This window comes from Musca vetustissima, unplaced genomic scaffold (genome assembly GCF_032173495.1).
Source record: "Musca vetustissima isolate MV318-11 ecotype Yass unplaced genomic scaffold, APGP_CSIRO_Mvet_v1 utg17160, whole genome shotgun sequence".
In the NCBI taxonomy this organism is placed as follows: domain Eukaryota; kingdom Metazoa; phylum Arthropoda; class Insecta; order Diptera; family Muscidae; genus Musca; species Musca vetustissima.
In genome coordinates this window covers 84848-196650 of record NW_026878655.1, presented here as the reverse complement: position 1 = coordinate 196650, position 111803 = coordinate 84848, and the positions used below count along the sequence as shown (strand labels likewise).

Here is a 111803-nt window from a genome sequence, read left to right as displayed (position 1 = left end):
CATTAGAATGTTAAAAAGTCATTAAAGTCCAAGGGACGTAAGAAGCTTTCTAGGAACCACAGGATGTTACCGTCGATTCATTAAGAATTTTTCGATTATTTCAGATCCTCTAACAGACACGTTAAATAAGGTCAAAAGTTTACCATAAATCAAAAAGGTTTGAAAGGCTTAAAAATGCGTTGACCACAGCACCTATCCTAAACCATACCGACTATATTCAGTGCGATGCATCGGAGTATGGGATAGGGACAGTCTTATTTCAGAAGGGAGACCAAGGCGAAGAATATCCTATTGCTTTCTAATTTGAAAAGTTAAATGATTGCGGCGGTTATGGATATAAAGAGATTCCTACTCTTCGTGGATACGATGATGAAATTTACAGTCATGAAGGTGAAGGATTTAGCGGTAGATTGGCGTGATGATTTTTTCAGTTGCAAGGATGAGACTTCGACATAGAACTTAAGAAAGGAAATTGTAGTGGGAGACATGTTATACCGACTTAAATTTGTGGAAGAAGTCGATGTAGTCGAAGATTTCAATAAATTTTGATTTTTTATCTTGATATTTTCGGAAACTATTCGAGGTCATAAGGGGGAAACAGCTGTATATTCATCGTGGTGGACCATTCTTCAAAACGCGCATTTTTAAAAGCCATGCGAGAAGCCACAACGTCAAACGTTGTCTAATTTCTAACACAAGAAATATTCTGTAAATTTGATATCCGGGAGATAATACACACCAATAGTGGGGCACAATGCACAGCCAAAAGTTTCATTGAAATTAATCATATAAAAACTGCACTCTATTCGCCGTGTTATAATCAAATGTTATCGATAAACTACCTGACTAATAATACATATTGAAGTTAATAAATGTCAGTTCTAGTTTCAACTATCATAAGAACCACACGTTTTCATGACAATTCTGGCGACGAGGCTGATTTTGGAAACTGTTACTGAGTTATATAAGTGATGTTGGATGATGTTTCCGACAATTCCGTAAAAATGGCAACAATTACATTTCACATGGACCCATTCGACGAGAAAAATATGAAATGGAGTCGGTGGGTAAAAATATTTGAGACAGCTTTGGATATTTTTGGCGTGGATGTGGCGAAAAAGACACAATAACTTTTGCATTATATGGGCACTGTAGTCAATTGTGACACAACAAGCAACCGGTGAAAAAATTTAGATATTTACGTTTTGGCAGCACTGATCATATCGCGAATAGATGTAAACACATTGATGCGGTCCTCAATTATTGCAAGAGTAAGGGACATCTGTGTAGAGTTTGTTTTAGAGCAAAGAAAATGCTGGGCAGATTGCAGAAAATGGGAGTGACATAAATACCGATGAAAGCGGCGATGATATGAATGCGGTAATGAAAATCGAAAGACAGCAAAAGCATGTTGGACTACGTGATAAAATTTGAGCAGATAAAGTTTGAAATTGATACAGGAGCACTAGTAACTATAATGAGTGTGGCAAATGATAAACTGTATTTCGGGAAGTGGAGAAACCTGACCTAGAATAATACAGCTACTGTAAGACTCCTATCGACTGTATTGGTTACGTGTGGGTTGTGGTGGATACCACAAAGAGGATTTATGTGAAAATGTATTTGGTCAATTCCGGCAGGAAGCCACTGCCGTGTAGAGAGTGGCTGCGCTCAGTACAACTTAATTGGCAATCAATCCTTGGGAAAAAGTTGAGATCATCGGCGGCAGTGAATCAAATTCAAGAAGTGGTGGAGCAGGAAGGCCAATTAAGACGTGTTTTGGAAAAGCATCCTGAAATATTTTCGAATACACCTGGTAAGATTACCACGAACAAAGCAAGGCTAGACGCGTCTTATTTCCATTATTACACGCTATGGAAGAGGAGTTGAAGAAACAAGTGAGATGGTTTTTTGGTAAAGGTGGATGCCTGTGAATGGGCCACAACTGTTGTTGTTGTAAGAAAGAAAAATAATGCTGTGCGTATTTGTGGAGACTACAAAGTGACATTAAATCCAGAGTTACTCGTTGACGAACATCCCCTTCCAACGATTGATGAATTGTTTAGTTGGATGGCGAGGGGAAACAAATTTTCAAAAATTGATCTGGCTAAGGCGTATTTACAGTTGGAGGTGCACCCCGAAGACCAACACCTACTCACATTGAACACCCATAGAGGGTTATATAGGCCTACAAGTTTGATGTACGGGGTGGCGTGTGCTCCGTCAATTTGGCAACGATTCATGGAACAATATATACCGGCGTAAAAGTTTTTCTAGATGACATTAAAATCACAGCTGTTGACGATAAAATCCATCTGGAAAGTTCTATGACGTTTGAAGGTACACAATATGCGTGATAATCTGGACAAATCCAAATTCCTACAGGATAAAATCGAATATTGTGGGTACATTATTAATAACAATGGAATACGTTAGATGCCCTGCAAAGTGGACGCAATACGAAGGATGAAGCAGCCCTCCAATAAAGAGGAAATACGATTGTTTCTAGGGCTCGTCAATTACTACGGACGATTTATAAAAAATCTGAGTTCAATTGTATAGCCGCTAAATAGGCTATTACACAACAATGTACAGTTTAAATTCGATGCAAAGTTCGAAGCAGTGTTTAAGGAAGTGAAACGGCAAATTCAATCAGATGTCATATTGGCTCATTATGACCCGAACACCCCAATTACAATGGCGTTAGATGCAAGCCCAACGGGCGTTGGCGCAGTTTTAAGTCACGAATACGGAAAGGGAGTGGAGAAGCCAATTCAGCCTCACAAACACTAACTAAAACTCAACAACGTTACAGTCAGGTAGATAGGGAGGCCTGAAATACAACACCGGAGTTCGAAGGAAAATGGCAACGGGGATGCACTCTCCCGACTGCTTGTACCGGACATACACGAAATTGATCAGATTAAAACATATGCTATTGAAAATTTACCAGTAACGGTAATTCGGTAATACCAGTAACGGTAAACGAGCATTCGAACAACGTAGTTCGCTTTCAGAATTACCTACATGAATTAACCCATTCATACAACACTTCTTAATTCATGTCATCAGAATTATCTTTTTCAAATTTGTTGTTTATGCTTTTACACCGAAATCTCAACTTATTTGTGTGTATAACCTATGAATTTAAATAGAAAAAAATATTCTCTTTCTCCTGAATATAGTAAGAACCCATAGCTATTTACTTTTCATTAATGTTTTTAATTTTTCCAGAAAATTTTGTTGTGTTTAATACATTTTTATATTTTCTCAATTCACATGTCACATATACAGCCTTATTATGGATATTTGCTAGGGAGATATCTCGCATGTAAAAAATTTTCGCTTTCACATTCTCGCCTTATTCTGAATGAATAGGGAGATGCAAAAAATGCGAGATGCGGATTCGAGTTTTCGAAAATGGTGGTTGAAAAAAAGATTCGTGTTGCCACATTGCGATTTAAGTTGTAATGTGTGTTGCCATATTGTAATTTAAGTTGCAATGTGTGTTGCCCCATTGTAATCTAATTGTGTAATATTTTTCAATATTTTATTTATTGATTTTATGATTAAAAATTGTTATGTAATCTTTATAGCAATACAAATGTGAAATATCAAGAATCCGCTGTATAAATGCTTTGTAATTAAAAGAAAATAAATTGAAGTTTGAAAATATGGAACCTACAATATGGCAAGTGAAACAGCTGTTCATTGTTTTGATGCAATTTGGTGCAACAACTACAATAGATTACAATTAAAAGAACATTTTATATTTTTTAATTAATTCACAGTTTATTATTTCACACATGTTATTATCAGGCACACAATTATGTGTGCCTTTTTATTTAATTTCGATATTTATCTCCCCAAATTCTTATTTCTTCCTTCAAATCATGTACACATTAATTTTGAAAAAAACAAATATATATATATATATATTTTTTTTTTTTTTGTAGCTTTATTTTTGTTCTTTCATAATTTTTATTTAAGTTTTTCACTGTTAAGCGGCTCATCAGGCAAATTTAGTTTTTTTCATAATTTTATAATTTTTTTTTCTTGAGAGACAATTCCCCAACCAAAATGTCTGTATTTCGCCTCCAAAATGCATCAAACTCGACTTAAATATTCCTTATTACCTTTATACATTCCTTGGCAATATTTGGTTCAGCATGCATAGGATTTCCAATGTCATTTGTCATAGGATTTCCATGTTGTTTTCCAGTTAAAAATTTGCTTAATATCATTTATAATATTCTAAATCGTCATAGAATAAGTATTGTGTAAATATTTTTCATAAAAATATTTATTACTTAAGTTTTTGAAGTCAGCTCCCTTTGAATTTATTAGCGAAAAATTTCGCTGAAAATTTCATCTCATTCTCCTACTCCCTGTAATCCAGAATACCTAATTTTTCCCCAAAGCGGATTTTTTCGCTTTCGAACTTCATTCATAATAAGGCGAAAGCGAGAATGCGAAAAAATTCACAGGAAAATGTTGTTCAGAATAAGTCGAAGGGGAAGAGCGAGTAAATTCACGTGGAATTGACATCCAGAATAAGGCTGATAAAAATTTGGAAATTTCTTTGTTTGAGTTTCCGCACATTTGTTTCTTGTTTTGTACGCTAATTAGAACCAAGGGAAAAGAAATGCATATTGCATTATTTAGAAAACAAAATTTACTTCCTGCTGCATATATAAAAACTATACAATTTTGTACTTTTCATTAATCATTTTCAATTTTACTGAAAAAGATTAAATATTTTATAAATATTTTCATGCTGTCAAAATTAATTTATTTTCGATAAATACTCTCAGTTGTTAGGGATGGGACAAATTTCTTGGTTATTCAGAAAGTGATTCCAATTGAACAACGAACAAAAGTCGGTGTTCGCTCAGACAATTTTGTATGGGGAACTAAGTAATTGCTTCATAATTAAGGGTCGAACAACGAATAAGAGAGCGAAGAACGCTCGTCTGCACATGGCATAACCATAAAATATGCATATCCACTACAAAATATTGATGGAATACTTAGATAAACTTTTATAGTCTAGACAGACGACACCCTTAATTTGCATTAACAGCCTTAATTCAAATTAACTTGTACATTATCCTCATTTATTATGTGTTTTAATCCACAAAATCAAACTGAATATATACTGAATTAAGCAATTTCAATATGGCAATACTGTAGAAAATAAATTAATTGTTGTAAAATTTCTTTACGTTTATGAATATAAAAATTAGAAATAAAGGCAAAATTCAACATTTGTTCAAATTGGGAGATGTTTTACTATTGTTATAGGTGATTCTGCCATGCATCAATTTCATAAAGATGTAATCCCAAAAATATTGGAAACAAATGCCAATATCTTCTTCCTACACACAGACAAACAATAGTTTTGAAACAAAAATTGTTTCATAAATGCAGAAACTCTCGTCTGTAAGGAGTGAATATTACTTCAAATTAAGAACTTGTTAATGCAAATTAAGGCTGTCGTCTGTCTAGGGTATTAGTGATTTCAGAAGATTTTGATACCCATATACAAATTGTAGAGCTATTTGTGGAAGGCTTAAGAATTCCAAACCTGACGATAGGTCCAAAGAACATCATGTTCTGTTTTAAAGAGTTAAGGTGTTTAGGTTTTATAATAGGTGGAGGAGTCTTCAAAACCGATCCTGAAAAGGTTCAGGCCATTAGAATTTTAAAAAGTCCTTAAAGTCCAAGGGACGTAAGAAGCTTTCTAGGAACCACAGGATGGTACCGTCGATTCATTAAGAACTTTTCGATTATTTCAGATCATCTAACAGACACGTTAAATAAGGTCAAAAGTTTACCATAAATCAAAAAGGTTTGAATACCTTTTGCATTATATGGACACTGTAGTCAATTGTGACACAACAAGCAACCGGTGAGAAATCATCCCCTTCCCATCCCCTTCCAACGATTGATGAATTGTTTAGTTGGATGGTGAGGGGAAACAAGTTTTCAAAAATTGATCTGGCTAAGGCGTATTTACAGTTGGAGGTGCACCCCGAAGACCAACACCTACTCACATTGAACACCCATAGAGGGTTATATAGGCCTACAAGTTTGATGTACGGGGTGGCGTGTGCTCCGTCAATTTGGCAACGATTCATGGTTTGACGATAAAATCCACCTGGAAGGGCTGGATGAAGTTCTATGACGTTTGAAGGTACACAATATGCGTGTTAATCTGGACAAATCCAAATTCCTACAGGATAAAATCGAATATTGTGAGTACATTATTAATAACAATGGAATACGTAAGATGCCCTGCAAAGTGGACGCAATACGAAGGATGAAGCAGCCCTCCAATAAAGAGGAAATACGATTGTTTCTAGGGCTCGTCAATTACTACGGACGATTTATAAAAATTCTGAGGTCAATTGTATAGCCGCTTAATAGGCTATTAAACAACAATGTACAGTTTAAATTCGATGCGAAGTGCGAAGCAGTATTTAAGGAAGTGAAACGGCAAATTCAATCAGATGTCATATTGCCTCATTATGACCCGAACACCCCAATTACACTGGCGTTAGATGCAAGCCCAACGGGCGTTGGCGCAGTTTTAAGTCACGAATACGGAAAGGGAGTGGAGAAGCCAATTCAGCCTCACAAACAGTAACTAAAACTCAACAACGTTACAGTCAGGTAGATAGGGAGGCCTGAAATACGACACCGGAGTTCGAAGGAAAATGGCAACACGGATGCACTCTCCCGACTGCTTGTACCGGACATACACGAAGCCGATGGCGAAATCGATCAGATTGAAACATATGCTATTGAAAATTTACCAGTAGCGGTGGATGAATAAAAACGCGCAACGAAACAAGACAAAGAAGTAAAAGCAACTTGCCGACGAAAGAGTTTAAAAATGGGGATACCGTGTTTGTCAGAGAGTATGTGGGCGCGAATAAGTGGAAATTTGGAACCGAACAGGAGAAGAGTGGAGACCTACATTGCATGGTAAGGTTAGAAGATGGCAGAATTTGCATATAGATCAGATGCGCAGAGTAGGCCAAACCGTAGTTAATGAAAACATACAAGAGTATGTACCATCGGGTATACTAGAAGGAACACCGCCCATTAACACGAGTCAACGTACAACAGAAGTGAGAAGCAAGCCTCCTGGAATGAAATATCAAAGAGGGGAAAGATGTTATAATCGAATCTGAACTAATAATACATATTGAAGTTAATAAATGTCAGTTCTAGTTTCAACTATCATAAGAACCACAATCCAACGCGTCGGATAGCGCGAACCAATTTGTCCACAGGGAATGGGTTGCGTACCTAAGTCACGAACGTCAGTGACTATAAATTATTCAGAAAACTGGTAACAACATGTACGAAATTGAAGATCTGCAAGGAATGCCTTTAGGAAACTGTCATGCAAAAGATTTTAAAAGATAAATCTTCTACTTGTATGATCTTATTAGGACAAAGTCTAAACATTTATGGGGATACGAAAATCCAACAAAGCTACGTCCAAAGACCGTTTTGCTGATATCCCCTCACATATGGTTGCAGGTCGGAAATATGCCATCGCGAGCCAATAAAACTACATGTCTCGTCCCCCAAATGTCATATCACCATCTCGATGCCATCCATCTACCGCTTGTTCTACAAAGCCCAATCTCTATTCCAGGATGTCAACATAGTCACAGTCAGCAATAAACATGAGACCCACGAATATCCAGTTTACTTATTGCATATTTGCTTATTTTTCGGATAAAAAAAATCCACAAATACTCACCTGAGACTATGATAATCCCCTTAAGAATTATGCCTATCGCCAAATAGCATTTAAAATATGAATGAAAATTCCAACTTTATTTTGGGTATGTCTTATCAAGCTTATTTGTTACGCATTACAAATACATTGTCCTTCTTTTTCTTTTGCACAAAACAAGGTGTACGTTTGGTAACAACCGATGCGAAATTCAGGAATGTCGTAATGCTACTGATGTGAGAAACGCAGCGTATAGGGCAACCCTGCAGACAGTAGCAACACGTAATGTGATGGAGAATTATCGGGAGAAAAGCAGAGAAGAGAACAGGAGCATGTACCAGCTGATTAGTACAATTTGGCTAGAGGAATGCATGCCCAATGATTGGAACCTCAGCATCCTGTGTCCCGTGCACAAAAAAGGAGACATGACGATATGTGCCAACTATAGAGGAGTTAGCCTTCTTCCCATCGCATATAAAGTGCTATCCAGTGTGCTGTGTAAACGATTGAAGCCAATGGTCAATGACATTATTGGACCATACCAATACGGCTTCAGACCTGGCAAATCCACCATTGACCAGATTTTCACTCCTGGAAAAGACCCACGAAAAGCACATCGACACATACCACCTATTCGTCGACTATAAAGCCGCATTCGACAGCCCTATCCGTTCAGAGGTGTTTAAAAACATGTCTACGTTCGGCATTCCTGCAAAATTGATACGGCTATGCAGGATAACTTTAAGCAGTTAAAGTTGGAAAAGACCTATCGGAGCCCTTCAATACCGAACGAGGATTCAGATAAGGTGACAGTTTGTCGTGTGATCTTTTTGAAATATTTTAAGGAAAATTTTGACAGATAATTATTGCATCATGAGCCAATCTTAGGTCCATATCAACATTGTTTTCGTAGTGGCTTCTCAACCATTACCAATCTTACACAAGTTTCCTCAGCCGTCATAAAAGGTTTTATTCAGCGTAATCAAATCGATGAAATTTACACTGACTACAGTAAAGCTTTTGACAGGGTTAACCATACACTTTTAATATATAAATTAAATCAAATTGGTTTCAGTATAAATTTTGTTAAATGGATATCATCCTAATTGCGAAATAGATCACAGGTAATTTTGATCATCAAACAAAATCCATTGATGTTCCTTCCGGTGTTCCCCAAGGAAGGCCCACTCCTCTTTCTTCTATTTATAAATGATTTGCCAAATGCAATAATCCATTCCAAGTTGCTAATGTATGCAGACGATGTTAAGTTGTATATCACCCATAATTCTATGAAGGAAGCTGATTTACTTAAAAATGAATTAAATAGCTTTTTTCAATGGTGTAAATTAAACTGTATGGATTTAAACATAAACAAATGTAAGCATATGTGTTTTCCAGATTTTCTACTTTAACAAGGCAATACAATATTAGCTGTGTTCCCAAACCTGCAATATAGTACTATATTGTACTAGTTTTGCAATTTTTGCTAGAAAAGCGTTCCCTTACGCCGAAAAGTAGGACAATTTAAAGAGTTAAAACCAAAATGGCGTTCTCTTCTCCTATTTTCTGCAAGACCAATTTGGCCTGGAGAGTATGTTGTTTTAATCAGCCGTTTGACTATTTCCAGCAAGGTAATATGAGTATCATTTTAATGGTTATGGTTTGTGCTTTAAAACTAGATGAAGAATATATCATCATTATGTATATACAATTTAAAAAAAAAGAATTTGGATTGCGTAGCCATGTATGCGCTTGTCCATATGTGAAAAGGTTGTTTTAAACAAAATATGCTCCGAAATTTCAAGGCCAATGTCTCGGGAAGCATGTATTTCCCCACATGAAATGTATATCACTGTAAGGCCAAGTAAGGCTTTCCGGACTTGGAGTCGTCGGAAACTCCACTTCCAAATATTCGGTAATGTTTTCATCTAAATTATACAAATACAAAATAAACAATAAATATTAATATTATCAAAATCACATAATGGACGCCGTTTAACTTTTTGTTTCTTTGTGTGCATTAGGTTTCTGTAGTTTTTTGTCCTTAATAGATGACATTTTTGATTTTGACGTTTCTTTATGTTTTAACTATTTTTCGTTCCTTTACTTTTTGCGCAATTCTTGTATGTGAGAGTAATTTTTGATAGTTCGCTCTTTTACTAGCTTTACTATCAAAAAGTACGGGAACGAACCTATTAATGGTACTGTTTTATCAACTGTAGCATGGTAAAGTAATAGAAGGTAACAGCAAATGTTGTTGTACTAAAAACGATACAACAACCACATGTAAATTTGTTGTTGTAAGTTCTATTAGTGTCAACTCATTTGACAGAAAAATGTAAACAAACAAATAAATTATCATCAAATTATTTTTATTTTGAAAATGAAATATTTTCGAATCCTCAAAATAAAAATTGAAAAACATGAATGAAAATCTATCAAATTTATATTTCTATCGCTTCCACATCTTTCCTATAATTGAGCCATTGCCATATATATGTGTAACACATATGAAAATGCTGGGAATAGCGAGTTATTCCTTCATGAAAGATTTGCTTCCTCAAACTTTCCCAGCAGGCAGATTGAGTAAATAGAATACGTGAGCACATTTAATAATGAACAATTTCAAATTGTATCCGTTCCCAATTTTCCTGTTGGGTGATTTTTAAAAACATAATTTGTCAAATTCATATTGACACTAGCATTACGTTGGAATCAAATCAGCTGGGATTTGCTGTTACCTTTTATAATTGTACCATGCAACTGTAGATTCATTTGTTGACAGCTGATTAGTACAATTTGGCTAGAGGAATGCATGCCCAATGATTGGAACCTCAGTATCCTGTGTCCCGTGCACAAAAAAGGAGACAAGACGATATTTGCCAACTATAGAAGAATTAGCCTTCTTCCCATCGCATATAAAGTACTATCCAGTGTGCTGTGTAAACGATTGAAGCCAATGCTCAATGACATTATTGGACCATACCAATGCGGCAAATACACCATTGACCAGATTTTCACTCTGCGCCAAATCCTGGAAAAGACCCACGAAAAACACATCGACACATACCACCTATTCGTCGACTATAAAACCGCATTCGACAGCCCTATCCGTTCAAAGGTGGTTCTGAGGAATCCGATGGCGATCTTTGACATTCACCAGGCCCGTGAACTTTATCACACTTCATGCAATCATATTTCGCATTACATTTGCTTGCGATATGGGTGGGGCCATATCTGACATCTATGACATGGAATGTCGCCGGCTTCATTCTTTGGCTTTCTTGTAGAAATAGCGATTGTACATGGGAGATCGCCGATATTTTTGCAGGCAGTAATGACACTAAAAATAAACCTGTGGCAGCAAAATAAAAATAAACCTATATGGTTTGGCGTTGAAAATTTTGTTACCGAAGCCACAGTATTCCGGACCCCAATGTCTAATTCGGCCTTGACCCCAACGGGATCATTATGTAATAGTTCTCTTAGGACCAAACCAACTTGCTTCATTTCCTTTGGAGTGTACGAGTATGAGTGGATCTCCTTAGCTCTCAAGATAGTGAACTTCTGTGTCAGCAAAATAAAGTTTGCTTTTATTTTTTTGATTTTAAATTCAGAATTCTTAATAGTGGTTCTCAACGATTCAATAAGGGATTTGATGTTTAGATTAAAATCAAAAATAGGTGGACACCATTTTGTTTTATTGATCGATGTGTTTTTCTTAATCTTGTTAGTAGTACGTTGAGTTTTCGCTACCACTGGAGGACTTTGAATATCAACTTCTCGAAGAAAAAAAAAACTTATCTGGTCTTTTATTTTATTTTTCCAAATTAAATTGTTTTTAAAATAAAAATTCGAGTAATGTGGACCGCTTTAAAAAGGGACCTTTTTTTGAGGACTATGCCGAAACATGGGCCCATTCTTCGAGAACGTATTCGGCCCATTAAAAACATGGTATGCCACATTCCACCAACTTCGGTTAAATAATGAAACAGGTCATTCAAACTACCACAAATTTCAGAATGCTTTGAAAAATTTTTCGCTACAACATATTCATATTCACCCTGTCTTAATGAAGACACATATAGTTGTAAATTATCGTAGATAGATCAAATATCTATGCCTTTTTACAAAGCCAATATGTTTCCAAAAATCTACGTAATTTAAGATCAATTAAAAGTCCAGGGGGGTTACTCTGTATTGCGTTGCGAAAGCAAGTGCGATGCGAAAGCTAAATGCGTTAAGAGTACAATTTGGTACTCTGTAACGCTCACGCAAACGAATTCGCAAACTAAATCAACAATAGGGCAACACTGTCGCCACAAAGTAAACAGTAACGAAGAATGACAAAAGGAAACGTCAACAAATTTTAAATGAAAACATTTTTTTGTGTGGTACGAGTGTTTTTTTAAACAAAAATGATGAACGAATTAAAAACAAAAACAGAAATTTATGAGATCGATCAAATATACTCTCCCTAAGTGACCACGGGTATTAAAATAGAAGTACGAATTATGTGACAAACATTTTTAAATATTTAATTTTTATAGATTTATACAAAATGTTCGTCTCAATAAAGATTCGTTTATGTATTTATTAAACGCTCGTCTTTCCAAATAGATCCACAACAATTCCAATCCCAATAAAAGAGGCCGCTGCTTTGAAATTGCTTGGACAAGGTGGTTATCAACACCAACCTGTAAATATGCACACATAGTTTCACATTTATATATAAAAAATATAATACATTACTTTTTCCAACCACCGACATCTTTTACAGGAGGTCAATTTGAATTGAGGTCATCAGACAGTTTTGTCCACAAATTGTTGGCGCGTTGTTTCGCATTTGAACTCTGCAACTGTCCCTTTGCCAAATCACTGTGTTGCCCCATAAAATCTACTTAAGTTAGGAACTGACGTTGCTGAGTCTGCAACTGTGACTTTTTTGCCTTTTACTTAAAATAATTTACAATTTATATAAAAATAAAAAAATTAATTGAGCTTACTTATATGTTTCGCTTCCTTTGCGTTTGCTATTTTGTTAACGCAAGATATTTGCGCTTAACGAACGAGTTTGACATGCGTTTTCGTATTATAGAGTGCGGTGATGCCACATTTGCGTAAACTAGATGCGAAAGGAGATACGAAAACGAATTAGAGAGTACCAATTTCGCGATGCGTTAATATTTTTCTCACGCATCGCAATACAGAGTAACCCCCCAGGTCCGGATGGCGTTCCGAGCATAATTCTAAAGTACTGTTCAGATACATTGGCTATCGCTTTAACGCTGTTGTTTAATTATTCCCTGAAACATAGTCATTTTCCTACCTTCTGGAAGAAATTCTATATAGTTCCATTACACAAATCTATACAGTTCCATTACACAAATCGAATTTTAGAGGAATTGCTAAATTAAGTGCAATTCCAAATTATTCGATAAATTGATTACTGATGAAATTTCTCCACTTCATCTATCCATCAAGTGGAGGACAACATTGCCGAATATAATTTTTAAAACTGAAAAAAAACTGCACAAAAGACCGACGCGCTTGGAAATCTTTTTTAAGCTCGGCTTATGGAAGTTCTGTCAAAAGCCTGCTAAGTAAGTAAGATGTAATTTCTCATAAAGTTCAGCCAATCCATGGCACAATGAATAGGTAGTCCTTTTAGAACAGCTGATGTCTTGATTAACTGTCAAAGTGGTCAATTTTACTTGAATTCGATGTGCAATGATGCCACTTTTTTGAAATATTATAAGGAAAAATTTGACAGATAATCGAGACAAAAAAATGTTTTTGTTTTGATACATCACTTATTGCATCATGAGCCAATCTTAGGTCCATATCAACATTGTTTTCGTAGTGGCTTCTCAACCATTACCAATCTTACACAAGTTTCCTCAGCCGTCATAAAAGGTTTAATTCAGCGTAATCAAACCGATAAAATTTACACTGACTCCAGTAAAGCTTTTGGCAGGGTTAACCATGCACTTTTAATATATAAATTAAATCAAATTGGTTTCAATATAAATTTAGTTAAATGGATATCATCCTAATTGCGAAATAGATCACAGGTAATTTTGATCATCAAACAAAATCCATTGATGTTCCTCCCGGTGTTCCCCAAGGAAGGCCCACTCCTCTTTCTTCTATTTATAAATGATTTGCCAAATGCAATAATCCATTCCAAGTTGCTAATGTATGCAGACGATGTTAAGTTGTATATCACCCATAATTCTATAAAGGTAGCTGATTTACTTAAAAATTAATTAAATAGCTTTTTTTTTAAACAAATGTAAGCATATGTGTTTTCCAGATTTTCTACTTTAACAAGGCAATACAATATTAATGGTACTGTTTTATCAACTGTAGATTCACTTGTTGACAGGAGCATGTACCAGCTGATTAGTACAATTTGGCTAGAGGAATGCATGCCCAATGATTGGAACCTCAGCATCCTGTGTCCCGTGCACAAAAAAGAGATAAGACGATATTTGCCAACTATAGAGGAATTAGCCTTCTTCCCATCGCATATAAAGTGCTATCCAGTGTGCTGTGTAAACGATTGAAGCCAATGGTCAATGACATTATTGGACCATACCAATGCGGCTTCAGACCTGGCAAATCCACCATTGACCAGATTTTCACTCTGCGAAAATCCTGGAAAAGACCCAGGAAAAACACATCGACACATACCACCTATTCGTCGACTATAAAGCCGCATTCGACCGCCCTATCCGTTCAGAGGTGTTTAAAACCATGTCTACGTTCGGCATTCCTGCAAAATTAATACGGCTATGCAGGATAACTTTAAGTAGTTAAAGTCGGAAAGGACCTATCGGAGCCCTTCAATACCGAACGAGGATTCAGACAAGGTGACAGTTTGTCGTGTGATCTTTTAACTTCCTGCTGGAAAAAGTCATACGAGACACAAAGGTAAACAGAAATGACACTCTGTACACCAAACAACACATGTTACTCGCATACGCCGGTGACAACGATATAATGGGTCGAACATTGCGAACGGTAAATGCCACCTTTGAACAAATTGGGAAGGAGTCTGCCAAAGTTGGTGTGGCAGTAAACGGCGAGAATACCAAGCTGATGGTATCAACGCGCAAGACGTCCAGTAGACTCGGACCAACTGTGTAACTTGAGAACTACAGCTTCGAGGTAGTTAAATATTTTATATACCTTGGTACCACCATAAATAAAAACGAATGGCATCAGTTTTGAAATTCGGAGAAGGGTTGTAATGGCCAACAGATGCTACTAGGGTCTAAGTAAGCAATTTAGAAACAAGGCCACCTCCCGCCAGACCAAACTCACTCTTCACAATACGCTGATACTACCCGTGCTATTATATGGATCTGAAGCATGGGTACTTGCGCAAGCAGATGAGGCAGCTCTTAGTGTTTGAAAGAAAAATTCTCCGAAATATCTACGGGCCGATCTGCGTCGAATGAATCACGCGCGCTACAGTTTCTACACGGACATACGGTGGCTAGGCCATGTTGTGCGAATGAATGAGGAGATGCACACAAGACCGACGCGATTGGAAATCTTTTTTAAACTCGGCTTATGGAACAACCGTTCTGTAACAAGCCAGCTAAGTATTTCGGACGAATTAGTGACTCTTTTATTATCAACGACAATATGTTGGCAAAATGGTAATTTTTGTTGCCACTGAAACGATAAATTTCCTTAAAAGCGGATGGACTAGGTTTAATGTTTTGCAGGCGAGAATTAAAAAAAAAATTTTCTTGTTCGAGTTATATAGACTATTTTATAATAATCTTTAAAATACTTACTTGTTTAGAAAGGATTTTAAACTCTCGATTTCCAGTTCAATGAAATATTTTTGTTTTGCCATTGATATTTAATCTTATATAATCATTTTGATCCTTCAGAAAGAGGAAACTTTACATTGCTAACCGTTATTTTCTGATAGTGTGCATAATGGGCCGTATTGTAACATCTGTTAAAATCATCAATTTCCTGATTTGCCAGATATTTATCTGAAGGTGGCATGAAATCCAATAATGCAAATTCAAAATCCGCCCGAAAGTTTTCCCAGTTTGTATTTTTATATAAAATGAAGGTTTTTGGTGTATTTAATACAATTTCTGAACATTTCAGTTTCAGGTTTAACTATAATGGAGAATGGTCCGATTGTTGGCAATGAAGAAATGCTGAAGTTTGTCGAGTTACTTTCAACTAAACTTTTACTTGTTAGGAAGTGATCTAAATATAATGGACCATTTGAGTAAGATGGATATGCATCAAAGATGTTTTTAACGTCCAGAATATTTGTTTGCAACCATCAATTTAAAGCTTTTCCATTTGTGACACCTCGAGTTTAACATCGAAGTTACAGCATAGTTGCAGAATTGTTCCCAAATCGGGCTCCAAATGAAATTTTCATGGGGTATACAGTACCCAGTACATAATTATTTTGTATTCCATTATGTATTGTGTCCAGTCTTATGCCATGTATTAATACCAACGTCATTTAAAAGAGTTTTTGTATACTGAATGAACTTTTTTACAAAAATAATCAACAATGAATGGTTACTGTTATGTGTTTTGCCTAAAAAAGCTGGAAAATGATTTGTGTTGAGTTACGATGGTTCTGAGGAATCCGATGGCGATCTTTTGCTTGCGATATGGTTGGGGCCATATCTGACATCTATGACATGGAATGTCGCCGGCTTCATTCTTTGGCTTTCTTGTAGAAATAGCGATTGTACATGGGAGATCGCCGATATTTCTGCAAGCAGTAATGACACTAAAAATAAACCTGTGGCAGCAAAATAAAAATAAACCTATATGGTTTGCCGTTGAAAATTTTGTTACCGAAGCCACAGTATTCCGGACCCCAATGTCTAATTCGGCCTTTACCTCAACGGGATCATTATGTAATAGCTCTCTTAGGACCAAACCAACTTGCTTCATTTCCTTTGGAGTGAACGAGTATGAGTGGATCTCCTTAGCTCTCAAGATAGTCATCATCGAAGTGTGAACTTCTGGGTCAGCAAAATAAAGTTTGCTTTTATTTTTTTGATTTTAAATTCAGAATCCTAAATAGTGGTTCTCAACGATTCAATAAGGGATTTGATGTTTAGATTAAAATCAAAAATAGGTGGACGCCATTTTGTTTTATTGATCGATGTGTTTTTCTTAATCTTGTTAGTAGTACGTTGAGTTTTCGTTACCACTGGAGGACATTGAATATCAACTTCTCGAAGAAAAAAACCTTATCTGGTCTTTTATTTTTCCAAATTAAATTGTTTTTAAAATAAAAATTCGAGTAATGTGGACCCCTTTAAAAAGGGACCTTTTCTTGAGGACTATGCCGAAACATGGGCCCATTCTTCGAGGACGTATTCTGTCCATTTAAAATTTGGTATGCAACATTACACCAACTTCGGTTAAATATTGAAACAGGTCCTTCAAAATACCACAAATGGAGCGGTATCCTTAAATGGGGGCAATTCCAAGACATTATTTCTGCGTTCATTGTTACCCAAGGTTGAACTGTTTTTTTACTTACTTTTTCACATTGGTCGCCAAATTTTTTATTGAAATTCAATAATCAGATATTTGAGAAAAACTCTGAAATTTCAGAATGCTTTGAAATTTTTTTCGCTACAACATATTCATATTCACAAATTTACTAGAAGCCATATTTATGTTGGGACAAAACTGGATTTAAAACATGCAGGAAACTCTTCACCAATATATTTGAAATATCTTACATATTTCCAATTAAGCACCATTGGGATTGGAAAATCACTTGAAAATTTCTTTTTAGAAGCACCGATGATACGAACGCAAAGTAGGTCCAATAAACTGTCATTATTGGGCAAATTTATTGTTACGGAATTAAATCCTTGTTTAATATGTCTCGACCTTTACGATAAAATTTGTACAGCTTGGTATTAAAAGAATTCACCATCATAAAAATCTGGATTAAGCCACGTTTCCACAAAAATATCAGAAGATTTAATTCGTAAACCATACATATTTTGGTAATATATTTTAGTAGAGGCAAGGCTATGGTTGATTAAACTGGAGGTTGCTCCTGTTGGACCCTGGGAAAATTATGAAATGGCCGCACTCTCTCATTCGATGGCCAGACTTAAAGATCTCATTATATTAATCAGTTGTAACGCCCAATTTGAAATGAACACTTCTCAGTTCATCCATGTTTGTATCGCTTAAACAAGCTCATAGCACTCTAAGTGATTTCTAGATATACTAGAGTGCTTTTCAGCGTATGAAATTATATATTCAGCAACAACAGTAGGTTTAAACGATGATAAATGAATCCATTTTTTATGTACTACCTCGTCCAACTCGTTACTCGAACTTTGACCAAAACCCGCTCTTTTATGTTTAACATTATTTTAGTTCCAACCCGTTCAATATTGTCCGATGGGTTATGATTTATGGATGAGAGACCATGCAAAGATACATCAGCAGTATCAGCAATACATCACACATGCCTTTATATTTAGATAATTGAGAGGCTTCTCCGTTGGGATTATCCGTGGGAACGATCAAAAAATAAAATAATAAAATGTGTCATTCAATTTTAAATAATTTATATTTTTATTAAAAAGAAATGTGAAAGAGCTAAAGTATTACAAATGCAAATGGTTATTTACACAAAATCGAAGTTTGTGTACGGCATATCTTACAGTGGATTAGATTGACTGATACAGTAGCTCGTTCATATAAATTATTAAATTCTGCATATAATATTGGATTGGACAATTAAAATTTAGTCATATTTTTTCATTAAAGTTTCTGCATTAAAATAAATTATATATTGTCTATATAGCGGTGCTCAGCGTAGTAGGTTTCGAATTTCATCCTTTTCTGCAGCTTCTACATAACTTTTTCCATCAGGAGTTTTTCCATTTTTGTCTGCACCCTAAAATGAAATGGTATGTTTTTACATTCAACATATATAAAACATTTTGTGAAAATAGTCAAAACTCAATAAATTTTAATTTAAATAAAATATGAGAACATCTTTTACTGTTAGATTGGATTTCATTTTCACATATCGCTAGCGTAACTTGTTAAGGCAGCAAGTCCACATTTCACAATTTTTCAGGAGAGACAAAAACAATCAAACTTTGTTTTGAATAAAGATTTTTTAAATCTGTAAATGCAATTTGTTTTTGCATTGTATGTGTAATTTAATTTCGTAAAGGAAAAATGAAAAAATAAGTATTTGCGGAGATACACGCCTATTTTGGGACTTAGAGCTTTTTCTGTCGCTAAGTTTGCATGTTTTAATGGACTTAGGTCTTTTTCTTACAACTTGTCTATCATCATATTTTCTAATTACTGCTATAATTTTGATTTTTTACATGTTAATATTATCTAAAAGAGTAAAGATTGTTTTGGAATAATAATTCAAAAATATAAAAAAAACAGGTAAAAACGTCGCTATTTAGGCAGGTCGAATATTGCGGATAACGGTATATGGGCGGTACCCTAAAAAGTGGACCAATATTGATAAGTTTTTGTTGGAAGGTGAGCTACCCCATAAGTACCTAAATTACCAATTTACAGTCAATTCGGCTGAAAATCATGTCCAAAATCGTCAAAATAAAAAGTGGACTTATAGCCTTTACATGATGTTAAGCCAGCGACAACAATAACAAATGAGATAACTCTCTTCTTATTTTTTACATCGGTGTATTTTGCCTCTTTATACATAACTTTATCAAAATCACAATTTTTCGAAAATTGGACTTGTTGCCTTTACAAGTTAAGCCAGCGATATGTATACTTACTCGTGTATGCCGCTAACTGAATAACAACATTAAGCGGTTTTCACAAAGCCAGCAGATACCACTGCTGATAATTGTTTTTTCCAAGATTTGAAATATATTTTTCATATTTTAACAAACTCATTTTTGAATAGAAAATCCGTTTCGAAATTTTTGTGTATGTATACTATGCCTTTTTATTGAAATTCAAATTAAAACAACATAGTTTGATATCAGCTGTCCTTACTGGATGACCTTGGTGTGGTTTGTTTTCATTTCCCATTTGACTCTCATTTATTGAACATTGTTGTAAAACTTTACATTTAATTTAGTTGTTTTTCGCTTGGTATACGTAACGATAAACGAACGATAGCTTTCGAAATACACGAACGCTTTTTTAAACGAAAGAGAGTGATCCCCTTTCGGGGCAATCTTTGTTAATCGTTGTTCTTTTTTGAAAGCTCTAAAATATGTTTAAAAAAATAAAACTATCCCACAATGTACCAAAATTTTCAACTGTTTTCACAAGTTGCTTGTTTTTATATTTTGTTTTAACAAAAATTATTTATAGAAGTTTTGTGTTTTTAGGTGATTTTTTTATTTTCCAAGCGATTACAGCATTGCAAAAAAAATCCATTGCTGCAATATTTCTTTTCATTTTCAAAATGCAAACAAATATTTTTGGCGAAAATTAATAATTTTGTATGTATACTAACAAACCTCAGCAGATTGACATTTAGATCATGATTAAAGGTATGTGTAAACAATGAGGGTGTATTTCTGGATTTCGTTAATCGAGTTGATTTAAAATCGTATATGTAAATATACTTTAAAGCAATAATGAGCGTTTGTTTGTTGAAGTGCTAGTCAGTGATCGTAAAATTTTTGTAGGCGTGGTTTTCTCCCTCATGGTTATTTTTTGAGTTTGAGAATATTTCGATTTCAACAAAAATATTTTTGCTCTTGATACGTCCTTGATTTGTTCATTTTGATTTCGCTAAAAGACGAGTATGGTTATAGCGAACTAGTAGGGACCAAGCAAATTAGTTCGTTATATCCAAGGTAAGGCAATGGGCTTAACACAAAGAAAAATATATTCAGTTAGAAACTGATAGATTTTGTGTCCTTTTTGTCTCAAAACATTGGGACCAGGAAAGGTGTTTGCAATAAAGTTCGTTATAACCGGTGTTTGTTATAAGCATTCTCGACTGTATAATGCTGTTTCTGAAAGCTGTGAAGAAGGCAGTAATGAGTACTTGTTTGTTGAAATGCCAGACAGTGGTCGAAAAGTTTTAGTAAGAATGGTTTATTCATGGTGTATCGGACCATTGTTTTATTTGTTGCCTGTCAATTTATCAATTTCTTCTAAAACATATACTGTTTACGGAGCAATTATTATTATTGAACCTATTTGGAGTAGTTTTTAATCTTGTCACTCGAATCAGATTTGGTAATACCGTAGACAGACAACTGCCTTAATTTGCATAAAAAAAATAAATTTGAATTAATATTTACTCCTGACAAACGAGAGTTTCTGTATTTTTAAAAAAGTTTTTTGTTTCGGTGTGTAGGAAGAACGTATTGACATTTGTTTTCAATGCTTTTGGGGATAACATCTTTATGAAATAGATACAAGCAAAAAAGGAAGTATAACAGTTATGATGAAAGAATGAATTTTGCCTTTAATTCTCATTTTTATATTCATAAACATAAACAAAGTTGACAAAAATCAATTGATTTTCAATAGCATTGTCATATTGAAATTGCTAAATTCAGTATAAATTCAATTTGATTTTGTGCATTAAAAATTAGGATAATGTAGAAGTTAATTTGAATTAAGGCTGTTAATGCAAATTAAGGCTTTCGTCTGTCTAGGCTATAACAAATAACTTATCGTTCGATACAAAATGTAGACGTACATTTGAAAAAGTACCAAATTGAATGTATATTTTTAAAACAGTGTTCTATAAATGTGAATTGAAAGAGAGATAAAAACAAAATACCCAAATACAATCAAATATTTGAGTATTCAAAATTGTCAGGCTCGTACCTAAATTCAGTGCGTTGCGTACTTTCTAGGGTTTATTGAACATCTCTATTACCCAAATACGCAAGGACCTTATTTACTTGTGTGTCAATTGAAAACGGCTAAAATTGATGAAAACAATTTCTTAATTAACCGAAAAATGTTTACATTTATAGAAAAATAACATTTTTAATGACTGGAATTCTGGAAATTTTCAAAAATCCAAAATAATGTTGAAAATTTGCAAACTTTATATTTTTATGCGCAATGCGTATTTGGGTAACATTCATTGAAATACATGTATTTAACTTTTGGGGTGAATAAAATTGTACGCATACGCATGAATTTAGGTACGAACCTCAAATAAAAATGTAACAGTATATCGTCATCATAAATGAAAACGTACGTAACTACACTTCTACCAATTTTACAGGAGAAGTAAAAAACGTAATAAAATCTATAAAAATGGAGCATGGCTGGAAATTTTTTCAAAATTTAACCGCACTATAGGGCCGTATTTATTTTTTGAAAAAAAAAATATATATTTTTTTTAATAAAAGGTCCGGAGTGACGTTTGTTAAGTTTTGTTGAAATCGGTTCAGATTTAGCATAGCTCACATATTTTTGTCCGATTTTGTGTAGATGGTGCATTAAAGTCCCTAATTTCTTTCGAAATTACTGTACTGTATTCATTCTAGAGTGAAGTGTGTAAAGTTTCGTGAAAATAGGTTCAGATTTCGATATAGCTCCCATATACAGTTTCCACCGATTTTATGTAAATGTTGCACTAAAGACATTAAATATTTCTCCGATAGCGATAGAACTTTGCACAGCGTACTTTTCCACCCAGTGGGAAACAAAAAAAAACCTAATTATAGCTGATTAGTTAAAAAATGAAGGCCTTAAAATACCGAATTTTGGGGTACCGCTATATGGAGGCTACCGTAGAAAATTGGCTGATATATCTCATTTTCAAAATCAAACATCCCAGAAGTAACATTAATATAAGTTCAGAATTTCTATCTTCAACATTGCGAGCTTTAGTTTATTACAGGAGTGTAGTTACGTTCGTATGAATTTCTTTAATTATATCGCTGTTTTTGACGTTAGATGTCTAAATTTTTGTGTGAACATGTAGTTTGATTAGACGAACAATAATCAAACAAAAAGTCAATTTTTCTGCAGTTACGTCCTTTTGCATGTCATAATAAATGCAAACGAACGTTACTACATATGTAAGTTATTTGTTCAATTTTATTTTGTAAAATCATGAATGAAAAACATAAAATATATTACCCTATAATGTATAATAAAAACATAAAAGATATAGGGATTTTCGCATTTCAAACGTTTCACCCAAATGCATTTTTTCCACTATATTGTATTTAGGCTCATCTGTTTCGAAATTTTGTTTACTCCCCGATGCACTAAAAAATTGTTGAATTAATTTGCATTAAAGTTGTGTAAATTGGCAATTAGGTAAAATTATGTTTTTTTTTGCCAACAGTCGGCACTTTTTTCGAATTATCGGCATCTCATGTTACCAAAGTCTGCATATCGCATTTTAGATAAACAAAAATTGTATATTTAATCATTTTTCTGTTATTTCCATTAATAAATTATTATCGGACGATCCATCAGTGTTGTATTGAAAAATTTATATAAAATAATTTTATTTATTAAAATATTACAATTATAAAACATGGTGCCGACTTTGGGAACCTGTTATCCAATTCTCTGTATGGCTAAATTGGGAATTTCAGAGGTTAAAAGAATTTAAGATTAAAACCATGTCTTCTATTATGTAAAAGCACTCAAAACTGATTTTTTTATAAACTAATCGGTATTTGAGCACTTATGTAACATTCTTTTTCAATTTTGAGCTAAAATTATCGAAATGGTGGTTATTATCAGAGATGGCCTGTCAGAAACAGTGACGTAAATGACATACATTTCCGACGTGTAATACATACGCCAGAAACGTCGGAAACCTACCCAAATCAATTAGGTTTTTGACAAAATAGCTATTTCCATTAATCAATTTGGAAATTACGCATTGTTTTCTCAACTCCATATAAAATTTCAATATTTTCTTCTCAAAAAAATTTAGAAATTTGTATCAGTTCTAGTAAGAAATAGTCAGATATATGTAAAAACAATATATATTCTTGAAAGTAACTGTATATGGTAACAATATGATGTTTACTACATTTATTACATTTTATACAGGTATATAACGTTTTCGATGTTTACACCTTTTTGACAGTCGAAAACCTAAAAATTCGTCACACGGACCATCCCTGGTTATTATTCACCCATATGCCAATTATAGGAAAACCTTAAAAATTGTTATTCCTATGCCATGTTCTGACGGGCATTCGAACAACGTTGTTCGCTCTCAGAATTATGTACATGAATTAACCCGTTCATACAACACTATTCTTAATTCATGTGATCAGAGTTTTTTATTTCAAACTTTTTGTTTCTTGTTTTACATCAAAATTCTAACATATTTGCATGAATCACATATGGATATAAATAGAAAAATTAATTCTCTTTCTCCTGACTATAGTATGAACCCATATCTATTTACTTTTAATTTATGTTTTCCATTTTTTCTGAAAATATTGTTGTTTTCATAAATGTTTATATTTTCTCAATTCAAATGTCACATATAAAAATTTGGAGAATTTTTTGTTTGAGTTTCCCCAAATTTGTTTCTTGTTCTGTACGCTAATTAGAACCAAGGGGAAAGAAATTCATATTGCATTATGTAGATAACAAAATTTACATCCTGCTGCATATATAATAACTAGACAATTTTTTTACTTTTCATTCATCAATTTTCCAAAAAATGTTTGAAAATTGAATAAACCTGAATAATAAAACGAAATATATATATATATATATATATAATTTACATACATACCTTTTCTAGAAGTAATTTTACACATTTTGTATGTCCTTCCCAAATTGCAGCTAAAAGCGGCGTAATGCCGTGTTTATCTTTTACCTGAAGTAGTATTAAGATAAATATTAAGGGTTTTATCTAAATTGTCCATACTTACATCTAAATGAGCACCCATTGCAATAAGATATTCTAGTACTTCATGCTGACCATAGTCTGCAGCATAATGCATTGGATATCTTCCATTGTATTCCGCATTCACAATAGAACTCTGTAATTATTGAGAAAAGTATGTGAATGCAATTATAATGTAATCTCTATAGATTAATGTTATTTCTATACGATTTACGTTTATTTTTAATAAGAAATAAAACAAATATTTCGACAAAAATTACTCAACAGTAACTTTATACAATTTTTATCTCCACGATGGGTCCCAAATTTTGTTTAAGGGAACCCCCCCATTCTCGATTTTAATTTTTCAAGATTTTCAATGGGCTTGGAAATGAATACAAATGCTTGTTAAGGTTTGTAACTTTGCACATATATAATTGAAGATTTAAAAGAGAAGAAAAATAATTTACAAAAAATTTTTGTTATTGTTTTGTTGTTGTTTTTTGTAAATAAAGAAAAGTCCTTATTTTTGATGGCGGGCATGATAACTCCTCACTGGAACATCGGAATCCGAAAATTCCAACGGTGTTAGAAAGAGTACATGTCTGGCTCTCGTATGAACTAGGATTATTGACTTCGCTTTAAAATTAACAAAATGGTGGACCTTTGAAAAAATATTTTTAGAAAATCGCCGATTTTTTACCAAAAACCAAGTTAAAAAATAAGGAAGATCTTCACCGATTGGTTTTATCCTAGTTCATACGAGAGCTATACACTCCCAGAGAAACGTTGTAAAATTTGGAACCGATTGGATTATTAATTTTTAGTTATCGTGCCCGCCATTCGCAAAAAAATGTTTAGAGAAAAACGCGTTTAAAGTTTGAGAAGCCCTTCAGCCGTCACTTGATGCTGACATAATAAATCGGCTATATCTTCAAGAGTTCTTGAGATTTTCACTTGAAATTTTGTAGAGACATTCTTTAATTAGTATAGATTCGAATTATATCAACAAAAATTTTGACCCCGAGAATGGGGGGTCCCTTAAGTTAGTTTAGTTTTGCAAAAAAAAATTGTTTAATTCCATTAGAATTCGCATAAGTTGCCTAACATATATTGAACAAATTTACATGTATGTGTTTGTAAACATATTTGTAGTTTTTAAAATATTGTGATTGTGTTGGCATCTCTGACCATTATAGTGAAAGCTTGAATATAAATATAAATCCGTTCAAATATTATTGCTCATTTGCTTTCAGAAATATCCCAAAAGGTCTGATACTTCATGCAGAAGATCTAACCATTTTTATTACATACAGCTGTAGTATTATATTCGTATCTCGACACTTTCAAAATTAATATTAACATACGACTGCCGTTTAATTGAATAAGCCCTACAATTGTCTCTGTATCTTCAGACTATTAACTGGATATTGTCGAAACACATTATTAAGTAGTTTATAAGTTAAATTTTATACAAGGAAACAAACATTATTTCCGACATAATTGGGGTAGAATTTTCAGTGCCAAATTTTGGAAATTGTAAGCAGAAGTATAAACTAAAGTGGATCTGTGGAACACTATGTGGAAAGCAAAAGTACCCCGACCTAATCTAATCCACTTGATGCGATTGCAGTCAAATAATAATATATTGTTACAAATCTTAATAACGATACCGGTAACCACGACAGAGGGTTCTACCATCTAAAACGACCCGAGTCTTTCTCGGCCAACGTCTATCACCTCAGCCCATTGTGTAAAAGCAATAGGGCTGCAGCAACAACCACAGCATGAGCTACGTCGAGTAAAAACGTATCTGAGAAATCAAATGCAGTGTCCACGCTGTTCTTCAATACCTCTTATGTCTATGCATAAATCTGGAGTAATTAATATATATATATATATAGGGAGTGAAGGCTTTGAGTTAAATAAAATTGAATTGAAATAAATTGAACGCATCAACACTTTTAAACTATTTTTTTCTAAATAGCCGGCCTTCGGCCGGGGATTTAAGACTTTTTCCTATGGACAGGTGAAAATTTGGTTACGCGATAAAAATTTCCTTTATATCAACATTTTTCATATAAAGCCGGCCTTCGGCCGGGGATTTAAAACTATCTCCTATGGACAGATGGAAAATTCGGCTATTCGATCGACATTTTCTTTTAAATAAACATGTTTCTCTGAAAATCCGCCAATATTACCGGTCCATAAATGACGAAGATATGAGATAAATAATTCGGGAACTTCAGAGGCCCACATCTCGGGAAATATGGATTTCCCCATGAATGTCATATATTTTCGTGATAAGGGAGACGAGGAAAAATTTCGGAGATGAGCCCCTAAACTCAACTTAAGCCCCGTAACCTAATGTATATGATCAGGGAACTGACGCAGTTTGTCGTAAATTTCATCAAAACCCATGATAAGCATTAGTCAGCTGAATAATATACTCAGTTTTCTTAGAGAAAATTAGTTATTTGAAAAGGGAACATTTATTTTGTTTCATAATTACCTTTTCAGCTACGCATGACTGGACTTGATCCAGATCTCCATTCTTTATACTCCAAATTATGTCGGACATTTAGGCACAATAAAATTCCTGTATCTCCTAACAATTGTATCCAACTCATAGTTTCCTGTTTAATTATCACCGCCGACAAAATGGTTTACTACGGCATTGACAAACTGCCTTGCCAGTGTTGCGCATTTTTCCCAAAACTGGGGATAATTTTTCAGAAGTGGAGACAAACATTTACGATTGGTGGCAATCAACCTTCTATATGAAAAACTTATTGTCAGCAGATTTAACAAAAGTTGATTTATATTGAAATGTCTGAAATAGCTAATTTAAAAAATAGAAGAAATAGAAAAAATAGTCATATGAGGACTTATGATTCCATTTTTTTCATTATTTTAGATCTGTACCATGGCACAATAAATAGGAAAAATTAGACAGAAGGTCGAGACAAAAACAAATGTTTTGACACATCACCATATTATTGCATCATTGTCCGTACCATGACACAATTATACAAGGTAGTCGAACGCAGTCATATGTTTCCAATTTTTTCATAAATTTGCCTTCGACAGCATTCAGATTTCAAAATTTAAATGAAAAATATCTTTCTTTGAAATGTACGTATATCATGTCCCTGCCTTTAAAAATTAAAAAAAAAAGTTTTATCAACCTAGGTTTAATATTGACAGCAATGTTCAGTTTTAGAAAATATATTTTGTTTAATTTATTGAAAATATGCCATGACATAATTATTGAAGGTAGTCTCATTTGCTAAATCGATGATGGCAACCCCAACAACCCTATACATACTTGATTTTGTCATATTCAAATAAAATTTGTATTTAAAATCATGGTATAATTATTACAAGGTAGGGCACAGCCAGAGATGAGCCGTCACAAACAGTGACGTAAATTACATACATTTTCGACGTATAATACAAAATATCAATTTCCATTAATCAATTTGGAAATTACGTACTCATATCCATGGCATAACTATACAAGGTAGTCTCTTTGAGAAATTGATAAAGGCAACCCTTCTTAATGTCGAATTCAGATATCAACTTCAAATAAAATGGAAAATAAATTCCATAACATATTACGCACATTGCCCCACATTGTTCTCAAGATTTAATAAGGAATTTTATAGGTTTTATAAGCAGGGAACTTAAAAATATTAATAAATATAAATATTTCAAAAATATTTGCCTCTGAACACAAGAATAACACCAATTTTTTTCCTGATGACATTAGCTGTGTCTGTTTACTTGATATTTGGTTGTTGTTGTAGCAGCTAGTACTGCTGTGTAGTTTCAATTTTCTTCAATCTGGTTCTGCCTCCAACTCCAAATTCAGAAAGGCTGCGACCTGTACAGGTTGAGTTCAGAGACGTGATGGTCAGTCAGAAAAAGTGACGTAAATGACATACATTTCCGACGTATAATACATACGCCTGAAACGTCGGAAACCCATGAAAACCCATTAGGTTTTTGACAAAAGAGTTTTTCCATTAGTCAATATGGAAACTACACATGCTTTAATTAAACGCATATCAAAATTCAAAAAAAAAAAAATAACTCAAATAAGCTTAGAATTTTTTGTCAGGACTATGAAGGAATAATCAGATATACGCAAAAATATATATTCATGAAAATAACTGTATCTGGCGAAAAAATTGAAATGAATGGCGTTTACTACATTTATTACATTTTATACAGGTATATGACTTTTTGACAGTCGAAAACTTAAAAATTCGTTACACGGACCATCCCTGGTTCAGAGAGAAGATGGGGTTAGGTGAGTGGGCTTGGCTGGGCAGTTGAACAGATGTTGCATGTCATGTGGTCCGTTACCACATGCCGGGCAGACATTGTCGACCTCTCCATCAATTCGTGCCCAATACGAATTGAGGCGGCTACACCATTCAGATCTCAGTTGTGCCAAGACCACTCTAGTTTGTCGAGGTCGCTGCTGCTCTTCTGCGGCTATCAAAGGCGGATGGTCCCCGAGGATGGAATTCACGCGATATTCTTGAACTGCTTCCTCAACTGCGTCCGTGTGAATACTGTTCAATCCTGCTTGATAGGCCTGTTGATCTAGAGGCTCCCTCTTGTACCTCTGGACCTCTCTCCAGATCATGGAGATCCTTCCTGACATGCCTGGGTGGTGGGTGTCTATCCATTAGGTAGCGGTTCGGATGGCTGCTCCTATAACACCCAAGCAAGTATTGCATCGACAAAATCTTGTTGTGTTGACGCACAGGAAGAATCTTCGTCTCCTCATGCAAGTGGTCTATTGGAGTCATGAGGAGACACCCTGTTTCAGACCTCAGGGCAGCATTCTGGCAGTATTGAAGATTTTTCCACTGCGTTGCACTGACGTTAGCGGACCACACTGGCGCCGCATAGTTTACCACAGACCGGCCTATTGCTTTATAAGTCGTTAACAAGGTTTCCTTGTCAGCTCCCCAAGTGCTGCCGGCTAGCGACTTGAGAACCTTGTTTCTGCTCCTGACTTTATCGCAAATAGATGTGGCATGCGCGGACGACATGTATAGGCTATCGAATGTGACCCCTAGAACCTTGGGGTAATTAGTGGTCGGAATTGTGGACCCTTCGTGGTAAACAGTGTGGCCGTTGACTTAGTGGCGGATATTTTCATATTCCTCGACCGGAAAAAAATCAGCGATATCCACGAGATAGTGGTTCAGCCTCTCGCAAATGTCATCAATTTTAGGTCCTGACGCCATAATCGTGCAATCATCCGCATAAGTCACGATATTTATGCCGTCCGGTGGGCGTGGAATTCCAGAGAGGTAGAGGTTAAACAGTTCCGGAGATATCACCCCTCCTTGGGGAACTCCCTGTTTAACTCTACGGGCCTTGAGAGAGCAAGTTTGACATTCAACAACAATAAACTTACTGGAGTTTCATGGTACAATTATAAAAGGTAACAGCAAATCCCAGCTGATTTGATTCCAACGTAATACTAGTGTCAATATGAATTTGACAAATTATGTTTTTAAAAATCACCCAACAGGAACGCATACAATTTGAAATTGTTCTTTATTAATGTGCTCCCGGATTCAATTTACTCAATCTGCCTGCTGGGAAAGTTTGAGGAAGCAAATCTTTCTTGAAGGAATAACTCGCTATTCCCAGCATTGTCATATGTGTTACCCATATATATGGCAATGGCTCAATTAAAGAAAAGATGTGAAAGCGATAGAAATATAAATTTGATAGATTTTCATTCATGTTTTTCAATTTTTATTTTGAGGATTCGAAAATATTTCATTTTCAAAATAAAAATAATTTGATGATAATTTGTTTGTTTGTTTACATTTTTCTGTCAAATGAGTTGACACTAGTAGAACTTACAACAACAAATTTCCATGTGGTTGTTGTATCGTTTTTTGTACAACAACACTTGCTGTTACCTTTTATTATTATAACATGCTGGAGTTTATGAAAGAATTTTATACAGTAAGATTTTGCAAACTCAGCCAATATTGGATTTGCTGTTTTCTGAACAACCACAAACATTTTTCAAAAGTTTTTTTTTAATTTGCAAAGTTCAAATTGATGCAATACAAATAATTGTGTTCGTCCTTTGTTTGTTTATTTTGGCGCAAACAAAATGTTTTCTTGAATCAGCTGTTTATTTGCTGAATCTTGCTAAATGTTGACTGTTTACTTTTCTGAGTATTATCGCAAAAGTAAGTAAATACTGCTTTCTCTATAAACTAGAACTTACCATGGTATAATTATTACAAGGTGGGGCACAGCTACCAACTGATTACAATTTTTTCTCAAGGTGGCTTGTTCCATCAAATCAAAATACATATTTTGTGTATGTGTGTGTATTGTTTTGAATACTATGTCAAATAAATTCAAAATAAATTGAAATATATTCAAATTTAATTGAAATGAAAATTATGTTTTAACACGTTCGTCTTTAAGTAATTACTTTGTTATGGATGAAACAAACATTTGATGGTATTTCCTATTGGATTTTTATTTTTGGCAGAAGAAGCCACACGTGCATAGTTGATTTTTTTTTTATTATTCACCTCAAGCTGCGCTACCTTGTATTATTGCACCATGGAACTTACTAATTAAATCTTTTATGTCCAATATATGGAATATTGTCCAATATATGGAATATTGTCCAATATATGGAATATTGGTAAACAAGAACAAACTTAACACTCGCAAAGCGATACTTTGAATCCACAATAAATGTAGATTTTAAATTATATCATTAATGTTCTGACGGGCATTCGCATAACGTAGTTCGCTCTCAGAATTACGTACATGAATTAACTCGTTCATACAACACTATTCTTAATTCATGTCATCAGAGTTTTTTTTTTTTTATTTCAAACTGTTTGTTTCTTGTTTCACACCAAAATTATAACATATTGAATCCCATATAGATCTAAATAGAAAAAACAATTCTCGTTTTCCTGACTATAGTGTGAACCCATATCTACTTACTTTTAATTCATGTTTTCCATTTTTTCTGAAGATATTTGGTCTGTTCCCGTATTGCAAGAATCTACGAGTTTTTACTATTTTTTCCGATATCATAAAGGAAAAAAGTGTTATGGTAGTAAAAAATAGTAGATTCTTGCAGTATTTGTCTGTTCCAGTACTTTTTTAACAGTAAATTTAGTAAAACATTTCAAAATTGCACTCAGAGTACAAAATAATTTGAAAAGATCGGGAACGCAAATCTAAATATGCCAAAATTATATGGTAACACTTCAAAATCAACATAACAGCCAATCAGAAGTAGGTATTCCTGTTTACCATTTTTACTCGGCCAAATTTCTTGAGTAAAAAGTTTACAAAGAGAACGCCATTTTGTTTTGTGCTCTCTTTTAAATTTGATTCAATGTTTTACCAGTTTTGTGGGTTGAGGTACGGTTTTCGAGTAAAAAGTTGCAAAACAAATATAATGAGTAATTCTTTTAGGTTCTGGAACGGAACTTATCTCAATTCAAATGTCACATATAGAAAATTGAAGAATTTTTGTTTGGGTTTCCCCAAATTTTATAGCGTTTGGAATTTTTATAAAAAATGTTACGCAAAACTCCGCAAATTGCCAATCCAACCGACGTCCAAAAAACGAAGCGGAAATGTTCTACCCCAGAGTTATTTAGAATTGCCGCCACTGTCAGGGTTGTATTGAAGTCGATTAGCAAAGAAATGAGCTAATCGAAAATACAACCCTGCGATATGTTTAAGGACTGGATAGAAAAGAAAATTGGTAAATGTAAGGGAAATTAGGAAAAACCTGGTAAAGAGGGAAAATTTGGCGTCCTTGCAGGCAGTATAAAAGGCCCAAAAAAGAAAAAAAATGCTCCTTCATTTCCCCAGTGGTGCACTCAAAAAACAGTCAACAGTTTTCTTAAACTCTTTTCAACAATTAAAACAAACGTTTTTTTTAATAAACGGAATTTATTAAAGGCTTAAATTCACATATATATATATATATATATATATGTCGTGGGCGTTAAAAATGTGAAGTCTTTGTGTGGTGTGTAATTCTGTAGAATTATGAGTGGTTTGTGCTTTGTTTTCTATTTTTGTAGATATCGCCCCACAGCCAATTTAGGCCAGGAAAACAGCCAGCATAAAAACGCCAACTACCACCGCCAAGAAAGTCTCGGATTCTGCGTTCCCCCGATGGAAATGTGCTGAAGGCTCCTGAAAGAGGTTAAACAAATGTTGTAATATATTGGTTAATAGTACGTTTACATTGTACAGGGATTTAGCTAACCCAGTGGGTTTCAATTACCAATTCCATTGTCTATCTGTCAAATAAATCCTCATAAAGTAGGTTAACCCTGCCAAAAATTCTAATGAATAATGTTAATACTTACTATTGCCTGAAGAAAACACCAATGCGCCACTCAATGAAAACTAAAAAAGAACAAAATTGAGTTAATTAAAATATAAATTAAAAAGGCACACAAATAATATATATATCAAAAACAAACAAAAAAAAAACAAGTCCATTTAAAAATAAAAAAATAAATTAAATAGTAGTTTAATAGTATATATATTATAACATAGTTTAAGTTGTATTGTCTAAATGTTTTAAATAATTTTGTAAGGAACATTAATTACTTTTCTTTCATATATATTTGAGTGTAGGGTTCTCCCAAATTACGTTGAAACTATTTATTGTTTGTGGACGGATAATAATGTCCCAAACCACCAAAAAGAGCTCATTTAGGCAGGTATTAATTATGTTTCTTAAAATGGCCTAAATTGGCATTAATTTTGAGGCAACAAAAGGGTAAGCCAAGTAAATTACTCGCGAATTTAAGAAAATTTATAGTTAATGTTTAAAGTTTTTTAGTAGAATATGGATGTAGGGTTTAAAATACAAAGGATTAGCCAAAAGTCATTAAAATGGTCAAAAACTCATTAAAGTATCAAATTACAGTAAACAAATCGTCCGTCCGTCAGTGTTGTGTGAACACGTGCGATTTTGTTTACAAATAGTGTGTGTGTGTGATCCTCCGTTCTGAGTATGGTAAAGTATATGTGTGTGTCTCCGTTCGCAAACTGTGTTGATCGACGTGTGTGGGCGCGCTCTTGACCTTGAGTATGGCAATGTGTGTGCGTGTGTGTGTCCGTTCGGTTTAAGAATATTAGGTATGGCAAACTATGTGGGCATGCGCGGAGCTTACCGAAATGTTTACAAGGGAAGGGGGAACAGATATGTGGAACAAACTATAGGGAATAACAACAACAACATGGTCAGCGATAGAAATGGTCAGAGGCATGAAGAGACAGACGCAGTTATGTTTATTTCTGATCATATCAATACCAATGTGTTTATGTAAAATCGAGCATTGTTGAGTGTTAGGCATGCGTGGAAAGGGTGGCAAATATGTGGCAAGGGGAGAGGGGGGACAAATATGGAAACAAACTATAAACAGCATAATGAATTTCGCAATGTTATGCAACTATGATTAGGAGTGAAAAGGCAGGAAAAAATATGTTTTTACGAAATGTTTGGATCCAAGAGGAAACTGGGGGAGAAGGAATATGTACGCCCTAGCTTTGAGTTTGATGTTTATTTCTGATTATATTAATACCAATGTGTTTATGTTAAATCGAGCATTGTTGAGTGTTGGGCATGCGCGGAGCTTACCGAAATGTTTACAAGGGGAAGGGGGACAAATATGGGAAACAAACTATAGGGACTATTGAGAATATCAACAAACATTGGACAGAAATATGATAAACAGCATAATGAATTTCGCAATCTTATGCAACTATGATTAGGAGTAAAAAGGGGAAAGACAGGAACAAATATGTGTTTACGAAATGTTTGGCTACAAGAGGAAAAGGCGGAGGGGGGATATCTTCTTGCATTCTGGGATACTTTTAATAAACGAACGTAATAATACATGATATTGTCAATACGAGGTATAATTATAATATAAAAGGAATCTATATTCCACTTTCAGTTGAGAGTTCATATCGTAAACTATTCATATCACAACCAGTTGAGTAAAAAGTGATTTTTTACAGTGTAGAAGTGATTTTCAATACTTTCTGCCATGGTATAATAATAAAAGGTAACAGCAAGTGTTGTTGTACAAAAAACGATACAACAACCACATGGAAATTTGTTGTTGTAAGTTCTACTAGTGTCAACTCATTTGACAGAAAAATGTAAACAAACAAACAAATTATCATCAAATAATTTTTATTTTTAAATGGAATATTTTCGAATCCTCAAAATAAAAATTGAAAAACATGAATGAAAATCTATCAAACTTATATTTCTATCGCTTCCACATCTTTCCTTTAATTGAGCCATTGCCATATATATGTGTAACACATATGACAATGCTGGGAATAGCGAGTTATTCCTTCAAGAAAGATTTGCTTCCTCAAACTTTCCCAGCAGGCAGATTGAGTAAATTGAATCCGGGAGCACATTAATAAAGAACAATTTCAAATTGTATGCGTTCCCAATTTTCCTGTTGGGTGATTTTTAAAAACATAATTTGCCAAATTCATATTGACACTAGTATTACGTTGGAATCAAATCAGCTGGGATTTGCTGTTACCTTTTATAATTGTACCATGACTTTCTGCAAAACCAAAAAGAGACTCAGAGTGAATTAGATGGAAAGACCAAGTAGAAAACAACATCTTGGAACGTGGTCTTCCAAATTGGTGGGCTTGCGCACAAGACCGAAGCGCTTGGAAATCTTTTTTTAAGCTCGGCTTATGGAACAACCGTTCTGTAACAAGCCAGCTAAAGGCAAGGCAAAATGAAACTGTGAATCAACAACCTTCAGGAACATGGCAGAGACACAAACAGATACAACAATCAAACCAACAACAAAATAAAATTGAAGGCATGAAACAAGGAACGACTTCTGGTGTAAATAGCGATATGATGCTAGTAAGGAGTGGATTCAATAATAGAATCCAAACCTTTCAATATAAAATAACAGAAGATACAATAGAAGTTGATTTAATATTTCAGGGGGCAAAAGCATCCCTTATTAATCAACTTCAAGAAGCACTAAATCGTCATTACAGAATCAAATTTAATTTAGAGTTGGGTGGAGAATATGTTAAACCTTGTAACGAGAACATAATAATTAAAAAAAATATACCACAACTCAAAAATGATGGAACTTGAAAGAGCTGATAACATTGACAATATATTAAATGATCATTTTGATTACATAAAAACGAAGATGTCCGAGTTCCAAGAACGGGATTCCGGTTAGGCTCTGTTAAAGGTTTTCAGTTTGAAAATCAACATTAACAAGCATTCACCCATAAGAGGTTCCCAATATATACCCACACCTAAAGAACTAAAAAATAAAAGAGCCTGTATCAATATTTATAATGGAGACATTTACTGTTTCAAATATTGTTTGATAGCGGCATTGGAAACTTCACAACCATTAAATCCGTCAAATGTTCTTACGTTGCAAAATGGTTTAACACTAAACTTTGAAGGAATAGAATTTCCGAAGGAACTAAAGTATATAAAATTGTTTGAAGAAAAAAATCCTAACATTAGTGTAAACGTTTTTGGTTATGAGTATTCTTCAAAATCAGTCGTTGGACCTTATTGTATTACGAAACAAGAAAAGGACATACATGTTAACTTGCTGCTATTAGAAAACGATGGAAAATCTCACTACATTCTAATCAAATCTTTATCTAGGTGAGTTTTACATTTAAATAAAAAAAATTTAAATATACTAATTACTTTTTTTATTTTAGGTTGGTAAATAATCAGTTAACGAATTGCAGAAGGCGTTTACACATTTACAATCAGTGTTTATATTACACCAGCAAATATGATTTTATGGAGCGGCATCGGGATTTGTGTAGTAAAGTTATTGCAAAAATGCCCGAAGAAGGTAAATCAACGTTGTCATTCATGGTACAATTATAAAAGGTAACAGCAAATCCCAGCTGATTTGATTCCAACGTAATACTAGTGTCAATATGAATTTGACAAATTATGTTTTTAAAAATCACCCAACAGGAAAATTGGGAACGCATACAATTTGAAATTGTTCTTTATTAAATGTGCTCCCGTATTCAATTTACTCAATCTGCCTGCTGGGAAAGTTTTAGGAAGCAAATCGTTCTTCAAGGAATAACTCGCTATTCCCAGCATTTTCATATGTGTTATACATATATGTGGCAATGGCACAATTAAAGGAAAGATGTGGACGCGATAGAAATATAAATTTGGAAGATTTTCATTCATGTTTTTCAATTTTTATTTTGAGGATTCGAAAATATTTCATTTTCAAAATAAAAATAATTTGATGATAATTTGTTTGTTTACATTTTTCTGTCAAATGAGTTGACACTAGTAGAACTTACAACAACAAATTTCCATGTGGTTGTTGTATCGTTTTTTGTACAACAACACTTGCTGTTACCTACTATTATTATACCATGGTTGTGATTTAAGAACTTTCATAAACAAATGAATGTTCCATTTGTTATATATGCTGATATTGAGTGTGTTTTAATAAAGAAAGATAATTTAGATATGGTAATGAATAAGCATTTATCTTGTGCCTTTAGTTTTAATGTAAAATTTAATTTTGATAGTAACTTAGATGAATTATTTATATATACAGGTAGGGATGCAGCAGAAAAATTTGTTGAAATGTTAAATTCTAAGTGTAGGGAAATTTTTAATACGTATTTGAGTGTTAAAAAACCAATGACGCTATTAACGCCATCTCAAATTTTTGAATTTGAAAATGCAAAAATTTGTCATTTTTGCGACAAAGAATTGGGTAGTGATAAGGTTTATGATCATTGTCATATAACAGGTCGGTATAGGGGAGCTGCACACAAAGAGTGCAATATAAATTATACAGTTCCAACATTCATTCCAATTTTATTCCACAATTTTTCTGGATACGATTGCCATCTTTTTATAAAAGAAATAATTAAATAAATCCCTAGTAAGAAAATTAACATAATTCCACAAAATAAAGAATTATATATTTCAGTATCACATGTTGTTGATATGGGTAATGGTATGGAACTTGAATACAGGTTTTTAGATCCTTTCAGATTCATGGCGGCAAGTTTAGAAACCTTAGCCAACAATTTGGAAGATGCGGATTTGAAATCAGTTAGAGCACATTTCCCCATTGATAATCAATTCAATTAATGAGGCGGAAAGGAATATTTTGCTATGAATATTTAGACAGTTTTGATAAACTAAATGATACAATTCTTCCACCCATTGAAAAATTTTATAGTAATTTATATAATACCAGTTGTAGTATAGATGATTATGAGCATGCAAAACGTGTGTGGGAGACATTTAATTGTCAGTCATTAAAAGACTATATAAAGCTATATTTGAAGACAGATGTGCTCCTATTAACAGATGTATTTGAAATTTTTAGAAAATCTTGTATAAGGGTTCATAAACTTGATCCATGTTAGTACTATACTGCACCAGGATTGTCTTTTGATGCGATGCTGCGTTTTACAAAAATAACACTTGATCTTCTAAGGATTTGAATATGTTCAATGTTATTAAAATAGGTATCAGGGGAGGATTAGTTCAATGTATCAAAAGATTAGCTAAAGCAAATAACAAGTATATGAAGGACTATGATAAAAATTCACCATCACACTATTTATTATATTTAGATGCCAATAATTTGTATGGTTGGGCAATGAAACAGTATCTTCCAGAAGGAGATTTTAAATGGTTGCAACCTGAAGAGGCAATAACAGATGTTGAAGAAATTTTTAAATTCATGCATAATTCTACCATTAGATACATATACGTAGTAGACCTTGAGTATCCGGAAGAATTGCATGATCTACACAATTATTTACCCTTTTGTGCAGAAAATAAAAAGGTTGGGGATTCAAAATATGAGAAGCTTATTGCTGATTTTAGCCCAAAGAAAAACTATGCAATACATTACATGGTTTTAAAACAGTGTTTGGAAAATGGGCTAAAATTGGCAAAAGTTCATTTTGTTTCATTTATTTTAGATATAGAAACGGACGATGTGTACGAAGATATAAAATCTGATATTGATTTACAATTTGATACGTCCGATTATCCAGAAGACAACATATATAAAATTCCGAGAAAAAATAAGAAAATAATTGGAATGATGAAGGATGAGAACTGTGTGAAAATTATGACAATGTTTATTGGATTAGGACCAAAAATGCATTCCTTCCAGGTTGAAGATGGTGAAGAAGTGAATAAAGCAAAGGGCGTTAAAGTGTGTTATTTCAAAATACTCTATAAATGACTATAAAGAATTCTTACTAAATGAAAAAATAAGTAGGAATGTTATGATTAATTTTAGATCTAAGATGCATCAATTATATACAAATAAAATGTTTAAGATAGTTTTAAGTTGTAAAGACACTAAAAGAAAAATCAAAGCTGATAAAATAAATACTTATGCGTGGGGGCATAAGAATATTGAAAATGAATATTTGAATAGTATAAACTTTGATTTTTCTATACCATTGGATATGGAATTAGATTTATCTAGTAGTAGTATTAATGATGATGAGCTAGATAGGTATTTAAATATTGATGAAGACTATTTGAATAATATAAACTTTATTTTTTCATTCCAATGGATGTACATTTACCATCTATAGACAATGATGAATTGAATGTTTATTTGAATTAAGTTTCCATTGTAAATAAACAAAATATAATGTAAATAAAAATAAACCAATGTAAATTATTTTATTGTAAAAAAATGTGTTTTATTTCATTTAAATAAATTCAAAAATCAAAAATAAACCAATGTAAATTATTTTATTGTAAAAAATGTGTTTTATTTCATTTAAATAAATTCAAAAATCTGATATTGATTTACAATTTGATATGTCCGATTATCCAGAAGACAACATATATAAAATTCCGAGAAAAAATAAGAAAATAATTGGAATGATGAAGGATGAGAACTGTGGGAAAATTATGACTATGTTTATTGGATTAGGACCCAAAATGCATTCCTTCCAGGTTGAAGATGGCGAAGAAGTGAAGAAAGCAAAGGGCGTTAAAAAGTGTGTTATTTCAAAATACTCTATAAATGACTATAAAGAATGCTTACTAAATGAAAAAATAAGTAGGGATGTTATGATTAATTTTAGATCTAAGGTGCATCAAGTATATACAAATAAAATGTTTAAGATAGTTTTAAGTTGTTAAGACACTAAAAGAAAAATCAAAGCTGATAAAATAAATACTTATGCGTGGGGGCATAAGAATATTGAAAATGAATATTTGAATAGTATAAACTTTGATTTTTCTATACCATTGGATATGGAATTAGATTTATCTAGTAGTATTAATGATGATGAGCTAGATAGGTATTTAAATATTGATGAAGACTATTTGAATAATATAAACTTTATCTTTTTCATTCCAATGGATGTACATTTACCATCTATAGACAATGATGAATTGAATGTTTATTTGAATTAAGTTTCCATTGTAAATAAACAATATATAATGTAAATAAAAAATAAACCAATGTAAATTATTTTATTGTAAAAAAATGTGTTTTATTTCATTTAAATAAATTCAAAAATCTGATATTGATTTACAATTTGATACGTCCGATTATTCCGAGAAAAAATAAGAAAATAATTGGAATGATGAAGGATGAGAACTGTGGGAAAATTATGACAATGTTTATTGGATTAGGACCCAAAATGCATTCCTTCCAGGTTAAAGATGGCGAAGAAGTGAAGAAAGCTAAGGGCGTTAAAAAGTGTGTTATTTCAAAATACTCTATAGATGACTATAAAGAATGCTTACTAAATGAAAAAATAAGTAGGGATGTTATGATTAATTTTAGATCTAAGGTGCATCAAGTATATACAAATAAAATGTTTAAGATAGTTTTAAGTTGTAAAGACACTAAAAGAAAAATCAAAGCTGATAAAATAAATACTTATGCGTGGGGGCATAAGAATATTGAAAATGAATATTTGAATAGTATAAACTTTGATTTTTTTATACCATGGGATATGGAATTAGATTTATCTAGTAGTATTAATGATGATGAGCTAGATAGGTATTTAAATATTGATGAAGACTATTTGAATAATATAAACTTTAACTTTTTCATTCCAATGGATGTACATTTACCATCTATAGACAATGATGAATTGAATGTTTATTTGAATTAAGTTTCCATTGTAAATAAACAATATATAATGTAAATAAAAAATAAACCAATGTAAATTATTTCATTGTAAAAAAATGTGTTTTATTTCATTTAAATAAATTCAATGTTTAATATAATGTGTAAGTATAAATATCTTATACTACTTTTCTAACAATTCCAGTCAAAGGTATGTATTCCACCAGGCGATCGTGGATTATTAGACAATATGCTGAAGTGTTTTGAGGTATTGGTGTGTTGGTTTCAAATTGTATTTTCAAATCAATCGGTCCATTCTTCACGGCTTCATTTTGATTGCTTATATCAATGACGGCGATTGGATTACCCTTAAAACTTATGTAGGAAAGAAGTGGTTGTGGTTCTCTCATATAATATGTTTCTTGAAACTTGGCATACATATCGTAGAGTACCGCATAACGATTTTCTCCAAACTTAAGGTTTAGATCATCGTAGGGATACGTTTCAGAATTCAAATGTACTTTAATGTTTTGAGGATCACAATGCAACCATTTGTTATATTTTTCAAATACAAAAGCTACATATCGTGTCCTTTCATGATTTGCAGACAATTTGACATTCCAGCTATGTTGTCTTCCGCGAACAAATGTGGGGTTAAAATAGCAATCCCAACTACGAAATGTTATTGGCAATGTCCTTCCATCCTTTATCATTATTTTTAAATGATTGAATATAGGGCACATAGCTATGATAGTCTCTCTTTACAATATTCTCATCTGAGAATGGACGTTCATTAATATTTAGAATTTCCGACATTTGGCTTTACCTTTAATTTGAGTAGTTTTAAAAATTCTTTACTTTTTTTAGTTAGTTGAGGTCCTGTCGGTCTAACAAACTGTTGTGAAAATTTTTTTGGAATTTGTTTATATTTGTATTTATTATAAATAAGCATTATTTCCTTGATTTAATATGAATTCGAAGTGTGATTTCCTCTCCTCGAAAATTTATTAGGCGACCTTCTTGATTTAATATCTGTACTTCAATACAACTTATTTCTTTGACGTTTACAGGCAAATAAATGAGATTCAACATGTAATTGTCACCTTTCATATTTCTTTCACCTTTGCTATCATTGACCATATCTTCGTCATTGATAATAATGTGGCGGATACCATCCTTTAAATATTTCTTTTCTGATATCTTTGTTACTCTCACTAAAAATATATCTGCGGCTGCATCTTCCTCCAGCATACGATATGCTTTCTTTGTTGTTGATTCCATTTTATTCCAAGTCAGGTTTAGTTAAAACTGAATAACTTCTTCAAGTCTAACTCCGCTTTTAAACATTTCAGAACAATTTACATTGACAGTGGATTATATCTCAAATCTTCTTGTAATAATTGAAATTGAAGAAAGAAAAATAATATTTTCATGTAGTTGTGGAACACTGTTCGCACTCAATCAATATATTCGTTGCATACAAATCATTGAAACTGTCCTCTATATTCCTCTCCCCCTTTTCCTCTTGTAGCCAAACATTTCGTAAACACATATTTGTTCCTGTCTTTCCCCTTTTTACCCCTAATCATAGTTGCATAAGATTGCGAAATTCATTATGCGGTTTATCATATTTCTGTCCAATGGTTCTTATCAACAAGTGTTCGCCTCTTAATTTTTGGCGCCCATCAGTCTTTAAAATCATACAAAACCATGCGCCTGTCTCCTAATACCTCTGACCATTTGTACCGATACAATTGATGCATGTATGTTGTTGTTGTTTGTTGATATTCTCAATAGTCCCTATAGTTTGTTTCCCATATTTGTCCCCCATTCCCCTTGCCACATATTTACCACCCTTTCCACGCATGCCCAACACTCAACAATGCTCGATTTAACATAAACACACTGGTATTAATATAATCAGAAATAAACATCAAACTCAAAGCTAGGGCGTACATATTCCTTCTCCCCCAGTTTCCTCTTGGATCCAAACATTTCGTAAAAACATATTTTTTCCTGCCTTTTCACTCCTAATCATAGTTGCATAACATTGCGAAATTCATTATGCTGTTTATAGTTTGTTTCCATATTTGTCCCCCCTCTCCCCTTGCCACATATTTGCCACCCTTTCCACGCATGCCTAACACTCAACAATGCTCGATTTTACATAAACACATTGGTATTGATATGATCAGAAATAAACATAACTGCGTCTGTCTCTTCATGCCTCTGACCATTTCTATCGCTGACCATGTTGTTGTTGTTATTCCCTATAGTTTGTTCCACATATCTGTTCCCCCTTCCCTTGTAAACATTTCGGTAAGCTCCGCGCATGCCCACATAGTTTGCCATACCTAATATTCTTAAACCGAACGGACACACACACACGCACTCAAATTGCCATACTCAAGATCAAGAGCGCGCCCACACACGTCGATCAACACAGTTTGCGAACGGAGACACACACATACTTTACCATACTCAGAACGGAGGATCACACACACATACATAAATTGCCATACTCAGAACGGAGGATCACAAACACACACACTATTTGTAAACACGTGTTCACACATTCACGGACGGACAGACGATTTGTTTACTGTAATTTAGTACTTTAATGAGTTTTTGACCATTTTAATGACTTTTGGCTAATCCTTTGTATTTTAAACCCTACATCCATATTCTACTTTTTTTTCTATTATTAAGGAAAATGACATGTTCAATAAATTGTTTTTATGTTAGAGTGTAAATTTTAAAAATGTTGTGTTAATTTCTTTTGTCTTGTGTTGATCCAAATTTCCTTTTGTGTGTTCATTCCCTAGGGTTCATGGCGGCAGGGTTAAAAATCGCCCCTGAATAAAAAACGCTCCCTCCTGAGCTAGTGTGGGAAGCCACCATAACACCGCATTAGGCCGAATGTTTCTCGTTTTGTACTTTAATTAGACCCAAAGGAAATTAAATGCATACTGCATTATGTAGATTACAAAATTTACATCCTTCTGCTTATATAAAAACTAAAAAATTTTTCACTTTTTATTCATCATTTTCAATTTTACTGAAAAAGTTTGAAAATTTTATAAATATTTTCATGATGTCAAAATAAATTTATTTTCGATAAATTCTCTCAATTTTTTAGGGATGGGACAAAATTATTAGTAATTCAGAAAGTGATTTGAATTGAACAATGTACAAAAGTCGGTGTTCGCTCAGAATTTTTGTATGGGGAACTAATAGTGTTTTTACACTATTAGAAACTAAATTATCGTGCCGCAGGGTTTATTTTAAATCATGATCGAAATCATGATAATACTGAGATGCAACTCTCTCATAATGTACCAAAATTTGCAACTGTTTTTCATGCCGTTTATTTTTAAATTTAACGGTTGACAAATACCGAAATGAAAGATCAACGGAAAATAAAAACTATTTATAGAATTTTTGTGTTTTTTTACTTTCCAAACAATCACAATTATTGTAAAAACATTTCCATTTCGTTAATCGAGTCGATTTAAAATCGTATATGTAAATGTACTTTAAGCTGGTATTTGTTTACATATAAGCAAACATATATACTCAAACACTCAAACTTCTTTACAAAAAGAAAAACATTTTACTACGAATTTTATAATAAAAAATAAGATTTTAACTAAAATTTTCATTGAAATTTGATATTTTATTTTGATTTCCCCAAATACGTATTTTCGAGTTTCTTTTGAATGGAAATCATCCGAAAGAAACAAAATCATTTCAGACCTTCAGGTTCTCATATCGGTTAACTCCATAAAACGAAAAGTTGAGAAATACGAAGATGTATGTTGTTTTTAAAATGCCTTTAATAAAATGAATTCAACAATATAATGTAGAATGCATAATGGTGACAATTTATATTAGTCAGAAAAGTTATTTTAAGTATAAAAAGTTGTGACTATACCAAGAACTTTGATACTTAAATTTTATGTTTTTCAAGAAGTGAGTTAATTTACATAAGTGCACCGAGCGACTCATTTAATGCCCGCCCAACCTTGACCCTTTGATCCTCATTATTCGTCTCTCTCTTAAGAGAACCCCCCATTCTCGATTTTAATTTTTCGAGATTTTCAATGGGCTGGTAGATCAAAACCAATGCTTGTTTTTAGGTTTGTAACTTTGCACATATATAATTGAAGATTTAAAATAGAAGAAAAATAATTTACAAAAATTTTTTGTTATTGTTTTGTTGTTGTTTTTTGTAATTAAAGAAAAGTCCTTATTTTTGATGGCGGGCATGATAACTCCTCACTGGAACATCGGAATCCGAAAATTCCAACGGTGTTAGAAAGAGTACATGTCTGGCAAAATGGTGGACCTTTGAAAAAATATTTTTGGAAAATCGCCGATTTTTTACCAAAACCCAAGTTAAAAAATAAGGAAGATCTTCACCGTTTGGCTTTATCCTAGTTCATACGATAACTATACACTCACAGAGAAACGTGTAAAAATTTGAAAGTGATTGGGTTATTAGTTTTTGAGTTATCGTGCCCGCCATTCCCAAAAAATGTTTAGAGAAAAACGCGTTTAAAGTTTGAGAAGCCCTTCAGCCGTCACTTGATGCTAACACAATAAATCGGCTATATCTTCAAGAGTTCTTGAGATTTTCATTTGAAATTTTGTAGGGACATTCTTTAATTAGTGTAGATTTGAATTATATCAACAAAATTTTTGACCCCGAGAATGGGGGGGGTCCCCTTAAAAGGGGCCCTATTTCCACATACACTTACCATCATCCTATTCTCCTCCCTTACAAAGAACATTTAGCAATTCATATTATTTTATAAAACGTACACATTAAAACAGTTAATTGTATTAATTGTTGGTTAACTTAAACCTAACACAAAATAATCTAGTCAGAATTATAAATCTTTAACTACCGGACGATAACTAAAATCGTTACTTTATACCTCACCTAAAAAAACTTTCTTAGCAGGTTTTCGGGGACATTACATTCGTATTGGAAATTTAGGGTAACCCCATACTCTTCGTACATTTCCTGCCGTTAAAAATCTTCTCATTTATATTCTTAAATACTACCTAATAACTAAATTATTATTACACTACTAATTAAATATAATTAAAATTGTTGTTTTTTGTTTTGTTCGGGCATTGGCGAGGAAAAGTCAACGATTGTTTTTTTTTTTTTGTTGCTTGCTGATTTTTCGCTCATCAGAAATTATAATTTAAAAGTTGAATTTGTATATGCGAATCATTATTTTCTTAATATCTAGGTAATAAATCTACTAATCTACGGATTAAAATTGATACAAATAATACAGTAAATTAGTTTCACAACACAAATTACACATACGGGAGGCAATAAGATGTATTTTCAGTCGTATGTGGATTAATTCAAACATTTTCATAGGTGTCCTAGTGGGTTGTTATGACGTATGTACTGACTAGACTTACATTACATTTACATTTTATTAAAAAGGTAACACCACGGCATTTTTTTCAATAAAGACGAAAAAAGATCTCTTGTTCAGAAAATAGTACAATCCATATGACTACGATCACAGCAGATATTGCACTTTTCCCCTATGCCATCCTTTAGTCTATTTCAACTACTTTGTTAAAAAAACACAAACAGAAAACATAAAACACAGGTCATTAACACATTGCATTCATTGTTACAACTAACGAACAAGAGCTATGGCACTAGACCCTAACTTATGTAACATAATATCCTAATTTTATAAATCCTTAATCTAAATATTGCACAATTATCACAGATTTTATTATTTTAAATATGTGGATGCAATATCCGTTAGCACTTAGACAATCCTATATTATGTTTTTATCTATTTCATTATCTATTTCACCCTATTATTCGGTGCGTAGGTGTTATTGCACAACGTATTTTAAATAAAGCACTTACAAATTTTAGACGATAGGACAATGTTTTTAGATTGGGCGCCATACTCTTGCGTATCGCCTACTGCGGCGCTATGGTGAGGTTCCAACTAGCTCGTCGGGGCACCGCTTAAGGGGTGAATTCTTAACCATGCCTCGATCAGCCCTAGGGGACGAACAATCGAGGAATGGTACTAAAAGACAAACGCAAATAAAAATAAAACGACACACACATACAACCATAGCAAGGGAACTTGGCGATTTTGTTCCCACACTCTGCCCGCCCAACCTTGACCCATTGATCCTCATCGTTCATCATTCTTAAAAGGACCCCTATTTCCACACACACACTTACCACATCATCCTATTCTTCTCCCTCATAAATAACATTCAACAACTCATATTATTGGTCTTTTCCCGTACTGCAAGAATCTACTACTTTTTACTACGATAACGTAGGGGATGATAGATACCAAGCAACGGCTTGATTGGCTTTAACATGGCGAAGTCCAGGCTTATCTTGGTCCCTCTTTCATCTCAATTGTGGACACTGACCTCCCCGCGGTGCCACCTGGGGAGCTATTCTCATCACGCGATGAAATAGTGAGCTAATATGTGCCGCGAGTTCACCCATAAGAACTATAAAAAATGGGTTGAGGCGTCGGGATAGTTGCCCACTCTCGGAAAACCCAACCTACTATGAAATAGCGGCAGCAAAAAACATGGTAGTTAGCAGCACCAGATTCAAGCATCTCGATATACACAAGGCCATCTGGATCTCTCCTGATCAAGCAACGAGAAATCAAATTGATCATGTTGTGATAGACGGAAGGCATTCATCCAGTGTTTTAGACGTCCGATCTATCCGAGGAGCGAATATCGAGTCGGACGATTACCTTGTGGCCGCCAAGGTACGCACCCGTCTTAATGTAGCAGCAAAGGTGCGATCTAACACAACACGGAAACTCAACGTCGAAAACCTGCAAACACAACAGGTGGCCGAGGCCTACTCCGCTCAACTTACCCATCTGCTTGAAGAAAGCACTTCTTGTCCTGATAACAGTATAGAAGCACAATGGCAAGGAAATGCCCACTCCCTACAAACTGCAGCAAAAGCAACACTTGGGTACCTAAAACCACCACCAAGAAACCCATGGTACGATCAGGAGTGTCGTAATGCTACTGATGTGAAAAACGCAGCGTATAGGGCAACCCTCCAGACAGTAGCAACACGTAACGGGGTGGAGAATTATCGGGAGAAAAGGAGAGAGGAAAAACGTGTTTTCAGAACGACTGAAGCCAATGGTCAATGACATCATTGGACCATACTAATGCGGCTCCAGACCTGGCAAGTCTACCATTGACCAGATTTTAACTCTGCTCCAAATCCTGGAAAAGACCCACGAGAAACACATCGACACATACCACCTATTTGTCGACTATAAAGCCGCATTTGACAGCCCTATCCGTTCAGAGATGTTTAAAGTCATGTCTACGTTCGGCATTCCTGCAAAATTAATACAGCTATGCAGGATAACTTTAAATGGCACAAGGTCAGCAGTTAAAGTCGGAAAGTACCCATCGGAGCCCTTCAATGCCGAACGAGGATTCAGACAAAGTGACAGTTTGTCGTGTGATCTTTTTAACATCCTGCTGGAAAAGGTCATACGAGACTCAAAGGTGAACAGAAATGGCCAATCTGTACACCAAACAACACATGTTGCTCGCCTACGCCGATGACAACGATATAATGGGTCGAACATTGCGAGCGGTAACAGCCACCTTTGAACAAATTGAAAAGGAGTCTTCCAAAGTGGGTCTGGCAGTAAATGGCGAGAAGACCAAGCTGATGGTATCAACGCGCAAGACGTCCACTAGACTCGGACCAACTGTGGAACTTGAGAACTACAGCTTCGAGGTAGTTAAAGACTTTATATACCTTGGTACCGCCATAAATAAAACGAATGACATCAGTTTTAAAATTCGGACAAGGATTGTGATGGCCAACAGATGCTACTATGGTCTAAGTAAGCAGTTTAGAAACAAGGCCACCTCCCGCCAGACCAAACTCAAACTTTACAAGACGCTGATGCTATTTTGCTATTGTATGGATCAGAAGCTTGGGTACTTGCGCAAGCAGATGAGGCAGCTCTCATCTGCTTGCAGATCTTTCTCCGAAAGATCTGCGGGTCGTTCTGCGTCGACGGTGAATATCGGCGTCGAATGAACCACGAGCTCTACAATTTATACGCGGACATCGACATAGTCAGTCGTATTGAGCTGCAGCGATTACGGTGGCTAAGCCATGTTGTGCGGATGAATGAGAATGCCCCAGCTCAAAAGGCAATTAAAAATGAATGAAAATGAAATTAATGGTTGATGCTGTGGATATTGGCGACGTCTTAAATAGAAACCAAAAAGACACAAAACATTCAACCACATAAAAACACACTAACAATTCGCATTACTCACATTATTTTATTCGCACAAATGCTTAAGCAACACACACAATAAAAACAAAATTGTTTATTAAAAAAACGCAAATGTTGTTTTTGTTAATTATTTTTAATTTAAAAAATATGGATTTCTTTAGCAAAAAAAATATACTAATTAATATGGCTCCTGCCAAAACACCAAAAAACGTATGCCTCATTTTTCCCCCATTATCCCTTTTATATGCCCGCCGCCATAGTAAATTTCCCCACATTCCAAACATTTTCCCGCATTTTCTGACATTAATTGTTTTTCGCTTTGTTGCCTTATTACGCTCACTAACTAACACACTTGACTTACACATTTTTGCAACTCCGTTTACTAGCAACTTAGCTCACAGCCAAGTATAGCCGGTTCATTTTTTAATTGCCGGCAGCCACGATCAACACGTCGCACAGTGGGTTTAAGTAGCATGTTTTCTTGGATCAAATCAGGGAAGCTATGTTAGGATAATTTTTCAGTTAATACCATTAAAATAAGTTAAAAAATGTTTTGTAAGTATATTTGAGTATAATTCTATTAAAAAATGCCAAATATCAGTGTAGGTATATAGTGCATGGAGTACAATATGAGAACTTAAACATTGAATTTTATACATCTTAAAGTTTATCGTTATCATCATCATCCACAGCATCAGCAACTTCTGTTAACTGTCCAATAGGTAAAAGGGCATTTGACACAATTTCGGGTCCGTAAATAAAAAACTCGTGCAAATAAGGTCACCAAGGGAGACCAGCTGATTATCGATACCTCTCAAGTTTGCTGTCAAAATGCATTATTGTGAATTGACTTCCATTATGAAAACGTAAACAAAGTCGAAATTTTTGACATTAGACTTGAGAAAAAACAGCTGTTTTCCGATTTCGATTGCTATCTTGGTGACCTTATTTATAGGCCATGGTAGGCATATTATACAAAGGATACGTTTCAACAAAAAGTCGTCCTGTATTGTGTGCATATATTTGAAATTTTTCATTATTAATTTCATGGCCACTGGATACAGCAATAACCAACAAATTAACAACTATTTTTGTTATTTCGGTATATTTTTTAGCGTTTTGGTGCGTTTTTTGATATAATAAATAAACCCTTTCAAACATCCCTTTTACCCGATTACTTGAAACTGCACAACACAATCACTATTTGTCAAAACAAAGATTATTATTAAAATAAACAAAAACAAAATATTATTGTAACAAAGAATATCATTAAAAGAAACATAAATAACAACAATAATATACGGAAAAGAAGATCACAAATAATTAGAAAAAAGTAACATGAAAAACAACAAAACACAACAACAGCACCAGTCGCGAGATCAATGTGACTTTTAGCTAATTTGAATGCTGCAACATTTGTATTAAACAATGTATGGCTTCTAAAAGGAACAAAAAGGCAGCGTAAAATTTTGCAACACGGATTTAATATAAACTAAAAATTATGACACGAATGTGGACGAATAATAACTATTTATCCATTTAAAATATAAAAATATTATTTTGGCATTTCAATATAAATAACTACATCTAAATCACTTCCACACACAATTTGATACTCAAATGTTAACGACGTATTTGCAAAATAACCTGAACTTGATGGTTCCATTAAGAAATGTTTAACTTTAACAATACTTTTTAAAATAAATAAAATGTTCAACGTGAACGTTTCCACGTTTTTCAGCTTTTATTTTTTGTACAAAAATGTGTATGAAGTTTGACTTTGAAGTTTCACTACAAAAATAGCAGACCACTTTTGACATTTATTTTAACGATAAGTGATGTAGAATTTCATATACTGTAACTTTGTTCAAAAAATGTTAACGATACTTAAATTTAGTTTATTTAATTAATCCAAGAAAACAGGATATTCCAACCCTCTGTGCGTCGCGAATCTGCTGTCTGCAATTTTATTTTATTTCTATAATTTATTATTGAACCATGAGGCCTAGTACGCAACAGGATGAAAAAACTGGAAATACATATGTAAAGTTCATATCGTGTAAAAGCACCATAAGTAATTAATTCATATTTAATGGTCGAACTAGGGATAAGTAAATCGACTTTCGACTAATCGATTAATCGACTTTTTGTATTGAAAAGACTAAAAGTCGAAGTCGACTTTTGATCCATGGCCTATAAATAAGGTCACCAAGGGAGACCAGCTGATTATCGATACCTCTCAAGGTTGCTGTCAAAATGCATTATTGTGAATTGACTTACATTATGAAAACGTAAACAAAGTCGAAATTTTTGACATTAGACTTGAGAAAAAACAGCTGTTTTCCGATTTCGATTGCTATCTTGGTGACCTTATTAATAGATCTTGTTTTGATCTATGAGAAAATCGTAAAATCGACTTTTCAAGATCTAATTTCGATTTTCTCCATAAATACTTGTTTTTTTATCACAAAGCTCAAATTGCCCAAAAATTGCACTTTCCGGAACATTACTTTATCTGTTCACAACAATTCATATAAAAAATCAAACTTTTAATCGCTTTTGCAGAAGTCAGTAAAAGTCGAAAATCGATTTTGAGCAGTTTTGACAAAATCGAAAGATCGAAAAGTCGACTTTTTAGTCAAAGGCGAAAATCGAAAAGTCTAAAAATCGACTTTTTGGTCGGAGGCAAAAATCGAAAAGTCTAAAAGTCGACTTTTGCGTTCGACTACGTATTCCCAGGTAGAACAACGAATGAGAGAGTGAACTACGATCGTCTGTACATTACATTACATTAGAAAAAAGAACCAACAGTAAAATTTGGTACTAGGGATAAGCAAGTGGGGTTTTACACTGTTGGTGATTGGGATTGGTGTTGAGAGTTATTCTCTCTCATTGGTAAATTGAGAGTAATTTGAGTTGCGCTATTTTAAATTTTGTAACAATTATGTAACAAACTTTTTGTTCACAAAAGGTACGAATTTACATAAACGTACCAAAACAAAAAGTAGATTTTTTTATTATTCGTGAATACATTTACGCTTAAATTATAACATATATTATTTATGCAAATAACTGGTATAAATATTGACCAATATTTCTCGACAATTATGATTTATTATCATTTGATGTAAAATTTTGATTTATTATCACAAACACAAATTTCCTAAAAATTACTCATTCCAGAATGTTCTTTCTTTTTGTTGAAAACAATTCATATAACAAATAAAATTTTTAGTCAATTTTACATTTGTTGGTAAAAGTCGAAAATCGATTTTGAACAGGTTTTGACAAGATCGAATAGTCGAATTTTTAGTCAAAGCCATGACCTATAAATAAGGTCACCCAGGGAGACCAGCTGATAATCGATACCTCTCAAGTTTGCTGTCAAAATGCATTATTGTGAATTGACTTCCATTATGAGAACGTAAACAAAGTCAAGTTTGCTATCAAAATAAATTATTGTGAATTGACTTCCATTATGAGAACGTAAACGAAGTCGAAATTTTGGACATTAGACTTGTCCAATATTTATACCAGTTATTTGAATAAATAATATATGTTATAATTTAAGCGTAAATGTTTTCACGAATAATAAAAAATCTAATTTATTGGTACGTTTATGTCAATTCGTACCTTTTGTGAACAAAAAGGACGCTTGTTACAAAATTAAAAATAGCGCAACTCTAATTACTCTCTCAAGAGAGAGAAACTCTCAACACCGATCCCGATAAATATAAAACCACGCTAACCAGAATTTTCGCGTTGAGTGTTTTTTTGTTATCGCGTTAACGTACTCAAAATGTTGAAATATATGATCTGTTCCAGTACTTTTTTAATAGTAAAGCAAGTAAAAAGGAAACATTTCAAATTGCTCTCAGAGTACAAAATAATTTGAAAAGTTCGGGAACGCAAATCTGGAAAATATGCCAAAATTAGATGGCAATACTTCAAAATTAACATAACAGCCAATCAGAAGTAGGCATTCCTGTTTACCATTTTTACTCGGCCAAATTTCTCGAGTAAAAAGTTTAAAAAGAAAACGGCATTTTGTTTTGTGTTCTCTTAAATTTGATTCAATGTTTTGCCAGTTTTGTAGGTTCAGGAACGGTTTTCGAGTAAAAAGTTGCAAAACTTGTAAAATTAGTACATTTTTTTAGGTTCTGGAACGGAACTATATTTAACTCCGAAGTGCAGCGCACATCAACATCCATGGTATAACATGGTATAATAATAGAAGGTAACAGCAAGTGTTGTTGTACAAAAAACGGTACAACAACCACATGGAAATTTGTTGTTGTAAGTTCTACTAGTGTCATCTCATTTGACAGAAAAATGTAAACAAACAAACAAATTTTCATCAAATTATTTTTATTTTGAAAATGAAATATTTTTGAATCCTCAAAATAAAAATTGAAAAACATGAATGAAAATCTATAAAATGTATATTTCTATCGCTTCTACATCTTTCCTATAATAGAGCCATTGCCATATATATGTGTAACACATATGAAAATGCTGGGAATAGCGAGTTGTTCCTTGAAGAAAGATTTGCTTCCTCAAACTTTCCCAGCAGGCAGATTGAGTAAATTGAATACTCAATAGGGAAAACATTTAATAAAGAACCAATTCGAATTGAATGCGTTCCCAGTTTTCCTGTTGGGTGATTTTTAAAACCATAATTTGTCAAATTCATATTGACACTAGTATAACGTTGGAATCAAATCAGCTGGGATTTGTTGTTACCTTTTATAATTGTACCATGATGGTATAATAATAAAAGGTAAACGCAAGTGTTGTTATACAACAAACGATACAACAACCACATGAACGTTTCCACGACAGAGGGGTCTACGATCCGAAACGACCCGAGTCTTACTCGGCCAACGTCTGTCACCTCAGTCCGTTGTGTAAAAGCAATAGGGCTGCTACAACAACAACAACAACCACATGAAAATTTGTTTTTGTAAGTTATACTAGTGTCAACGTCGTTTGACAGAAAAATGTAAACAAACAAATAAATTATATTTATTTTGAAAATGAATTCGAATCCTCCACATAAAATTGAAAAAAATGAATGAAAATCTATCAAATTTATATTTCTATCGCTTCCACATCTTTCCTATAATTGAGATATTGCCACTTATATGTGCAACACATATCACAATGCAGGGAATTGCGAGTTATTCAATGAAAAAAGATTTGCTTCCTTAAACTTTCCCAGCAGGCAGATTGAGTAAATTGAATACGGGAGCATATTTAATAAAGAACAATTTCAAATTGTATGCGTTCCCAATTTTCCTCTTGGGTGATTTTTAAAAACATAATTTGTCAAATTCATATTGACACTAGTATTACGTTGGAATCAAATCAGCTGGGATTTGCTGTTACCTTTTATAATTGTACCATAATCAACTTCAAGTGTAAGTGTTAAAGTATATTTACATATACGATTTTAAATAGACTCTATTAACCAAATCCAGAAATCATGATCTTAATGCCGATCATCTGATGTATACATACAAAATTATTAATTTGAAAAGAAGAATTACAACAACGGGAATGTTTTCGCAAAGACCTTAGAAGTCGACTTTTGCGCTTGACTGCCTATCTCTAGTGTGGAAAATAATTTTGTACATAATTATTAGCTCAAAATTGTAAAGAATCTTAAGTAAGCACTTTATAGTATGATTTGTATATAAAAATGAATGTGGATAGGTATGCTTTAACCCTAATATTGGTCAATAGTTTCCAAAAGTTGCGGCATGTTTAAAAATATTAATATTTTAATAAATAATATAAATGTACTTAACTTTTTTGGCAAAATAGATTTGCACGTCACAATTAACAAAGTTTTTATAATCATATATATGTATATACATATATATATATATGTATATGCCGCCCATTCTAAACAAAGCAGAGCTCCGAAATGCTCGCTCGAATTCGAGTAAAGAGTGAAAATCGCTCGAATTCGAGCGGGAGTACTCCTGCGAGTAGAAAAAGTAAATAGAGTATACTCTATTTTTCTCTGACACTCAAATAAGAGCACAAGTGCTTCGCTCGTTTTCGAGTGGGAGTGAAATACGCTCGGAATCGAACAGATTACGCTCATGCCGAGTACTCTTTTATTTTTATTTATTTTTTTGTTTTGTTTGTGATACCGTTGTTTTACTTGATGTTGTTTGTGTGCATTGTTTGTTTGTGTTGTGATGTTTGGTTTGCAGTACTGCTGGGAAAGCATGCATCAATAAGCTCGTTCTCTGCGTTCTCTTTATGTAAGTCATTTCATATAAGATTTTTATTTGTACCTCACATGTGTAACCATTTTCAATAAACAAAATAATCAATGCCCTATTATGTTTTTTGAACATGATCTATCTCCCCACAGCACACAAAATATCAACATCAAAAAAAATTTGCTACTACACACAAATAACCAAACAACCAAATTTATTTATCCACTCGATTTTACTCTTAGAGTGAACTCTTACTCTATTTCGAACATTTTGACTCACACTCTTTTTCTTCAACAAGGAGTACTCGCGAGCACTCCCAAACAAAATAAAAGAGTGGAGAGTATACTCTCTAAAAACTCGTACTCTTTACTTACTTCCACTCGGGAGTATTTTTCACTCGCGAGTAAAATCGAGCAAATCGGAGCTCTGAAACAAAGACAATATCAAATTTAAAAAAAGCTTTAACAAAATACGTCAGGTATTTAATAATATATGGGCGAAATAGTTAGTATTCCCTTATCCAAATCCAATATTTAAAAAAAGTTGTACGAAAAATAAAAAAATCATGGTATAATTATTACAAGGTAGGGCACAGCTACAAACTGATTACAATTTTTTCTCAAGGTGGCTTGTTCAATCAAATCAAAATACATATTTCGTGTATGTGCGTGTATTGTTTTGAATGCTATGTCCAAAAAATCAAAATAAATTGAAATATATTAAAATTTAATTGAAAAAAATTATGTTTTTAACATGTTCGTCTGAAAGTAATTACTTTGTGATGGATGAAACAAATATTTTATGGTATTCCCTACTGGATTTGGGAAGAAAGCATAACCTTACATTCATTTTTCGCGTTTTTAGTTTTTTGTTTAAAAAATGTCAAATAAACACAAACGCTTGTTGCGTATATTTATTTTATTTTTGGCAGAAGAGGCCACAGCTGCCCTACCTTGTATTATTGTACAATGAAAAAAATTAAGTTATCCTTAGGTACCATTTATAACTTACCAGCACAATAGATTTTTGTTAATAATTATTTTTTTGCGACTCCTTGGACACCTTGACAATGTCCGCTAATGGTTTTTAAAAAGTTTCTTTAATTTTTTTTTAATCTTTAGATTGCCGAAGGCAGTCATTTTGACCGTTTTTCAACTTCAAGTACAAAAACAATTGTGTATATTATGATTTTTTTGTCACACAGTCACCCAGATTTTTAAAATTTGGTGACTTTTTGTACCACATAGAACTACGTTTATTAATCATAGTAGCTGCTTCCTCTCCTCTTTCATTCCCGGTATTCACATGTGCTATACCTATATAGCCTAAAATCGGTAATTTTGACCTCTTGTGAAATATTAAATAATCAAACTACTTTTATTATTGTATAAAGTAAATTTCTTATATGACCAGATCAATACAACAACATCGAAAACCGTTTGCTACTCTAGAAACACAAACGAACACACAAATCGGGAAAAATAAATTTTATATTTCCAGTCGATTTCACTCTTAGAGTAAAACACTTTCACTTTTTGGAACATTTTGTCCGCGCTCTTATTTTTCAAAAGGGGAAACTCAAGAGCACTACCACCGAAAACAAATAATAACAACGTTTTGTATGATTGTAAATGATGTAAAAATATTAAAAAATAAAAATAAAAATTCTTTCAGAATGAAGTCATTTTGACCGATTTTAGGCAATATAGGTATATACAAAATTCCCGTCTTTCTAGTGTTAAACTTACTACTTACCAGCAATGGTTCTTATTCGCGATGCACTTTTAAATGCACTTCAAAGAAGAAAAGAAACTAACGGCATTTTTTGGCCATTATATCGAGCCACATTCGCCAAGAAAACGTAACCCTTAAATTTGAAATTTCACAGGAAAACGGTTTTTTTAATAATTTCAGATTTAATAAAGCTATTATTTTGAAATTTAGAACTATAGTGTAAAACAAAATTAGTTGTATTTTGATATGTCAAAAATATTTTGCCAAAACAAACAGATTGACAAGATTTTTTTACACAAATTCTTGTAGAAAATGTTAATAAAAGTATTGCCAAAAAAAGCTATTAGAAATTCGGAGATTTTCATTTATAATTTTGTTTTTTAATTTTTTGGTTCAACATTACAACAACATTTTTGACATTTATTTGTCCAACAGCTGGCCCGATGCGGCTACCTTATTAAATATACCTTGCTACCTTGTATATCTACCTTGGTGCGAGCCGAAAAAATCGGCGGCGGCGTGCCGCCGATTCACAGTCGGCTCGCTTCCACATCTGGTCGGGCTCCGTCAGAGTCTAAACGCAACCATAGAGTCTAGAGTCAGCGACAGTCGTTTACCGTGTGTTTCTTATAGGCAACGGGAAATCGCGACGGCTGACGTTCGCGTCTAGCGGCATGACGCTAGAATAGATTTTATTCATTTTTGCTCAGCTTCATACTCAAAATTTCTCTCTTGCTCTCAATTGAGTTGCCATATTTTAGGTAAAAATCAACAGTGCTACCAAATTTCAATGAGAATTTATATCAAAACATATGGCAGTGCTGTTGAAAAAACAAATATTTTCAATGATTGTGGATGTTTTTTAACGAATTAATAATAAAATGGAAGAAAAATATTTTTTTTCGAAAATTTTATCCAAGTTCCTTGACATTATTGTTTATTAAATAATAAATTGATTTTGGTTTGCACAACGTAAAATTTTCTGTCAGAAAATGAAAACAAATAATTGACATTTTGTGCCGCTAACGCTAACTCTTTCGTTTGGTTTTCACGCCGGCGAAAAAGTATGACGCTGACTCGTGACTCTCTGGTTGCGTTTAGACTCTCATGTTGAACTGGCAACACTGTTTATGATTATAAAGTGTTAAAATTAGATGTTTGACGATGATTACGAAAATATATAAAAATTTATTGGTAAGCATTATTTTATTATTGAATTTGTTTATTTTTATTAAGTATATGGTATTTTTAGAAGAGCACTGGATTCCAGTTATATCGTGGTTTACATTTGGTACCAATTGTTGTTGAGCAGACCGGCCGCGGCGAAAGAGCTTATGACATATTTTCAAGATTGCTTAAAGAACGCATAATATGTTTGATGGGACCAATACACGATGATTTAAGTTCATTAGTGGTAGCTCAGTTATTATTTCTTCAAGCAGAAAATTCAAATAAACCTATTCACATGTATATAAATTCTCCCGGTGGCGTTGTCACTGCCGGTTTGGCTATATACGATACGATGCAATATGTGAAACCGCCAATCGCAACTTGGTGCGTAGGACAGGCATCATCAATGGGTTCGTTGCTTCTCGCAGCTGGTGCTCCCGGCATGCGACATTCGCTACCAAATTCCCGAATAATGATACACCAACCATCTGGAGGCGTGCAGGTAATATTGGACTTTCTAAATGAAAATATTAATATGAATTATCAATACTAAAATTATTAAATATGGGTCATCTCTTATCGGAACACTCATACGGCCTTGTTTAATGTCGGCTTTTAGATCGTTAGCATAAGCAGTTTAAGGGCCCTGATTAAAACAATATCTGTATAGCTTGCGAAAATGTATATTCCAATGTTCCACTGGGACAATTGTATTTTCTCATGCATTTTAAAGATCCCTTAGAAAATATTTATCTGAATTGAAGAGGTTTGTTGCAATATGTCATTATTTGATAGAAATCCATACCATACATTCATAGCAGAAAGTCTTAAGTCCCGGTCCGAATTCCGGCCAACAACATGGCATCTATTCATAGGAGAAGGGAATTTTTAGAAGAATTATTAAATATTACCAATACCTGTGAAAAAAAATCCACATCGATCCCAGTCGATTTCCTATATGGGTACTTCCGCAGTCACACGACTTTCAGAGGCAAAATAAAATTTAAAATCTTAAATAAATCGAAAACAATTACATACATTTTTTACAATTCTCCCTTAATACTTTTTTGTAGAACTTTACGAGAACTATCAGAGGGAAAAAAATTGAGGGCCTCTAGTTTTTAACTTTTTAGATAAAAGCCACAAAAGAGCGGTCACTCACGCGACCTCAAATATACATGACGTTAGACATCACTGCTAATAATGGGAAAACTCTACGAATTGTGTGTATATTTTAAACTTTTCATATTATTTACATGAACAAGAGATACCAAGCATTATTATTGCACATTCAAAATTTCACAATATGAAATATCATTTATTTGCGAAGGATTTTTTTGTTCTCTCACACGACGTAACTCACGCGACATTGTTGATTTTGCAGTTTTTATTTCTGCAGTGTCTGAATTTTTAGTCATTAAATTAGTATTTATGCTAAGAACAAGAAGAAAAAATGACAAATGTGGGGTTTCTTTTTATTTTGTGCATTTACTTTACGTATTTAAGCACAATTAAAGAAACAAATTCTTCAACTTTGGTTTACCTTTTTGCGGAAGTGCCCATATTCATCTTGTAGGATCTTGTATCATTGGATGACGTTGGATGATGGGGAAAGTCTATTTATAAGGCTATACCAGACCTGCTCCTGGTAATAACAGTCACTATGTACTGCATTAACAAACTTGTACTGTGTTGATGGACGAACGTGATCTTCGCGTCCTGATGGAGTTATACTGCCGACAGAAAATTATATCAGATTGTACGATTTACCAATTCTGACTTCTTTACTAGAGGTTAAATTATGAGTTTCGATATCGAGTTCATACTATCGAGATCATCATACTTGGCATCCGATATCGAATGTTTGCATATTTGGCACATAGACGAGTCGTACTAATATTGGTCAAAATCGGTTCAGATTAATATATACATCCCAAACATTTTTATACCCTTTACCACACTGTGGTACAGGGTATTATGTCTTTGTGCATATGTTTGTAACAGGCAAATATGCATAGAATCACATTCTGAGTCGATTTATGAATGTCCGTCTGTCTGTCCATTTAAAAAAAAATAAAATTTACAATAAAAGAAAAATTGATTTGGTATGTTCCCCGGGAACATTTAAGCTTCTGGCATTAGAGTTTGGAGTCTTGTCTTAATTTGCTTCATTCCATGTTTCCTGTTAAAAAAGGAAGGTTGTTTATGGAAGCGAATAATGGTTGGTACATGTCTCCGGAAATTTCTTATTATAATTCATTAAGAGATTTGGCGTTCAAACAATATCTCCGGACAAGAAATAGTTTCTTCTGTAAAGCCAGAAATAAAGCAAAGTCTGTTGTTCGGAAAGCTAAAATATGTGCCCATACTTCATTGTTTGAAGGTCAGCAATAAAGATTTGTGGAGATTGCATAAATCTAATGGTTTTTCTAGTGACAAATCATACACATATAGCGAGAGTGTAGATGAATTGGATGAGAAATTTGCTAGTTATCAAATAGATTCTTCTTCTTTCGGTGATCTTCGTGGGTCTGGCTTTACTGATGGTGGATTCTCTTTTAGATGTGTTGATGGCATTTTACTCTGTAAAGTCGAATGCAGCTGGGTTCGAGGGATATACCCTTAAGTTTTTAAAAAATTTTTTCCCCTTAGTTTTTCTCCATTTTCTTAACTTGGTTAATACTATTTTAACCACTTCAATATTTCCTGCTGCCTGGAAACTGGCAAAAATTGTCCCAGTTAAAAAGAAAAACATTGCTGGTGCTATTCAAGAGTTTCGTCCGATTTCTATTTTACCCATCTGCTCAAAAATAGTTGAATACATTTTAAAATTTCAAGTTACATCACACTTGGAGAGAAATAACATGCTCGACGATGCCCAGTGTGGATTCAGAAAAAATAGGAGTACTTCGTCTCTTTTGTTAGGCATGACAGGGGGGTTACTCTGTATTGCGATGCGTGAGAAAAATTGTAACGCATCGCGTAATTGGTACTCTCTAATTCGTTTTCGTATCTCCTTTCGCATCTAGTTTACGCAAATGTGGCATCACCGCACTCTGTAATACAAAAACGCATGTCAAACTCGTTCGTTAAGCGCAAATATCTTGCGTTAACAAAATAGCAAACGCAAAAGAAGCGAAGCATATATGTAAGCTCAATTAAATTTTTTATTTATATATAAATTGTAAATTATTTTAAGTAAAAGGCAAAAAAGTCACAGTTGCAGACTCAGCAACGTCAGATCCAAACTTAAGTAGATTTTATGGGGCAACACAGTGATTTGGCAAAGGGACAGTTGCAGAGTTCAATTGCGAAACAACGCGCCAACAATTTGTGGACAAAACTGTCTGATGACCTCAATTCAAATTGACCTCCTGTAAAAGATGTCGGTGGTTGGAAAAAGTAATGTATTAAATTTTTTTTATATAAAATGTGAAACTGTTGTTGGTGTTGATAACCACCTTGTCCAAGCAATTTCAAAGCAGCGGCCTCTTTTATTGGAGTTGGAATTGTTGTGGTCTATTTGGAAAGACGAGCGTTTAATAAATACATAAACGAATCTTTATTGAGACGAACATTTTGTATAAATCTATAAAAAATAAATATTTGAAAACGTTTGTCACATAATTCGTACTTCTATTTTAATACCCGTGGTCACTTAGGGAGAATATATTTGATCGATCTCATAAAATTATTTTTTTGTTTTTAATTCGTTCATCATTTTTGTTTAAAAAACACTCGTACCACACAAAAATATGTTTTCACTTAAAATTTTTTGACGTTTCCTTTTGTCATTCTTCGTTATTGTTTACGTTGGGGCGACAGTGTTGCCCTATTTTCGATTTAGTTTATGAATGCATTTGCAAGAGCGTTACAGAGTACCAAATTGTACTCTTAACGCATTTAGCTTTCGCATCGCACTTGCTTTCGCAACGCAATACAGAGTAGCCCCCCAGATGTGATCCGGAATAATTATGGATATACTAAATTCTGTGTGCTCTTGTCGCTAGACTTAGAAAAGGCTTTTGACAGAGTGGATCACGGTAAACTAGTTATTAAACTTGCTAGATTGTATGGGTTTTCTGCTAATGCTTGTTCTCTTATTACATCCTATCTTTTTGATAGAAAGCAGCTTGTGTGTGTTGGTAGTACAAAGAGTTCTATTTTGACAGGCAAAAGTGGTGTGCCTCAAGGCTCGATTTTGGGACCAATTCTGTTTGTTGTTTTTATTAATGATCTGTTTCTAGATCTAGGTTTTTGGTGCCGGCCTTTTGCATTTGCAGACGACGTCCAATTGCTCTTCACAGGTGACAGTAGATTTCTTTCCATTTTTCAATCGAAGATTGATAATGCAATGGTTGCATTGAACAATTGGATGATGAATAATACTCTAAGTATTAACCCGTCGAAGACAAAAGCTTTTTTTTTCGCATCATTCAATAATAACTGCGTGTCTATTTCGTACAATAATTCATATATTGCTTTTGTTTCTGAGTTGTTGTGCTTGGGAGTTTTACTTGATGACAAACTTAATTTCTGCCACCATATAAATATGGTGGTATTTCAGCTAAACTCATCTCTTCGTGGCCTTTATGTAACGGATATGGCTTTGCCACTTCATGTTAGAAAACGTTTGGCTTATGCTTTGGTGTTACCTAAGTTCCTATACTGCTTAGAAGTTTATTCCGGGACTACTTCCAACAATCTTCATTTGATACATTTAGCAGTCAACAGGATAATTCGATATGTATACAAATTAAATCGATTTGCTCATATCACTCCGTATGTGATAGACTTTTTTGGCTGTTCATTTGATTAATTTGTTGAAACTCGCCTGCTACTTAGTTTTTTTAAAACTATTCAGAATCAGTGTCCTCTTTTTTGGTGAAGGATTTTGTTTTCTGTTCTTCAACTCGGCGACAACAACTTCAAATTCCTATTATTCACCATTTCATGAATAATTCATTTCCAGTTCGCATAGCACGCTTATTCAATTCTTTGCCTAATGAGTTGAAAGATTTTAGCATTACCCCGGCTACATACTCCAAACGTCTTCTTAGACATTTCGATTAGTTTCTTTTTAGAGTTTAAATAAAGAGTTTAAATAAATTAAATTAAATACATTGCCCTCTTTCTGGAACTTGCCTAAAAATATAAAGAATTAGTTCCTAATTCAATGAAACTTTGCATTACTTACGAATTTCCATTCCATTTTCTGTAATATTTATACACATTAAATTCAAATTGAACTTTGCAAATTAAAAAAAATGTTTTGAATAATTTTTGAGTTCGGTCATAAAACAGCTGATCCAAATCATGTGAATCATTAGTGAAAATCGGTGCACATGCTGAATGAAAGGCTGACATCCAAAAAGTTAATTGCTTTGCATTCGAACCAAGATATATTTAATAAGGTAGCCGCATCGGCCCAGCTGTTGGTGCAAATAAATGTCAAAAATGTTGTTGTAATGTTGAACCAAACAATGAAATTTTCGAATTTCGAAGATTATTTTTTCCAATACTTTTATTAACATTTTCTACAAGAATTTGTGTAAAAAAATCTTGTCAATCTGTTTGTTTTGGCAAAATATTTTTGACATATCAAAATACAACAACCGATGTTTGTTGTATATCTACCTTGATTCGAACAATGCATCCTGTTTCTTAATGCAACAGTACATACTATTTCAAAATGTCGCTACCACGCATTTGCAACGCAGTTAAAAAGCAATCAGGCATCGGTTTTATTGTTGATGCATTGTGTTGCCCGTCAAATGAGCCGGCGTGAAAATAAAACACAAAATTTCTAAGAGCACTCCTTGTGCGTAAATATTTTAATTTAGAGTCTAAACGCAACCAGAGAGTCACGAGTCAGCGTCATACTTTTTCGCCGGCGTGAAAACCAAACGAAAGAGTTAGCGTTAGCGGTACAAAATGTCAATTATTTGTTTTCATTTTCTGACAGAAAATTTTACGTTGTGCAAACCAAAATCAACTTATTATTTAATAAACAATAATGTCAAGGAACTTGGATACAATTATTGAAAAAAAATTATGTTTCTTCCATTTTATTATTAATTCGTTAAAAAAGTCCTCAATCCTTGAAAATAATTGTTTTTTTAACAGCACTACCATATGTTTTGATATAAATTCTCATTGAAATTTGGTAGCACTGTTGATTTTTACCTAAAATATGGCAACTCAATTGAGAGCAAGAGAGAAATTTTGAGTATGACGCTGAGCAAAAATGAATAAAATCTATTCTAGAGTCATGCCGCTAGACGCGAACGACAGCCGTCGCGATTTCCCGTTGCCAATAAGAAACACACGGCAAACGTCTGTCGCCGACTTTAGACTCTATGGTTGCGTTTAGACTCTGACGCTAGAATAGATTTTATTCATTTCGTGACTCTCTGGTTGCGTTTAGACTCTCATGCCGCTAGACGCGAACGTCAGAGTCTAAACGCAACCAGAGAGTCACGAGTCAGCGTCATACTTTTTCGCCGGCGTGAAAACCAAACGAAAGAGTTGGCGCTAGCGGCACAAAATGTCAATTATTTGTTTTCATTTTCTGACAGAAAATTTTACGTTGTGCAAACCAAAATCAATTTATTATTTAATAAACAATAATGTCAAGGAACTTGGATAGAATTATTGAAAAATTATTTTTCTTCCATTTTATTATTAATTCGTTAAAAAAACGTCCACAACCCTTGAAAATATTTGTTTTTTTAACGGCACTGCCATATGTTTTGATATAAATTCTCATTGAAATTTGGTAGCACTGTTGATTTTTACCTAACATATGGCAACTCAATTGAGAGCAAGAGAGAAATTTTGAGTATGACGCTGAGCAAAAATGAATAAAATTTATTCTAGCGTCATGCCGCTAGACGCGAACGTCAGCCTTCGCGATTTCCCGTTGCCAATAAGAAACACACGGCAAACGACTGTCTCTGACTCTAGACTCTATGATTGCGTTTAGACTCTCAGCCGTCGCGATTTCCCGTTACCAATAAGAAACACACGGCAAAAGGCTGTCGCTGACTCTAGACTCTATGGTTGCGTTTAGACTCTTATTTCTCTACGAAAGAGCAAGCGAGGGAGCGAGCGAGCGCTTTAAAATAATTTTGTTTGACACCGGCCTTTTACTGACTGACCTGATGTTTTACAATTATTTTCTAATGACCGCAGATGCCTACGTGATACATAAACGTAGTCCGTTATAATTTATAACAACTTGTTAAGTACTTATTTCGTATGTACATATGCACGTGTGTGCATACGAATATGTGTAAAGCAAAAATAATCTATTTACAAATATATGTAAATCAGTATGTGACAATTGGTAAATTTAAGAATTTAGTGGGAAGTATACCCATATTATAAATTTAAACAAAATCTAAGTGATTACTAAATATCATGAATATATCGGCGACAACAATCTCCCCCTCGTAAAGGAGCCAACGGGACGAGTTTGCCGCTTATTTTGTCGACGTCTAGTTTAGCTATCTTTGCTGTTGGTCTTTGGAAAATACCGCTTTGCGTTTGAACTGTAACCTGTCGCACTTGACCGTCCTTCTCCATGAGGGTGTCGATTATTCTGCCTTTTGGTCAGCAGTGTCGTGGTAGATTCTCATCAATTATAATTACGATGTCCCCTACTTCTAGTGGAGTTGCTTTTTCATACCATTTTCCTCGTCTGGTGATCGTTGGTGTATATTCTTTGAACCAGCGATGCCAAAATTTATCCGCAAACTGTATGGTACAGTTCCATCGCTGTCGTAAGTCAATTTCTTTGTAGTTGACGGGCTTGAGGCCAGTCGATGATCCTAGTAGTAGGTAATTTGGTGTGAGAGCCTCATCATCGCATGATTCGAGTGATACGAAAGTTAGTGGCCTGGAGTTTAACATGAACTCGACTTCAGCTAAGGCGCCTCTTAAGGTCTCGTCATTGAAGTTCATGTGAGGACAAATGTTGTATAGAGCGGTTTTGACCGAACGTACGAGTCTCTCCCAGGCTCCACCCATGTGGGGCGCTGCTGGTGGGTTAAATTTCCACTTGATGCCATCAAATGCTTTCTTCCTTCTACCAACGTTGACGTAAAGTAGTCAATACCAGTGAACGTAAATGGCTTTTCATAACATGCTAGTCTAGCAGGTGGCAGCGAAGTCATTTGTGGCATTATTGGTGATGCTGTGGAATTTTTGCATCTTTGACACGATTTTCTAACGAACTTGTAGAGTATTCTTAGCTTGGGTATGAAATATCTTCTTTTAATATTGTTGATGACGATTTCATGTGACATATGGTGATATGTTTCATGTGCAAAGCGAACCAGTAGAAATGTCACATGGTGTTTGGTAGGCAGAATTATTACATCTTCGTGATTTAGGAATGATGCACGGCCTTTGGCCCTTAATACGCCCTCGTCATCTAGAAAGATATTCAAAGATATTAATTTGCTGTCTTTTTCAATATTCTTTAAATGATGTATTTCATCATAAAACGAGCTCTGCTGTGCGTTTTTGAACAATATGGTTTTTGCCTGATGTAGTATTTCGAACGAGATACCTTCGGGGGTTTGCGTCCTTCACATCGCGCTTTAAGTTTTCTCATGTAGAGAATAAATGTTGACAGTGCTTTATAAAGCCTTCTCCAGTTGGAGAAATATTCAACGTTCAATTTGGCGTTACTTTCAGCTTTGTTGATAAGCAATAAATGGTGTCTTATCTCTTCTTTACTGCATTCACCTAAATTATTGCAAGTTGGCCATGTAGATACCTCTTCTTGTAGAAATTTAGGACCACCGAACCATAATGACATCTCCCAATGTGTCTGTACCTTTGTTGCTAGATCAGCCGGATTCATTTTAGAGGGCACCCATCGCCATTGAGTTACATCCGTAGTTTCTAGTATTTCACTAACACGATGCATAACAAATGGTTGAAACCTTTTTGGATCCATTCGTAGCCACTGCAGAACTGTCTTCGAGTCAGACCAGAAGTACTTTCCGGTGAAATTTATGCGTTGAATATTTCCGACCTTGTTTGCTATCCTAACGCCAACAACGGCAGCTTGTAGCTCCAGTCTTGGTATTGACATCGGCTTTAATGGAGCCACTTTTGACTTGGCAGCGGTGATAGCAACGTCATAATTCCTTTGATTTGCAATTCGAATGTAGCAGACTGCGGCATAAGCATCTTCACTAGCATCGACGAAAGTATGAAGCTCCACCTGAGTCGCCTCATTCAGGTGTTGCGAATAACAGCGAGGTATTTCCACAGAAGCTATGTGAGCAATAACTGTCTTCCATCTGTGCCACTTTGGTAATAATGTATCGAATAGTTCCGCATCCCAATCGATGCCAGATCGCCAGACTTCTTGTAGAAGAATTTTCAAAGTTGTTGTGTAGCATGATATTAATCCCAGTGGGTCGAAAATTGACATTAGCGCCTGAAGCAGCTCTCTTTTTGTGGGAACTACATCACCAACAAATACATCACGACGAAGCCTGGCAAATCTGTATCTGTAAATAAAGTCAAAGGAGTCTTTATTTGGATCCAAATACATACCCAGAACCTTTTCTGTTTCTGCTAGATCTTTTGGGGATTGCTTTTGACCAAGTCCTTCCTTCAGATGGGTGATGACTTCACTGCTATTTGATGACCATTTTCTGATGTGTAAGCCTGCCGCTGCGTGAATGAGTTTTACATGCGTCGCCAGCTCGATAGCTTGTTGATTGCTGTCCACACTATCGATGAAATCGTCTACGTAGTGATTATTCTGAATAGCCTCTACTGCTCTTGGATATCTTTCATTAAATTGTTCAGCGTTAAAATTACGCACGTAATGAGCGATGCATGGAGCACATGAAATGCCAAACGTTAAAGCTTTCATGACGTAAACACTTGGCTTAGAAATTGCATCGTTCTTGTCTCACCATAAAAATCTTTGCGCGTGCACATCCCGGTCTATTACATTTATCTGGTGGAACATTTCCGCTGTATCACCGCAAACTGCAACTTTACCCACACGGAAATTCAGCAACACGTCGAATAAAGATTTTAGTAGGTCTGGTCCACTGTTTATAAAATCGTTGAGGCATACTCCATTTGACTTGGCGCCAGCGTCCCAAACCATTCTTATTTTGTTGGGTTTATTAGGATTTTTAATAATGAATATTGGTAGATACCAAACACGATCTAATGATGAATTCATTTCATTTTTATTTAACTTTTTGGCGTATCCTTTGGATAACAAATTATCTATTTGACCTTGTAACAAGATTTTTAAATTTGGATCTTTTATAAACATTCGATTCAAACACATGAGACGTTTATAGGCAGTATTATAACTTTCAGGTAATTTACTCGCATCGTTGTTTCACAACAATCCAGCTTCGTAGCGTGTGCCTACCTTTTGACACGTAGTCTTCAAGGTTTGAATAGCCTTAGCATCCTTCGGAGAGAGCATAGATTTTTTGTTTGGCTCTTCTAGATTGAATTTGTTCTTTATCATTTGATGTAATTTGTTGTATTGTTTTTCACATTCACAATGATGAATATTGAGCCATTCACTTTGGTAAGCGCTTCCACTATTGCCTTGAATTGTCCAACCTAGTCTTGTTTTTGTGGCAATCGGTTGATTCCACTGCCCTTCACGGATCTTTAGTGGTATTGCAACACTCCAATTGTTTAACCCAATCAAAATACTCGGTCTTACATTTTTATAAGACTGTATGGGAAGTCCTTCCAAGTAGGGGTATCTTTCCACAATCTCCTTCATATTTAAAGTTTGTTGAGGTAGATCGAAATTTTGCACTGTATGCACAGAATTTAATTTAAATTTATTACCATTTGTAATATTCGAGATGTCAATCGATGTTCTTAGAGATGATTTTTCTTGACGAGTGGTATTGCCAGTCCATTTGAGGCACAATGATTGCCGGGCCCCCCGGTCCGCCCCCCCTGCGTACGTCCTTGCCGAAACCAAATTCCAGTTACCTGTTTGGTTTACATTTGTTTTTTGAAGCAGTTCACATCCATTTATTTGAGACAAAATTTGATATTTCTTTTCCAGAAATTCCTGTTGTAAACGTTGCTGTTCTTCCACCAATTTCAGCTGTAAATCTACTTGCGCTGTCAGAGTAACGTTCTGTTGAGAAGAATTAGTTTTTTGTTGAACTTTGCTAAATTGAAATAGCGAGCTTGGGGCTGCAGTAGATGTCGAAGGATTTGTTTTTAATGGACCTCGTGTAGAGTAGATCAGCTGTGTGTTGCCTCTGCTGTTCTGTGTGTTAGATAAGGTACTGATTCCGTTGCTCCCCTTTACCGATGAAGTTGAAACTACATTTATCGGCGGTAAAATCCCATAACCAATTTCATCTGTGATCGTACTTGCCAATTGCTGCGTCTCTCCTGTCGTTGTCGGTGACGACGTTGATTGCGGCTGTTTAAGCAGATCCATAGAATTAGGTATAGCTGGATTACCTACTGTATGAGCTGTGGCATTAGTCCCTGCTGCATCACTGTTGCAATTGCAGCCTTCACAATTCCAACTTATATTGGCAACTCCACTATTCACTGCAACACAATCGTAGTGATACCACTGATCACATTTGTCGCATTGTACCATGCGGTCATTGTCGACTGCATTGCATTTTTTGCAATTAAACTCAACTTCGTTTTCAGCCATTTATTTTTCACTTTACTTAAACTTGTGGTCTTCTTGACTCTTTTTCCTTTTGATTCACAAAAATATTTTATTTTTTGTAATGAGTTACAAAATTATTTTAAAGAATGTTGCCCGTCAAATGAGCCGGCGTTAAAATAAAACACAAAATTTGTAAGAGCACTCCTTGTGCGTAAATATTTTAATTTATTTCTCTACGAAAGAGCAAGCGAGGGAGCGAGCGAGCGCTTTAAAATAATTTTGTTTGACATCGGCCTTTTACTGACTGACGTGATGTTTTACAATTATTTTCTAATGACCGCAGATGCCTACGTGATACATAAACGTAGTCCGTTATAATTTATAACAACTTGTTTAGTACTTATTTCGTATGTACATATGCACGTGTGTGCATACGAATATGTGTAAAGCAAGAATAATCTATTTACAAATGTATGTAAATCAGTATGTGACAATTGGTAAATTTATGAATTTAGTGGGAAGTATACCCATATTATAAATTTAAACAAAATCTAAGTGATTATTAAATATCATGAAGATATCGGCGACAACACATTGTTTGTTTACGAGCACAAAATGAAATATCTAAATAAAAAAGTTAATGACAGATTCACAAAAGTAATTTTGTAATTTTAGTCATAATATTAATATATTGTAAACGTTGTAAATTGAAAAGATCTTTCCCTTTTTTTTTTTTTTTTGTAATTATTTGGGCAGTATTAAAACACATTTTTCTTATATTTAACTTTTGTAAACACATCGAAGTTTGCCAGGATTTTTTTGACAATCTGATAAAATACAAAAATATTGCCAAATATTTTTTTAATGTCGTTCAGCTGTTTTATGAAATTTTTTTATTTCATAAAACAGCTGATTTGTTAGTGATACATTGCATCACATTCATTTTATATTGTACATGCTTGCAAAGTTTCTAGTTGCGATGTTTAGTTACTTTGCATGTGTACGAAGTTTAAATACCGTAGGGTTATTGTATACAACATTGTGAAAACATTGCATTGATACATTTTGGAAGTCAGCCAAACACTAACATATAAACCAAATGTTCCATGGTACAATTATAAAAGGTAACAGCAAATTCCAGCTGATTTGATTCCAACGTTATAATAGTGTCAATATGAATTTGACAAATTATGTTTTTAAAAATCACCCAACAGGAAAATTGGGAACGCATACCATTTGTAATTGTTCTTTATTAAATGTGGTCCCGTATTCAATTTACTCAGTCTGCCTGCTGGGAAAGTTTGGGGAAGCAAATCTTTCTTCATGGAATAACTCGCAATTCCCTGCATTTTTATATGTGTTACACATATAAGTGGCAATGGATCAATTATAGGAAAGATGTGGAAGCGATAGAAATATAAATGTGATAGATTTTCATTCATGTTTTTCAATTTTTATTTTGAGGATTCGAAAATATTTCATTTTCAAAATAAAAATAATTTGTTTGTTTGTTTACATTTTTCTGTCAAATGTGTTGACACTAGTAGAACTTACAACAACAAATTTCCATGTGGTTGTTGTATCGTTTTTTGTACAACAACACTTGCTGTTACCTTCTTTTATACCATGCAAATGTTCTTTAGATGGGTTGACACGGCTGATAATGCTTCATATCTCTTAATATGATTTAGTTATTATGATGCCCATAAGCGTGGTTAATTTTTCTGAATTTTCACATAAGCATGGTATATTTTTAATGTAGTACTTCTTTTAATAAATATCACTTTAGCCCATAGGGCTTAAAAACATTTTTTCTCATTTGTAATATAGGTACGTAGTAAGTAGTAGTCATATATATTTATAAAATATATTTTATTAAAATTGCCAATAATTTAATGTACTGTACTGTAGTATAAAAATTTGAAAAATTTAGTAGTATCACCCATATTTTAATAATATTTTTACACACACACCCACACCTACACTACAAAACACACAGAAACTCTGTCGATATTTTTTTAGGCGTTTCTCATTTCATGTCATAAATAAAATAATTCAATAATACATACCACTTAAACATTATAGGGATTCCTCCGATTATTTTGCAAATTATAACCCTTTTGGGGTCTACCACCATGTGAACTGTGGTAGCTACCGAATTGCTACCCCCAAAGAATTGATTTCTTTACAAAAATATATTTAAACTTCGCCTACAAAGCTATTCCCAAATACATTTCTGAAGGGTCTTTCCATTTCGGAGAGGCGTAGCCCGACATCTTAATAAAATTTCTCGAATTTTTCGTCGACATTGTCGCGTGGTCTTTCGACATCGATGTTTTTGTAAAATTCCGCGATGTTTACAAAATATTGTGAATTCTTCACTTTTGAAAATTGTAGCGTTGTCAGAATCGACTACGTCTGGAAATCCATTCCTTGAAAACATATTTCCATTCGATTTTTTTTTAACTTGTAAGACAAGGCCTATATTAGGTGGTAAAGTAAGCACAGGTAAGTACAAGTTTATTCATAAGGTTAATAGGCAGGCAAATTCATGCCTTAGTATACTCTTGCTGTCAACATTTTAATCGCGAAATACCAACCAGAACAGGATAAAAACGCATAATATAATTCAAGAAAACGTAATGATAGTAATGTGCACATATATTTTGGTTCGAATAAAAATATTTTTTGTTTATTTTTTAAATAAAATAAACCTTGGGTGAGTATAAAGTTTGCTGTCAAATCATATTTTGAAACCTATACATTAAGGCGTATTTAATAAGGTGTAGGTGACAATCATATGGTTTTAAACTTTTTTCTTTATTGTTTGTGAAATAAATTGTCAAAACAAATTTGTTCGACGTTTCATTTCCTTCAAATTTAAATTATGGTCAACAACAAAAAATACATTTATAGGAACAGAAAATGTTATAAGCCTCAAATGACAAAAACATATATTTTACATTGGGTTCCTGATTATAGGCCGCTGAAATATGCACTTTTAAAATTTGCAAGGAGCCTGCATTGGTATCTGTCCATTGGTGTTTGCCACTGTTGAACAAATTACTACTACTTACTACTACTACTTTGTTTAGAAATATTAAAAATAACAATATATGCTTTGTAATTTACATGTTTCACATTTGTAAAAATAATTTTTTATTACAATAAAAATTCTCAAACGATAAACATATTACAATACAAGGATAAAAAAAGGATTACAATGGGCGACAATAATAAGTTTTTTGGAATCGAAAAGCTTAACCAAGACCATTATTATAATTGGAACTTTAAACTTAAAATGTATTTAATAAAGGAGGATCTGTTGTCTGTCGTAGATTCTACCACGCCAGAAGAATCAGAGGCTTGGAAAAAAACGTGATAAAGAATCATTTGCTATTATAAGTTTATGTGTAGAAGATAATCAGTTGATACACATACGAAAAGAAAAAAGCTCAAGCGGCGCATGGAATAGTTTGAAGGCTCAGCATGAACGGGTAACATTAAGTTCGAAGGTTACCCTAATGAGAAAGATATGTAATATGCATTTGAGCGAAGGGGAAAATATGCAATCACACATAAATGTCATGATGGAGTTATTCGATAAATTGCAAGCTATTGGATCTCAAAGTATAACTGAAGACTGGAAAGTATCAATGCTACTGAGCAGCCTGCCATCCAGCTACGATGGCTTAATTACAGCTCTAGAGGTAAGACCTGACAAAGATCTTTCAATGGACATGGTGAAAAGCAAATTGATGGAAGAATACCACAAAAGGTGTGAACGCGATGTTCCACATGACATGTCAGTTCTAAAAAGCTTCAAACATCCGAAGAAATTTGATTTAAAATCATGTTATTTTTGCAAGAAACCTGGCCTGAATCTGAATGTGCTAAATATCAAGACTGGTGCAAGAATAACAGAAAATTTGCCAATATAAGTGAATGTATCCAAGAGAATCGACAAACCGAATTTGTTTTGATGACAGCAGGAGAAGGAGATGATGATAGATTCTGGAGCAAGCTGTCACATATCAATAAACCAAAGATTATTCAGTGAACTGGATTTCAACGACCAATCTCAGACAATAAGTGTAGCAAATGGAAGCCGTTCTCAAACAAAAGGAAAAGGTATATGCAAAATAAGAACGAATTCAGCTATTCTAAGTATTACTGACGTTTATTTTGTTCCTGACTTTAATTCCAACCTGCTATCAGTTAAAAAGATTACTGAGAAAGGGTACAAAGTCAGTTTTTCTAAAAAAGAATGTGTAATAGAGAAAGATTCTAAATTAATTTGTCAAGCAGTCCTTAAGAATGGTTTATACGTTCTAAATTCTAATTCTGAAAAAGCTCTTTCCGTCGATAATTGTAATAAAGGTTGTATACACTATTGGCATCGTGTCCTTGGTCATCATAATGAAGCGGATCTTAGACAATTAAAGAGAGAAGATTTAGCAGAAGAAATGCGAATTGATGTTTGCAGTAAACATGCTGAAACTTGCGAGGTGTGTTTGCAAGGCAAACTGGTCAGAACTGCATTTCCGAAGGAAAGATTAGTCGATCGAAAAGCTGTTTTGATTTAATTCATTCTGATGTTTGTGGCTCAATATCTCCTGCGACGTATAGTTGCTATAAGTATTTCATAACTCTTATAGATGACTATAGTAGATATTGCACTGTATTCCTCCTAAGGAAAAAGGTGAAGTCTATTACAAAATAACCGAGTTTTGGAATACAGTACGGAATCAGACAGGTCGTTTTCCAAAGGCAATTAGATCAGATAGAGGAGGGGAGTATATAAACCAAAAACTCAAGATGTTCTTGAGCACTTGTGGAACAGAAATTCAATATACAGTTCCATATAGCCCCCAACAAAATGGGGTTGCAGAACGAAAGAATCGCACATTAATGCAGATGGTAAAATGTATGTTGGTTGATTCAAAACTCTGTAAAGCTATTTGGGGAGAAGCACTAATGACGGCAAATTATATTCAGAATCGATTGCCTTCACGAAGTGTTACATCAACACCATATGAATTGAGATTCAAAATGAAACCAAATTTGAACAATTTGCATGTATCCGGTTGCTATTGTTATGTGCACGTACCAAAAGAAAAAAGGAAAAAACTTGATGTTAATTCAAACCGAAAGATGTTTGTCGGATATGACTCCAACTCTAAAGGTTTCAGGATTCTTAATCCAAGTAGTAACAAAATTGAAATTTCACGGGATGTTATGTTTTTAGATGGGGAAGAGGTCAGTGATGACGTATCTCACAATTAATCTAATAGTTTAGTACATCTGCCATATTATATCAAAGAGGAAAGTAAGAAAGAAGGAACAAATACTGTTGCCAACAACTTAGAAAATGTGGATGTTCAAGAGGTGGAAGATAATGATGTTGGAGATACAATTGGAAATGATAACATAAGTCTTGAAGAACAGAGTCAAGAAATCGAGGTTATATCAGATTCCAATGAATATTTTGAAGACAAAGTCCAATTCCTGCAAGAAGAATATCTACTCGCATTAATAAGGGAGTCTTACCTCAAAGATATAACGTAAATTCTGCCATTATTACGAAAGAGCCAAGTAATTTCAATGATGCCATTTCAATTAAGGAGGAGAAGACTCAATGGATATCAGCCATGAGAGAAGAACTGGCATCAATATATGAAAATGGTACATGGATTCTCGTCGATCTTCCTCCAGGTAGAAAACCTATCGGATGTAAATGGGTCTTCAAGAAAAAGACAAATGAAAAAGGTGAAGTTGAACGTTTTAAGGCTCGTTTAGTAGCACAAGGGTTCAATCAAAAATTTGGAATAGACTATGATGAAGTGTTTGCGCCAGTTGTTAGAAATACAACATCAAGAATTTTATTTTCAATAACAGGAAAGAATGGTATGCATTTATATCACTTTGATGTGAAGACTGCTTTTTTTGAATGGTGATTTACGTGAAAAGATTTATATGAAACAACCACCTGGATTCCAATCAAGAGATAAACCTAATAAAGTTTGCTTACTAAAGAAAAGTTTGTATGGTTTAAAACAAGCGACTCCGTTCTTGGAACCAATGCTTTCATACAGCATTAATAAAATTCGGCTTTCAACAAAGCGCTATTGATCCATGTTTATACACTAATATTTGCGGAGAAAATATTCACTACCTTTTAGTTTATGTCGATGACATCATAGTAGCAAGTAAAAGTACTGAATTTATCAATGAAATATTCAAGAAGCTAAGTAATAAATTTCTTATAACAAATTTGGGGCCAATCAAACATTATCTAGGAATGCAGGTAGTTCGTAACAAAGACGGGAGTTACATGCTAAATCAAGAAAGCTACATACTAAAGATAGTCAATAATTTCGGACTTCAAGATACAAAGTATTCAGATATTCCTCTAAATCCAGCTTACAACAGAACATCAGAGTCCGAAAAACTACTGGATAATAAAATGTATCAACGAGCAATTAGATGCCTCCTATATATAGCAACAAATACAAGACCTGACATTGCTGCAAGTGTTGCAATTCTTTCTCAAAAGGTGGAAGGACCAACAACCGAAGATTGGAATGAAGTTAAACGTATTATGAAGTATTTGAAGGGACAGCAACATTATTTTTAAAGCTTGGCAGTGTTGTGACAAATAATAATTTACACGGACATGTCGATGCTGATTGGGCAGAGAATAAGATTGATCGAAAATCACATAGCGGTTATGTTTTTTTATCTAAATGGAGGAATAATTAGTTGGTCTTGTCGAAAACAATCCAGTGTGTCTTTATCGACTGCAGAGGCGGAATATATAGCTTTGGTTGAAGGATGTAAAGAAGCGAAGTGGATTCATGGGCTTTTAACGGGAATGTGTTTTAGTGTCCTTACTCCTATTACAATTTACGAAGACAATCAAAGTTGTATCAAAATGGTTTTCAATGAGAAATTCAATGCAAGATCGAAACGTATAGATATTAAATATAATTTCGTGAAAGTTTATTGTAATCAAAATTTTGTACATCTCCGATATTGCCCGACTGAAGAAATGGTAGCAGATTTGTTAACCAAACCCTTACCAAGAAATCGACTGCAATATTTGAGATCTTTAATTGGACTTCTAAACAAAGAGGAGGAGTGTTGAACAAATTACTACTACTTTGTTTAGAAATATTAAAAATAACAATATATGCTTTGTAATTTACATGTTTCACATTTGTAAAAATAATTTTTTATTCCAATAAAAATTCTCAAACGATAAACATATTACAATAGCCACACATTCTGAAGTATGGGCCCCTATACTGTCTCTAGTGCTTTCTCACTAAAATATCATAATTTGCAAGAAGATTATGTAGGGTATAAATCCTCAACCACCCTCAGAACCAATGAAATTGAATATTGGAATCTGTCCATTGGTATTTGCAAAATCTTCGACGGATATCCAGCCTAACTCATAGTTAGGCACCAAATCTTTGAAATTAAGAATAGATTCCGTAGTGGATCTTTATATGTTATTTTATATTGAAAAGCATTTGTGGATAGATACGCTTATGACAATATTGGTATACTGGTTACGTAACACAATCTTCATTATTTTGTGGTCTTTGAGGTGAAGTTGAACGTTTTAAGGCTCGTTTAGTAGCACAAGGGTTCAATCAAAAATTTGGAATAGACTATGATGAAGTGTTTGCGCCAGTTGTTAGAAATACAACATCAAGAATTTTATTTTCAATAACAGGAAAGAATGGTATGCATTTATATCACTTTGATGTGAAGACTGCTTTTTTTGAATGGTGATTTACGTGAAAAGATTTATATGAAACAACCACCTGGATTCCAATCAAGAGATAAACCTAATAAAGTTTGCTTACTAAAGAAAAGTTTGTATGGTTTAAAACAAGCGACTCCGTTCTTGGAACCAATGCTTTCATACAGCATTAATAAAATTCGGCTTTCAACAAAGCGCTATTGATCCATGTTTATACACTAATATTTGCGGAGAAAATATTCACTACCTTTTAGTTTATGTCGATGACATCATAGTAGCACGTAAAAGTACTGAATTTATCAATGAAATATAGATATTAAATATAATTTCGTGAAAGTTTATTGTAATCAAAATTTTGTACATCTCCGATATTGCCCGACTGAAGAAATGGTAGCAGATTTGTTAACCAAACCCTTACCAAGAAATCGACTGCAATATTTGAGATCTTTAATTGGACTTCTAAACAAAGAGGAGGAGTGTTGAACAAATTACTACTACTTACTACTACTACTTTGTTTAGAAATATTAAAAATAACAATATATGCTTTGTAATTTACATGTTTCACATTTGTAAAAATAATTTTTTATTCCAATAAAAATTCTCAAACGATAAACATATTACAATAGCCACACATTCTGAAGTATGGGCCCCTATACTGTCTCTAGTGCTTTCTCACTAAAATATCATAATTTGCAAGAAGATTATGTAGGGTATAAATCCTCAACCACCCTCAGAACCAATGAAATTGAATATTGGAATCTGTCCATTGGTATTTGCAAAATCTTCGACGGATATCCAGCCTAACTCATAGTTAGGCACCAAATCTTTGAAATTAAGAATAGATTCCGTAGTGGATCTTTATATGTTATTTTATATTGAAAAGCATTTGTGGATAGATACGCTTATGACAATATTGGTATACTGGTTACGTAACACAATCTTCATTATTTTGTGGTTTTTGAGCGGCGATTTATGGCACACAACTTTTCCACTGAGAAGGGCTGATTTGGAAGCCATTTTTCTTAAGAAGCGGTTGGCTTATGCATTGGTTTTGCCCGCTTTTCTTTACTGTTAGGAAGTTTACTCCGGTTCTAGTTCCTTTAATTTGCGTCTCATTCAGTTGGCTGTTAACAGAGTTATCCGGCATGTGTATAGATTGAATACCCGTACCCATGTCACGCCATATGTAATTGACTTCTTTGGTTGTTCTTTTCATTCTTATATTGATTCACGTTTGCTGCTTAGTTTTTTTTAAATGGTTAAGAATCAGTGTACCCAATTTTTGGTAAGAACTTTGTTTTTTCCTCGTCTACTAGGCGCAATCAGCTACAGATTCCCGTTGTACACCATCGCATGAATGATTCGTTTTTAGTTCGTGTAGCGCGGCTGTACAACGCTTTACCCATTGAATTAAAAATTTTCAGTATTACCCCGATCACGTTTTATAAAAGGCTTGTTCGTCATCTTGGAAAAGGGAAACATTTCAAAATTGCTCTCAAAGTACACAATAATTTGAAAAGTTCAGGAATGATAATCTAGTAAACATACCAAAGTTAGATGACAATACTTCAAAATCAACATAATAGCCAATCAGAATTAGGCATTCCTGTTTACCATTTTTAGTCGGCCAAATTTCTCGAGTAAAAAGTTTACAAAGAGAACGCAATTTTGTTTTGTGCTCTCTTAAATTTGATTCAATGTTTTACCAGTTTTGTGGGTTGAGGAACGGGTTTCGAGTAAAAAGTTGCAAAACATGTAAAATGAGTAGATTCTTTTAGGTTCTGGAACGGAACTATTGTTAATCATAATGTATCATCTTATTAGGCCTGAAGGCTTTGTATACATGTTATTGTTGAATAAATATTAAATTAAATATATATACAATTGCTCTTTGTGGGTTGAGGAATGGTTTTCGAGTAAAGAGTTGCAAAAGATGTAAAATGAGTAGATTCTTTTAGGTTCTGGAACGGAACTATTGTCTTTGTGTAGCACATTTGGACTATTTCAAGTGTTTAAAGAAGATTTCAAGTAAATTATCCTAAAAATTATAAATTGTATTGTGTTTTGGCTGTGTTTTTTATTTAAAGGAGAAACAATTATTTTTCGCCCGGCAAAAAATTCGTTTACTGGCGGGCCTTATATAGGTCTTGTTGTAATTCAAAGGTCCATTAAAGATAAATTACAAAATGCATATGTAGTGATTAATAAACTACCCAAAAATAATAATAAACATAATTTGAATTGTTGATGATCATGTTGGTGCAGAAGAAGATACTCCGATACGCCCATTTTGATTTGACATTTACTACTACCAAAAGAAATACCCTTGATACGGTCCCAATTGTTTTAATGTGGATACGCTGCCAAATGTTTTAAGGTTCTTCCAAGGGGTGTAGAATCACTTTTGGCTCTTCTTCACTTCTGCATACGCAGAACATTTTCGTACGAATTGTTCGATATCTCTTTGATTGATATCCAATACACACATCGTCTTGCCACTTGTTTCATCTTTGTGATGCCAATATATGTGTAATGGAGTTCTTCCACAACTACCCTCGGCTGGAACTACCCTCGCTCATCTAAATAACAATATCCAATTTTTGCAATGTGTTGATAATTATCGAAAGTTTTTCATCGCTTTTTGTTGGTTCACAAAGAGCGTTCATTTTTCTTGATAATGAATGCACTTCATTATCAAGAAAATTTAAAGTTTGAGTTCCATTTTCCAAAGGTGCCCTAGATAGGCAATCCGCATTCGTATTTTCCTCGCTGCTTTGCGTACCGCTGCAGTCGCGAAGATGTCGGCGAACGCCTTCTACGCACTCAGGATTAGGCATTTCCAAAATAGCCTATACTTTCGATAAGGAATCTTGCACCTTATTGTGGGACACACTCGATTTGTTCTTCGAATAATTTACATTTGGCCATATTTACATTTTACCATATCGTACTTACTCAATTGTGTCAAGGATGCTCTAAAATTGGACTCGCACTCTTCCAATGTAGCACCATGAACAACGATATCGTCAAAATACGATTCTGTTTTAGGTATTTCCCTTAATAATTCATCTATTATTCTATTGAACTCCGCGTGTGCTGTTTTAATCCCGAAGGAAAGGCGACTCATTTTATCGATGATCGACTTTAAGAATTGGATAATGTGCATTTACAAAGCGTTGATTCATGTACACTTTGTAGTGACGCATAAACGTGCCCCACCATCCGCCTTAGGAACTACGACTAATGGCAATCCCCAATCGCTGTTTGTAATTTTGGTAATTATAGAAGCTTTCTCCAGTTCGTCAAGCTCTTTAATGCACCTTCTGTCAATGCATATGAAATTTGACGCTCATTAGTTTACACTGGAGTAGCATTTTTCCGCAAGTTTAGCGTTACCTTTTAATTGGAAATGCACCCAATATTTTGTTAAAAAAATATTCAACTTCCCCACTATGTTGAAATGTTTTGTACGGCCGTATTACCCAAATACGTCGAGTCCATTTCTCTGAGCGAACTAAACAAAATCGCGAAATAAAATTAAGAAATTATATTTCTTTATGTTTTGTTTCTTTTTTCAACAAAAGAAAAAAAAAAAACAAAACTACATTCTGTCATAGTTGAATTTTTTAAACTTTGAAAATTCGTACGTCGACGTATTTCGGTAACATTCATATAAATACATGTGTTCTACTTTTGTGGTGAAAAACGTCGAACGAGCTTGTTGAATTTTAGGTAAGGCTGTTATGCAGATGACATGAAAAGAATAATAACAACGACATCCAAGGTATATTTAATAAGGTAGCCGCATCGGCCCAGCTGTTGGTGCAAATAAATGTCAAAAAAGTTGAACCAAAAAATAAATTTATAAATGAAAATCTCCGAATTTCGAAGAGATTGTTTGGCAATACTTTTATTAACATTTTCTACAAGAATTTGTGTAAAAAATCTTGTCAATCTGTTTGTTTTGACAAAATATTTTTGACATATCAAAATACAACAACCTATGTTTGTTGTAGAAATTCGCCGATGCGGCTACCTTGTATATGACATCTGTAAGTGTCATAATGATATGATTGCCATCTCTATATAAATAGTTACAATAGTAAGTGACTTCGTCTTTATTAAATTTCAGGTTTATATACATATGGATGTGTAAGGTATATTAATAAGGTAACCGCAACAATGCAGCTAATGGTAATATATGTCAAATATAATTTTGGATTCGCCGTAGGAAAATGCAAATTTCAAACAAAAAGTTAATAAAATTGTTATGAAATTAATTTTGAGATATATTTAACAACTTGTAGCAATGCGGTATATTCGGACGGTCCACTGGTCTTAAATTTTCTATGGAGCTTAACCCTGATTGTGCAAAAATCCCGCGACAATAACTGAAATTTGATTTCGGGTCATAATTATGTTTGCCGTTTTGACATATCATATTGCCAATTCGCCGATGCGCTACCTTGACACGAGTATTACGATACAATCAAATCAACTAAGTATTGCAGTTACCTTGTATAATTGTACCATGCCTTGGTATATATGTGCATGTGTGAGTACATGGTGTTACAAATAATCTTAATTAGTAATCTTAAACTTATATCATGTTTACACTACATCTTATAGAATATTTTTTAAAAATACAAAATAATATTATTTTATTTTTAAAGATTTATGGGTCGATTACGGATGGTAACCATGGTTTAGTGGCGTTGCCAGTTGCCAAATTTGAATTATGGACGGCAACTATTGTCAACTTCAGTTGCTTCAAATAGAATTTTTCGGCAACCATTTATTTCTGGTTGCTGTTTAGTCATGTTTAGCAATAAGAACTGAAATTTTGTTGGAATAATGCTTAAAATTACTACAAAATGGCGAACATCTTCATTTGGTACCATGATATGTACGTGTATTCCATCAACTAAGTACACAACGGCATCTTTTGGTAGCCGAAAATACTCCTTACCCTGTCGTGAATGTTCACTAATTTTGTGGTGCTCTGTGCTCGCTTAAAAAATATTTAATTTCTAACAATATAATTTGTGTTTTTGTGGTAACAGCGTTTAAAAGTGTTGTGAAATAATTTTTGTGCATTTTGATCTAATTGGAATTGTGAGATTTAACATATTTTTGCTAATATTAATTAATCTTTTTAATTCTAATTGCATTTTGTTTCCATTCCCAATTTGTTCCTTTGTTACATTAGCTTATATTGTTGTTGTAACATTTCTTTTATTTTTATTTTGTTTTGTTATGTTGACATCTCAAAACAGAGTAGCCAAATTTTGTGTTTCATAAGAAATTCAAGGGATTGAAATTCCAGAAAATTCATAAATTATATTAAAAAAATAAATAAATAATAATAATTTTTAAAAATGGTTTGTCCTTATGAATTATGCAATATTTCTGTAGATGATGAGTTGTGTGTCACTTGCTGGTTTTGCCTTAATCAATGGCACGTTAAATGTGCTCGAATTAATGCAAAAGTAGTGGACACAATTAGGGATAATATTGGTGTCCGTTGGTGCTGTGTTCATTGTCGAAAACTCTCAGCCGACTTTTATAACTTTGTAAAAGACTTGCAGTCGGAGCTTGGTTTGATGAAAAAGGAATTTACATCGTTATCAAAGCGTTTTGAGAATTTTCCCAATTTGTTCGAAAATTACCAAGAACTTGATGAATTTGTATCATCACCGTCTGTGTCTGTGCAGAAACGTAAAAGGTCTGCGAAAAAGGCCAATAAAGTCGTGCCTAGTCGCAAACCCCCAGTTTCTGTTGGGAATACAGTGCCACAATCACAGTCAATATCACAGATACAACGGAAACTGTGTCCAGACATATGCTAGTGTTGCGTCACATTCGGCCTCGGAAATCGTTAAGGATGTAAATGAAGTGATTAATCCAAAATCTGTGAGTATAAGTAGTGCAAGTCTGGAAAAGATTTCAAAATCTACTCACGGAAATAGGGAATCATCAGTTCACAGAATTTTGGCCTGCTAATGCATTTGTAAAGGAATTTCTGGAAATATCTGAAAATATAGCTCCGTATTAAATAGTGAAATTTTTTGTTCTAGATATAAAATATTTAGAAAAGATAGAGTTGTTAAAAAAGGTGGTGGCGTCCTTATTGCAGTTGATGCCAAATATTCCACTAATTTAATTGAATTAAACTGTTTTGATATCGAATTTATTTGCATATCCATTGAATTAGAAAATTTTAAATTATAAATGATTTTTATTTGTAAATTATTATGCTCATATATTCCTCCCTCATCGCAATTTGATATTTATTATCAGCATCTGTTCGCAGTAAATTCAATCACTAACAAAATGAATAACTCTGATAAAATATTAGTTCTCGGCCGTCCGTAAAGTGGCTTTCATTGCCGGATTCTGAGGCTCTAACACCCTTGACATCTGATGCAAATGTAAACCTATATACCTTTGAAATTGTAAATAGATTTAGCGACATAAATCTTTATCAAATAAATAGCGTATCAAATTGTTATGATCGAATTCAAGATCTAGCATTTGTGAATTATACACAATATTTTGAAATAATTAGAATACCTCCAGTATGTACTCTCGAAGATAACTACCATCGTACATTATGCATATCCATGATGCATAATAATTTAGCTACCAGAATTTCTTCAATGTTATTTAAATCTGTTCCTAATTAAAATAAAACTGACTTCCGAAAGCTAAACGCACTTATCTCAAATTGGAGCTCATTATTTATTTGTAAGAGTCATAGTGATCTAGAATTATCAGTATATAAATTTTATGATATCCTAAATAAATTTATTCTAGAATGTGTTCCCATTGTTAGAGTTAGAAACTTGGAACGATATCCATGGGTCACATCTGGGCTTTCAAGTATTAAAAATTATAAAAATAAACTTTTTAAAAAATATAAAAAATCAGGCTCCTCTATAGATTATGCTAAATATGCTTTCGCAAGGTCTAAATATACGACAGAGTCCGAAAACTTTACAATCTTTACTTAAACTAGATTAAACATAATTTAAAATCCAATCCTAAATATTTGTATGACTTTGTTAATATAAAAAGAAAAGCTACGTCAAAGCCCACCATTTTGAAATTCAATAATCAGACATTTGAGAAAAACTCTGAAATTTCATAGTGCTTTGCCAATTTTTTCGCTACACCCTGTCCAAATAAAGACACATATAGTTATAAATTTTCGACGATAGATCAAATATCTATGCCTTTTTTAAAAGTCAATCTGTTTCTAAAAATCTACGTAATTTAAGATCAATTAAAAGTCCAGGTCCGAATGGTATTCCTAGCATAATTCTAAAGTACTGTTCAGATACATTAGCTATCCTTTAACGCTGTTGTTTAATTATTCCCTGAAATATAGTCATTTTCCTACCTTCTGGATGAAATCCTATATAGTTCCTTTACACAAATCTGGTAGATTAACTAATGTCTCGAATTATAGAGGAATTGCTAAATTAAGTGCAATTCCAAAATTATTCGAAAAACTGATTACTGATGTAATTTCTCATAAAGTTCAGCCAATCTTAAGCCCATATCAACATGGTTATCGTAGTGGCCTAATGTATGCTGACGATGTCAAGTTGTTTATCACTACTTTAACAAGGCAATACAATATTAATGGTACTGTTTTATCAACTGTAGATTCATTTGTTGATCTTGGCATTTTAATGGATCCAAAATTAGGATTTATAAAACGATGGGCTAAAGAATTCTCTGATCCCTACATTACAAAACAACTTTTTACATCTCTTGTGCGACCCATATTAGAATATGGCTCTGTTGTATGGGATCCCCAATATACAATATATTCCGATAAAATTTAATCAGTGCAGAAACAATTTCTAATTTTTGCAGTGATAGGTTTACATTGGAATAGTAACATTGTGTTGCCTTCTTTCACTAGCAGGTTAAAATTAGATTGCCTACATTAAAAAGTAGACGTATTATGTTGAAGACTATGGTGGTAATTAAAATACTAAACGGTAATATACCCTCAGACTTCCTAATTTCATCCATTAGAATAAATGTTCCTTTTCGTTTAAGTAAATATTATCAACCGTTATACGTAGATTTTCATCGCACAAATTATTCTATGGGAGAATGTGTTTTGATTTCAACTCTGTGTATTCTAACGTAGACTTTTGCATGAATATAGAACTAATAAACCCTAATATAATTATATTTTTAAATGAATAATACAACTTAATAACAAACTGGCTCTTGAAGTAGTTTTCTGTAGCTGGGTTTCTATCCCTTCTCATATTCCATCATAATGCGGATTATGGTGTGTACGCGATCCCTATGAAAGGGGAGGTCGCCACCTCGGTCGGCAGGGGTGGGAAAGTGAGGCGTGGGAACGTACGATAAAAAAAGCTAAAATGAGCAGTTGATTGAACATTTCTCTAAACAAAAACATATACTCACAGTACGGTTGGTAGTTCTAATGGATTGGATTTATCTCTAAAATGCCTTCTAATATATGATACGCCTTGCACATCATTTTCATCAACAAAAAATAGTTTCAATGAGCTTTATCATCACTTTAAATTAGTTTTTCTGAAATATTCTATTCAATTTTTTGTTTGTTAACAATATTTCTAGTTGCAGAAGTGTCAAAACAGTATCATCGACAGCAACTGAGAAAAGTTGATATTCATAATGTTAAGTTTTATTTCAGTAGCGTTGCCAGTTGAAATCGCAACTGGAGTTTGGTTGCTATCCATAATCGACCCATTAGTCTTGAAGGCGATTTTATATTTCTCCCAGTTCGGGTAGTATAAACATTGTTTTGTAAATTGGAATTTATTTTTTTTAATATTTGGTATCCAAATTTCGTATATATTGACGTTTATTTATAAGTACTGGCTCTAATTTAGATACAAGTATAGGAATATTTGTGCGAAATTTTCTGAACATAAGAATTTCTGCCGGACTTTATTTTGATTCTCCTTTATATTGATTCATATTCCAATGCCACTATACATCTTTCTTCAAAAGTTCCTTTAAATATTTGTTTTTCTCTGATAAATTTGGAATGTATGCACTAAAATAATTAATCAGGCCTACATATCTTTGCAATTCAGTTTTGAGTTTGGGATTTGACATATTGACAATTGCATTTTTTCATAATTCGCCTTAATACCATTTCTATTAAACATGATTATACATCTAAAACATTAAAATTTAGACTTCTTGGGTCTAAAAAAACTTAATTTTCCATTCGACTTTCTCACAAGAACAAAGCAATATACAGTATTTTTCGGTTAATTGACCCTACGGTTAATTGGTTCCCCGCATAATTGAACCACATGATGGGCCAAAAAAACATTGCATACGAAAACACATGTAAATTTCCTCGGATAATTAAACCCTATTGATTTTCCCGTTTAATAGGTTCAAAATTTATGTCATCAAAAATAAATTTCCTCTTATTTTTTACCGGTGAATTGCATTATTATTGAAAAATAATCTGCAATTTTTATAGACCCATGGTTCCATATTAGAATATGCATAGAATCACTTTCTAAGTCGATTTATGTATGCCCGTCCATTTAAAATCCGATTTAGATGAAATTTATTTGGCCCAAGGACGAACCCTATTGAAATTGAGAAAAATCGGTTCAAATCTAGATATTGTGAACTAAATTTCGTGAAAATCGGTTCAGAACTAGATATAGCTCTATATTTTCTTCCGTTTTTATGTAAGTTGTGTGTGAAAGACCCAAAGTTTGTCTAATTGGCACACAATTTTGTACCATGTACTGAAGTTAATATAAATTAATCTCTGGCAAGTTTCGTTGAAATCGGTTCATATTTAGATATAATTCCCATATATATTATAGTCCGACTTTAGGTAAATTTTACTACTTTCCTTACTGGTTTTACTTACATACTTGACATCATTTATGAAAAACACTATGGTACATCTCTACTAATCGAAAACATATGTTTATTGCTAAGGAAAAGCCTGAGAAATCGTACATGTTAAAATTGTATTTGACAATAACATTAGATATTAATTTCGCCGAATTTTGTGTGATTTCTGTTATTGAACAAACAGTTCAATTAAGCGGGTATCGGATAATTTGTTCCTCGGCTAATTGAACAAAAAATTGTCGATTGGTTGTATTATTGATGTGACTGCTCTTGTTGCACCCGTTAAAGAGTGTTCTGGAGCAATTTCACAAATTTTATACAGACTTTCAAATTGTCATAAATTTTATAGTAGGCTTTGGTTTAGACTTTTTAAATTTGTGCTGCGACACTTTGCTCTTTGCATTTTAATTTGGCACTTTACTTGCATTTTGACATGACTTTCGAATTTGAACACCTGACATCATTTTGTGTGCGTAGGAAAATAAAATTCATGTTTATATACATTTGGAAGTGTAAGGTATATATGTACATATGTTACAGGGTGTTACAAATAATCTTAATTAGTAATCAGAAACATATGTCATGTTTACACTAGAGCCCACAGTTGCAAGAGGAACATATGCTTTTCGCAAATTGAAACTGCACGGCATGGCTGGGACCTCTTCTATCCCCCAGAAACGGGTCAGTTGTTTGTCGATAGACACTTTTGTACAATGCTATGCTCTAATCGTTCGTCTAGCTTATGAATTGTTTATTGGGCCGGTCACGATCCATTCGAAGACCGTTTCCTAGGCTACCAGTATACCTTGTTTCACTTCATCGAGTACGATAAATGGGTATACCTTTCCCCCTATGAGGATATCAATTGGGGCACTTCTGAAAATTCCGGTTCAGCAAATTTCAAATTTGGCAATTCTTTTCTGTTTATGTAGTTAAACGAATGAGTGGCGAGATATCCTCCGACGCACAGTGTCACGACCGCGTCCAAAAATGGTCAAAACCAAGTACCTCTGAGGGCAAATTTTTTGATGAGGTATGATAGAAAACACTCCAATTAGAATAAATATGAAATTTTATATTGATATGTCGAGTAGTTTTGTAGTTTAAAAAAAGTTAGCTCCAATTTTTTTTATTTGAGTGGTGAAAAGTGTGTCATTTAAGGAATAACAAAAATTAGCTGCGGAGACCTGCGGTCCTAAGAGTTATTTAACTTTTTGGGGGACCACCTTATAAAAAATATGGCATATTCATGAAATGGTTAGAAGCGAATGGTCCAATATGTTATGTATACAATTAAATAAGTCATTGAGGACCAAATAGGAAGCACACGATGGATTCAGAACATAGTAATCATACAATATTTTGCATACAATTTTCGATTACGTGGTAAAAACGTTATTCGATGCGGAGATATGGGAGAATTGGTTTTAAAATATGGCTTTTAAATAAATTTTCAGTCAATTTGAAGATTAATCTTATTTATCAGATTATTTGAGACATAATCTTATATGTAATCTAAATTTAGAGGTCGCACATGAATTACCTTTGTGGAAAGTTCATACAGAAAAATATTATTTCTTGGCATGGGATATGCAAAGTGCAGTACAATACCTTTTGAGCGACTTCCACAAGATGCAAACGAGTCATGCCACAAAATAATTAGTAGCAGCCCGAACTTTTGTTAAAGCAGAGTCAAGGATTTTATTTAGTATTTTATATTACAATTCGACCTTGTAATATCCTCAAACAGACATAAAGTTAAGGTCCGAAATTATAACATGGATGATACTAAATCGTACATTTGGGAAGAATATATATATACATATATATTGTGTGTTTTGAATATTATTTAGATATAATTCCCATATATATTATAGTCCGACTTTAGGTAAATTTTACTACTTTCCTTACTGGTTTTACTTACATACTTGACATCATTTATGAAAAACACTATGGTACATCTCTACTAATTGAAAACATATGTTTATTGCTAAGGAAAAGCCGCGAGAAATCGTACATGTTAAAGTTGTATTTGACAATAACATTAGATATTAATTTCGCCGAATTTTGTGTGATTTCTGTTATTGAACAAACAGTTCAATTCAGCGGGTATCGGATAATTGGTTCCTCGGCTAATTGAACAAAAAATTGTGCAAATTTTTATGTGCAATTAACAGAAAAATACTGTACTCTTTTTCATTACATGTAATTTAGAAATTGTCGGCATTTCTTCTGCATCGAAAGCTACAATGTGCGCTCCATTCGAAGACCGTTTCCATTCGAAGACCGTTTCCTAGGCTACCAGTATACCATGTTTCACTTCGAGTACGATAAATGGGTATACCTTTCCCCCCTATGAGGATATCAATTGGGGCACTTCTGAAAATTCCGGTTCAGCAAATTTCAAATTTGGCAATTCTTTTCTGTTTATGTAGTTAAACGAATGAGTGGCGTGATATCCTCCGACGCACAGTGTCACGACCGCGTCCAAAAATGGTCAAAACCAAGTACCTCTGAGGGCAAATTTTTTGATGAGGTATGATAGAAAACACTCCAATTAGAATAAATATGACATTTTATATCGATATGTCGAGTAGTTTTGTCTCTACAAAGGTTCAAATCTGATAATTATTTTTAAACTGATTTTTTACCATATTTTCGAAAAATGGGTGTGTTTTTCTGATGCTCAAATATTTGAATATCCAAATTAACGGTTATTATAAAAGTGTTTATTTTGGTTGCTGTGGATGTTAAAAACTAGGATTCGCTGTAGTTTGTATGTATACAGATATCATATGGTGTATACAGTGTCCACACTTGTAGTACATAGTTCATCAAATTTGTAAAGCATATTTTGAAATTAGTGGAGCAGAAAAAAAAGTTTAAAAAAAGTTAGCTCCAATTTTTTTTATTTGAGTGGTGAAAAGTGTGTCATTTAAGGAATAACAAAAATTAGCTGCGGAGACCTGCGGTCCTAAGAGTTATTTAACTTTTTGGGGGACCACCTTATAAAAAATATGGCATATTCATGAAATGGTTAGAAGCGAATGGTCCAATATGTTATGTATACAATTAAATAAGTCATTGAGGACCAAATAGGAAGCACACGATGGATTCAGAACATAGTAATCATACAATATTTTGCATACAATTTTCGATTACGTGGTAAAAACGTTATTCGATGCGGAGATATGGGAGAATTGGTTTTAAAATATGGCTTTTAAATAAATTTTCAGTCAATTTGAAGATTAATCTTATTTATCAGATTATTTGAGACATAATCTTATATGTAATCTAAATTTAGAGGTCGCACATGAATTACCTTTGTGGAAAGTTCATACAGAAAAATATTATTTCTTGGCATGGGATAGGCAAAGTGCAGTACAATACCTTTTGAGCGACTTCCACAAGATGCAAACGAGTCATGCCACATAATAATTAGTACCAGCCCGAACTTTTGTTAGAGCAGAGTCAAGGATTTTATTTAGTATTTTATATTACAATTCGACCTTGTAATATCCTCAAACAGACATAAAGTTAAGGTCCGAAATTATAACATGGATGATACTAAATCGTACATTTGGGAAGAATGTATATATATATATATATATATGTGTTTTGAATATTTTGTGAATGTTACAGGAACATTTTCATGGAATTTGTATTAATAAAACCAATTTTATAGGTCAAAAAATCTGATTATTCAAGACCCTTTGTATGGGAGGTATATCAAATCTTGGTCCGATCTACCCAGTTTTTGGTTCGTTGCTTTATAGGCATAAGTAAATATAAATTGCCAATTTTCATTGAATTTGGTTGAATATTAAAGATTATATAGCCCAAAATAGTAAAATTTTCAAGACCCTTTGTATTGGTCCAATTTTTCCAGTTTTTGGTCAGTTGCTTTATAGGCCTAAGTAAATTTCAAATTTTCATTGAATTTGGTTGAATATTAAAGATTTTATAGGCCAAAAAGGGTGACATTCTTAAGACCCATTGTATGGGAGGTATACCAAATCTTGGTCCTATCTATCCAATTTTTTGTATTGCCAATAATAAGCACATGTACCAAATTTCATTAACATACGATAACTCCTTCTATTTTTGGCCGCTGTTTATATGAACTCGCGACATAGTGCGACGTCAGGATCCACTAAAGCATCGATATCTAAAGAAAAGTTCGTCCTCTGATGGACGACAATAATCCTCTCCGCTGGAGTCCCATTTCGAAGTGAGAGATCTAATTCTGCAGTCGACATATATAGTCACCGGTCCCGTATTATCGGCAGTAAGTGTTTTTACTATCTCGGTCTAGTGGTTGGAGATTCAAGATCGCATTCAAGGCTGCCTGTGGTGTACTTCTTGGCGCTCCGGTCATTCAGGCTCGAAGCCAATCGCTGTACTGAATTTAATTTTGTCAGCAGTATCTTTTTGTTGACAAGGCAACCATATGTAAGAATGGGGAGAACGACCGTCACATGCAGCCAGTGTCTCTGGTCTTAATCCCCAGCTCTTTCCTATGGAGTTCTTGAGTAGAGTGCTAACAGTCCTTTATTAGAGCGTTCCTCAATTTGCGGTCAAGGATTGTACCAAGGTATTTTGTTTCTTCGGAAAGGGATAGGGTCACTCCTCCAAAGATAATAAACGGAAACTAGGAGTCTTACGTTTCCTAGTGAATACCACCAATTCTGTCTTAGTGGGTGGGGTTCACACCAAGACCCTTGGCGTGTGCCCATTTAGACAGAGTTGAAAAGGCGCCCTTCATAATATCTGAAATTGTCATTAGAAATTTCCCACCAACCAGCAAGACTACATCATCGGCATAGGCTACAACCTTTATTTTAAGATGATCGAATTTCAGCAGTATCTCATTTATCACCAGAAGCCATAGAAGGAGAGATAGTACTCCCCCTGTGGAGTGCCTCTGTTGACAGATTTCCTCACGGAACTCTCTCCTAAGGATGAGCTGATAATTCTACTTTCCAGCATTCTATCAATCCAACCACCTCGTGTAAGGCCGTATCCACTGATTTGCCTTTGATGTGTGCATTCCTGGGAGTTGCTAATTTTGCTTTGATCAATAGTATTTCTAATTTCTGAGTCTAGTAACCTTTCTAGAGTCTTGAGTAGAAAGGAAGAGAGGCTAATCACTCTATAGTCCTTTGGTAGTGTATGACTCGGCTTCCATAGACTAGGGGTATGTACGATAAAAGCAGACAAGCCCTAAAAATGTCTTGCAGAGAGGCGAATCCTCGTTCATCTGCGTGCTGCAGCATGGCCGGTTATACCATACGGACCTGGAGATTTATAGGGTTGGAAACTATTTATCGCCCATACCAGTTTTGGGTAGCTTATAGTGTTTTCTATCAGCTTCTCCTTCTCCCTCGTTCGAACCATATGCTGATGCGCACACTGCACACCCTGATTATGGTTCTTACAACCAGGGAAGTGTTCTTTATAAACGTCCCAATCTGTACTGAGTTTTATCTTACTAGCTCTATTGTATGCTTTCCTTGCAGCTCTAGGATGCAAGGTTTTGTGACCACCATACTGGCTGCGATTTTTTCCCATGGTATGTTAAAGGACATGAAGCCTTATAGCTCTTCAGAAGAGTGACCGTGACATTGTTCACAGCTTCCTCAACATCCTCAACCGTTATGAGATCTTTATGACCCAGGATTGAGGCTGCTGTTTTTGCTTTGGTGTATTGCCCTATTACATATTCTAAGATTATAAATAAGTATAAAATCAAAAATGGACCCACATCTCGTATTGGGTTGCTGCTTTCCCAGTGGAAGTGATGTGCATTGGCATCACAACCGATGATAAGATCACCAGTGCTACTCATCTCCTCCATTAAGGGGCGTACATCAATACCGGGCGGGTCAGGAACCTCATAGGGGCTACCCCTATCCAGCCTGACTGTGGTCATATCACCATTGTTGAAATTAGAGAGAATCATTAAATAAAGTTCTTTTATTAGCTATACATGCCTATAAGTACATTTATAATGTTTTGAAGTACTCAGAGTTAGATTTAAAACTTTTTGTAAAAATATGACTCATAATTAATGAGAGAATTTTTTGTTAACTTCATAATCTACATAGCGCTCGAATATATATTATACAGTAACACCTGCAGTGTCGTAATGGTACTCCAGTTACATCAATCAATTCACAAAGGGGAAGTCAAGCATGACACAATATGAAACGTGTAAATAATTAAAATAATTTTTGAACAACTTTTTGGATTTGACATTAGCGCATTATTAAATAATTCTTTTTTATAATGGATTATTATTTTAATTAAAGTTTAAATGAAATTATAATCCACTTTAAATTTATTTGATTTTAAAAAGTTCATTCCAATTACAAATAGTTTAGATTCATTTTTAAGATGTTCGATCTAATTTCTAAAAGGTTTCAATTAATTTCTAAAACTTTTCATTTAAATCTAAAATGTTTCATTTAATCTTCAAATGGTGTATACTTATATATTTATATATTGTTTATTTTGTTTTTTTAGGGCCAAGCCACAGACATTCAAATACAGGCGGAGGAAATATTAAAGTTAAAGAAGCAATTAACAAAAATTTATGTAAAACACACTCGGCAACCTTATGACGTTTTGTATCAACGAATGGAAAGAGACAATTTTATGTCTCCAGAAGAAGCAAAAGAACTTGGACTTATCGATCAAATATTAGAGCACCCACCTGAAATGTCTCTAGGTGATGAAGAAAAATAATAAAAAAATTAAATATATTTTCTTTGTGTATACTTGAAGTATTTTATTATATTGTTTGTGTGTCACAGAAGTCTTAAATAAATATATATAGGGTAAAGGAGCATCTTTGAATAAGTTGCACATAAGAACAACGCTGATAAAATTGTTTTGTTTTTTCTTCGATCGTTCCCACGCCTCTCTTACCCGCCCCTGCCGACCGAGGGGGCCACCTCCTCTTGACGTAAGGAGGACTATGGAGGGTTGTAAGGGTAGGGAATTACAGCCTACAATAAATTCAGCCGGTAATACTAAAATATACTTTATAAAGACAAACAACAGTTATAAAGAAGCATTTTGTACAAAAAAGAAAAATACACAAATAGTATCAAACTACATATGTAAAATAGATTTTTTTATTATTTCTATAGTTTCATCGAAAGGAATATGATTATACAGTTTATTATAGACATCACAAATCGAACGAAATGGATTGCTTAATTCATAATTAGATTTTGCTAACGTAAGTTTAAGTGGAATATAGTTCCGCGTATTACGTGATGGTAAATTTATTTTTATTTCACCAACCAAATAACTTGAATCTATTTGGCCCCTTAACAGCTTTGTAATGAATATAGCTCTTAATGCTTAGAGTGTTGGAAGATCTATGAGTTTTAATCTATTTTCATAGGGGGAGTGCTAAGTTAACATTCCATGGTAAACGCCTAAGAGCAAATAGGAGAAATTGTACTTGTACAGATTCTATTTTATCGGAATAACATTTATAGAACGGGCTCCAAAGTACACAACCATATTCCAAAGTAGGTCTAACTAGAGTGACAAAGAGCCGTTTGGTCACGTAAGGATCATCAAATTCTTTTGACCACCGTTTTATAAAGCCCATCAATGATTTAGCCTTATTAACACAGGAATCAATATGTAAATGAAAACGTAGTCGATTATCTAGGATAACACCCAAATCGACAAACGAGTCAACATTTTCAAATTTATAAGTTCCTATAGAATAATCACAAGGAATATGTTTGGTTCTGAAAAATGATAATTTTTTGCATTTCTTAAGATTTAGCGTCATACCATTAATGCTACACCAATTTGCAAGGGAGTACAGATCGTTTTTCAAATATATATACACCTAATTCTGTTTTTACACGAATTTGAAATAACACGAGTAAATACGAAAAAATATTTATATTTTTACACGACATAATTTGAAATAACACGAATACAAAAAAAAAAAAAAAACAAAATTACTTTTTTTACATGAACTATTTATTTATTGAAGAAAATTCTGGAATGCTTTTGCTCAAACATCCCTGCCTTAATTAGAGTAACAACCCTGCATGGCATGAATTTCTGATATGGCAACATTTTATATAATTCTGGTGTGTGTTCTGAGTTATGTCTATGTATGCGTAATTTCTGTTTTACGGGAAATAATGGGTTAACGCGAAATAAAACTCAATGTAAGATAACTGATTTCGTTCAAAAATCTACTGATGTCCCAACACAGTCGGTTAGAAATGATAATGATCAACAAAATCATTCCAGTGATGGCAGTGATATTGTAGTCTTTCGCAAACGTTTACGTTTATTATCAGACAGTGACAATAAATAAAATTGTTTAATGTTTAAATTTTTCTTATGGTTGTACTTTATGCTATTTAAGTTTTTTGGCAATGAATTTCTGGTATTATTTTTTTTTATGAAATCTAAATTTTAATTTATTTTATTATAATTTAGTTTATTTAATAAATTAAAACGAAAATAAATTCTTTAAATAACTACAACAATAATTTTTTATATTATTTAGTCTAATTTTAACTTATTTTTTGAGGTCTAGAAACAATCTATTATTTTTGTAGTTGGCCAGTATCTATTTTTACACGAATTTCTCGCGAACCATTCTATCGTGTAAAAACAGAATTAGGTGTACATTGATAATAAGGATGGGAAGCCTATAATATCGAGTTTGTGCAGTAATAGTTTGTGTACGACAGTGTCAAAGGCTTTACTAAAATCTGTATAGATTACATCAGTTTGAAGTTTATTTGCATAGCCGTTATGAATGTAATTTGTCAGCTCTATAAGATTTGTTAATGTTGATCTACCAGTTGTAAAGCCAGTTGATAAGGAGATACTATAGAGGCAACTATATGGGATAATCTACGTGTAACTAGTAATTCAAAAAGCTTTGGTATATCACTTAATTTCGCAATCCCTCTGTAGTTTTCAATGTTACATCTACTACCAGATTTATGATGGGGAATTATAAAACTAGATCTCCAAAATTGAGGAAAATATCCTAAAGATAAAGAAGCATTGAAAATATGAGTAAGAGGGAAATATAATTCATATGCACATGACTTAAGAATACATGCTGGAACCCCGTCGGGACCTGGAGTTTTTGAGTTTTTAAAGACCTTAGTCCATGAAAAACGTCTTGCTCCTTGAGAACAAAATGCTGAAAGTGGTTTATTTTTTCGATAACATAATTGTAGGGAGAGTTGTGTGAAAATTTAGAATAAGTGCTTTCAAAAAAATCGGCAAACATATTTGAAATTTCTGAACCATCCGAGGATTCTCTGCAGCCAAATTTCATATAGCTTGGAAACTCACGAACCTTACGTTTAGAGTTTACAAAATTATAAAAGTTTTTAGGATTATTTTTAAGACTAGTTTTCATTATATTTAAATAGATTGAATAACTCCTGGAGTTTTCAAGATTATAGATATTCCTTGCCCTTAAGTAGTTAGCATAATTCAACGAGGAGTTAAATTTTTTATACTTTTTATACAGCCTACTTTTAGAATTTCGCAGTCGTTTCAGGTATTGAGTAGACCATGCAGGTTCTCTATCAGAATTGTTACTTGATAAGGGGACAGATATTGAAAGCGCATCATGTAGAAGTTTATAAAAAAAATTTGCACTCCAATCAGTATTAGACAAAGTTTCTTGAAGCAATGTTATGTTTGTTTTAGTAAAGTTCAATTTATTTTTTTATTTGTTAAAGTGACATTTGGCTGTGGATTATGTTCTAATTCAATGCTTAATGTATTTATCTTCCGCCTCTTCAAAAGTCAAACATCTAGCTAATGAAATATTTGTAGTTGTAGTAAAAACTAAATCTACAATTTTATTTTTACAATTTCGGATATTATTTATTTGAACTAAACATAAATCATAAATACATTCCTAAAACAAATCCATGCAGCTAGATGCTATTGGCACATAGTCAATAGCATTTTCTCCACGGATCCAAGAAATGTTGGGTAGATTAAAGTCTCCAAGACAAATCAATTCAAAGTTTGTTAAATATGAAGACGAAATATCTTAAATTAGTTAAATATGTTTTAGATAAATATCTAAATCAGAATTTGGAGCAATATAGGAGCACGTTAAAATTAATGAAATATTTGATAATTTTATTTTAATGCAAACTAGCTCAATGTTAGGATGATCAGGTAATTGAAGGCGTTCAGAAGCTATGGAATTATGGACCGCTATTAGCACTCCACCACCTATTTTATTAATTCGATCATTGCGATATACTTGATATTGAACAGAAAAAATTCACTGTCGCGGATATCTGGTTTAAGCCATTTTTCTGTTAAAGCAAGAATTTTATATTCATAGTCAAAATACTTTTGTTAATGACCTATTTTTTCTTCATGACGCTCTTCAGCGTCATGAAGAAAAATCCAAAAACGTAGGGCTTTTGGAGAGGAATGCTTGTTCAAGTTTTTTATACCTATATAACAGTAGAGGAATTCAAATGGTTACAAAGAAAGCCCAAGCTTCCAACACGAACTAGACAACCTGGAACGTCAAGGACGGCTGCTTTGACGAATTTCTACTACGATTTCGACACACTTACAAGAAAGTGTGAGAAGGTAAGTATAAAATTATATCGTTGGCCATAGAGATCAAATAGAAGATATATTACGTGTCAAGGTTGCACTTTCCCAACCACTTTAGGTTTCTAACTATGCTGTAGATTAGAGTAGGTTCAGTTGTTGAGAAGAAACCAATGGGTCGATTATGGAAAGCAACCTAACTCCAGTTGCGAGTTCAACTGGCAATGCAATTGAAATAAAACTTAACATTATGAATATCAACTTTTCTCAGTTGCTGTCGATAATACTGTTTTGACATTTCTACAACTAGAAATACTGTAAACAAACAAAAAACGAATAAAATATTTCAGAAAAACTAATTATATGTGATGATAAGCTCAGTGGAACTATTTTTTGATGATGAAAATTATGCTCAAGGTGTGTCATTTATTAGAAGGCATTTAAGAGATATATCTATTAGAACTTTGAGTAGATGCTGACGTTTAGAGAAATGTTCAATCAATCCGGCTTATAGAGGAAAAACTGTGTAAAATTTTGATAGTATCCAAATTAACGGAGGAGGAAAAAGGGAAGAATAAATTTTTTTATTCGAAAACTAAGTTCCAGGGTGTGGTCGGATGCATTGATGATACACACGTACATATCATGGACCCAAAAGAAGATGTTCGCCACTTTCTGCCATTCATTTGGAATGCGTGTTGGTGGGCCATAGCATATACGGTCTTCTGAAATGTCCTTCCACACATCATCGATAGTGGCTTTGGTTTGACCAAAAGTCCGCACGCCGCGTGCTACATTTGGGTGAGCTTCCACCCGGGCAATAAGGACCTCAAATTGTTCTTTTGTAGTAATATTAACCATTATGGGAAGCCTACAAAGTTCAGTTATTATAAACAGCCACCAGAAATAAATGGTTGCCGAAAAATTCTATTTGAAGCAACTGAAGTTGACAACAGTTGCCACCCATAATGCAAATTTGGCAACGCAACTAAACTATGGTTGCCATCCGTAATCGACCCACAAGACTCGGTGGAAGCCAGGACTGGACAGTAACACATGAGATGCTCAATTGTATCCGTCTCCTCCTCGTCAACAGTAATCATTTGCATCGTGGTTCCATTTACTTGTAAAGGCCCTGATATTGCAACGCCTCTAAGTTCCGATAAAGATGACATATGGGTGGTTTGATTGAGTAATTAATTGCTAGATCTGTGGATTGAGATCCTCGTCAAGCTAATTTGTCTGCTCTTTCATTACCCATGATGTCACGGTGTCCTGGCACCCAACACAGCCGATAGCTGTATGTAAGTTCTTCAAAAGCTGTTCTACACTTGAGGAAGGCCTCAGATTTGATGTAACCGGATTTGATGGCTTTAAGAGCAGATTGACTATCCACGAAGATCGTTACCGGTTCAACGACCTCTGCATCCAGACTCTTTTATCAATTCCGCTGCCTTCCAAATCGCAAAGATTTCATCTTGGAAAACACTACAGTTGCAATCCAGCTTGTATGTTAACTCAAGGCCTAGCCTTTCACAGTAGACGCCAACCCCTGTACCTCCTTCCATTTTGGATCCGTCTGTATAGAAAGCCCGACCGTCCTGAGGAGGGTTATTCCGGTTCCAGTCGTCTCTACTAGGAATAACGACATCTACATCGTCAAATCTCAGGACTGGTGATATATAGTCGCTTAGTTTTACACGTTGGTCCAATGCCATACCTGGTTCGTTCAAGATACAACCATGCCCAAAGGTACAACTTCGCCAAAGATTTTGTTCATGCAGCCTTATGGCACTACGTACGGCCTGACACTTAATGCTGAGGCCCAGAGGCTTTAAGTTCAGGATTGCATTCAGAGCTGCTTGTGACGTGCTCCTCATGGCTCCTGTAATTAAAATCCAGGCGGCTCTTTGTACCTTATCTAATTTGTTAGATGTCGACTTGTGGCGCAGGCAGTTCCACGAAACAAGAGAACCACAGGAATTGATGGACCTAACCACACATCGTTCCTATTCCATCGTAATGGACAGTCCAGGATTGTGCCAAGGTACTTTACTTCGGGTGATAGATAAAGTTGCACTCCATCCAGTATTGGTAGAGCAAAAACGCCGAGCTTACGCTTCCTAGTGAACATTACCAGTTCCGTACGCCTTGGCCCAGCGTCAGTGTCAGTAAGGCTCTTTGCATAAGCTCCGAGATTGTTGACGGACATTTTCCGAAAATCAATATCACCACGTCGTCCGCATAAGCGCCTAAACTTTGATACCTTTCCCGTCCAATTCGATCAGTATGTTATTAATTACTAATAGCCATAGTAACGGTGACAGCACCCCTTCTTGAAGGGTGCCTCTAGTTACTGTTATCCTGATTTTTGTATCCCCCACACTTGAATTTATAATTCAGCTGTTTAGCATTTTATCTATCCAACACGTAAGGGTTTCAGGAACCCTTTTATCTATCCAACACGTAAGGGTTTCAGGAATCCTTTTATTTATCCAACACGTAAGGGTTTCAGAAACCCACTTATGAAAGTGAGTGGTTTACGGACTCAAGTTTAACGTTTTTGAAGGTTCTTCCTATATCTAGGAAGACGGCCAGCGTAAAGTTTGAATTTTTCATATTCCTTTCAATGTAACTTACAACGTCGTGCAGTGCAGATTCTACAGACTTGCCCTTTATGTATGCATGCTATGAGTTGCTAAGAGAGGTGTCTATACCACTCATAATCTCCAGGTCGATCACTCTTTCGAGAGTATTGAGGAGAAAGGAGATAGGCTAATGGGTCTATAGTCCTTTGGTGCAGAGTGGCTTGGTTTCCCCGCTTTGGGAAGTGGGAATTTACCTCGTTCCATAGATCCGGAACACACGAGAAAGTCAAACACGGCGAGGCAAATTGAAACATCGCCGGTGTGATTTCATCTGGTCCTGACTATTTGGATTAAGAGTCTCAGAACCAGAATTCGTCCACGCTCCACCTGTTTCTTGATAGTCCCGATGGATTTCGGATCCTTGGATAGTAATCTTCAGCGTCGTTGACTCTTTCTATCGACTCACAGAAATGTATCCAAGACTTTTTCCTTCCACGCTTGATCTCACTCTTGTATTTGTTGAAACTAGTTCTATAGGAGATCTAGTCAAAATCGAGTTTTGATTTATGCGCCCTGTTGTACAGCCGTTTGGTCGCTTTCCTGAGCTCACAAGTTCTCTGTTTCACCACAATGGCTGAGATTTTTACCAGGGTATATAAGCGGACAGGATTCCTTATGGCATCTGAGAAGGACGTCCGTTAGATTGTTCATGGCCCCATTGAGTTCCACAGCTGTTCCTAAGATTGTATTAAGAGTCAGCTGGGAGTTCGTCAGATCCGTGAATTTCTCCTAGTTTGTTCTCCTCGGATTTCTATAAGGATTTTGTTTACCTCCGTCAAAAGAGACCTCGAAGAAAATCTATCACATATACGTAAATTATAGGATAGAATAAAATCGAAAATAGACTTACCTGCTTGCCACCCCATTGGAAATGGTGAGCGTTTGCGTCGCATCCCAGGATGACATTGCAGGTGCTCATTAAGCATCTTTCGGACACTAGGGTTTGGTGGATCCAGTTCCTCAAATGGCATGTAGACTGAGGAGAGCAGAGTGGCCATTCCCGTCGACTTTACTGTCAGCCGAAGGTGTAAAATTGATCCACCTAACTCTATCAAGAACAGAGTAGTTTGACTGGAATATTTTCCATTCGGACAATGTGAAGGTATTTATAACATCATTCCAATCAGTACCATAGGACCATATCTTCTGCATGATAGTGTTCGCCACAGATTTGAGCTCGACTTTGGATTTAATGGTGGTCAAAACGGAATGGGCTCCGAATATTCTCGCTTGCAATCCGATATAAATCTCGATCATCTTGACCAATTGACACCGAAAGTGACAGTTTGTAACTCGAAATCATGAATGTTTTTCACCTGGGTGTTGCGGAATATAATGCATTGGAATGGAGTATGATCTGGATGAAAGAGAATCTGGCAGTACATTTTCTTGATGTCCACATTGAATACATTTCGGAAGAAACACCATTTGAGAAGTAAAGTTGTCAAGTCAGATTGCCACACCGGACCAGCGTGCAATACATCGTTCAGGCTGTGACCAGTGGACGTATCAGAAGATACATTAATGACCACCCGAACCTTGGTGGTCCAGCTCTCCGTCTTAATAAGCACGCGGTGTCGTAAATAATAAAATCATGAATCCTTATTTAAACATGGAGCAGGAACTGGAACCATGTGTTTCAAATGATCGTACTCCGTGAGTACCTGATCATACTTCTTTTTAAAGTCTGAATTTAGTAGAAGTTGGCTCTCAATTCGAAGGAATTGTGTTACAGATTGACCAAGACCCTTGAAGACGCACATGATACTGACCGTATTTATTCCTTTTTTGTGTGAAACATAGAGCTCCTCACAAAAAATTATCGGAGTCAGAAAGATTCTCCACTTTCCAAAAACGACAAATCTCTCTGGAAATTAAAGTGGCTGATGAAGAAGAAAACGGAACGGGCCAGTTAAAATCCATCCAAAGATGATTTCTTGTCCCATTAAGGAGTCGCAAATATCTCGCATGACCCCAGCACGCATGATGTATGGAAGAAAGTCACCGGCTGACAGGGGCCTTGTTTATTGATCTCAGTCACTCGCTGTTTTACATCCACGGCAATGGATCGAGGACATATTAAAATAATTGTGCACAAAAGACAATTTGGAGCCGTAACATTGGTCTGGAATGAACTGAACTTCGAGTTTTTTGATTATACATTGTTTTATGATTATCATACTTTAGCTTTATGATTATCATACTTCGGATAATTGCGCATCTCGGAGTCGGATTCAAGCGTACGATATCGATTCGTAAGGAAAGAATTAAGGTCGTCCCACTTTGGAATGGCAGTCTTGTCAGCCAAACCTTGTTCCCAAATCGTCAGAGTTGAGTCAAGAAGACCATTCGAGCAAAGAAAAACAAATATTGGATTCCAACATCTAACGCCGATATCGTACAGAGATAACGCAGCAATATAAACATTTATGTCGCGTTGCACTCGCCGACTCGGACTTAATAACAGGAAGATTGAATACAACTTTTAACTGGCCATTAACAAGAATTCTCTTATTTTTGAAACGATCGCACAAACCTTTCCAAGCAAGTTGAAAACATTGATTTGTCAGAGGTAAACGTTTAATAATATCGCCTTTAGTCTTCTGGGTCAAATAAACAATCGCTCGACTGGACTGAGCCTAGAATTTTTTTTTTTTTGGCGGTCAACAGCAATTCCTCCTCTCTTAAAAATGTGTGCAGCTCTGATGTTTTTTGTGGAGGGAAGTTTTCAAAAGTCCCATAGCAATGACTTCAACCTTGGCATGGCTCAACCGAAAATGTCGGTGGTTTTCGCCGAAGTTATCTGGCTAATAGAGGAAAAACTGTGTAAAATTTTGATTGTATCCAAATTAACGGAGGAGGAAAAAGGGAAGAATAAAATTTGTTATTCGAAAACTAAGTTCCAGGGTGTGGTCGGATGTATTGATGATACACACGTACATATCATGGACCCAAAAGAAGATGTTCGCCACTTTCTGCCATTCATTTGGAATGCGTGTTGGTGGGCCATAGCATATACGGTCTTCTGAAATGTCCTTCCACACATCATCGATAGTGGCTTTGGTTTGACCAAAAGTCCGCACGCCGCGTGCTACATTTGGGTGAGCTTCCACCCGGGCAATAAGGACCTCAAATTGTTCTTTTGTAGTAATATTAACCATTATGGGAAGCCTACAAAGTTCAGTTATTATAAATAGCAACCAGAAATAAATGGTTGCCGAAAAATTCTATTTGAAGCAACTGAAGTTGACAACAGTTGCCACCCATAATGCAAATTTGGCAACGCAACTAAACTATGGTTGCCATCCGTAATCGACCCACAAGACTCGGTGGAAGCCAGGACTGGACAGTAACACATGAGATGCTCAATTGTATCCGTCTCCTCCTCGTCAACAGTAATCATTTGCATCGTGGTTCCATTTACTTGTAAAGGCCCTGATATTGCAACGCCTCTAAGTTCCGATAAAGATGACATATGGGTGGTTTGATTGAGTAATTAATTGCTAGATCTGTGGATTGAGATCCTCGTCAAGCTAATTTGTCTGCTCTTTCATTACCCATGATGTCACGGTGTCCTGGCACCCAACACAGCCGATAGCTGTATGTAAGTTCTTCAAAAGCTGTTCTACACTTGAGGAAGGCCTCAGATTTGATGTAACCGGATTTGATGGCTTTAAGAGCAGATTGACTATCCACGAAGATCGTTACCGGTTCAACGACCTCTGCATCCAGACTATTTTATCAATTCCGCTGCCTTCCAAATCGCAAAGATTTCATCTTGGAAAACACTACAGTTGCAATCCAGCTTGTATGTTAACTCAAGGCCTAGCATTTCACAGTAGACGCCAACCCCTGTACCTCCTTCCATTTTGGATCCGTCTGTATAGAAAGCCCGACCGTCCAGAGGAGGGCTATTCCGGTTCCAGTCGTCTCTACTAGGAATAACGACATCTACATCGTCAAATCTCAGGACTGGTGATATATAGTCGCTTAGTTTTACACGTTGGTCCAATGCCATACCTGGTTCGTTCAAGATACAACCATGCCCAAAGGTACAACTTCGCCAAAGATTTTGTTCATGCAGCCTTATGGCACTACGTACGGCCTGACACTTAATGCTGAGGCCCAGAGGCTTTAAGTTCAGGATTGCATTCAGAGCTGCTTGTGACGTGCTCCTCATGGCTCCTGTAATTAAAATCCAGGCGGCTCTTTGTACCTTATCTAATTTGTTAGATGTCGACTTGTGGCGCAGGCAGTTCCACGAAACAAGAGAACCATAGGAATTGATGGACCTAACCACACATCGTTCCTATTCCATCGTAATGGACAGTCCAGGATTGTGCCAAGGTACTTTACTTCGGGTGATAGATAAAGTTGCACTCCATCCAGTGTTGGTAGAGCAAAAACGCCGAGCTTACGCTTCCTAGTGAACATTACCAGTTCCGTACGCCTTGGCCCAGCGTCAGTGTCAGTAAGGCCCTTTGCATAAGCTCCGAGATTGTTGACGGACATTTTCCGAAAATCAATATCACCACGTCGTCCGCATAAGCGCCTAAACTTTGATACCTTTCCCGTCCAGTTCGATCAGTATGTTATTAATTACTAATAGCCATAGTAACGGTGACAGCACCCCTTCTTGAAGGGTGCCTCTAGTTACTGTTATCCTGATTTTTGTATCCCCCACACTTGAATTTATAATTCTGCTGTTTAGCATTTTATCTATCCAACACGTAAGCGTTTCAGGAACCCTTTTATCTATCCAACACGTAAGGGTTTCAGGAATCCTTTTATTTATCCAACACGTAAGGGTTTCAGAAACCCACTCATGAAAGTGAGTGGTTTACGGACTCAAGTTTAACGTTTTTGAAGGTTCTTCCTATATCTAGGAAGACGGCCAGCGTAAAGTTTGAATTTTCCATATTCCTTTCAATGTAACTTACAACGTCGTGCAGTGCAGATTCTACAGACTTGCCCTTTATGTATGCATGCTATGAGTTGCTAAGAGAGGTGTCTATACCACTCATAATCTCCAGGTCGATCACTATTTCGAGAGTATTGAGGAGAAAGGAGATAGGCTAATGGATCTATAGTCCTTTGGTGCAGAGTGGCTTGGTTTCCCCGCTTTGGGAATTGGGAATTTACCTCGTTCCATAGATCCGGAACACACGAGAAAGTCAAACACGGCGAGCAAATTGAAACATCGCCGGTGTGATTTCATCTGGTCCTGGCTATTTGGATTAAGAGTCTCAGAACCAGAATTCGACCACGCTCCACCTGTTTCTTGATAGTCCCGATGGATTTCGGATCCTTGGATAGTAATCTTCAGCGTCGTTGACTCCTTCTATCGACTCAGAGAAATTTATCCAAGACTTTTTCCTTGCACGCTTGATCTCACTCTTGTATCTGTTGAAACTAGCTCTATAGGAGTTCCAGTCAAAATCGAGTTTTGTTTTATGAGTTGACTCCTTCTATCGACTCACAGAAATGTATCCAAGACTTTTTCCTTGCACGCTTGATCTCACTCTTGTATTTGTTGAAACTAGTTCTATAGGAGATCTAGTCAAAATCGAGTTTTGATTTATGCGCCCTGTTGTACAGCCGTTTGGCCGCTTTCCTGAGCTCACAAGTTCTCTGTTTCACCACAATGGCTGAGATTTTTACCAGGGTATATAAGCGGACAGGATTCCTTATGGCATCTGAGAAGGACGTCCGTTAGATTGTTCATGGCCCCATTGAGTTCCACAGCTGTTCCTTAGTTTGTATTAAGAGTCAGCTGGGAGTTCGTCAGATCCGTGAATTTCTCCTAGTTTGTTCTCCTCGGATTTCTATAAGGATTTTGTTTACCTCCGTCAAAAGAGACCTCGAAGAAAATCTATCACATATACGTAAATTATAGGATAGAATAAAATCGAAAATAGACTTACCTGCTTGCCACACCATTGGAAATGGTGAGCGTTTGCGTCGCATCCCAGGATGACGTTGCAGGTGCTCGTTAAGCATCTTTCGGACACTAGGGTTTGGTGGATCCAGTTCCTCAAATGGCATGTAGACTGAGGAGAGCAGAGTGGCCATTCCCGTCGACTTTACTGTCAGCCGAAGGTATAAATTGATCCACCTAACTCTATCAAGAACAAAGTAGTTTGACTGGAATATTTTCCATTCGGACAATGTGAAGGGATTTATAACATCATTCCAATCAGTACCATAGGACCATATCTTCTGCATGATAGTGTTCGCCACAGATTTGAGCTCGACTTTGGATTGAATGGTGGTCAAAACGGAATGGGCTCCGAATATTCTCGCTTGCAATCCGATATAAATCTCGATCATCTTGACCAATTGACACCGAAAGTGACAGTTTGTAATTCGAAATCATGAATGTTTTTCACCTGGGTGTTGCGGAATATGATGCATTGGAATGGAGTATGATCTGGATGAAAGAGAATCTGGCAGTACATTTTCTTGATGTCCGCATTGAATACATTTCGGAAGAAACACCATTTGAGAAGTAAAGTTGTCAAGTCAGATTGCCACACCGGACCAGCGTGCAATACATCGTTCAGGCTGTGACCAGTGGACGTATCAGAAGATACATTAATGACCACCCGAACCTTGGTGGTCCAGCTCTCCGTCTTAATAAGCACGCGGTGTCGTAAATAATAAAATCATGAATCCTTATTTAAACATGGAGCAGGAACTGGAACCATGTGTTTCAAATGATCGTACTCCGTGAGTACCTGATCATACTTCTTTTTAAAGTCTGAATTTAGTAGAAGTTGGCTCTCAATTCGAAGGAATTGTGTTACAGATTGACCAAGACCCTTGAAGACGCACATGATACTGACCGTATTTATTCCTTTTTTGTGTGAAACATAGAGCTCCTCACAAAAAATTATCGGAGTCAGAAAGATTCTCCACTTTCCAAAAACGACAAATCTCTCTGGAAATTAAAGTGGCTGATGAAGAAGAAAACGGAACGGGCCAGTTAAAATCCATCCAAAGATGATTTCTTGTCCCATTAAGGAGTCGCAAATATCTCGCATGACCCCAGCACGCATGATGTATGGAAGAAAGTCACCGGCTGACAGGGGCCTTGTTTATTGATCTCAGTCACTCGCTGTTTTACATCCACGGCAATGGATCGAGGACATATTAAAATAATTGTGCACAAAAGACAATTTGGAGCCGTAACATTGGTCTGGAATGAACTGAACTTCGAGTTTTTTGATTATACATTGTTTTATGATTATCATACTTTAGCTTTATGATTATCATACTTCGGATAATTGGGCATCTCGGAGTCGGATTCAAGCGTACGATATCGATTCGTAAGGAAAGAATTAAGGTCGTCCCACTTTGGAATGGCAGTCTTGTCAGCCAAACCTTGTTCCCAAATCGTCAGAGTTGAGTCAAGAAGACCATTCGAGCAAAGAAAAACAAATATTGGATTCCAACATCTAACGCCGATATCGTACAGAGATAACGCAGCAATATAAACATTTATGTCGCGTTGCACTCGCCGACTCGGACTTAATAACAGGAAGATTGAATACAACTTTTAACTGGCCATTAACAAGAATTCTCTTATTTTTGAAACGATCGCACAAACCTTTCCAAGCAAGTTGAAAACATTGATTTGTCAGAGGTAAACGTTTAATAATATCGCCTTTAGTCTTCTGGGTCAAATAAACAATCGCTCGACTGGACTGAGCCTAGAATTTTTTTTTTGGCGGTCAACAGCAATTCCTCCTCTCTTAAAAATGTGTGCAGCTCTGATGTTTTTTGTGGAGGGAAGTTTTCAAAAGTCCCATAGCAATGACTTCAACCTTGGCATGGCTCAACCGAAAATGTCGGTGGTTTTCGCCGAAGTTATCTGGATAATAGAAGAAAAATTGTGTAAAATTTTGATTGTATCCAAATTAACGGAGGAGGAAAAAGGGAAGAATAAAATTTGTTATTCGAAAACTAAGTTCCAGGGTGTGGTCGGATGTATTGATGATACACACGTACATATCATGGACCCAAAAGAAGATGTTCGCCACTTTCTGCCATTCATTTGGAATGCGTGTTGGTGGGCCATAGCATATACGGTCTTCTGAAATGTCCTTCCACACATCATCGATAGTGGCTTTGGTTTGACCAAAAGTCCCCACGCCGCGTGCTACATTTGGGTGAGCTTCCACCCGGGCAATAAGGACCTCAAATTGTTCTTTTGTAGTAATATTAACCATTATGGGAAGCCTACAAAGTTCAGTTATTATAAACAGCCACCAGAAATAAATGGTTGCCGAAAAATTCTATTTGAAGCAACTGAAGTTGACATAATGCAAATTTGGCAACGCAACTAAACTATGGTTGCCATCCGTAATCGACCCACAAGACTCGGTGGAAGCCAGGACTGGACAGTAACACATGAGATGCTCAATTGTATCCGTCTCCTCCTCGTCAACAGTAATCATTTGCATCGTGGTTCCATTTACTTGTAAAGGCCCTGATATTGCAACGCCTCTAAGTTCCGATAAAGATGACATATGGGTGGTTTGATTGAGTAATTAATTGCTAGATCTGTGGATTGAGATCCTCGTCAAGCTAATTTGTCTGCTCTTTCATTACCCATGATGTCACGGTGTCCTGGCACCCAACACAGCCGATAGCTGTATGTAAGTTCTTCAAAAGCTGTTCTACACTTGAGGAAAGCCTCAGATTTGATGTAACCGGATTTGATGGCTTTAAGAGCAGATTGACTATCCACGAAGATCGTTACCGGTTTAACGACCTCTGCATGCCGCTCGTTGGACCTTACTATGCAAATACTTTTAAAATGGCTAGAAATGATGCAACATGCGACTTTTATGCGCATCCGATTTCAGTTATACGCATCTAATTCGCCGCATAACATGACACATTTTTTCGTGGATCCACGAATATGTCACGTAAGTTTAAAGCTCAAAAAACTGATTTTTTGTAACAATTTACGCATCAACGTTTCGTCTTTGGTCTGCAGTTACTAAGAAGCTACGGTGAGCACGTTTGAGATATACAACAAACGAAGCAAAATCTGTTCTATAATCCTACATTAAGTTTAGCTCATTAACTGGTTGCGCGTCCCCATTATAAGAAAAACTCAAAAAAGTATGTATGTAACCAAGGTATATTTAATAAGGTAGCCGCATCGGCCCAGCTGTTGCACAAATAAATTTCAAAAATGTTGTTGTAATGTTGAACCAAAAAATTAAAAAACAAAATTATGAATGAAAATCTACGAATTTCGAAGACCTTTTTTGTCAATACTTTTATTAACATTTTCTACAAGAATTAGTGTAAAAAAATCGTGTCAATCTGTTTGTTTTGGCAAAATATTTTTGACATATCAAAATACAACAACCGATGTTTGTTGTAGAAATTCGCCGATGCGGCTACCTTGTATATCTACGTTGTATGTAACTATATTGCCCTATTCGTTGAACACATGTGTATGCATTGTGTAGTTTAGCCACAAGTCAGGAATAAACTCAAAAAGAAAAACTAGTTGACTTAATTTTTTTGCATTACCAACACACAGGTTACACAGCTTGCTAAAACACTTCAATTTGCAGAAATTAATTTATATTATATGAAATATTTTAATGTTTCGGGAGTTATGAGGTGCCGAACCTCAGCATCAAGGAATTTGAAACACCGTGACTGGTTCTATGTACCGGATTGACTCGGAGATGGACTCCGACCAGAGGCTGCCACCTCAACAATTACATGTACGTGTACGTCATTTTTGTCTTGGGAGCGGCATTATATCCCGGAATACCTGCTCCGAACCCTACTGGTCCGCGTAGGGATTGAAATTAATCCCGGACCTTGGTTCTGCAGTGTTTGCAGAAACCGCTTCCACCATAGATCAATCTCGATGAGATGCAATGGATGTGGAGAATGGGTGCATTTTCGAGGTTGCTCTGGAATGAACAGGATCCATGAGTACTGCGAAAAGAGTTACGTCGCTTCATGCTGCGCTAGCACGTCTCCCAGTGTGACTCAGGAGTCGTCGTCCGATTCATCATCTGAATCGTCGGAGTACGAGACACCCCCGCAGTCTCCTCAACAGCAAAATGCGCAGCATTTAACACCACATATTGCTGTTCCGCGCCCAGAAAATGCGTCGTTTTTGCAGTTCAACTGCGATGGTCTTCGCAACAAAATCAGCGAAATTGTAGAATTTATGAGTCGAAGGAGAATAACGGTCGGCGCGCTCCAGGAAACCAAGCTAACCGATAACTGTAGCTTGCAGCGTTGCGATGGTTACAACGTTGTGCGGAAGGACCACCATACATCATTCTGTCCACTACAGACCTATCTCGCTTGAGCTAGACTCTAGTGACCCATATATGGAATGTATGGGGGTAGCAGTCATGTGTGGAACTGCCGAGGTAGAGTTGCTCAATGTTTTTATACCGCCGATGAATAGCTGTACGCCGCGTTACTTACCGGATATCAGTTCGCTTCAAGAAGGTAATAACCGCCTGGTACTAGGGGATTTCATTGAAGTCAACAGATTAGTATGCGAGCACAAAAGGAAAAAGTTGCAAGACCACCTGAAGCAATGTAGCAGTGCCACCGGAACAAGTAAATTGTGGGCAACGGTCCTTCCTTTAAGGAAGGATGACAAGACGGCTGTTACATTCAACGACGTAACTTTGACAGACCCGAAGAGGTGCGCGAGTTATTTTAACGGGAATTCATAGAGCACCCCGAGAGTGACAGGGCGAAAAGGAGTGTGCTACGTCGCATAAGGGCACTCCATGTTGAGGAGGATCTACCACAATTTACGAAGGATGATGTTGCAGATGTCATTAATAACGCTAAATCATCCAAAGCGTTGGGACCGGACAGAATTTCCATGGTAATGCTTAAGCAGCTGGATGAACCCGGAGTTGAGTACTTAACATCAGCCCTCAATTTGTCGTTAGCCACCCACATA

At 34.7% G+C, this 111803-nt stretch overlaps 2 protein-coding genes across 2 annotated transcripts; one reads left to right on the top strand and one right to left on the bottom strand.

Moving 5' to 3' along the window:
• Positions 1 to 18608: 18608 nt before the first annotated feature.
• On the bottom strand, positions 18609 to 27192 carry LOC133323432 (myotrophin). The gene is made up of 4 exons (XM_061532358.1): positions 27106 to 27192; positions 24640 to 24750; positions 24501 to 24584; positions 18609 to 18695 (listed from the first exon to the last, which is right to left on the bottom strand). The coding sequence occupies exons 1-4, from the start codon at positions 27172 to 27174 to the stop codon at positions 18609 to 18611; spliced, it is 351 nt and encodes a 116-aa protein (XP_061388342.1). The 5' UTR covers positions 27175 to 27192.
• Positions 27193 to 38842: 11650 nt separating this feature from the next.
• On the top strand, positions 38843 to 94334 carry LOC133323434 (ATP-dependent Clp protease proteolytic subunit). The gene is made up of 3 exons (XM_061532359.1): positions 38843 to 38899; positions 58333 to 58752; positions 94113 to 94334. The coding sequence occupies exons 1-3, from the start codon at positions 38843 to 38845 to the stop codon at positions 94332 to 94334; spliced, it is 699 nt and encodes a 232-aa protein (XP_061388343.1).
• Positions 94335 to 111803: the final 17469 nt, after the last annotated feature.

Bases quoted from the DNA above. Each gene is read 5' to 3' on its own strand.
- LOC133323432 (XM_061532358.1), bottom strand. From the start codon at position 27,174: ATGTCCGACATAATTTGGAGTATAAAGAATGGAGATCTGGATCAAGTC. The intron at 24,585-24,639 runs GTAAGTATGGAC...ATACTACTTCAG, and splicing joins CAATGGGTGCTCATTTAGAT to GTAAAAGATAAACACGGCAT. The intron at 18,696-24,500 runs GTATGTATGTAA...ATTTCATTTTAG, and splicing joins TAAAATTACTTCTAGAAAAG to GGTGCAGACAAAAATGGAAA.
- LOC133323434 (XM_061532359.1), top strand. From the start codon at position 38,843: ATGCATTCCTTCCAGGTTGAAGATGGTGAAGAAGTGAATAAAGCAAAG. The intron at 38,900-58,332 runs GTGTGTTATTTC...TGGTATTTTTAG, and splicing joins ATAAAGCAAAGGGCGTTAAA to AAGAGCACTGGATTCCAGTT. The intron at 58,753-94,112 runs GTAATATTGGAC...TTGTTTTTTTAG, and splicing joins AACCATCTGGAGGCGTGCAG to GGCCAAGCCACAGACATTCA.